At 42.0% G+C, this 144,179-nt stretch overlaps 4 protein-coding genes across 5 annotated transcripts in view; all 4 read right to left on the bottom strand.

The window, feature by feature from the left end:
- Positions 1 to 17,821: 17,821 nt before the first annotated feature.
- LOC149309024 (transmembrane protein 101-like) lies at positions 17,822 to 23,458 on the bottom strand. Its single transcript, XM_089534056.1, has 4 exons — positions 23,302 to 23,458; positions 22,092 to 22,272; positions 20,615 to 20,761; positions 17,822 to 18,842 (listed from the first exon to the last, which is right to left on the bottom strand). The coding sequence occupies exons 1-4, from the start codon at positions 23,451 to 23,453 to the stop codon at positions 18,534 to 18,536; spliced, it is 789 nt and encodes a 262-aa protein (XP_089390182.1). The 5' UTR covers positions 23,454 to 23,458; the 3' UTR covers positions 17,822 to 18,533.
- Positions 23,459 to 29,117: 5,659 nt separating this feature from the next.
- LOC149309023 (bile salt-activated lipase-like) lies at positions 29,118 to 45,236 on the bottom strand. The gene is made up of 11 exons (XM_089534055.1): positions 45,171 to 45,236; positions 42,429 to 42,579; positions 41,020 to 41,142; positions 38,860 to 39,057; positions 38,045 to 38,175; positions 37,023 to 37,130; positions 35,840 to 35,957; positions 34,737 to 34,923; positions 33,071 to 33,274; positions 31,599 to 31,796; positions 29,118 to 29,313 (listed from the first exon to the last, which is right to left on the bottom strand). The coding sequence occupies exons 1-11, from the start codon at positions 45,234 to 45,236 to the stop codon at positions 29,118 to 29,120; spliced, it is 1,680 nt and encodes a 559-aa protein (XP_089390181.1).
- A 5,932-nt stretch (positions 45,237 to 51,168) lies between these two features.
- ETV4 (ETS variant transcription factor 4) lies at positions 51,169 to 86,027 on the bottom strand. Its single transcript, XM_089534054.1, has 13 exons — positions 85,866 to 86,027; positions 82,793 to 82,894; positions 82,561 to 82,657; positions 80,732 to 80,779; positions 66,581 to 66,634; positions 63,396 to 63,522; positions 62,013 to 62,087; positions 60,279 to 60,526; positions 57,240 to 57,314; positions 56,664 to 56,732; positions 55,520 to 55,689; positions 54,440 to 54,541; positions 51,169 to 51,693 (listed from the first exon to the last, which is right to left on the bottom strand). Exons 2-13 carry the CDS (start codon positions 82,850 to 82,852, stop codon positions 51,481 to 51,483), a joined length of 1,338 nt encoding a protein of 445 aa, XP_089390180.1. The 5' UTR covers positions 82,853 to 82,894; positions 85,866 to 86,027; the 3' UTR covers positions 51,169 to 51,480.
- Positions 86,028 to 129,779: 43,752 nt separating this feature from the next.
- The window catches only part of MEOX1 (mesenchyme homeobox 1), a 14,578-nt gene continuing 178 nt past the window's right edge, over positions 129,780 to 144,179 (bottom strand). Inside the window, exons 1-5 of one of the 2 annotated variants that reach the window (XM_089534053.1) lie at positions 143,898 to 144,179; positions 138,946 to 138,958; positions 138,477 to 138,484; positions 135,989 to 136,140; positions 129,780 to 130,217 (exon numbers count right to left, since the gene is read on the bottom strand). The exon at positions 143,898 to 144,179 is cut by the window's right edge and continues 178 nt beyond it. In XM_089534053.1, the coding sequence (XP_089390179.1) occupies positions 130,095 to 130,217; positions 135,989 to 136,140; positions 138,477 to 138,484; positions 138,946 to 138,958; positions 143,898 to 144,179 (578 nt within the window). In that variant the 3' untranslated portion in view covers positions 129,780 to 130,094. Of the gene's footprint in view, positions 130,218 to 135,988; positions 136,201 to 138,476; positions 138,485 to 138,945; positions 138,959 to 143,897 lie in introns of both variants that reach the window. The other variant, XM_089534052.1, reaches the window with a different exon arrangement.

Below are 144,179 nucleotides of genomic sequence, written 5' to 3'. Positions count from 1 at the left end.
TTTTCCCCCTTTCCAATGTAAATGTAATTGAATTTTTTAACTTCAGCAATTAACAAAACACATTCAACCTTTTCAACCAGCTTTCCTGTCTTTGGGGAAGGTGTATGTTGGCATGGGCCAAAAGAGCTGGAGGGCACCAGATTAGAGGAGGCCAACACAATCATGCCCTGCTTGCTTCAAAGAAAATATATTTGTCTTGAACCTCACCTTTCTCTGTGGAACTCAAGGATTTTTCTGTTGTGAGCTTCATTTTTAAATTATTCATGTATAATGATTTTATAACCCTCTTCTTCCAAAGAACTCAATGCACGTGAGGTTCCCCTTGCTGCCAACAAAGGTTTTCCTGGAAACGCAAATTATGAGGGTTAAATTGCACCTGACTTTCAATGCTTCAGAGAGAGAGAACCTTCAAACAGAAGCCTGACTTCCTAAAGTAAGATCCATGACAAATGCATTCTACTTCCCCGTTGTCATCCTTGAGCACCAAAGTTCAAAGAGATCAGCCATCTGTTACATGAACAAATTGTTTGTAACTGATTCCTTTCTCCAATAATGAAGATTGCACTGGTTTTATTACAGTTCTAACTTAGTAAGCGATAATGGTCCATTCGTACTAAACAGCTGTAGTGCTATGATTCCATTTTAACTGCCATGGTTCTGTCCTGTGGAATCCTAGGACTGGAAGTTTAGGAAGGATCATTTAGAAACAATCATTGATCAAAATGGAGGCTACAGTCAAGAAATTAGAAGATTAGGACTAGGAAGGGCAGCTATGAAAAAAAAACTAGACACAGTACAAAGACATAAGACTGAACACTGTAGTTAGGATCATCCAAGCTATAATATTTTTCATCACCATGTATAGATGCAAGAGTTGGACAGCCCTGAACCTAGAGGACCTGAGCAGAGCAGTTGAGGATCAGGTGTCTTTGGAAATGTCTCATTCACAGAGTCACCATGTGTCAGAGTCAACTCAAGGGAAACCAACGTCACACAGATTTAGAATTCTTAGTCAGAGAATTTTTAGTGCTTCACCAAACTACAAAGCACAGGATTCTATAGCAAGTTGCCACGACATTTAAAGTGGAAAATAGTGCTATAACTGTGTAGTGTGAATGGGCCCAGTGTCACTCTTTTGGCAGTGTTGCTGTAGCTGGTTAATTACTTTTAGACTTACAGGAAGCATGGCCTCAGTTCGGGTTCTTTCACAATATACAGTTATAGTGCTGTGATTCTACTTTAATCATCATGTCAACATCCTATGGAATCCTGGGATTTGTAGTTTAGGGAAGGATATTTAAAATTTTCAGTTAAAGAACTCTGGTGCCTCCACAAATTATAAATCTCAGGATTTTGTTTTGGGAAAGGCCCCTAAATGGTGAAGGAGAAATAACACATAAGCACAAAAGGGCATGTAAAACAAAATGGGATGAGACTGTTGAATGGGGTGTTGGATGAAGCCTGATTTTGTATCATAACCCTGTCCTCTTCTCTATGGTGAACACTAGCTGAACCTCTCCTCTTCCTCTCCTGTTGTGGGGTCAGGCAGGATTTCTCTCCTCCTGTTTTATCAAGTCAGGTGGGGTGAGGGAACTACAAGAGAGTGAGTTGTTTGTGCACAGACGGATTTCAGATTGGTCTGCATTTCACTGAATAAACAGAAAAGCCAGAGAGGAACCCATTTAGCTACTGGCACTCCAGTTAATGCACACAGCATGGGTCTTGTCATTTGGAACAACCTCCAAATGTCAAAACATGGTCTAAAACATTGCACTCAGAACAGCTTATGGAAGGGGCTCATCAGGCGTGCTCTTGGTCTGCATCCTGAGATGAGCAAAAAGGCAAGTTTCCATCCCATTTGCTAGGAAAGCAATTGAAAGCAATTTTCCAAAGGTCAGAAGATGGATCTCCTATGGCATGGAAATTCTTCCTGGCTGAAGCCCAAAGACAAAGAAAAGAGAAAAGAGCTGGTTGAGGCATCTATTCTCAAGTTTCTGATGCCACTAGATGGGGTGTTTGTTCCCTTTGCTATATGGTACACACTTCACTGGAGGTCTACATACCCTGAAGATACCAGATCCCATCTGATCTTGGAAGCTAAGAAGGGTCAGCCCTGGTTTTCACCTGGAAGAGACACGGTCAGATAATACCAGGTGCTGTGGACTCTATTTCAGGAGAAGGCAATAGCAAACCCCCTCTGAATATTTCTTGCATAACCCTATGAAATTCATGGTGTCACCATAAACTGACAGATGGCTTGAGGGCACATCTTAAAGACTGATGACACACACAGAACCTTGGGTTATCCTGCCACTGCATATTCACAACCCTTGTGTATATAGCATGGTACCAAAGAAGATATGCACCTATTTTACTTTATTTCATTTTTTAAATCCCATTGTTTTTCTAATATGGCCCTCAAGATAGCTCACAATATTAGTTAAAAGAAAATACAGTTAAAACAATGGAGAATTTTGTTGTTGTGTTCTTCCATGTCATTTTCAATTTATGGCAACCCTAAGTCAAGCCTATTATGGGTTCATTCCCTCCTCCTCCCCCTCCTTCTTCTTCTGGTAAGATTTGTTCAGAGGTGGTTTGCCTTGGCCTTCCTCTGAGGCTGAGAGTATGTGACTTACCCATGGTTATCCAGGGGGTTTCCATGGCTGGGCAGGGATTCAAAACATGGTCTCCAGTCATAGTCCAATGCACACATCACGTCAAAAATTTAAAAAAGACAACTGGACAATCATACTAAAACATTAATTTAAAGGCCATATAAATATTATAATGATGGTAAAAATATAATTTGACACAACATCATTAAAAGAGTCTGGATCACTTGTACACAAGTGTTGGTAGCCAGTCCTGATTTTGAAACAGACCATTTTAAGTCCAGAGGGATGTGGAGACCACCTGTTAAAGCTGAAATCCAAAAATAAATCTCAGTTTAGAAATCTGACTTTGTGCCTTCTATGAAGTATCATTGAAACTCAACAAATCACTAGATTTGCTTTCTATTTGTTGAAATGATAATTGAAAGCAAACTGAATGTGGGAAATGAGTGTGTGCAAAACCAGATTGAATGTAAGGAGCATCATCTTCTGATAGAGAAAACTTTGCTATCCCCCTTGCCCTGAAAAAAAGATTGCATGCCCCCAACACTCAACCCAGGTATCTCTCTGGCACTGTGTGTATTTCATTTAGAAACTCAGATTTAAAAAGCAAAATACTTTAATATTTCAATAATTTTATTATTTTTAATCTTTCAAACATTTTAATTCTGTCATTCCCCCCAGGTTTTGATTTATTTTAATTAGAGCAAAGTTGTATGTGACTCCAAAGGACATTTTGGGGTTGACAAGTATGTCTACTGTCTGGTAGACAACAGCATGGGCTGTTCCATGATCCCAAGGAAAGCCTTTCTTTACTGTCACTTCCCCGACATAGAAAGGTTGGGTTGGGTTGGGTTGAGTTCAAACTGCATTGTTAAGGGATAGTAACAAGCATATTGAACAATATTCAATGTAGTGGCAATTTTGAGGTCCAGTTGTTAATTGTGGTCCTTTCTAATAGCAATGCCTCGGTGCTTTGACCCTGTGAGCCCTGGCATCACTAGAGCACTGAAAATAGCCTGAGGTTTTTCTTGACCTTGAATTCTGAATGCCAAACTAGATGCTGCTAGAAAAGACAGAGCTTCTTTTTTGGACTTCTTTTATAATTCTGAGCTTGAGAAAAAATTACTTTCATGAACCAAAAGTCCCAGCATCCTTTAGCTAGCCTGGCCATTTCCTCAAGCTCTGGCATTTTCCTGCAAATACTAGGGCAGAGGAGAGAGGTAATCCTTCCAGACCATAATTGGTGCCTGAGACATGATACTTAACCCTCACCACACTCTACAGCTCTCCCATAGGTGATTTTAAATGTCATTTCCCAAGCCCTGTGGTGTGTGTGTAGGGGGGGGGGAGCTAGCATGAGTTGCAATCAGGCCTTTGGAGTACAGAACTGGCAGGTGGGAGCAGGTTAAGCCTTTGCCAAATTAACATCTAGTTCTGTGCCATACACAAAAGAACAAACAGAACAAATATGATTAATTTGCCCCAATCATTAGGAACACCTGCTACACCATTGTCGTCTGGAACCATATCTTGCTTCTGTTTGGTGACGGGCCTTAAGTTCTGCTGCATGTAAATAATAAACCATTTATTCTTCTCCTCCCAAACTACAGCACACAGTCTAGAGAATCCCTTTGTATGAAAGGTACTGTTAGCTGTTTTTATGAAAAAATGCATTATCTGGTTCTACACACAATTGCTTAGGGGGAACGAGGTCAGCCTCCCATCGCTACACCTGGCATACCCTTACTTTTCAGATATGATGTCTGCCTTACCCGTGGAAGACCTACAGTCCTATGCTCATGTGCCTGAGAGTAAGCCCCACTGAACCCTTGTGGACTGGGAGGTGACACAGAAATACCATAAATAAATAAATAAATGTATATATGGATGTATTTTAACCTGTTGTATGCCTCTTTGATTGCTTGGCAAAAAGTGGGATAGAAATAACATTTTATTATATTATTATTATAAATAAATATGTCTGAGTAGACATATGTAAGATCACACATTACCACAGGTGTGGGGGCACTCTTGTATCTCCAGATGTTTGGGACATCAACTCCCAGATAACCCAGCCAGCATGGCCAATAATAAGAGATTGTGGGAGTTGCAGTTCAAAATACCTGGAAGTCCAAGAGTTCCCCAGCCCTGCTCTACAAACTTTTGGAGGCATGCACAGAGTGTAAGATTTGCTGGACTACAACTCCCAAGATTCCTAACCATTACATATGCTAGCTGGGGTTGCTGGGAACTATAGGCAAGCAATATCTTGAGGGCTGCACTTTGCTTATGAATCTTCTGCATGCACACCCTGGGACTTAGAATTCAGGACTTATTCTGTGCAATACCTGCCCCCCCCCCCCAAAAAAAAATAATAAAACCCAGGATTTTCTGCACAGGGAATGATATTGCTACACATGTATTTCCCACAGCTCTTTCCTCCAACTGCTGTCTTCCCAGAGCCCTCTGAGACAGCAGCTTCACAATCCCTAGTGAAAGAGACAACAACCCTAGTGCAGCCTTGCATGACCGAACAAAATGGGGAAGTTACATGGACTGGAAACAAACTAGATTGATCCCATCCCTGGTACTTAGAAAAATGAGTGTGAAGCCCAAAAGTTTCTCATGATCAACAACATCCCTTGTAGGAGCCAGAAGTGCTCACCTAGCAGCTAGTCCCTCATAAATCACTTCACATAAGTCAGGCCACATGGCACCAGATACTGAAAAAACAAGCACAGTGCCTAATGGACCTTGTAGAGAAGCAGCTGGTAACAGATAAACCAGTGAACTGAACTAGATTCTCCACAGGAAAATCAAGGAGGTCCAAAGATTAGCAGTCCACTTAAACTTCAGGAAAACCCTTATATTTACAATGATAAGTCTGAGTATGAGATAAGTCAGCGCCAATGCATCACACAAACTGAGAAATTTTGTTACGGTGCACATTCATCCTGCTCAGGGGTGTATTCAAGCTACCACAATTATATTGCTTTGCTACCTCTTTAACAGTTATAAGACTTGGACCAGATCAGGGTTTGATTCCTTGCTCAGCTGTGGAACCCACTCAGTGACCTGGGGCAAGAAACACACATTCAGCCCCAACACCAACCCCATGATAAGTTCACCTTAGGGTCATCATAAGTTGGAATGAACTTGAAGGCAATCAACAACAACAACACTTAGGTTTCTCTGCCAAAAAGTTCTAATGCTGTAGTTCAAGGGAATGTACAACTAAAGCAGTAGTTCTCAAACTCTGATCTTCCAGAAATTTAGGGCTTCAACTCCCAGGATTTCTGTCTTTTGAACTTCTGGGAGCTGGTCCAAAACATCTAGAGGTACAAACAGTGAGAAGAATATCTAACTAGATGAAGACAATCCAGACCTACAGCATCCCTGATTGAGGGCTATTCAATCACTATTCAGCCACTGCTTGAAGACCTCAAGCAAAGTGGTTCATCACTGTAGCATCAGAGCCACCAGCTGCCACTGCCATTAGTCTTGCCCTCCAGGGCACTGAAGGTTATCTTGCCTTCTTCAGTATCAAATTGCCCAACCATCATGACAACCATTCTGTATTTGAAGGGTAGTATTACCATATCACTTCTTTTTCTTAGCTGATCCTTTTGTCATAGTACTTGGGAGATTACGACATGTGGCTTTTCAACTGTGATTAGATCCAGAAAAAAGCAGCTTTGGTGATACTTATTGCAATACGATTCCTCCAATCTATAGCTGCTGTATCCTCAAAGCATAGTTAGAAAATCCCTTTTCATTGGCAGGGGAAACCTGTCAATGAACTCCCAATTGTACTAGTCCTCAGGTGTGAAAAATTGCTGCTGGGGCAGTTGCAAGATTGGCAATCATGTGGTGTAAATGTATCCTCTTCTCCCTCTATTTCCCTTCCTCCTCACTATTCCCAAGAAAGCTTGATTCCCTTTATTATTATTTTTTCTATTTCTTTTCTTCTTCTTTTTAAAATTCAGTTGCAGTATCAGAGCTCAGGAATTGTGTCAAAAAGGTTAAAATAAATAAAAATTAAAATTAAATTTTAAACCCACCAAAAGGCATGCTGGATAAGGCATAGGGCAGGGTGATGTGGATAAGGGGGAGTCAGAAAGAGAGTGCAATGTCAGTCGGTCGTGTGATTATGAAGACATGCAAACTGATATAATTCCATTTTTATTTATTTTCTTTAGTGACTCTCAGAAATTTCTGGAGTTGCAGTCTGCACTCCCTAGCAAAATGGACCTTCTAAGTATTAGAAGTATTAGTCACTTTGCTAGAGAGTGCAGACTGCAACTCTGGAAATTTTGAATTATCACCAATTAGCCCCTGAAGAAGGCTAATTGGTGATAAGACCAAAATGCATTGGGCTTCGTAAGAAAAGGTTTTTTCGACTATCACACAGCATATGGGACTTTGTCTTCTTTCATTCTTCCACTGAGATATCCACATCACCATACCCTGCAGCTGTGACAATATGGCAGGGACCATCCCAATTAATCCTCTGTCATCCCACTTTTCCAGCCATTTTTAAAGTGTCTCAGTTCCTTTCTTCTTGTTCCACTTTGCTCTTTACTCAGCTTCAACTGCTACCATTAAGATTAAAGTACAAAAATACTTTGTGTTCAGTTAATTCAGAAGAGGGAGAAAAGAAGAGAAGAGGAAGGAGAACCTTGCTTTTCTTTTTTTCTTTTTTTAAATAGATTTTATTAATTGTTATAAAAATAAAAATAAGAACCTTGCTTTTCTCAGTAGGCTCAGGCAAACAGCTAAAGCCTTTCCTAGTTTGTGTGTTCTTCCTCATCAACACCTTCTGCCATCTTAACCATGCTCTGATGTTGTTTAGCCACATGTGTCCCTGTTTTCATCTGTGAGATTTTGGAGGGTTGCATCCCTACACCCAGTGCACACATGTACCAACCTGATTGTAGAAACTTCGTGGAATAAAATGGAGCTGGCTCCTGCGGACAGCCAAAATAAAAATCTGATTTCCTGATTAATTATGACCAGTGATGTCTCAAACTCACAGCTGCTGGGGAGAATCCATTTCCCTTCATCCAATGTGTGGCCTGGATCTTTTTCAGCCTTCCAGGCATCTACATTACAAAGGCACACCTGCATGTATCATAATGGAGAACTGATGCAACCCTAAACAAATATGTATTAGTGTTAATGGATCTTTGGTAATGGTGTGACAGGTGGTGTTATACAGAAGAGTGAAGGTGAGAACCTCCAGAGAACATAGACGCCATCCAGACTGTTCCAGGTGGCTGGGCCAACAATGACTAGCGCCCAAATGCTGCAGAGAGAGCTTGAGTTTCCTTCCATGTCCAAGAACCAGATGCTAGGGGAAGAACCTGGCATCATCATATTATAGTGTTCATTGCTCTTTGCTTGAACTGATTGCTTAACAACCATCCTCTGCCAGTAGTTGAGAACAAATTACTAAGCCACTAAATAGCAATGAGGACACCTCATAGGGGAGCAACTGAAACACAAGCTTCCTCTTGCCATCAACAATGGCAGCTGTTAGTTTCTGTGCCAGTGGGGTGATGAATCCACTTGTAGCCTTACCTAGAGAGGAGCTCCCCAAGATGCTAAATCCTATCCCAAAAATAAGTTCAGCACTTGAGATAGTGTTGTCAATATTCAGGCTAATGGTTTTTATCACACCACCTCCATATTCATCATGATTGGGTAATAACACCCAGTGTGCCTTTTGCATGTGTGTGTTTAATGCAATTCTGGAGTTATGCTAACTCCATGGTTTTGAACCCCGCAGTTCCAGAACAAAAAACTGGAAAGCACATATTCACAGTGGATGAATTGCTTACAGAAGAAGAAAAAAGTAGAATGGATTTTGAAACTTAAAACTTTAACACCGGAGGGTTTGAATGAAGATTTGCAGATACCATGTATAAGATATCCTTCAGCCTGTGAGGGAGTGAACAGGCAGGCCCAGCTCCACCAGGGCTAGCCTGAAGATAGAGAGCCCTCCCTCCATGATAACTGTCATCCTTCGGCCTGCGAGAGAGTGAACAGGCAGGCCCAGCTCCACCAGGGCTAGCCTGAAGATAGAGAGCCCTCCCTCCATGATAACTGTCATCCTTCGGCCTGCGAGGGAGTGAACAGGCAGGCCCAGCTCCATCAGGGCTACCCTGAAGAAAGAGAGCCCTCCCTCCATGATAACTGTCATCCTTCGGTCCTTTCATTCTTCCCCTTTGAAAAAATAAAGGCCAGCTGTTCTGGAATAGCGAAGGGAAGGGGGGAACAGAGGAGAGGAAGAGCTATTGACATCATTTGACCACACAATCCTGAAACTGCAATAAGATAATTTATTGCACATGATAACTAGCACAATTGGGAGTTTATTGATGGGTGTTCCCCATCAATGGCAAGGTGTGGGCTAACAACAAATGGAAGACAAGGCAGAAATGAAAGGGTGATAGCATCGTGTGATAGGTATCGCCAAAGGCACTATTATTCAACTTGTATGGTGGTTTAAAAGCCACATGTGATAAAGTCCTAAAATCCAGTATTGATTCCTTGTCCCACTGGGGTGGGACTTGAGCCATCATCCCCCATGGATTCTGTAAACAACTCACAGGTAGGGTGGCCATTAACACCCCCTAAAGAAGAACAAACAGCACATAGCTGCATATAAAGCTCACTCATACTATTTTGTATTCATACAAGGCTAGCTTTAATTCAAGGCAAAATGAGCAATTGGCTTAGATGCTGAAGAGGCAACATTGACCTGTTGGTCCTCTTGAGCTCACTGGCTTTTCATCTCTTTTGGAGGGAAGAGCTGTCTGTGGAACATAGGCAGGTGCCATCTTTGCCTGAGGCAAAAAAAAAAAAGTCTTGGGTCATCTCTTTATGTATAGGTATAACATTTAACAATAATCACTCAAACATAAATACGAATATGATATATGGTGGAGGGAAGATTGTGACCAAGTTACCTGCCTCTTCAGAGTCCTGCTCCATGTAATGTTGACAGGCAACTTCAGGGCTTCTGCATTCTTGCTCGTTCTTTCTTTCTTCTGATGCCTCTAGATCTTCAGACTGGATTTGGGTCAAGCAGGCAGCTCTTGAAAAGCCATTGCCATGGCAGAAGACATCTTCAAAGACAGAAGTAAAGTAATCCACACAACCACCCTGGTCCCAGAGAAGCTGAGGAATTAGTATTTAGCAGAAAAGTATTTCCCATTTTCTACCAGTTCCTTTTCTGGGTTGCCCTTGAGTTCGGAGGGTCCAGATCAAAATTTGTGCTCATGGGTCAAAAGTTTATTTATTTATGTCCTGTTTTCCTCATGACATGGAACCTAAGGCAGTGCAGAATCTCTTCTGTTGGCACATGCTGTCAGTGATGGCACAGAGCACGAAACAGCCAGGTCTAGTTACTCTTGTCATCCCTCATGATGCTGACAGCCATGCTGCCTTTAAACCAAACTTGGGTGTTTCTACACTAGTGGCTTAATCCAGGGTCAGTCTGGAGCATTATGCCCTGGAATGGACCTGGACTGACCACAACTGTGAGCAGACATACTAGGTTGGATCTGGAGTGGTGCCACATTGTTGTGCACATGGAACAGCCAGGCTAACACCACATCAGCCCTGCTGGCCTGTTTCCCTTGATGCCGCTACTGCTTCGTCGCAGGCAAGAGCTCCCTGTGAGAGTCTGCCCTATGCACTGGTGCTTCTGCTGAAATCAGAACGGGGCACCTCACCATGTGACCAACAAAAGGAGGTTGTTCTGCCCCCTCCTTGTTGTTCACTGGGGTGCCCCATTCTGACCTCAGCAGAAGCAGTAGTGTGCCAGGCAGGCATTTGCAGGGAGCTGTGTGACTGGCAAGGAAGTGTCAGCAGTAGCTCTACAAGGGATCCAACCCCTCTCTGCACTGCTCAACACACAGCAAAAGCAATGGTTTGGTTCTTGGCATGTGGATAACTGGATTGGCTGAACTGGACCTGATCTAGCTATCCACATGACCAAATGAACCAGAGGCACTCTAGGGAATCCCGGGGCTTTCCTTGATTTTGCTTACTTTGGAGCAAAGTCAGGTTAAGGGCTGAAAACCGCGGATCCTCCCCAGAAGTAGCCTAACATCATGAAGACTGCCATGCAACGGTCTTGAATATTTCTCCACAAGGTGAGCTAATACCAGACAATGGTCGCTCGTAGAGTGATTATCCCTAAAGGCTGCTTGAGCATTGGAAATAATGTTATTTTGATTTAAGAAAGGGGTTAATCTGGAGGAAAGGTATCTGGCATACAGTTTTCCTATTATGTGTGAGTGCAGCATTTTTCCCCAGTGTGGACAAAGCCCTTGGACAGTACAGCTCTTCAAATAGATGTGTGTCTTCTGTATAATATGGCACACTGTATTTCACACAATCCCCAGTTGCATGTGCATACCTTCCAAGAGCAGTACAACCTCCTCAGACATGATTAGCAGCAAGAGAGTCTGTTTCTTCCATCCTAGCAACTCCCTATTTCACAAACGTCTACACATACACCACCTAGGTTCCTTGCAGACTAAACACTCCAGATCGATCCAGTACTGAAGTACATGCTTATTTCATCAAAAGAGCCAACTGCAACTCTCCTCCTGATTCCTCTCAGCTAATCAAATGCATTTTCAGGATGCAGTGGGTGCCATGAATATGGTATCACATTGTGCTGCAGAAGTGAAATGTAACTAGAGCCCACCCATCCCCTCAATTCCAGGGCTGAGGAATCTCAAGTCCTGAAGTTGAATCTGGATTTTTGACTTTTGGGATTTTCAAAGAGGCAGTATCCTCTTTTCTATGATGCACTTGTTTTATGATTTCCCAACTTTTGTAGTCATTTTCATCTGTTCTAAAAAACTGAAATGCCTTCCCTTAGGTCAAAATACAGGCAGTTCCTGGACAGTTTTTCCTTGCCTTTGGTCCCAGTCATTGGTAGAATTTAGCCCCAATAATTTCTCTGAAGCTGAATTTGGTCTGGATGCTGAAATTTTTGCCCAGGGTCAAAGTAATTATAAATATATTAAAATAGTTTTAATCCATCTCTGTTCCCCTCTCCCTGGTCCAAAAGAAACTGTATCAAGAAGGAATGTAATGAAGACTCACAAATTTTCTTGTCCTCAACACATCAAGATGCACCATTGACTAAAGAAAAATTCTTCTCAATTGCCCCCCCCCCATTATTCCCTACCAATTTATTTGAGCAAGAAACAATGTTTTTACACAAAATATACTGTTTGCACAAAAGTCTCAGATGTCAGAAAATTGGTGAAAAACTCTCCAAATTTCATGGTGAATTTGAAATTATTAGTTCTTGTTTGCAAAAGATGAAATAAGCACAAAAGTACCTTGCTGGTACTGAAACAGGAACAAGTTAAAGTACTATACATTTACTGGGAGCTGGGAGATGGAAAGAGGAATGAATGTCATTTTTGTAGGTCCAAAACACTGTCAGGGGAGCTGTTCAACAGGAGACCTAATCTGAATTAATGATGCATAGATTTCACCTGCATGTGTAGTTAAGTTTAAAAGAGGGGAAAAACCCACAAAGAGCATCCGGTAGATAGTAAAGTCACCTTCCATTTCCAGAGGAGTAGGAGGAAGCTGCCACCGCTTCAGAGAGCTTACAAATAAAATTACAGCCCTTGAAAGATTGATTAGCAGAATCCCAGCTGTCCCATTTTCACTAACGTTGGGATTGATGATGTTCGTAAAAGCGAGAGAAGTAGAACAATAGTGCTATACAGTGGGCCTTTGGTATCCGCTGGAATTTGGTCCCAGGATCCCAGTGGGCTCCAAAATCCATGGATACTCAAGTCCCATTAAATGCAATGGTGTAGCAAAGTGGTGTCCCTTAAATAAAATGGCAAAATCATGATTTGCTTTTTAGAATTGGGGGGGGGGGGGGATACTTTTGAGCCATGTATGGTTGAATCTGTAGAGATGGAGAGCTGTTGGTTATCACCTTTAAAGCCCCACATGGCTTGGGCCTCAGTTACTTGAGGGAACGCCTCTCCCTACACAATCCTCCCCGCACTCTCAGAACATCAGGGAAGAATTTACTTGACTATCCAAAAGCAAGACTAACAACAATTTCCCACAAGGCATTTACGGTCGTGGCCCCCAACTGGAAGAGATCCGTCTTATTACCACCTTGGAAGCTTTCAAGAGAGCACTTAAGACAGATCTCTTCTAGCGGGCCTACCCACCTGACCTATTATGACAACCCTGAAAGACTATAATAAGACGGAAAATAAATGACAAGCTAGTTTTTAGTAATTGTAGGGATATTGCGATATTGTAATTTTATTTAATATGTTGTAACGTGTTTTTTTTATGCTGTGATCCCACCTCGATCCGCAGGGAGAGGTGGGAAAATATAAAATTATTATTATTATTATTATTATTAATTGTGTAGTGCCTATGGGGTGCCAGGTAAACCTCTAGGGTACTGCTCACTATACTGCAGGACTAAAAATTATTTCTTCCCTCTCAGCATACAGACAGCCATTGAAAACCTCTTCCTTCCAAGCCAAAATAGCATCTCGTCTCCCTCACTTCAAGGGGCATAGTGTCCAAGTTATTTGGTACTCAAGACAGAAAATCTGCAGGAGGAGCTGGATGATAAACACACACACACACAAACTGTCACACAAAAACAGTGAAAGGGGCTTGTCAGAAATGAAAGATGGCACAAGGTCGGGCTAGCCAGAATACAGCAGGAGCCATTGTCTACTGCTTACCTCAACAGCCATTTTCAAAAAGGACCGCTTTGTTCTGGACACAGAGGACATGCTGCCTTGGGTTTTGTCCTGGATTACTCATTGTTTCCACACTAGTAACACCATCAATTTGTTCTGCGGCAGTAACAGAAATAAAAGAAGAAAAAGAAGCTTCTCCCATTTTCACTCCCTCCACCCAACTCACATCAAGCACCAAAGTTACTGCACCTTTTGAAAGCTTTGGACATTTACCAGGAGAGCAATTTCATTTAGAGCAATACAAAATGCGAGATACCATGAAAACCTAGACCATAATAAATGCTAGACCTGGAAGCGGTAAGACAATATTATTCCTTAAGGCTGGTTTGATTCCTAAGAGGAGATAGATGAATTTCACAACATTCAGACAGTTTTATGAAGAGAATTCAATCGATGAAATTTAACCTAAGTCAGAGGAATGTGAGCATATTCTTAAATCACACCTGGATATATATATATTTAATGTAATAGAAAATCTTACAGAGGCCCAAAACATGCAGAACATCTGGTAAAATGAAGGGAGTGATCTGTTACTTGGTAGAAATCTTTTCTTTAACTAACCCAAAACATGAATTGGTAGCCAATGTGTCCTTGCTGAGAGAGTCAGTGTGGTGTAGTGATTTGAATGTTGGATAAGGGCACTGGGAGACCAGGGTTCGAATCCCTGCTCGGCCATGGAAACCCACTGGGTGACTTTGAGTGAGTCACATGCTCTCAGCCTCGAGGAAGACATAGGCAAATCCCCTCTGATTAAATCTTGCCAAGAAAACCCTGTGATACAATACCTTAGAGTCACCCTAAGTCAGAAATGACTTCAAGGCACACAGCAAGCAAGTTTCCTTCCTAGCTATGGCAGGGGCAATGGAGAACCTTACCTCCTGTCAAGTCAACATGGAAATGCTGGCCACAGCACCTGGAAATGTTAGGAACATAAAAGAAAATAGTTTGTTCATGTAGTACAATGCAGTGTTCAACAATACTGACTTAAGAGTCACCTGTAATATCAAGAAGGTAAAGTGATGATTACATAAGGGGAACAATAACACTAAGAAGATGCAGGAGTGTACAAAAAGAAAAAAGTGGTTGTTGTTCGAACATTGAATAGAATATGACTTGAAGGTGATATTGATTATATAATGTATCAATCTTAGAATTTACAAAAATGTATAATGAAAAATGATAATAGATACACTCTGATATAACATGTAACACTATAATAGGGAAATGTTCGAACTAACGTAACAAAGTAAGGGATAAGACTAATAGAGAAAGTTCATAGTAATCAGTTGTCTTCAACTTGGAGGAAGGGAAGGGATTTTAAATGTCTATTGTTATTTGTTGGCATTTAGTTTAGAACGTAAAGGAATAGAGATGGGTTATTGTTAAATGATTTTTTTTTTTTTTTTGTATTTTGTTTTATTTTGTTTTGTCTACTGTTTAGTATCTGTTGTTGCTGTTTTGTCTTTTTTAACAAATAAAATCTATTAAAAAAAAGAGAGAGAGAGAGAAGTTGTTTTTGAATTACAGCTCCCAGAAACCCAAGGCAGCAGGGCCGCTCACTTTGCTGGCTAAGGAATTCTGAGACTTGTAGTTCAAAAAGGAGTTTTCCCTAAGTTCTATGCTTCCTCCTTTAGCAGGCAAATAAAAAACTCTTACAAGCTAGCAGCCCTTTTCCCCTGGATCTTCAGAAGTGGCTTTGCAGGTTTTCAGTGAATGCTAGGGGTATCCCTCCTTGTCACACATCAGTCATAGAAGCATAGTGGTGGAGTGGTCCTCATTGGCAATTTCATCTAACCCATCAGATGCAGAAAATCTAGAACTGGTGTCTGTTCAGCTTCTGTCCCCTACGTCTCCAGCCTCTGCTTCAAGACCAATGCATGAAGTTATGAATAATTCAAGTTCTAGTTATGTGACAAACCACCTTCTTCTTTATAGACTCATTGGTTTTTGAGAAAGTCTGAAGAGATCCACCTAGTGGTGCCACACTTACCTGAAGTCTGTTCCACATTGGTTTGAAGCAAGACATTTGATGTGGCACCAGCACCCACTATCTGGAATATGATTCTCTCTTAGGCATGCTCTGATAATGCTTAATCTTTTGGAGCATGTTGAAGACATGCACATATTTGCACTTATACAAAATAAGGGCCGTCCCCTTACACAGCACTTAAGTAGAATTTGGATTCTACTCTTCTCCGGCACCACATCTCAAATGAGTTTATTTTCTTTGTGTCTGCTTCCTTCACTGTCCAGCTCTCACATCCATACATTGCAATTGGGAATACAATAACCTGAATAATCCTGACTTTTGTGCAGATTTGTATGTATTTGCTCTTCTGTATTTTTTCAAGTTCTTTCATAGCTGCCCTTCCCATTCCTAGTCTTCTTCTTATTTCTTAACTGCAGTCTCCATTCTGGTCAGTGTTTGATCCTAGATATGGGAATTCTTTAACTATTTCAATTTCCTCATTGTCTAGACATAAATTGAGTTTGAAAAACAGCTGAAGATGAGAGGAGGGAGCCACCTGGTGTCAGTTCTCGGCCACCGCACTGCACTCCAAGGGCCATGCTTAGCAGCATAAAGCAGACAGGAATGCATTGCTGGCTTTAGATGGCACACCTGAAGTGATGCCACTGGGCCGTTCTTCTATGAATGCGTTAAGCCATGGTGAAAAAGAAAAGACAGTAACAACACATTAACGTATTTTTCCCCAAATGAAAAATACAGAAGGCAGCAGATTGCTGCAAAACAGGTCCCTGTGTTGACCCATTCAGAGCATCATCAACTACATAGTTGGTGGTTTTTTGTGGGGTTTTCAGGCTATGTGGCCATGTTCTAGCAGAGTTTCTTCCTGACCTTTCACCAGCATCTGTGGCTGGCATCTTCAGAGAATGTTTGCCTGGAAAGGACTTGGCTATATGTATTGTGTGACCTAGAAAGGCAAGAGTGATTTGCATGTATACTGTTTGTTGCTAATGGCAGTCCTCAGGGTGTGAGGGTCTGCACAAGAGGATTAATGTCTGCTTGATTAGTGCTCATTGTCTGCTGGGAAACCCCTGACCCAAGATTTGCTTTTTGAATTTTATTTTCAAGCCATGGGTGGTTGAATCCATGGATGCAGAATCTGTGGATATGGAGGGATGACTGAAATTTGAGCTAAGAAATAATAATGCACCAAGCATTGTTTTACCAACTAGAAAGGACTTGGTTTTGCAGAAAAACAAATTGGAAATATGAGTTCTCTGCCTGACAGAGTCCATGAATGGGCTGTAGATGGAAAAATGCCTTGAAGGCTATTTCTCTGTTGTTATCTCAAGCATCTCTAGCTGTAAAGCCCCATCACAAGGCCAAATTATTTGCCATATACAGTGGGCTCTTGGAATGTGCTGAGATTTGGTTCCAGGACACTAGATACCCAAATCAGTGGATGCTCAAGCCTCATTGTATGCAGTAGGGTAGTAAAATTGTGTCCCTGATATAAAATGGCAAAATCAAGATTTGCTTCTTGAATTTGGTAGAGGGAAATATTTTCAAGCTGTGGATGGTTGAATCAGTGGATACAAAGAGCCATGGATCTTGGTCCTTCACATATAAAGTATGCAAAGGGATCTTGTAGCACCTTTGAGTCTAACTGAAAGAAAGAAGCTGGTAGCAAGAGCTTTCATACACTTGAGTCTACTTCCTCAGATGCATGGAGTGGAAGGTCCAGGAACAGATCTATATTAGCAGGCTGTGTGCGAGAACAGGAACAGAACTGCAAAACTTGTGGCTATGGAGATGAGTGTAGCATGCTGCTGGCTGGGAACCAGAAAGGATATGTGATAAACTGGCCAAAAGAGCCCTCATGAGGCTGGGAGTTAACTAGTGTGTGTAATGTGCCCGGAAACCATTTTCTCTGCTCACACTCTGTTGATGGAGCTTGTTGTTATATTCCAATTCTGCTATTTCTCTTTCCAATCTTCCTTTGTAGTTTTTGTTCAAGGATACTGTTCTGAGGTCTGAGATGGAATGCCCAAGAAGATTGTAAAAAAATTCAATACTTCTTTCAGAGTAATAAATAAAATGGTTAAGACAAACTGTTCCCAAAATCATTTCTAAAAACTACTTGGGAAGAAGACTTTTATGTAAGACTATGTACAATAGCATTACAATTCCTGGTTTCTTTTTCTCTCTATCTTTTTTTTATGGAAATAGTGCATTATGTCTGTTTGATACTATCATAAACTAGTGGAAACAAAATAATTTTCTCTATTTTATCAATGTTGATGCTTTTTTCTGATTTGTTTGGGGTTTGGGTGGGCACTGAATTTTTTGGGGGAGGAACTGCTCCTCAAACTTGAAAAAACCAAAGAGTTTCTATACAGTTCAGCTGTTCCTTGCAGTTCAAGAAGTTATAGTTCCATTTGTAGTAAAAAGTATTTTTTTAAAAAAAAAATTCAGTGTTTTATTATACATGAAGCATGACAATGTTATGCCAAAGTCATATATAAAGAATTTTATGTTCCAAGCAGGAAAAATTACTTTCAATCTGCAAAGGGGATGTTAATATTGCAATTTTTACATTTTCCCAAAAATCTCCATTTTTCCCCCGCCAAAAAACACATCTTTTCCCATGGCTTCATAATTGTAAATTTTATATCTCTAGTCAGACCTCTGTGTCTTTGGCTATCTAACCTACATTGGTGGTTTTACCACAGCAGCACACTAGGCAACAGCAGTGCCAGTTACTTTTGTCCAGTGATCTTTTATATAATGAATGGATGGGAAGCATACATTCACTTTTTCCCATCTGCAGGAGGCCAAAGCCCTAAACCTTTATCAATGTAATCTAGTCCTTTAAACAATTTGCTCTCTATGTGGCTGAGAAGCAGGAGGCTGGCAGAACTGCCTGTGATAATTTAAAAACAAAAAAAGAGAGCAAGAGAGAATGAGTATATTGGAGTTACACAGGTTTTTGAAGAAACCCACTAGTTCATTTAGCTGCCAATGGGAAGTGACTAAGAATTTTTAAGTGGTAAAAAAAACCAGGAAAAATAAATAAATAAGCCATTTAAAAATATATATATATCCAAGTTCCTTCCCTGAAATTCTCTTCTTCCAAAACCCTAAATCAATCAAGTCTCACAGTTTCTATTCTCAACCATCTGTGGCCAAAATTATGGAGGCCCCAAAGATCCCAACGTTCTGTCCAATCAGCTTCATTTGGTTCCAGAATTCCACTCGTCGGGAATCATGCCAATAACCCAAGTTGCCGTCGATGAAGAGAATGACAAGAGGGAGAATGACTGACAGGATCTGGGCAGCTGTGGTGATGTAGTAGCCAGAGAGGAAAGAGAGCGCAAGGACACCATAAAGCACAAAGAGAAGCTGCAAGGCAATTTCCCCACCAGGGATGCCGCTGAGATAGGCCTGGCGGTCTTCCTTGCTGTGCTGAAGGGAGTAGGCCTGAAAAGAAAGGAAGACACATGAAAAGGTAGATGCAAAAGAGTGGAGCTTATTCCACTGATTTCCCACATTTCTCCCAGTATGGAACACAAGATGGCTCACATCAAATTTAAAAAACAAACTACAGCTAATACATGTTTGAAACAGAAGGCTTTTAAAAAGGGCATTAAATCAACAATACTATTAAAACCACTAAATTACAATTGTTTAAAACACAGTAAAAAGACAGGACTACACAATGCATTAAAAGTGAAGAGCCAAGTTGTTGTTCTCCCATGCTTTAAAGTCGTTTCTGAATTATGGAGACCATAAGACAGTCCTATCACAGGGTCTAGCAAGCTGACCAGCCAGTACCAAATGAATACAGATACTGGCACCAAGCTTTATTTTTAAAAGCCAAGTCATCCCAGTGAAGGTACCACAACCTGTTCGGATCAAGAAGTGTTAAGTGAAGACCTCTGCTCAACACAGTAGGGGGAGAAAGGGAGAAAATGAATGTTGCTGCTAAACCTGGGATGTTCCTTTGCTCTACAGCTAAGCTCTATATAACTGGACAACTTACTGGTATCGAAGAGAAGCAAATACAATGGCAAAAGAAGCTGTCTGCAATTAGTACAGTCATCTCTCCGAATTTGTGGGGGTTCCATTCTGGGGACCCCCCGCAAATTCGAAATTTCGCGAATATTCAAGTTCCCATTGTCCCCAATGGTGCGCTCCCACTGGGGACAATAGGAACTTTGAGTATTCCCCCTCCCTCCCTCTTTTCCTTATGGAGGCAAGGCCTCTGCCAGCACGGCCTTTTTCATGCCGGCGAGCCCTTGCCTCAGCAGAAGCAAGGCCGTGCTAGCTGGGAGAACGGCTGTGCCAGCAGGAGGAAGGCCGTGCCGACCTAAGGAAGGCTTTGCATTGGCCAAAAAGGTCTTCCTCCGGTTGGCTCAGCTTTTCTCTTACTGGCACAGCTATTCTCCCGGCCACCACGGCATTGATCTTGCCGAGGCAAGGCTGCGCCAGCCTGAAAAAAGCTACTCCGGCTAAGGAAAGCCTTGCACTGGCCAGCGTGGCCTTCTTCTGGCAGGAGCATCTTTCAGCCAGCCGGAGCGGCCTTGCCTTGTCATGAGCAAGGCCGCTCCGGCCAGCACGCACATCCCCTTCTCTTTTCCCTCTGACCAGCTGCTCGCAGGGAAAAGGAGAAAGTGGGTGGAGCAGGCGCGTGCACTGGCCTGGGCAACGTGCATGCCAGCTCCGCCCACTTTCTCCCATGCTTGGGACTCAACTGAGTCCCAAAAAAAGGAAGGAGGTGGGTGGGGCTCACAATGAGATCGCGAATAATCAAAACCGCAAATCTCAAGACCGCGAATATGGAGGGCCAACTGTACATTCATGAGTAATCGCGTAAACTTGAAGACCAGGAAGAGGGCACAGAACCCCAATAGATGAATAAAATAATCTGTTTTAAATTATTCAAAGGGGAGAGAAAACCTTGCCCTTCTTGATGTTTCATACTGCAATTCCCATCATCCAATACTATCCTGGCTAGGACTTCTGGAAGATGAAATTCAAAATATCCAGAGGGCCACAGGCTCCTCTTCCTTGAACCAGTGTATTTTCTTTGCATGTTTCTTTGAGAGTTTCATCCAATTGATTTCTGGTCTTCCAATCAAACCAGCATACCCACAACCAGACTCAGTGCTGTTTTTTTAAAGCTCCAGTAGCAGCCAGCCTTGTTGGTGGAAATACAACAAGGACCATTTGGGAATCTTAACAGAACGTACCACACAAATGAGGTAGATGCCAATGAAAACCTGCCCAGTGGACTGTAGTGATCTGTTTCGGGGTTTCTGGCGGTAGATCTCTCCAGCACCACTTGCCAAGACCAAGAGACCACCAATTATGGCTATTGTTCGTGAATACATCCTAACCTGTATGAGGGCCACAAAACAGAAAGAAAAAAATAATGAGAAGTAAACAAATTGTATTGAATACATTAAACCCAGGAAAGCTGGTATTTTACATTATATGGATGGTTAACATTGGGATCTAAATTCCTAGTTGGTGTGAATGCATTGAACCAATAAGATTTACATGAAATTGATTCAGTGGATCTATTCCAATTCAGATTAGCAAATGCAATTAAAGTCTTGGCTTCTAGCACATCCATGTTCTCCAGTGACCAATTCTTCATTTTTCACACCAACATCGCTGCTATGAAGAAAGAACATTTCTCTATTCTACTTTGTCACTGCTTTTAATACATGAAAGCTAGTGGCACAGTTCAGGCATACAAAACACAACTTATTTGGCACAAGCCTTATGTGCAAACACTCCATTTGTACACTGTTCCTTTTCTCCCCAGCACTTAGATTAGTCTAAGAACTCTTTCATTAATTGCTGTTTTCCATTAACCATCATTTCCCATTACATCTGAATTGTAAAACAATGATCACCAAGTTCAGAATAGGTCAAGATGTTAAACCATGATTTGGACACAATGGGGACAGGAGACTTCTTGAGTTAACCTTAACATGTGGAATAGGAAAGTAGTGCTGTGAGGCTAGAACAGGCAGCACAAGGTTAATGGAGGTCTTAACTTATTGAGGAAACAGATCTGTATGTCTGGACATGATCAACTACCAGAATGGGTCAGGTTAAACCGAGTCAGAACCTAGGATGCAAATGTCACTACTAGTAAAATCAAGGTATCTAGAGAGAGGTCAGGGATGTGCTCCAGGACAAAGAAAGGCTCTATCACCTGGATTAGTAGTATCTGACTGGCAAGAATTTTTGGCTTTCATTTAGCAGCAGCAGCAGTCAGACAACACTCACACCCAACCGATTCCTGGTTTAGATTATATTGCTGAAATGAATAGAGCTTGGGGAAATCAGACATAGATTTACATGTAGAAGGAATGTATTGAATTCAGTTCCAATACTCAAGACAACGTCCTGTGATCAGAATTCTTTTACTGTGCGCTTTAAGACTTTGTGCCATTGGGGCATATAAATGTTTTAGTTACGAAAAGGGTATCCCACAAGCCTGAAATCCTACTCAGACAGGCAGCAGCTGTTCAGTCTCAAGCAGAAGTCTTTCCCATCAACTGCTCCCAGTTCCTTTTTTAAAACAATGGAAATGCTGGGGATGAAACCTGAGGCATTTGGCATGTATGTTCTGCCACGCTGCTACAACTACTTCCTTTTCTAGTACAGGCCTATGACAGGCTTTGAGGACCAGTAAGGCCAGCATGTTCTCACCTTCAGCCAATCTCCGTAGTGAGCGTAGCCTCCAATATATGCCGCATATGTGCTGATGGCCAACTGTAAGGCTGCCCCCAGGGCAAACCACCGTCGTTTCACCCCAAAGGACATGAAACTGGCACACAGAACTGCAGCACCCATGTCAAAGTAGAGAAATGGGACCTGGATATCTGGTTTCCTGGGCAATGAAATAAATGCAGAAAGTTAATCTACAAGGTTACTCAGAAAAATTATCACAGCATAAAAAGAGATGGGCTTGCTTTTTTGGTGTGTGTTTCATTTTTTAATGTGCCTGCTTCTCAAAATCTGTCATCCTGCCTGGATACAGAGTTAGGGCCCATACAGAAAGGCCAAAATAAAGCTGCTTTGGGTCACTTTGGAGGCATGCTGTTTAAATGATGCTTTGGCACGGCTTCTGGCCTCTTAGGACACATGCATCATTTAAACAGCACACTTCCAAAGTGACCCAAAGCAGCTTTATTTTGGCCTGTCTGTATGGGCTCTTAATTGTAGGGGATGAAAAAGTATTGTCTTGAGTTCCGAATTCAACGTTTTAAAAGCACCGGAGACCCAATATCAAGCCACAGAAAGGGAAAACAGTCACAGAGCAGAGGAGGAAAACATTTGGTGCTCCAGACATTTTCCCTTTCAGCTACCATAAAACTCTACCCAACAAGACCAAAGGCCAGGCATGATGGGAGTTGTAGCACAAAACACCTGCAGCCGTCCTGGGATTTGCAGTTTAGAGGCGCATTCAGAATTCTCAGCCAAAGAGCTCTTGGGCCTCACTGAACTACAAACCCCAGAATGCAACAGGAGGAGGCCAGATCAGAAAAAGTGGCATAGAAGAATGCAGGCCCAAAACACACTGCAGAAAATAATCCGTTTTGAGACCGCTTTAACTGCCCCTGGCTCAGTGCCAGTGAATCCAGGGAACTGTAGTTTATTGTGACCTTAGAGCTCTCTGGCAGAGCCAGAGGAGGCTACGTATCTCACAAAACTACAGTTCCCAGAATCCCCTAGCATTGAGCCAGGGCAGTCAAAGCGGTGTCAAACCAGATTCTTTCCGCAGTCCCATAGTCCAACCACTCCCCTACACTGGCTCCTTTCCCCTGAAAAGAACCAGAGTGGGAGTGTTTGGGGAGAAGCTTTCTGCACATGCTCAGAGGCGCCCTCCGCCACCATCGCAGGCTCTGCTCCCTCTCACCTCCGGGCCTCGGCGCGCTCTGCGTTGAGGAGGAGGCTGCTGAGGCAGTGCCAGAAAGGGAAACGGGTGAGCAGCACCGACCCGACCCGCATCAACAGCCGCAGCGCACCGCGCCGCCGCTGCCGCCCGGAACCCGTGCTGCCCGCCTCCATTTTCTTTTAGGGCGGAAGTAAGGGCAAGGGCATGGCCCACTATCCCCCATTAGAGACGCCAGGGGTCCGTCGCCGCGTCACTCCCCCTAGAGGTCCTCCTCCGAAAACATTCCGGGTAGAAACAGACTCCAGCCAATGCAAGGTTCCGCTTTACTTGTTGCACTTGTCCTTAATTCCCAGCTTCTGAGGAGATTCTTATAGTGCTGCTGTCCCACTTTGACTGCTATTTTTGCTGCCTCCTGTTGCATTCTGGGATTTGCAGTTTAAGGGAAGGCATTGATTAGAGTTCTCAGCCAGAAGAATTACAATTGTGGAGAGCAGAGTAATAGGCAGACATTAGGAAATAATACATAATTATTTATAATAATAATAATAATAATAATAATAAATTTATAATTTAATAAATAAATAAGACATTAGAAAATAGATAATTATTTATTATAATAATAATATTATAATAATAATTTATAATTTAATAAATAAACAAGACAGAAAATAATAGATAATTATTTATTATAATAATAATAATAATAATAATAAATTTATAATTTAATAAATAAATAAGACATTAGAAAATAATAGATAATTATTTATTATTATAATAATAATAATATAATAATAATTTATAATTTAATAAATAAACAAGACAGAAAATAATAGATAATTATTTATAATAATAATAATAAATTTATAATTTAATAAATAAATAAGACGTTAGAAAATAATAGATAATTATTTATTATAATAATATTATAATAATATAATTTATAATTTAACAAATAAATAAGACATAAATAAGACATTAGAAAATAATATTATAATAATTTATAATTTAATAAATAAAATAGAAAATAATAGATAATTATTTATAATATAATAATAATAATTTATAATTTAATAAATAAATAAGACATTAGAAAATAATAGATAATTATTTATTATTATAATGATAAAATAATAATAATAATAATAATAATAATTTAATAACTAAATAAGGCATTAGAAAATAATAGATAATTATTTATAATATAATAATAATATAATTTATAATTTAATAAATAAATAAGACAAAAATAATGCATGGGGTTTTTTGGGCAACACTTTCATCATTCAACACTTTAACCGCCCTGGCTCAATGTTATGGAATTCTGGGGGATTTTAGTTTGTTTGTTTGTTTGTTTGTTTTGCACCAGAATTCTCTCTGACAGAGAAGGCTAAATGTCCCACGAAACTACAATTCCCAGAATGGAGCAATGACTGTACAAAACACTTTACTGTGGCTTAAAAAGAGATGTAAAATTTCTGGACATTTTGAAGCCACGGAAGGAAAAAAACATTTTGTAACATTAAAGTGCAACATTAGCGCTTTTTACAGATTGAAAGTCACTCTGTTGCTTTAGGAACACAAAATATGACTATGTACAATTTGATCTGGCATCAAATTATATCACGGTATAGTGAAAAGCAGTGTATTCAAGCAATTATGACGAACAGAATTTACTTGTATTTTATTTTTAAATTGATTTGTAACAAATGGAGTGTAATAATCTCCTGAACTTTGGTGTTGCTAGTTTATGTGGAGCGTAAACTTTAAAAAAACAACACACACACACACACAGAGACAAGAAATCATCAACATTAGTAAGAAATATATTTATATTTCCTTTCCACGGTATCAAATAGACATAAAGCACCCATTCCTATGAAAATAATTGAGTGGGGGGTAGTGAGTGAAAGGGAAGAGGGACTCCCTTCTACACACTTTTTCTGATCCTTCCCATCTCTATGGTCATAGTTGTGTCCTAATGGAATATACTTGTCCCTCCATGTTCACTGGGGTTAGGGGCACAGGACTTCCATAATTGTGGAAAAACCTTGAATAAGAAAAATACTTATGTAAAGTCGAAGGCTTTCATGGCTGGCATCTATAGTTTTTTGTGGGTTTTTCCGGCTATGTGGCCATGTTCTAGCAGAGTTTCTTTCTGACGTTTCGCCATCATCTGTGGCTGGCATCATCAGAGAAACATCACAGATGCTGGCGAAACATCAGGAAGAAACTCTTCTAGAACATGGCCATATAGCCCGAAAAACCCACAAAAAAATTATGGATGCCAGCCATGAAAGCCTTCACACAAGTGTAATTAGTCTAATTACGGTATATTTTATCTTATGTCTTTTTAGATTGTACGCCATAATGCCACGGACAGGTTGCATGTTGATTTTATGGTGTAGATTTGTGATGTTATATAAATAAACAATCAGCAATAATAGACACTAAACCAGGGATGGGAATAGGGTTGCCATTTGTCCTGGAAAACCTGGAAAAATCCTAGATCCTTGCAGGCTCCAGTTGCTACTACACAGGCGTAGCACTGGCACCTTATTCCTATTTGTCTCACCAGCAGGGAAGGGGGTGGGGGGTAAAGAAGAAAGGAGTTGTTAGCTTGTTACTGGTACTGAGGTTGAAACATAATGGTAGAAAAAGTGCAACGATTGATGTATAGAACTTGCATAATCAGGATACTAATTAATAATATGCATAATGATGACCATTTTCTTAATAAGTAAATTAGATGCCTGGATATGAGGGACTGGAATATGGCAAACCTAGATGGGAATGATGTTGTTTGCAGCCTGCGTGCAGCCTCTCTAAGGGTTCCTGCAGAGTATGTCTCTGGGCTGTGAGCCAAAGCTTGGCTCTCTGATTACCAACCTGCGTGTGCTGATGTCAGTTGTCCTATGAGAAGAGAGTGGAAGCTCTATAACCTGGAACCCTCCCTCTGTTCCTTCTGCGCTACCTACGAAGTTAGTTCCTGTGCCTCCATTTTGTGAATGAAATTCCTTTCTGCTTCATTCAGCAACGGTCAGGCTCAATGCCAAAACAGCAAGGAGGGTGGAGGCCTAAGGTTATGCAATACCAGGCCCTGCCTCTGGAAGCCAGACTAAACTCTTGTCTCTCACTTTCCCTCTTTCTCTTTCTCAGCATCTCAAGATCACTGAATGTGGAAGTCCTCTCTTCCCATCCTGGATCTGATGGCAAAGGGTTAAGGGGCAGAAAAGGAAAGGTGTAACTAATAGGAGGGGTATCATCATCATCATCATCATCATCATCATCATCATCATCTACCTTTCTACCAAAATTGTGACTCAAGGCAGCTTACAATTCAAGAAAGAACAATAGTGCCAGCACGGTGCAGTGGTTTCAGCATTCAACTATGCCTCTGTAAATCAGGATTGGATTCCCTCCTAGAGCATAAAAACCCACTGGGTGGCCTTGGGCAAGTCACCCATTCTCAGCTCCTGAGGATGGCAATGGCAAAACCCCTCTGAAGAAACCTGCCAAGAAAACCCTTAAGTCCAAAATGACTTGGAGGCACACAACAACAAACAACTGAAAACATGCAAAAAGTAAACATTAAAAGAGAATTAAAGTATTCACAGTAATTACAGCAATTGTAACCTATACTTAAAAAGATAAAATGCAATGTAAAAGATAAAAATTCAATTTAAAAAAAAGTTCAGTTTTAAACAATACAGAACCTATAGCCTGCTCATTTAAAAACATCTATTTTAAAAGGCTGGTGGAATAAAAAGTACTTTACATGCTGACAAAAGGGCAACTGAGAAAGAGCCATTCTGGCCTCCCTGGGAAGGGAGTTCCCGTGTCTCAGGGCAGCCATAAAGAGGGCCCTTTTCCAAGTCCCCACCAAATGTGTTTCAGACAGTGGTAGGACTGCAAGAAGGGCCCTCCTCATGATCAAAAGAGCCAGGCAAGCTCATATAAGAGAGACGGTCTGCCAGAGACCCTAGACCTGAGCCATATAGGGCTTTATGTGTCACACAGCCAGCAACTGTGCTTGGAAACAAACCCCATAAGTCAATGGAGATGTTTTAACTGTGGAGCAGCATGGTGCCTGTAACTAGCTGCAGCTCTTTGTATTAGTTGAAGTTTCAGAACAGTCTTCAAAAGCAGCCACAAGTAGAGTATGTTGCATCTGTTGTGTGCCTTCAAGTCATTTCTGACTTATGATGACGCAATGGCACATTACAGCAGTGCAAAGAGGATGTCACTAAACCATATATCTCCAGTACCAGATTTGGCATCTTAGGAAACTGGCACAGTTAGCACAAAAGCTTTAAATGTGCAAGAGTATTCCTGGCCACTGCAGCAACCTGGGCTTCCAGGTTTAATGCTGAGTTCAGGACTTAACTGCAAACTTGCATCTTCAGGGGGAGTGTAACTCCATCTAATATAGGCTGAATTCCTGTTCCCTGGTCTACCTTTTAACTGACCAGAAGGACTTCTGTAATGCTTGGATTAAGTTACAATTTGTTTGCCTTCATCCAGCCCATCAGACACAGGTTTAGGACAGAGACAGCTTCCTTGGATTGGGGTGTCCAAGGAAATTGTAATAAGCCACACTACACACTAAAAATCCATTTAGAGCACCAAAAAATATGGCAGCTGGGCCCTTCTTGTATCACTTCCCCAAACTGTGAAAATTGCAACTGGTTCCTGGAAGCAGCAGTGAAGTGACATCAGTCACATCCTCCAACCTTCCTGATTCAACAGGAACAGTCCCAATTAATTTTCTGTCATTCCACTTTTTCAACTGCTTTTAAAATGTCCTAATTTCTCTCTCCTCCTCCCAGCTTTGTCCTCATCTTACTTCACTTTTTGCAAACCAAATTCCAGTGCAAAGGTCACTTGCACTCAGCAAGTGGAAGAGTAGAGAGTGGAATTTTGCATTTCCCAGTAGACTCGAGTAAAAGCAAACTGTGGCAACCTCTCCTAACATGTGTCTCCTTCTTCATTAATAACTTGACCACACTCCAATGTTGCTTTGGCTACACATGTCTCAATTCTATGAAATGTTGAGGGAGTATGCAATAGCCAGGGGTGCTGCATACAGCCTGTTGGCTGCACTGTCTGCATCCATAATACTGTATATAACAATGTGATTATCCTTTTAATTAAAATAACAATGTATTGTTATTGGTTTGTATGGTTGGATAAGCATCCCATATGTAGTACATTTAGTATGGAGGTCATTCATGGGAGATTACTACACACAGCTTTTAAACCAAGATTAGACCAAGAAAAATGCAGCTTTGGCGATACTCATTGCACAACATCACTTCTGACCCATAGCTGCTATGTCCTCAAAGCACAGTTAGGGCATCCCTTTTCACTGATAAGAGAAACCCATCAGTGAGCTCACAATCACACTAGTTCTCAGGTGCAAAATGTTGCTGCTGGGACAGTTGCAATATTTATTTATTTATTGGAAATCATGTGGTGCCAGTGTCTCCTCTTCTCTCCCAGTCTCCCTTCCCCCTCGTCTGGAAGAAAGCACAATGGTGGCAGTTGCACAATTGCAAAGATATGCAGTGATGGCTATAATACTGGTATAACTCCAATTTCATTGATAAGGTGATTGTGATGAGAACAGGGCTCATGTGATAAGAAAGAAGGGAGAGGAGACAGCATGACAGAGGGCACCCTTGCATTGCCATTGTATGGCAAACGAGTGCTCTTGCCAGAAGTTTGAAGTGAAAAGCTAATGCAAGAAAAGCAAAAGAGGACAAACAGACAACCACCAGTATCGGTATACATGCAAGAGTCAACTTCAGTTTATTCAGTGTCAGACTTCTGGACACTTTCTACTTTAGGTCCATGGTAACGACGACATCTGGAAGCTTGAGGTAAGACGTGCTCCAGAACTGAACGAATTGACTGCGCAGACCGTGTTTTACTGAATCATAGTTGATGTCCTTGTTGATCTCCAGGTAGTAGCCCTGCTGAGTATCATAGGCAACCCAGCCAATTGGTACTGATGATTCCCCTTTGTTTGGGTCACTAGGAGAGGAAGAAAAGCATATACACTCAATATCAGTTCATGCTTGTCTATGTCCTCAGACAACACTGAAAATATAAACCAGAAAAGGTTCAGGGGGTGAAGCTCTGCTAATGGAAAGTAAATCTAAAGAAGGAAGGTGAAAAGAATCTGGTGCAATTAGGCCAGAATGGCATACTGGTTTTAATGCTGGACTGTGGCTCTTTTTGCATGTTTTCAGCTGTTTGATTCCCAACTAAGCCATGAAATCCTTGGGCAGTTCACAGGCTCTCAACCTCAGGGGAAAGGAATGACAACCTCCTCTAAACAAATCTTGCCAAGAAAACCCCATGGTTCACCTTAGGGTCACCATAAGTCGGAAACGACTTAAAGGCATATAACAAGAAGCCTGGATAAAAGAGTGATATGAGCACAGGAGGAGACATAATAGTTCTCTTAACAGACCTGTCACATACAAGAGGGGGGAAATATTTATACCTCCAAAGGCAGGACTAGTGACCTTATCACAATACCTTTTAACTTGGCAGCAGCCTAACAGGCTGCAGCCAGGACACAGCATGGAAGCGGGGTATCGCATTGTAAATTGCCGCCAAAATGCCGGGTTCCAGCATCCCGTGTTCCAGTCATGCCCTGCCAGCCCCTTTTTGAAAATGAAAGCTCCCCAAGTTTTAAAACGGGACGGAGAAGCATGGCTGGGACACGGGATACTGGTGCCTGGTGGTTTGGCTGCGATTTACAATGTGATAATCCCTGCCTCCATGCTGCGTCCCGTTAGGCTGTGATAAGGTCGTAGGTCTAAAAATTGAAGTTACAGAAAGTTGGTTATTTGTTTATCTGTTTTATTGGGCTGGACATACTGATAGCAAGAGCAGTTTCACAGTAGAATCCTTTACCTGGGGAAACCTCCTCCTTGGTGGAGGTCTCTCAGAGGAGGCTAGATAGCTTATCATTGGGGGAAATGTTCTCTCACCCTTTGATTTAGGGAGCTGAATTAAATTGCTATTTGCAGCTTCCCTCCCACTTCAGGGATTTTGAGTGCCACATCTGAGGGGCCTCGTTTTTCTTCCAAGATGTTCTTCTCAGTAAGAACAGCCTTCAGAAGGTACAGAGAAGTCTCTGTTTTCTCACCACAGCAATCTCCCCAAACAGACATCAGAGTGGAGGGAAAAGGGCTTCCACTGCAAATGTAGATGTGAGCCCCTGCAGCTCTCAATTAATGTAAGTGCTACTCAAACAGGGCAACAGATCTTTCCCTCATGGCTCATGTCACAGCAGCCTACTGAGAGAACATGGTGGTGATGAAAAGACACACTGGGGTGAGCTGTTTGTTGTTCTGTGCCTTCAAATGAACTCTGATTTACAGTAATCCTATGATAGATTTGCTCAAGGGAGGTTTGCCATTGCCTTCTTCTGGATATAGCTCACAGTATCTGGTCTGGAATTCCCTGGTGGTCTCCAATCCAAGTACTAACTAGGCCTGACCTAGTTTATATTCCAAGATAGATGGGATCTAGTGCCTTCACATACTGAATTTATGCTGTATAAAGTATGTGCCCTCAAATCACGTGTCATTAATGGCAATCCCATGTATTTCATAGGATTCTCCTGGCAAGGAATACTCAGAGATGCTTTTGCCAGTTCCTTCCTCGAAAATACAGCCTACAGCACCCAGTATTCCAAGTAATAATCAGGGCTAACCCTGCTTAAACCAGCCCTTCCAAATGTGAGTGCCAATGACACAAGGGAGAGATTCGCCCTTCAACGTTAATTCTTGACAGAACAAGGAAATACTCACGGCCCATTCACACTGCATAGTGATAACACTATTATTTCACTTTAACTGCCATGACTTTATCCTATGTAATCCTGGGGTTTGTACTTTGATGAGGGACTGCAGCACACTGGCTGAGAATCCTAAATGTCCCTTTCAGCCTCAGAAGATGGCAATGGTAAACCCCCTCTGAAGAAACTTGCCAAGAAAATGCTGTGATAGGGTTGACTTAGAGTCACCATAAGTCGGAAATAACTTGAAGGAACACAACAACAGCAAAAGCTGCAAATACAAGGATTCCATAGGCAAGAACCATGGAATAATGGAATAAAATGGAATAATAGCACTCTAATTCTGTAGTGTGAATGGGTCTCCAGTTTGTTCATAACCTTGAATCTATTTTCCCCTAAGCAGAAAAAGCATTGGAGGGACTGGAACAAGCATCCCAAGTCCAAAACAAAATAGAAGGGTTACTGCCAGCAGATAACTGCCATAAGTATCCTGAAGGCTTCTTACCCTGTCCGGGCAAAGTTTGTCCAGTAAGCAATCATGGCCTTGGAAACAGTTCTGTCCTGGGGCCGGTAGCCCAAGGGTGTGGCAAAAGGTTTCCCAAAGACGTACTGAATGTCATCAGCATGGTCTGCCCCGACCCAGCTGGGGTAGGCCAACAGTCGAGATGGCTGGGAGAACACATAGCTGTAGGTCTTGCCACTCCTGGACCCAGAAGAGACAAAGATTATACGTGAGCAGAACTCCCAAGAACTCCACACAGACACCCTACCCTCAATTCCTCTTCTTCATCCCATTCTGTAAGAAATGCTAGAAAGTTTGGGACTGAAGGAAAATTTCACAGGGGGGAGCATTTGAAATGGGCAATGCCCTCATTTTGCTTCTCTCTCCCCACCCCAGTAGCTACACACTTAATTGTCACCCTGTTCCCCTCATCCCACTGTTGTTTTCATACCTTTCAAGTAGTAAGAATAGATGGAAAAGTCTGGAAGCAGCACTTAGGCCAGGTCTGCACAGGCTACAAGTAGATTGGAGTATTCTGGCCCTGGAGCTATCCTGATGTCCCCTCATTACCTTGGGCACTCCATTGCAACACGTGGCAGATGTTTACATGCATGTCCCACTATGTCAACTAGCTCCACCACCACCAGCGTGAGTCTGAGGTCAGAACAAGACCCCTAGCATCAATTGCACAGCTGCATACCTTGTTCTGATCTAAGAGTGAGCAACTTGCACCAGTGGTAGTGGCTGGCACCAGCAGTGTATGTTGTAAACACCTACCTGGTGTTGAAATGGAGGGCTCTGGAACTTTTGGGAGTATCCTGAGCAAAAGATGATTTTTAAAAAAAGTTTTAAACTTTGGGTTTATTATTAAAGCAGTCAAATGGATAGTTTTTTGTGGACTTTTTGGGGCTAGGCTGTGTTCTAGAAGAGTTTATTCCTGACGTTCCGCAAGCAGCTGTGGCTGGCATCTTCTGAAGATGCCAGCCACAGCTGCTGGTGAAACATCAGGAATAAACTCTTCTAGAACACAGCCTCATAGCCCCAAAAACCGACAAGAAACTATGGATGTCAGCTGTGAAAGCCTTCAAATTCACGTGATCTGGATAGTTCACACCAAAACCATCATTTGGTCCCTGCATCATCCAGGCTGGTCACCATGTGAATGGGAGAAGGATGTTTTATGTGACCCATGCGACAAATCTGAAGATGGGAAATTTCTAGAAGAGGCATAAGAATCATTTGGCCCTTCATCTCCCATAATCACCCAGTAGATTGTGAGAACTAATGGGAGTTGCAGGCCAAAAATATATTGAACACATTTGCCCATTCTTGTCCTAGAACAAAACATTAAAAGGAGCCGTATATGCCTTTAGGGTATATAAGTCTGCAATTGATCTGTCACAATCCTCTCTGGAAGATCAAGTTTATGGAGGACGAACAGCTCTTTGTACCTGATCTCTCTCCTAAAAACTCACTTGGCATGTAGGGAATGTAAAGCAAGGGTCTGCTGGGTGGGAATCAGAAAGACGTAGTCTGTCTCCAGATCGATCACAGTTCTTTTCATGACTTCTTGGTTCACATTGTCTGTCCACATCTGAGTATACAGGGAGAAGGTCTGTTTTGCTCCCTCTTCCCCCTTTACCAGAGTCAGCCCCCGAACAATATTATATACTTCTTCCCTATGAAAGAGAAAGAACAAAAAAATCAGACCAGGTTGTTTTTTTCTAGTGTCAGTTTCTGCCAGTGTTAAATATAAAATCATGGAGCCCATGATGTTTTTTAAATCTCCTATTTGTCCAAGGGGCTTGTAGTTCCGCTCACACTACCTCCTTTATAATCACAATAACCGTACAGGATGAGTTATCTGAGAGATCGTGAGTAAAACCCAGAGTTACCCATTGAACCTTATTTTGCTGTTGTGTGCCTTCAAGTCACTTCTGACTTATGGCAATGCTAAGGCAGCAGTATATTATGGGCAGCAGCAATTGTCCTGTAGACAGGGGTGGGCAAAGTCTGATCTTCTAGCTATTGTTTGGACTGAAGATCCCAGAAACCCTCACAGTTGGCTATGCTGATCTTGAGGGTTGTTGGGAGTTGTAATCCAACACCATCTTGAGGCTGCATGATTCCTACCCTTTTTCTATAAAAATATCTACCCCACACAGCTGGCTCTAACAGAAAAATATGTTTTTCCTCAAGACATAGGCTGAAATCCTTTGTCAGCAAATATGATGCATAACTTTACAATGACTTAGCTAAGTCACTGACATAATACATAATTTGTCTAGTGACCTGAGACAATGAGCATTGGGGGCCTCTGGCAAGATATACCATTGCACAACTGGAGCTACTGTGCAATGGGACCTGTTCTGCAACAAGACAATGGCACAGCAGGACAACTATGCATTGGGACCTTTATGAAATGGCTACACTGCTGGCTCTGCTTGCTGGTCCCAGTGGCATAGCTAAGCCTCCAATCCTCTCCTGAGGATACAAACTTTGAATAGTGCTGCCATTCACCTTAATGCAATCCTAAATCAATTTATGATGACATAAATTCCCAACGTTGCAAACTAGTCTTTTCAAACTGTAAGTGATCTCTTAGTTCCTTCCAGATTCTCTTTAAAGGCCTGGTGTGGACCTCAGAGAATCCTGACCTTGGTCCCTAGACCCTCTCATTTGCCCTCACTGTCACTTTGTTGTTGTGTGTCTTCATGTTTCTGACTTATGACAACCCTAAGGTGAAAGTATCAGAGGGTTTTCTTGGCAAGATTTGTTCAGAGGGGGTGTGCCTTTGCCTTCCTCTGCGGCTGAGGGAGTGTGACTTGCCCAAGGTTACTCAATGAATTTCCATGGTCAAACAGGGATTCGAACCCTAGTCTCCAGGGTTGTAGTCCAATGCACAAACCACTACACCACACTGGCGTAGTCAATACATCCCTGCTATAAACAACCCCATCAACACAAACCTTGTAAACTGATACACTAGCCATTTAATAGAAATGAAAAACAAGCATGTTCAACCCTAGTCTCAGAGGAAGCAGGACTGGAAAGCATAGGTACCATTTTGGGCTGAGACCACTATCTCTTCTCTTCCTTCCTCCCCTCCCACACTTCATGAATCCTGGCACCCCTACTTACGCTGTGATCTTCACAAGCGGTCGGTTAAGAGCAGGCATGTCGAGGGAGGCAAAGAAGTGTGCATCCATATTATTCACCCCAGCAATGTAGTCGATGTCGGCAGCATTGGCAAAGAGATTCTCTGGCACATCTGGGAGGAAATCACCATCCACCACAGGGGAGAAAGCAAGATAATGGACAAGGGGATCTGCAAGGGATGAGAGGAAACCATCAGAGCATTTAGGGCAAGAATAAGAGAGCATCTTATGAGAGGGAAGTGGCAAACTACAACAGTGAATTTCCTAGTCCTCATGATATATAGAGCCCAATGTACAGTGTACATAAAACACTTTTCTAAATAAAATGACCACATTGAAATTGAATGTTTGAGGGACATATCTTCCTCTTACAAGCAGGTCTTCCAAGAGTCATAACCTCAAACACCCTTCAGAAGCACAGAATCAGAATCGTAGAGTTGGAAGAGACCACAAGGGCCATCCAGTTCAACTCCCTTGATCTAGACACTATACTTCTATAGATGTATTGGCCTTTTAGCTGCCACATCACACTGTTGACTCATGTTCAACTTGTGATCTACTAGGACTCCTAGTTCCCTTTCACATGTTGTCCCATTAAGCCAGGTGCCCCCCCCCCCCCAACAATCATATATCTATGCATTTCACTTGTTCTGCCTAAGTATAGTACTTTACACTTCTCCCTGTTGAAATTCATTTTGTTAGTTTTGGTCCAGCTTTCTAATCTAGTAAGGTCATTTTGAATTTTGATCCTCACTTCTGGGATATTAGTTACTCCTCTCTTTTGGATTCGACTCTTGTGCTTTGTTTTTGTTCTTAAATTATAAAGCCAATATGGAATAGGAAAAGATTCTGCTTTCTTTGAAACTGAAACCATTAATAGACTCACCACCTCCTAGGTCCTATGCAAGTTTTGTGTTGCAAACAGCTGCCCCTGATTGGGAATCATGTGCCAACACCATACCCCTTCTCCTGACATTTAGCAGATAAAAACAGGGACACGTGTGGCCATTCTTCCCTGGGGATCTGTGGGCCTCTGTGACCCCCAACCCACACCCATCTACTCTCCCGGTTTAATGCCCTTCTTACAGCGGAGGTTGATGACATCGAGGTGGTAGCCGAGGGTCAGAGCTGCAGGATCAGTGACCTTCAGGCAGTTTGCCATGGTGGTGGTGTTATCCGTGGGGCAGCCCACATTCTGTGCTACCTGTAAGACACCATTTGTGTATTTTATTTATTTATTTATTTATGTACGAAAATATTTCAGTCCCAACCCGCTATCTAAGTATCTCAGGGTGGTACAATAAAAATCAACATGGTCAGGTTAAAACAGTATAAACAATGAAATGATTTTTTAAAAAGCTGCAAACACAGTAAACAGTTGAACAGGTTAAAAAAAGACAGAATAAATACAGTTACAGTCATTTAAAACAATTCAAAATCAGGCATACATGTGGATCCGTATAAAAGCAGCTAGGTCCCAAAGGATTTTGTAAATAGCCATGTTTTAACTCAGTGCCAGAATGACAACAATGCAAGTGCCAATTCTGAGCAAGCACCATCTTTCAAGATAGGTCTTTCGAGACAGGTCCCAATCAGGATCATAAAAACAAATAAATATGAAATCTGTAAATTTTCATAGGAAAGGACTCTGCGGGGAGAATGGAAAGGAAAAACTTGGTTTAAAGATTAATATGTTTACATTCTTTATCCAAAAGGAGAATAAAGACAATAGCAAAGGAGCCTGACATGAATCCTTCCACAGAATTCTGTAAGTCTGAGGTCTCACTGAAAGGGCTGGTTTAGCTTGTTGTGTCACTAGTGTAACTGAACTTGATGGAGGGCTTGTGACTCTAGGGCCAGACTTCATATTGTTTACCTGTCCCCCTTCCTTAGAGTTTTTCCTGAAAATTAGTTCACTCGCTTGCTTGCTTTCTATAAACCTTGTGAGTCTCCAGGTTTATTGAGACCTCTCTCTTGTGTGTGGTACTGGACATAAGCTAAATGTCACAAATAAAGGGGATGATACAGAGACAGGTGAGAGCCTGTGTGGTGCAGTGGTCTGAGTGTTGGACTAGGACTCTGGAAGAGCAGGGGTGGGATCCCTGCTTGGCCATGGAAGTCACACTCTCTCAGCCTCAGAGGAATGGCAAACTTGCTCTGACAAGAAACCCCTATGTCTAGGTGTCCAGGAATTTGAGGCACAAAACATCAACAGTAGAGATGGACATATAATTCTAATGTTGCTGCCAACTGTGAAAACTCTTTTTACCTTGGTAGCCCAGAAGAGAGGATCTTTCTGAACTGCCCATGGGCAGAGACTAACTCCACTCTGACTGATAGCCCGTTTGATCAATCCTTTGTTGTATGGTGATAGTATCTAGAGGGCAAGAAACATGGGAAGACACAAGAGGATAAATGTACTGACTTTTCTTCAGCACAGAGATATCATATGGGTCAAAATGATGTGCACTATTTCAAAACACCACCACTGTTCAGTCATACAAAACTACCAATGATAACATTTTAGGATCGTAGAGTTTGAAGAGATCCCAAGGTCCATGTAGTCCAACCTGCTGACAGTGCAGACAATCTGCAAATAAATCACCCCTGAAATATAGCCATCTACTTCAAATATTCGTACCACTATCTACAAGAGATATAATTCTTCACTAATTTTCTTCTGGAAAGAAGCAACAAGTAATTTTAAGTTTTTCCCCATTGCAAAAATGTCTTTGAAAGCCATGCTATTTTCAGACCTGAGATACAATTTGGAGCGCATTCTCCACCCAATTCATATGTGATTGTTTTGTGTAGAAAGCATAATTTTCTGTGGAGAAAATAATATTTCCACAAAGGAATATTATTTTGTGTGAAGAAAAAGATGTTTCTTGCACAGAAAAATGCTGTTTTCTGTGCAAAATAACCACTTGCAGATATTGTGCAAAGTAAGTCCTGAAATGTGAAGATTTTCATCAATTCAGGATTTTGTCAGGGTTTCTCAACCTTGAAAAACATGGGTCTCTATGTGTGTGTGTTTACCATTCTTTAAATATTTTGTCTATCTCCACTATCAACAGTAGGGAAAATGGAAAAGTTAATTTTAATAACATGAACTTTGGATGTAGAGGAGGGTTGTTTTTTGTTTTTATTTTTTTGGAGGATGTACCAATAATTTTTAAAATGTCTTGTTTGATCCACAACTGGATCAAACACATCGGCTGAAGGGAGGCTATTCCATCATCACTAATGCCCAACTTAAACCTATCAAGGAACCATCAAAATGCCACATACCTGTAAGGAGACACTAACAGCCCCAGCAGACTCTCCAAAGATTGTGATGTTGTCAGGGTCTCCTCCAAAGTTTTTGATGTTTCTCTTGACCCAAGCAATGGCCATGTGCTGGTCTTTAAGGCCATAATTGCCTTGAGAAGGGATGGGGTGGGGAAAGAAAGAGATTGATTTAAAACAAGCAAGTCCCAAGGCTGTCTGTAGATTAACACTGTTAACAGATTAATAGTTAATCTATGTATTAGTAGTTAATGAATAGTGAATTAACAATTTAATAAATTAACTATTTATTAACTACTAATAGATAAACTATCTGTTGATTAAACAGATAAATCTGTTGATTAAACAGACCATTTAATCAATCTGTAGTTGATTAAATCTGTAGTTGATTAAAACATTTGACTTTTGATTTATAAACTGATTAAAATGAATTTATGGATTACCAAAATCATTGTACACTTCTGTGTTTAAGAGGCTTCTTATCTGGAAGGCTTAGTACCAGAAATACAAGGTCCAATATAGTAGTATGTATATAATATCACATGCATAAATTTAAATGTTGGTGCTGGAATTTGATCTAAATCCCCTTCCCCACCCTCCAAAGGAATGAGAGGTGATTTCTACATCAACCTGAACAGCCCTTGGGTTGAAATAGATTGTTATTACATGACCTGGTGGGCAGTTATCTGCTGCATGCACTGTGATTACATATTGTAAATACAACCAGTTCCATGTCTGAGGAGGCTGCAGATACCCTTGTATAGTACATTTTTAATGCTGCTCATAGGAAGGGAGCCCTTCAGTAGGCACCTTTTTACCTGGAAGACTAGCATCTCCCGTACTGAGGAAACCCAGGGGTCCAACACGATAGTTAAAGGTGACCACAATGACCTTCCCACGGGTAGCGATCTCCTCTCCGTCATAGAGGTAGTTCTCAAAGAAGTTGGCACCCTGGCCACCTCCCCAGAGGAAGGCTCCTCCATAAATCCAGATCATCACTGGCAAGTTGGTGGAGACTGGACCAGAATAGAGTTTGGAGCGGAGAAAGTAGATGAAGAAGAAAGCAAACAGATGCAAAAGACCAAGCTCAGAAAAAAAAAATCTTTTCACTGTAGAATGTGGCAAGACTAAAACAGTTTGCACAGCTCATGACAAAAATAACCTCCAATTGATACATCTATATAAATAAAAATGTAAATGTTCGTTTGTTCAAAATTTTAAATCTCTGAAAGTTCTTCACTGATTGCTTTGAAACTTTGACACAATGTTCCATTCAAATACACGCATGTTTTTATATACCTAATATATACCTTTTATATACCTGTGACAGATAAAATATGTTTTTTGAAAAACAGCACCATCTGTTGGATGTAACAGCAACACACCCCAACGGATATGCCATTTCAATTTAAGAGATTGTAATTCCCAATTCAACTGGCATTTGCAATCACCATCAACAAAGCTCAGGGCCAATCTTTAGACTTGTGTGGTTTACATCTAGACACAGATTGCTTCTCACATGGACAATTATATGTTGCATGTTGTAGAATCAGCAAACAGACAATCTCTATATCTACACAGGCAATGGAACAACAAAAAATATTGTATGCCCACAAGCAGTGTGAAATTAAATATTTTAGAAACGTATGTTTTCTCTTTTCTTTCTTCTCCATTTAACCAGACTGAGCCAGAGCAACGCGTGGCCAGGTACAGCTAGTTTTAAATAGAAAGTATGTTGTGAAGCTTCCAAAAAAGCACAGTTTAGCATACAATAGTGTGCAAACTAAATACACAATACTGACTGAGAAAGAATTTTTACACACAGCAGTAAATGTACTAAACGTGAGCCCAGCAGCCTATAGAGCATCCATGCCGGGAAAGGCTTCCTTCTACATGTACAGTGTTGAAGTGTTCCTCTTGGTGTCTTGCAGGATTGCTGTTGTTTTGTACCTTCAAGTAGTTTCCAACTTACAGAGTCACTAAGGTGACCCTAACTTGGGTTGTTTTTTCATTTTATTTTATTTTATTTTATTTTGCAAAATTGGTTCAGAGGGAGAGTGTATGACTTGCCCAGGGTCATATAGTGGGTTTCCATGACCAAGCAAATATTTGAACCCTGGTCTCCACAATCATAGTGTATACCCATATCCTTTTCTTTGTGTTGCTAAACTGTATTTCTAAATGCTTGGTTGCAATGCTATAAATCTGGGTACTAAAGGATAATTTCAATAGAAGGTATATTTCTTATTTGGGGCATGCAATGCCCTCATTTATCCTCTCCCTGTCACTACAGTCCTGTTCTCACTTCAGAACTCATGGACAGTCTTGGTGGTGATTGGGCTTCTCTTTTAAAAGATGATGTCTCTCCACAGGCAAGTGTGACATGCACACACACACGCAGAGAGAGATAGCTCCTATATGTTCACAGGGTGACAGCAACTCCAAGAAAAACACAGCAGATGTGAGTATGAATAGGGAACACCTGAAGCTATCCCAGTGCCCAGGAGAAAGAGTGTGAATCGTAGTATCTCCAGGGTTGTAACTACGGCAGGGAAGCAAAATGAGGACATTGCTCACCCAAATAACAATTCTGCACTCCTGATGAATTTTCCCTTCAGTCCTCAAATGTTAAGCATTACAGTGAGATACTGAAAATCATATGCACCTAAAGCTCTTACATTTGCTGTGTTCACATTCTCTTGGTAACTCTGCCTTTGCCTCTTTTTTTTTTTTTTTTAATGCCTAAAATCTCTTTCTCAGTGTTTTATGTGACATATTAAGTGCTAATAATTGGGAGATAGAAAGAACTTTTTATTCAGGGGCAGAATTTTTGTTTAGGGGGCATGCCCTCATTTTGCACGCACACACCATTACACTCCTCAGCATGTAGCACACACTATATTCACAAACACAAGACAGAAGCACTACTGGTTAAATCTAGGTGAGCCCCATATTGTCCTACATTCATCTTGGCTTACCAGATTTCTTCTCTTGGGGAACCCAAATGTTCAGGTAAAGGCAATCCTCACTACCACGAACATCTGTCTGTCTGAGAGTGGACTGCATGCAACGTTTCTTGTACTCCTTTGCCTGCAGTGTGCCTGAGAGAGAAAACCATGAGGGTAACACAAAGGATCGTCGTACTTTGTTGTGGCACAAGAGCTGTCTGACAAAGAAGGCAAAATATCACACAAAATTACAATACTCAAGATTCCACAGCATTGAACCATAGCAGTTAAAGTGATGTCAAACTACATTATTCCTGCAGCACAGATGCAGCCTTAGAAAAGTGCATATACATATTCATATAAAATATTCACTGACATGCTAGTATAGCATGCATGAAGCGCACATTTACAGGTTAAGGAATAAAAGTTAACACTTTGCCTAGTCAGTAAGTAAAGAATAATTTAAGAACAGAATCACCCAGACATCTGAAAAACATTGTATTTACAAGAAGTTGTTAGTTTGGTTGATTGTTTTTGGATGGAAAGACAGAATGTTCACCTTAATGACGGCTTGATGTGCTAGCGCAGCTGTGAGCACACATGGCCATTGGGGACAATGGGGCTTGCCATCCACGGATGCTCATATCCACGGATGGCAAGCCTGCAGTTATAGAGGTCTGACTGTACTCTGCCCCTGAGCTATAGTCATTATTGTTCAATTTTACCTTCACCCCACAACAGGGTAAACAACAACAATAGGGCAACCTCATAGGGTTATTGTGAGGATTCTTGATGTAACAGACTCTTCAACATTTCACATATGATATTCAAAACACGTAAGGTCAAGCAATTCTAGAGTATGGTCAGGAGGATGGCAAACATTGAAATGAAGAAGAATGCACAAGCTAGGAGAGTCTGCAGCAGTCTGCTTTTGCCCCAGCTACTGGGAAGAATAAGATTCCACTCCCTCCTCTTCTCTCCTCCTCTCCTTTCCAGTTCAGTTATTTAACTGCAGACTACTTTTGCACTTTGGACCCAGTTTGCAGTAACTGAAGTAAGCTGAAGACAGAAGAAGACAATGGGAAGAGAGAGAAAGTGGGATACAGTGGACCCTTGTTATATGCTGGGGTTTGGTTACAAGATCCCCCGTGTATAACAAAATCCATGGATGCTCAAATCCCATTAAATATAAAGACATAGCAAAATGGTGTCCCTTATAAAAAATGGAAAATCAAGGTTTGATATTTGAAATTTATACTTTTTTTGGACATTTTTAAACCATGGATGCTTGAATCCATGTATAAAAAAATCCATGTATAAGAAGGGCCGGCTGTATTTTAAAGGCAGCTGAACAAGTTGGAATGCAGAAGATTAATCAGGACTATCCCAAACAATGCCCTAAACCTTCTGCTTTGCTGAGAAAATAAAAGCTCTTTTACCTGGCCAGCCAGGATGTGGCTGGGGGTCTTCTAGGGTCTTTGTAGGTGCTGCAAAAGGGATTCCTTTGAAGATATCCACATAGTCTCCAAAAAGGCCCAACTTTTTGTTGACACCTTCCACGAAGCCTCCTTCCGTGTTTACAATGCCCAGCTACAGTCATGTCACAAAAAGAAAAAAAAGTGCCTGTTATCCTCTTTGCAAAAAAAAAATCTTACTGTTGCAGCCAGGTTTTAGAGGAGTCAACAAAAGAAGCAAATAAACACTTTGACAAGCCTACTCCACACTACTAAAAAGTATCAGCAGGATTGTATGTCATCCAGCAGGTTTTCCACAGTGCTGTGTAGAGAGAAAGAAGAAGGAAGGGGCATCATTAACCCTCCTGAGAAACCAGGCCCCCTCTATTGTCACAACATGCCTAAGCTTTGCCATATTGGGCCATCCAGAAGCAGTCCACCTCCAACTCTCTGGGCAGCTAGGAAGGCTGCAGCTTAGCAGTGATCTACATGCACTGCATGTTTGGAAGCATCTTTGAAAAGGCTGCGAATAATGATAATGATAATAATAAATTGTTTTCATACCTACCAAGGTTCGAGGTAGGGTATAGCATAGAAGAAAACACATCAAACCATTTTAATGCATTAAGTTAAAACACATAAACATAGGACACATTAAAAGCATTCAACATAAAACTTAAAATATACCCGTTTAAAATTCATAGTGTAAAATCCAATTCAATAACTTTATTACAGTCAAAGACCAGGAAATAAAAAATAAAATGACACATAAAATAAAATAATACATATAACAAGCTACACTGGTTTTAAAAATGGGGAGATAAAGGCTTGCCAACTAGCAGTTTAAAATAACTGCATTTACACTGCAATAAAGATAAATTCAAATAAAAGTGCAAAAGAGCAATCGCATAGTTTAAAATCAACAGGATATAATCAATTAGCCAGAAGAGGTGGGGATTTAATACTTTAAATCCAAATCCCAACAGTATGTTTAGCTGTTGAATCTCTCCCAGCAGGTCATTCCACAGTCTAGGGGAGGCCAATGAAAATGTCAATGAAAATGTCCTCTGGATGAAAATTGCCAATCTAGTTCTGGCCGATTAAATTAAATGTCCCCCAGAGGACCTGAATGTAAAGGGTGGATTATGTAGGAAAGACTTTTCCCTGAAGGTCTCAAAGTGGGCTTCCTGTCAGTCAGTAGAGACTTTGAGTAGCGAACCTCCAACCCCTCCAGATTCCATCAGCACGACCAGCGGCCTTGGATGGAAGCTGTAGTGTAGAAACATCTCTCCAGCCACAGTTTCTCCACTACCTGACAATACTGAGCTTGCTGGATCACTGGTCTATGGATCTGCATGAGGACAATGTAATGCAGGCGCTCATAGAATCATAGAGTTGGAGGAGACCACAAGGGCCATCCAGTCCAACCCCTGCCATGCAGGAAATCACAATCAAAGTGACAGATGACCATCTAGCCTCTGCTTAAAGACCTCCAAAGAAGGAGACTCCACCACACTCTGAGGGAGCGTGTTCCACTGTTGAACAGCTCTTACTGTCAGGAAGTTTCTCCCAGTGTTGAGGTGGAATCGCTTTTCCTATAGCTTACATCCATTGTTCTGTGTTCTAGTCTCTGGAGCAGCAGAAAACAAGCTTGCTCCATCTTCAATGTGAAACCCCTTCAAATACTTAAACAGGGCTATCATATCACCCCTTTACCATCTCTTCTCCAGACTAAACATACCCAGCTCCCTACGTCTTTCCTCATAAGGCACGGTTTCCCGACCCTTCACTGTTTTGGTCACCATGCTCTGGACACGCTCCAATTTGTCAACATCCTTTTTGAATTGTGGTGCCCAGAGTATAGTGTTTCAGGTGGGGTCTGACCAAAGCAGAATAGAGTGGCACTATTACTTCCCTTGAACTAAACACTATACTTCTATTGATGCAGCCTAAAATCACTTTGACTTCCCCTGGCAAGACAAGCCTGGAACCTGAAATTTTAAGGAGACACCAAATATATATACTATATATAGAGAGAGATTTTTTTTCTCAACTTGTCCCTTGAGGAGATAGCTTGGCTGAGGATTCTCAGCCCACTGCACATGAAGAAAATCAGCATTTCAGCATTACCTTTGACATCCAACAAGCTAGTTTGTGCACAGCTAAATCCATCATGAACCTAGGTGAAGTATGAACTTCTCTTTGAACAGCTGCATGCTCCCTTCTACACCCGAGATCCACCAGGAACGGGTTTTAAAACTTCCTTAGATCAATCTGCCATGTAACACAGAGAAAGTGCTAGCACTTTTGGTTTTCTTTAATTTTTTTAAGACAAAACAAAATAAACCAAACTAACTCCCTTGAACTGATGGAATCAGCTGTACCAGTCTTGGGGTGCATCTGCACTGTAAAAATAATGCAGTTTGTCACCACTTTAAGTGCTGTAGCTCCATCCTATGGAATCCTAGGATCTGTAATTTTACAAGGTCTTTAGCCCTCTCTCTGCCAAAAAGATGCCTCACTAAACTACAAATCCTATGATTCTGTAGGATGGCACTATGGCAGTTAAAGTTGTGCCAAACTGCATTATTTCTACAGTGTAGATGTACCATTGATTCCCTGTTCCTTGACCACTTTCAGCCCCCCCCCCCCCCCCGGCACCGATGTGTCTTTTCTAAATCCAGTAGCCTCATTCCTCCTATGCAGGCCAAGGTCTTCCTTAGCTACCTTTGCAGCCCTTGCTGTACCCAGGCAGAAAGCAACAGCCAAGCAAAGGAAGCCCCAGTGATCCATGGTGACCTCCAAATGGGGCCCTCAGTCCAGATGAGCATCTTTATAGTCATGGCCCTGTGCACGTTATCTCTATGGAGGCTGAGAAAAGAGCATTTATCATCACAGTTTCCACTATGCAGTTATCACAAAATGTCCTCTCATTGCTGCCAAGTTGGTTTTTTTGGTGGAAACTTCCAAGGTTAATGGGGAGAGGAACCTGGTGCCCTAGCTGTGAGGTATAAATAGAAGCCTCCTTTAGGAAACATGCAAACACACAATGAGACAGCAGAGAGAATCAGTACCAGTTCTCCTGAGTATCAGGATTTCATTAGTGACATCAGCCCTGCAGAACGTGTTTCAACAGAGACATCTCTACCGTTAGGCAGAACAAGGAAGCAGATTTGGGGTTCCATGAAATGGCAGCAAGTTGCTAGCTATCTCATATGCTGTGTGTATGCACTCCCAGTAGATTCTGAACACAGATATTAAAATATTTCTAATCCATTCCATATCACTAGACCTACAGCCAATAAAGCTATTCAACATAGCACAATAAAACCATAATGTACAAATCCAAGTAACCACATCGGGATTAAGGTATAAGGTGGAAGACCTCACAGCTTGGGTACTTCTAGTGTGGTACAGTGGTTTGAACGTTGGACTATGACTTTGGAGACCAGGGTTCAAATCCCAGCTCAGACATGGAAACCTATTGGATGACGTTGGGCAAGTCACACTCTCGCAGCCTTTTCCCATCCGATTCCACCATGATCCCAATTTGGGGGTCAAACCACACATTATAAATATCCAGTTCTTCATATCCTGATGGTGGACATGATTGAATTGGATAAATTAACATGCTGGTGAAACCATAAAGATGTAGAAAAAGTAGATAAGGATTGGGCTCCAATTTTGGAATTTTGGACAGATATAGAATTTTGTAGGACATAAAGACAAAAAAATATGTTGCGGTCTGTCATTGTGATACTGTTTGAGACATGTTTTTGGGTGAATCCAAAAACAAGAATAGAGAGCATACTGAGTCATGAAATCAGATAGTCGAAGGAAGTTTTGTATGGTTTGTTGTTTGTATATTTGTATATATGTCTATGTTGTGATGTAAACTGCTGTTCTTTTTAACATGAGTTTAAAGTTAATAACATATAATGGGGGGAGGTCTAGTTCTTTCCAAAGACAGTGGAGTAACGTTGTTGTTTTTCAAAATCACCTTAAAGCCTTCAAGCAGAAAAAAATGGTTTCACATCAGGAGAGGAATGTTATTTGTCCCAAAGGATTGGGATTGAGGTTAGGATTTATTATTTTGCCTCTGTAGATTCAGCCTTGGTAGTCCATGATATCTCTCGTGCTCTCCTCAAGCACCACATTTCAAAGGTGTGGATTTTCTTCCTGTCCACTTTCTTTACTGCCCAGCCTTCACAACCATACATAGAAATTGGTTATATTGTGGCAATAATTAATACAGTATCTTAACAATTAATTCCACAAAACTATCAATTAACACTATAATGACAGCATTCAAGAAGATGCCAGGTAGTCTAGCACAGCTGGCAAGAATTCCTGTCATGAATAGGTATAGGGTGCCCCATCAGAAACTGCTTGGGTACTTCAGTTTCCTCCTTTCCACCTTGTCATGAAACCAAGGCCCATGATCACCTCCAGATCTTGGCACAGTAGCTATGCTTGTTAGAAGGAATCTGGGAATTTTGGTCCCAAAAAAGGAACATATCCCATCTCTGATCTCCATTAGACAGGGACATGTCAATCTACACCTACAAAGGCATTGCTACAACATCAACATGATGTGCAAAAGTCAACATGCTAGCTAGAAGAGGGGTGAATATTGTCAACAATCCTATCATTCCTCCATTTTATGTTTCCCTTTCCCAAATTAATTCCCAGAATGGGAATACACAGTGCTGCACTAGTCATGCCCACATGAAAATGTGCATATAATGAGTAACAAGCTAAAAAAACAATGTGTAAATGTTTATTTAACCAACCAAACCCCCAGCAAACTAACCATGTTGATCCAGGAAGAAGTATATGTAAAATATGAAGTCAGACTATATCACAGAATACCACAGAAGTGTGCAAGATTTGGGCTCTCCAGAACTCTTTGTCAGAATTGGTGATATAAAAAAGGAGGTATTGGAGGAAGAGAACAAGAAAAATGTAATAACTATGCTATGCCAGACGTAGTGACCACAAAGCCTAAAGTTGAACTCAGACCCAAAATGAAAATTGCAGACTCAAAGGAATCACTGGTAGGTGTCATGGCTTATATATTAGAGACTTATATAACTGCCATAGTTCCATGGTAAGTGATTCTGGATTTGTACTTTTGTGAGATTTTTAGCCCTGTCAGAGAACTTTGGTGCTACAAGAAACTACAAATTCCAGGAATCCATAGCATGGCGCCGACAGTTGAAGTGTTGTCAACCTGCATTATTTCTGCAGTACAGATGTAGCTAGTAGCTCTCCAGTTGATTTTGCAACAGACCAGTAAAAGGTCATACTGAGGGGGAAGGCCTCATTTGCCCCACATCTCTATTGCTAAAAATTAGAAAGTTTGGATGAAGGACGGCAGTGGGAAAAATCAAAGATGTTAGCATGAGAGACTTTCCTGGTGTTACTGCTATTAACTGACAAGCAGCCAAAATCAATAGGCATAGCCAGCTTTGGTCAATACCAGTTTGGCGACAACGTGGCATGTAATCCAGATATGATCAGCAGTCTAACCCTGGGATAAGAGTGGCATGACCAAAGCAGCTGCACTGATAAATGATATCAAACAGGAATATGAAATTATAAGAAAAGTACGTATTTCCTTTCCCATGCCTTGTTTTGTGCATAGAAACCGTAATGCATACAGAAATGGAAGTTAAAATATCAAAGGACCATCAAATTGTGTAGTATAAGATACATCAGAGTTAGAAAGAACCCCAAAGGCCATTTAGTTTTTTAAAGCACCTCTGAGAGGTGGCCATCCAACCTGTTTAAAAATCACCAGAGAGCATCCACTACTTTTCAAGAGAGCTGATTTCACTGTCAAACAGTTCTTACCTTCTTGATGTTTAGGTGGACTCTCTTTCTTTACTGTTTCATATCCTAATCTGAAGAGCAACAGAAAACAAGCATGCCTCATTTACCTTATTACGTCATTCTGTGTTGCAATTTTTCTCCTCTTCATCTTGCCAACCTGACATTGTGATTTGTTCTATTTCAATCCTGTTTTTCAATGGTACAACTGGCCAGTTAGCTCTTCCAAGATGGGAAAAAGGAATTTGTCACTGTTCATCTTGTTTACTGAGTCAATTTGTTCAGTTTTAGTCCACTCAATAAACAAGACAAACTGTGCCATTTCTTTATTGTTGTGTCCCTTCAAGTTATTTCTAAGGGTTTGTTTGTTTTTGTTTTTTGGGGGCAGAATTGGTTCAGAGGGAGTTTGCCCTTGCCTTACTCTGAGACTAAGATGTGACTTGCCCAAGATTGCCCATGGGTTTCCGTGGCTGAGTGGGGATTTGAAACCTGGTCTCAACACTACACCATGATGGCTCACTTGCCATCACTTATAAAAGAGTAAAGGTATAGTAATTTGACTATTGGACTAGTACTCTGAGAGACCAGGGTTCAAATCCTTACTCAGCCATTGAAACCCACTGGATGACCTTGGGCACGTCACTTACTCAGCCTTAGAAGGCAGTGACAAACTTATTTTGAATAAATCTTGCTATGATAGGATCACCTTAAGCTGGAGTGGATCTGAAGGCATATAACAATATTGAAAGTGAGACTTCTTGAAGGATGGAAATTGGCAGTTCATTCCCCTGCATCCTTTCTAAGCAGTAAGTGTCCCAGTTTAGGGGAGCTGTTATTCCAAGTGTGTATGTATGCATACAGGATTGCAAATTCAATACTATAACCTCTAAAGTTTGTTCCAATAAAGCCCTTTTCCTTTTTCACAGGGCACCTCCGTACACCGCCATTGCTTCAAACATGATTTTCCAGTACAGATGGCCCTCTTTATTGTCGGATTCAACCACCCACATCTTGAAAATATTAAATAAATATATAAAGTCCAAAGAGTAAAGCTTGATTCTGCCATTTCAAATAAGGGACACCATTTTACTATGTCACTGTATATAAATGGACCTGAGCATCCACGGATTTTGGTATCCACGGGGGATTCTGGAACCAAACCCCAACGAATACCAAGGGCCCATTGTATTTATTTGCCAGTACTTTTTAAAAAGATCTTTTTTCCAAAATATATGTTTCGGTAAAATTTGAAGTTCCTTAACATCAAGGCTGGGCCTTGGGCAACAGTCTTGGGCTGAGTGAAAAACCAGAATTTGGGGTTTTGGTTTGTTTTTTTGGACAACAAACTTAAAAATCCCTCAGGCCATGATCATGCTGGCTGAGGGATTCTGAGACAAGCAATCCAAAATCTAAATCCAGTTGCAACTTCTATTTAGAGCAGGTCTATTGACTCTTTCAAGCTCTGCCAAGAATCAGGAACAGCCTAACAAGGTAAGTTATCAGAAGATCAAAGAGCAAGTAAGAACAAATAGTCCAACCAAGAAAGAGGAATACACACACACACACACACACACACACACACACACCAGAATCTGAGAAGGAAAGGAATCTCATGAGCAAGAAGCCAGAGGGACTTTGGAATCAATGAGGAAGTCAAAACCAGCAAACAGACCCAAGAGGCAAGGAGAAAGGCCAAGATCAACCATATGCCAAATATACAGCAATGCAGCAACTAGCACAGGAAGACCTTTTATAATTCCATCTTGGAAAATCCAATAGTCACTTGGGTGGGCAGAAACAGTTAAGAGCCTGAAAAGCTGCTGCCTGCAGTTCAGCGGTTCACCACACTGGGTAATTGACCACCAATGATGGTAGCCACTGGGCAACATGGCTTCTTGCACTCAAACAGGGAGCAGCACAAACCTGGCATCACTGTCCTTCTGCAGGGGGAAAACATTCCTGTTCTTGAATGGTCAGCACAGGGGTAACACACATTGTACCAAATAGGTGGACAACCTGTGACCTTCCTCTGTGCGATACAGTTGGCCCTCTGTATCCATGGGTTCTGTATGCAGACTCCTCTGACTACAGCTTGTAAATATTGCCCTCAAAAGGGATGCCTTTTTATTTTGCTATTATATATATAAAAATGAGACTTCAATATCCATGGATTTTGGTATCCAAGAGGAGTCCTGGGACCAAACTCCAGCAGATGCCGAGGGATTTTAAACTGGTGAACATAAATACTTATCTCTCTAACAGAGTAGGATTTATGCCTTATCTCAGACTACTTTAAAAGAACATGAAGCTCCTTAACAATAGGCCAGTTCCTACCAGCCCTGGCCAAATAGCCAGTGGTGAGGAATGGGAATGACAGTTCAAAAATATCTGAAGGTTAACATTTTCTCAGCCCAGGTTTACAGCACTATTTCTTGCAATACATTCCAATTAATACAGCCTTTGCCTTGGAAATAGGAATACAAGACCATATTTTTTTAAGGACTGGGAGGGATAAAAGCTGAAACACATATGGAAAAATTCAAACTTGAAAGAAAATTCTTTTTGTAAAGACTCCCTACATTCTTTCATTATGCAAACTGTTCAGCTGAGAAGTACTGAATTTGGTCAACTGACCATTTACACATTACTGCCCTTGAATGTCAAAATATTTGTGTTGTTAATGTATATTTTTATAGACAAAATTAAACCACAAAGCTAAATTTTAAAAGTTAAGCTGTTTTAAATGTGAAATCTGCATATTCCAACAGCTCTAATCTGTCCCTACTTAGACAGATCTTGCCTCTCCTTGGTTCCAATCTATTGCAGTCAGTTAATCACCAAGACAGCATTTTCAAGAAACAAAATGTACGAAGCATTTTACAATCTTTATCTCTCTTTTTTTGTCCTCACAACATCCCTGTGAGGTAGGTCATGACTCATTATTCCTTGAGAATGGATGCTGAAAAATAAGCAAGTTGTTCACAGTTCACCCAGAGAGGCCACGGCTAAGGTGGGATTTGAACCCACATCCAAGCATTGCTCTCTAGTTCCTGGAACACAGTGCTGCTTTTCCATAAGGCAGTTCACTGCTTTCAAATTCAGCCCTAGGAGAGCCAAGGCCACACTCTACATTGGGGATTACTGACAAACATCTCCATATATGTACAAAATGCCCATATCTGATCCGTGTCCCTTTTTTTGCCAGTCAGTACGTGTAGCTTTTCCCATAAGGCTGGGCTCCCATGTCTTGCAAGTAGGCAACACTTTCATCTAGATGGGAGAGAGGTACAGTGTCTTCCTCACTGACATGCCACTCGAACTCGGCCTTCACGGACGGGCGCTGATTGTCGGGGAAGGCAAGGGAGAACAAGGCTTCGGGCTCACAGACAAACTTGTACACATAGCGTTCACCAGCCACCTGCAAAAGAGAGGAAACACAAGCAATTACAACAGGTAGAAATTGGGCAAAACTTACTTGGATGCCACCCAGAATTAGGATTATGTGTACTCTAGATCAGTGATTCCCAAACTTTAGTCTTCCAGGTATTTTGAACTTTGGCTCCCAGAAGCCCCAGCCAACTTGGCCAACACTCAGGAATTCTGCAAGCTGAAGTCCAAAACATCTGGAGGACCAAAGATAGAGATTGAGGAGGGTGAAATGTACCCAATGGACAATAAGTGGATTGCCAGATGCTAAACCAGGAATGGGAATCATGGGGTGACCCTTGGGAGAGGATTCCTGCGTGGTACTTACCTCTTGTTGTATCAACCACCACCCCGTGCTTTTCTTTTCCAAACATACCACAATGGCATGCTTTTTTCATCTGAAAATATTCTCTGGGCAGCACAACTTTTGGGCATAAACATTTTGCTATGGGAACCAGATCCTAAAATGGTGCCTCTCCCTGAACAGGGCCAAAACCTCAAGTGAAACAAGTTTCTGCCTTTATCTATCCTATCCCCTCCCTTCATGGTGCTATGCAAGTCATAACACCTACTATATAACATTTAACAATTACAAAGCAGAACTGGAGAGTTTTGCTTAATTCTTGACTCTTCCTCATACCCAAATATGGCAGAGCAAATCCTCCAGTATACAGAATGCTATACAAATACATAGTGCTGACTCCACTTTTCTGTGGCATAGAATATACATCTCTATCAACAGCTGATTGCTTTTTTTCTTGATGTTTTGAATAATTCCAGTCTTGGAGCTTCCAAACTGGGCAGATGGCAAGGAGGTGCCAATGACAGAACCTAGGACCTTCTACATGCAAAGTATGCATTCTGTTACTGGGTTACAATGGCGGGATACAGACGGGCAAAAAGGGGTGTATTCATGACGTCATGAAGGTAGAGCCTTCAGACGGGCCTTACCTGAATGCTGCCATGAACACGCCCCCCGCACGCCCCAAGCGGGAAGAAGCGGCATTAAAAAGGTGCTGCTTTTCTCCGCTTCTTTTCCGTTTGATGCGCAGCTGCGCAGCTCCGTCTGTAAGCTGCTGCACCGGTACGCCAGAATTGCTATGCCGCTAATTTAAGTTGCCCATTTAAAAGCTCCGTATCTGCTGCGTCGCATAATGAGTCAGGGTCCTGGAACATGCGCAGTTTGCAGTCCGGCTTTAATTGCAGCGTCAGCTGCCATGCAGGTGTGGAAGCTGCAGCACAGCTGCAGAGCATTTTAAGACTCGTAACCCTAACCCTAACCCTAACCCTAACCCTAGAGCAACATGTACGCATACGCTGCTTGGAAAGTTTGGACTTTAAAGTGAACCCCTACACACATTCCTGTGCCATTTTCACCTAACAATAAAAAACCCCTAAAACTTTAAATATTTACATATGTACAAGGGAGGTGATGGGGGATGGCAGGGGGACAGCGGTGGCAGCGGCGACAGCTGTGGCTGTGCATTGCAGATTCAGCAAGAGCGTGGGGACCAAAGGAGAGGAGGCATCTATGATGCTGGTGACACTGGCAAAGTGCAAGCGGACAAGGATGCCAACACCAGCTGATCACCAGCTGGCAGGAGACCACCATTGTTCTTGGGCAGAGCGGGGAGAAAAGTTTTAAAGGGGCTTGGGCACTTTAAATGTGCCCATAGGCTTTCTGCCGCCGCTGCTTAGCGCTGCAGCTGCGCAGCTGCGCATCCGCCAGCCGGCAAAGGAAAAAAAAAGCCCCGTTTTTGGCCGCCCGTGAGGAAGCTGCCTCTCTCTTTGCAGTGTCCTCCGAGGCGGCGGTTTGGAAACTCCGGGTCTGAAACGGCCCCAGGTGAGGCATCTTCACTGCCCCCCATGTAGAAGCCCCATCTCCTGAGCCACGCCCCCGGGGCGGGCGGTCTGGAGGCTCCGTATTCAGCAGAATACACCTCCAAGACGTCTTCTCCTGCCCGTCTGTATCCCGCCAAAGTCCTTCTATATGAGATGGAAATAATGGGGTCTTCCCAATCTCATTCAGTCTGCAAATTCCAGCATTTTACACCACTGGCTATTCTGGATAAGGCTGCTAGGATCCAAAGTCTGACGACGTCTGTAGGGTTGCATGATTCCCACCTAGAGGCTCTAGAGAAAAGTAGTTAGGATTGCTACTTTCCAAAACTGGCTGCCAACAATTCAAGGAGGATATTGACACACTGGAATATATCCAGAGGAGAGTGATCAAGATGGTAAAAAATCTGAAAACCAAGCCCTATGAAGAACAATTTAGGGAGCTGGGTATGTTACAGAAACAGGAGAGCTGACAGGATAGCCATCTTTCAATATGTGAACGGATGAAGCAAGCTTTCTTCCCCCCCCCCCCCCCCCATTACTAGGACATGAACCAAGTGATTGCTTACAAAAGAAAAATTTCTAAATTAACATTAAGAAAAGCTTCCTGATAGTAAGAGTTGTTCAACAGTGGAACAGATAGCCTTACAGGGTGGTATACTCTCCTCTGGAGGTCTTTAAACAGAGGCTGGATGGTCATTTTTTGGGAGTGCTTTAGTTGTGCATTCCTGCATGGCAGGACTACAGAGGAAGGGAGAGATGTTATGATCCCCATCTGTGCCCTATAGGCTGAAAAGGAGATGTCTTGGGCTGTGTGGCTGCTCCACAATGTAAGCACCACCTCTCAAATTCAAATCACACTCCAGCTTTAAATCCTAGTTCTGATTGGCAAAAGCCACCTTTTGCATAATCCCTTTTTCATAGTAGTAACGTAGAGAGCGGCTCAGCTTGTCATAGTTCATGGCAGGGCGGTTCTTTTGGATACCCCAAAGTCGTGCCACCTGCAGTACCAAGGTAGAAAAGGGAAGGAGTTGGGGAGGGGAGAGAGAAAGAGAGAGAGAGAGGTTTCAGACCAGCAAAGTCCAAGGCTGTTTCTCAGCCAAATAACCTATATTTGGTTAAAAGTATTTCCCTTTTAACAGATAAACTTGTAACATCACACAAGTTTGTTTCCTTTGAAAAACAGGAGGCAGCCATGTCAAGATCTCAGCACCTCAGCTGTAGTGAAACAGCTGGATGCTCGTCTGCTGCTCCCTCCATCTTCCACCAACCAGGAAATAGCCAGTTTCAGGGGACAGTGGCTGAGAAAAGTAGAGTTTGGGGGGACTGAATGAGAGACTATCACAGCTACCTCTTTCAGTACAATATAATGGCCCTCATTTGGCCAGCATCTAAAAGGGTTGCTTTTTTTCAGGACCTGTAAGATAGGTGGTTGAGCTATCAAAGTTATAGTCTCCAAGAATGGGCAGAATGCCCTTCCCTTTACAGCAGAGGTAGGCACCTAAAGACACCAGGTCCTGTCTGATTTCAACAGGTTCAGCTCTGTTAGTACTTGGGTGGGAGATTGCCAATGAATACCAGATGCTGTAGGCATCTTTCAGAGGAAGGAACTGGCAAAAGACCTCTGAGTATTCCTTGCCTAAGAAAACCCTATGAAATTCATGTGGGCACCATGGGTTGACAGGCAACTTGAAGGCATATACAAATACAAGTAAAGTACAATGCTAAAGATATTGTTGGACTGTACCTCCCACCATCTTTAGCCAGCATAACTAATGTGTTCTACATGTTGCACTTTAGCAACATCTAGAACACTATCCTTTGCCCACCCCCTACTTTACAGCTATGTCCAGTCACACATTTATGGGGTTCTAGAGGTGGCTTTCAAAAGGATGGAGTCAAGAATATTTTCTTTATTGTGAAACAAGGAAGAGTGGCACAAATGTATTTTAAATAAAAGAAGAAAAGGAAGGTCTCACCTCCTCTGGTTCAATGAGTTTGAATTCCATCCCTCGGCCTGTCCAGGCAATAAAGTGGGAATTGCTGGGGTCATCCAATAAGGCCACCAAGAACTGCCAAAGCTGCAGAGACCCCCGCCGTTGGTAAGGAGGACCTTCACGGTACCCGTTACTTTCTTGCTTGATGTCTCCTGGCAAGTACAGCAAATACAAAGAAAGAGAAACCCCCTCCTGTCTCAATTTCTCTTATGGGGCATGTCTACATGGGCCAATTAAATTGATTTTTCCCTGCCTTCACTGCACCCTGTCTACACAATGCAGGACTAAATCCCTGATTTGAATGTGGATTGTCTTCATAGTGTGAGGCCAGTCCCACACTGCATTTGCCCTATCCCTCTCTTAAACCAGTGTAAAAAATACCTCACCATTTGCTCCTGATTTTGCAGGAAAGTCTGCAGTAGTCTATAGCGATGCCAGGCAACTGTCTACACACATGCTCTGCTGTGTTTCGTGGCACCACCATTGCTGACACAAGTTGCTCCCTCTGAGATCACAATGAGGTGCCCAGCTGGGCACATTGTTTCTGCCCTGAGAGGCCAGCTGTGGCAACAATGTGCAACACAGTGGGATATGTGGGTAGGCAGCCACCTGGCATCACTGGAGTGTGGAGGAAATGAGGGAAATCCAAGCCACTCCTGGAAGCAGCCTGGAGTATTACGGCCAGTGCAGATGATCCTTTTTCCATGTCAGGGAGGTGTTGAACCTATTTTACCTTTTAGTCCAAAAAAGTATCAAAGGTGCTAAACATATTTTTGAAGCTGGAATTCAGCAATTTGGAGATTTCTATTAAAAGTTCAGACTACAACCCAGAGTGCACACAGCACTCCTACCAACTGTCATCTCCTTTCCCCAATCTCACTCCTCCCCATACTCCCCAAATTTACTTGCTGTGAAACCAAAGCCGCTATTTTCTGCCCTTTGCTTCCCATTCAGTTGTGAAGGAAAGGCCATCCCCACATCCTCCAAAGACAGTTCCTTTATTATTGCTCCTGCTAACAGTATTTCCACTTTCTAGGTATAGTCATGAAAGCCAGACAGTGAAGAAAGCTGATGGGAAGGGAATCAACTCATTTGAAATGTGATGCTGGAAGAGAGTACTACAGACCTTCAAGCTTCTCAGGGACAACACAAACATCCTCATTGAATGGCCGCATCTGTTTCTCATAACTGTATCCTGCAAAAATGAAAAAATAAAATAAAAAATGAAAATAAATCAGTGATCTGCACTGCAAAACAAACATTTTAAGATCCCTGTTGGTGATCAAGTAAACTGTCCTGGCATTCAGCTTCCAAAATTATCCCTTCCCCAAGCTCTAGGTTGGCTAGGACTGGTTATGTGACAACTGCTTCTTCTAATTTTCTGTCCTGATTAGAACTGGTCACATAACAACGTCTGACCCTTAAAAAAGTTTCTGGAGTCATACATATGCAATCAAGATGGGGATGGCAGTGCTGCCTGATGATTATCCTAAATTAGTTGCCGAACTTTAGACCCCAAATAACTTCAGGACGTTGGATAGTTTGGACCAAAAGTAGAGCCGATTCACTACCCCCTTAACATGGGAGCTGCCAACCACCCCTTATTTTACTGGTATCAAAATAGCCCACGCTGAAAGAGTGAAGTAGATCACCCCAAGAGATGTGTGCAAATAAAAGAAGATTCTCACATGGGCTTCCTCACCTAACGTGCCATCAGGATTGGAATGACCTGGGAATCCCTCCATGTTCATATACATTGAATGGCAGCTTGGGACATCTGCAAAGCAAAGACGAAACAGATGACAAAACAGGATTGCCTTCTCTCTCCAAAGCCATAAAGGCTAAAAGGTGAAGGCAGTACAGTTGTGGAACTTATCACACACAGAAATCTTTCATTTCTTCTTATCACCAATTTTAGATAGATTCCCAAAAGGTACAGTCTCAGAAGGCAACTATAGCTGATCTTGGTTGTGATGGTGGCAGTTTTGCTGTCTCTAGATTTTTAAGCCATAGCATTTCCTGTGATACCTGTTTGATACATGTTATTTGATTATTATTGATAACCTAAGCTTGTCCAGCAGAAGATTAAGAAGTGATATGAGATCCATCTTTAAATATCTGAAGGCAGAAGACAGTGGCAGCTTGTTTTCCATTGCTCCAGAGTGTAGAACAGAAACCAACAGATTCAAAATGCAAGAAAGGAGATTCCACCAAAACATTAGGATGAATTTTCTAATGTTAAGAGCTATCTGACATAAGAATAAACCCTCTTGGAATGTGGTAGAATCTCCTTCGTGGGGGGGGGGGGGGGGTTAAACAGATTGGATACCCATTTCATGGGACTACTTTAGGTGCATCTTCCTGCATGGCAGGGATCCATGGGATCATTTCCAGCTTAATGATTTTTGCATTTAGGCTGAACAGAGGGGTAAGGCTTTGTCATCATTTCTTCTTTTGCAAGTGTTTGGAATGGCTTTAGAATTTTGTCATCTTGGATTCTTCATGCAAGCCGCTTATGACAAAACAAAACAACACACACACACATTCAGAAGTCATGTGGGGTCATGGGCAGCTTGAGGACTGAGCAGACCAGGCATTGTCATCCTGGTCCATAAGCTGCCACTGGCCTATTTGTTTTAAAGCTAATTGAAATAAATAAAAATAATGGTAGCATGCGGGGGGGGGGGGGGATCTCCATTTCCTTCCCATTGGGAACTCCCTTAGATACACAAGTCCATGCCCAAAAAAGCAAAAGCTCTATTCACCAAAAAAGCTTCACCACCCCATCCACATTTTCACTCATAAGCTCCCAGTATGGAAGCAAATGGACAATTATTCCATATTAACAGAATATGGATTTTCAAAAAGTGACTCACTGGGACTACAACTCCCAGAATCCCCTAGCCTTAAAAAGTAACTTTCGCAAGCCCTGCTTGATTTTGGCAGATGCGTCAAGGACAGCCTGACTTTTCCTCAAAGCAGCAGAATATTTATGAGATTCGCTGTAAAGGAATGGGGGAGGCCAGGAACCAAGCTTGGCAAGAGTCACCTTCGAGGACTGCAATTCCCAGCCAACATGGCTTCTTACATCTTTCCCCTGTATCTCAATGTCTTTCCCAAAGGAGACAGGCACTTTTGAGGTTTTTTAGAGTGGATGAGGCAGGCCAGGAAAAATCTTTTAATAATCGTCGATCGGGTGAGTGCTTGGAGTGGATTGGGGTGGCTGCTTGGCAATCCAGAGGAAACCTGGTTCCAATAGCTGGTTATTTTGACACCCCTCCACCTCCAGTTTGGGAGCTCTCACTTTCTCTGCATGTCCTGATTTTGTCTCTGGGCTGCAAGCCAAGGCTTGGCTGTCTGGTTACCAGCCTGCATATGCTGATGTCAGCTGTCCCACAAGGAGAAAGCATGAGCAATGTAATCCGAAACCCGCCCTACCCCACCTCCTTTCAGCCCAGGGGGTTGGTTCCTGTGCCTCCATTTTGTGAATGAAATTCCTTTCTGCTTCATTCAGCAACAGGCAGGCTCAGTGCCAAAACAGCAGGGAGGGCGGAGGTTCAAGGTTATGCAATACCAGGTCCGGCCCTGGGGAGCCAAACAAAACTCCTCTTCTCTTTCTCTCTCTCTTTGCATCTCAAGGTCACTGAATGTGTAAAACTCCCACTATCATCCCCATGGCAGAATGCCTGACTGCAATTCTGAGAGGCTATGGGGCAGAAAAGAAAAAGTGCAACTCATGGAAGGGGTAGATTGGAAGGAAACAGTGCATCCAAAAAGAAATCTCTAACCAATTGCAGGCATGTCAAAGCCATGGAGAAAAGACTGAGCAAATCTTTGGTAGCAGCTGGGGCTTCTGGGAAGCGGAAGGTGTAAACCTGGGTGGGGAAAATGTGTCCTACCCTATGGGCTCCATGCATCTCCTAAAGTCCCTGTAAAAGATCCCCAAAACCCTCATGCTTCCATGACATTTTTTTCTGGCCACTGCAAACAGCCCAAACAAGGAAATGCACAGGGATTCAAACCCAGAGTTCAAAGATGCAAAAATCTTAGGCCTGACAAATCCATCAGTTTCCTCCCCAAAATGCTTGCTATCCCAAATGGTATTGACAGATGTTGGTAGATTTTTTTAAAATGAATTTTATACCCCCTCAAAGGTGGCATCACTAGGGTTGGCATCACCCAGTGGGATATGTCATGGTGTCATCCCCTCCACTGACCTCCCCCCATACCACACCATACAGAATCTTTAGTGATTTTTTTGTACCAAAGTTGCACAAAAATTGTAAATTCTGTACATCGCTGAATGCAATAGCAATAGTTGTGACATAAACAACCAGCAAAATCAAAAGTATACCTTTCAATTACAGTATCATATGCACAGACTAAATGTATTTACATGTACATCATTTCATGTAGAGTGAACATTTGGTAAGATGCAATGTTTTTAAAGAAATGTTTTAAAGAACTGAAAAAAATTGTTTAAAAAAACACTTAAATTTAAATTTTAAATTAAAAAAAACATGGGGCCTTTCCTTTCTCTTCCCACTGAGCCTCGTCTCACTCACACCATCTTTTCAGCATTTTAAAGAGACACAGGCAAGTGACACAGGCCATTTATGCCCAAACGCAGATGTTTGGAGAGCAGTGGTATCATCCCCTCAGGGAGTCACCTGCTGCGGTCCCCTCTCATAATAAATATACCATCCATCACCACCATCCACATGACTCTGTCATGCCCTACCTGTTTCAAAAGCATAGTCCATCTGCTCTTGTTTGATCACCACTCCAGCTGTGTACTGGGAGCTCCCTGTAGCTCCCAGTGTGTTTGCTTGCTCATACATGGGGTCGTGGAATTCCTGCTTGAAGCCCTGAGGAGGGTAAGGCAGGCATGGGGCAGAAAACGGGCGCTGATAAGTAGATGAAGTGTTTGGTGCCGAGGCCTGAGAGGCAGAGAAGGGCTGGCCCGTTTCAGGATGCAGCTGGTATGAACTAGGAAGAGAGTATAAACAGACAGTGATGTTTCAGGGGAGAAATGCACAGAAGCCTGGTCATTCCCCCAAATAAAAAAAGTGAGACATATGGGTTAGAGCTGATATCCTTTTCCCCAGTAGGGCTTTTGGGTCAGGACAGTGTGGTATCGTGGTTAGACTACTGGACTGCCATGGACTAGGATTTGTAATTTTCTGAGGCATCAGAGACAGACCAGTCTGAATACCTCACCAAACCACAATTCCGAGGATTCTGTTGGATGGAGTCATGACAAAATGGTGTCAAACTGCTTTAATTCTGCAGTGTGGATACACCCTGGGTTGCAGGAGATCCAGGTTCAGTTTCCCACTTAGACATGAATTGTCACTGGATAGCCCTGCAGCATTCCCTCTCAAACTTATCTGCCTCACAGGGCTAGGAAGGAGGAGACAGAAGCCATTATGAGCTCACTTAAGGAAAACCATTATAGAAACATAACTAATAAATGAGACAGTCTGTCTTGCAAGTTACACTAAGGAGGGGACAATTTTGCACTGGGGAGAGAGCAGGAGGGGGAAAAGGAAAGGCACACCCAACAAACACAAGGGCCAGAATCCTGTTGGCAACATACCCAGGCATAAGTCACACTGTGCATGCAGTGATTTTTTAAAAACAATATAAAACAAATATATCCAGCTAGTGGTGGTGAGAGTGGAGTGACCCATGCAAAACCTCTGAAGATGCACAATAGTGAGTAGTGAGTAGTGTTTCGGTATGTACTCCACACTTCATACAGCCTAATGCTTTCACTGTTTCTCATACATTGCTGTACAGTGGTATTCCATATACACATTGTATAGTGCCAGCATAGCATGTCTCTGCTGGTAGATATTTAACTATGCTGAAAAGATGTGAAATCTTGGCCAGTATGTGTTGAACTATGCCAAGAAGGTGAGATATTGGCCAATATGGGTTGGACAACAGCTCCCACCACCCCAGTGAGCATCTTGGGTGCCCTAGCCTACTATAAAATATGAGGTTACAGGTTTCTTACATCTTATTTCCATCATAAAGCATACCACAGACTAGTGAAGGGCCCCTTCTAAATCCAAAAATTGGGGAAAGTGTGTTTGGATGCTGTACAGGCTGAAATGAAGTGAGGATGCAGGCAATCCTTTGCAAATCTCTCTTATCTGCTACACTCACTGATCATTATTGACTCTAGAGCTGATCGCAGCAAGTGCACAACATTTGTAATACCTTCTTCTGCAGAGCTTCACCAGAGCCTTGGCTTGAGCATGTGTTACAGAAGAAGCATTCAAGTCTCCAGAGGAGTCCTACCTACATTACAGGCAATGCCTGAGGGGCAAATTGCACAAGGAAAGACACATCCCATTTTTAAGTTAACATATTAACCTGCCTTGGGCTTCCAAGATTACAGTGGGGGAGGAGTGGGCAGAGCAACAGACACATTTCAAAAGTGGACTTCTGCCATGCAGAGGCTCACCTGTGTTCCATAAGGTATGCCCGACTGGATGCAGCCTGGGATGGGACGGAGGGATTTACAAAGTTGGAATCTTGCCTAAAAAAATGTTTAAGCATCAGTTGTAGTAGCGTATACAGCTTCCTTACTCTCATCTACATTTTAAACCAGTAAAACCTTGATGCATAGTGACAGACGACTTCTGCAGTAGCTATTTACCTGTTGTTATTAGCATCCCCATCATCAGATATATATTAATAATGAAACCAATTTTTTGAGCATGTGCCCTTAGGAGCCAAAACAGTATCACCCACACAATATGATGATGATGATGATGATGATGATGATGATGATGATGGTGGTGGTGATGATGGTGATGATGACAGCAGCTTGGTTGTAGATCCCTTATGTGATCTGTAAAACACTGACTGTTTAGTCAGTACTTTACAGATTTCATAAAGGATATGGACAATCCCCTGCCCCTAGGAGCTTACATTCTCAATGCTAACACTGGATGGTGACAAAAAGGAAGGATGTACAAGAGAAAAAGAATAACTGTGTCCCTGTCTTACACCAAACTGCAAATCCTGTTGCCTTACCAGACTACAAATCCCAGCAGTCTGTAGCATGAAGCCATGGCAGTTAAAGTGTTGTCAAACTGCATTATCTCTACAGTGTAGATACACCATAAGACTTAGCCAAGGAAATGGATGGGGAGGAGATAGAGTTGGAAGAGACAAGCTGAAGAAGGTCAAAGATAAGCATGTATAAGGAAGCAAGGACAAAAAGAAAGTGTGGATGAGCAGTGGGTTAATTCTGAATAATTTTTTTAAATGTTGAAAGGATGGAAAGCTATATATTATAGTGGTGAGGACCAGCATTCAAATCCCCATTCAGCTATGATGCTCAGTCAGTGACTCTAGGTTAGATTATAAACAATTTCTCATCTGAGCCTACCTAAAGAGGAGGAGAAAGATGCATGCCAACTTGAACTCACCAAAGGAAAAGCAGAATATATATTCAACAAATAAATACATCAAACCAGTATAGGAATATGAGGGCATTGTATATTCTAAGCAATGTAAAAAAGGAAGGATTTTGTAAGACATTTGGCCAGAAATGGGAACACTGAAGAGTGACAAGACTGGAGAAAAGAAAGCTGCAGCCAACAAGCAAGGCTAAGGAATGGCAAGACCACAAAGGAGTTTCAGTGAGTGGACAGACAGGAAGGGCCAGATTTTTTTGCCGTTGCTATGCAGGGGAAAGCTAAATGGCTGGGTGAAAGATTATTCCATTTATTCATCAGGAGTTGGAAGAATCCAAGATAAAGGCAAGACTGGCTGAAAAGGGAGCCTGGTGAAGTGGATGGACACAAAGAAGATGATGGGAGATAATATGAAAAGGTACCTGGCATAAAGGCATTGCTCCCCATGGCGGTACTGAAAAGGTTGCCTGTGCCTGCAGGATGCAGAGGCTTCCGAACACGGGCTCTTGGGTTCCTTTTTGATCTTCGCTGGGGGGCTATGGAGGGCTACTGGGAAAGGGGGAACAAAAATGAAGTTATCAAGACAGATCTGTTTCATGTACGTACCCCACCATAAGTTTGTATGAGCTAAGTTCGGGGCCAGGCCTACGATTAGGGAAAGGGAGGCATTGATTTTGGGCAGCAGATGCTGGGAGGTGGAAGCAAGGAATTGGAGGAGAATGATCTGGACTTAAGGAGAACCAGGAGGACCAGACCAAAGGCATCTCAATATTCCTACATTGACTAACCAGGCATCTCTGAGCAACATCCAGAGGCCTCCTTCAGTCCTATCTCTGGGCTACTGGAAGTCTCAACATAAGTAAATTCCTGGGCTTTATCCACAATACACAGGTGTGGGACTTTGATCCCAATTTTAACTGTCGTAGCAAAATACAACATCATTGTGGAATTTGTAGTTTGATTAGGTACTCAGAATTCTCTGCTAGAGATCTCTCATCCATTTCCCTGAACTACAGAACCATGGCTCTCTGGCAGACATCTCTGAGAAGTCCATAACCAGGACATGAGGACAATAGTCTTCTCCTCAAGCCCCCATCCACCAACCCTCAGCAACTGATTCTGACAGGCTTACAGAAGCAATAAACCTTTCAGGATCCATAGTTGAAGATCACAAGAGGGAAAGGAGAGTTATGTCCTGTTTGTAGGCTTCAGAGGCTACTGCATGAACAGAATGCTGGACTAGACAGGCCTTTGGTCTCATTGAGCAGGGTAGATCCACACTGCATAACTATGGCACTTTGATGCCATTTCACCTTCTGCAGTTCTGTCCTGTGAAATCTTGGGATTTGCAGGTTGGCAAGTACTTAGAATTTTCTGCCAGAAAACCATGCTTTTGCAGGTCAAGGGAATGGATGAGAGCTCTCTGGTAGAGAATTCTTAGTACCTAATAAAACTACAAATTCCATAGTTATGTTGCATTTTGTTATGGCACTTAAAAGTGGGATCAAACTTCTATACTTGTGCAGTGTGGATAAAGCCCAGGGCTCTTCTTATGTTGAGACTTACAGTAGCCCAGAGGTGGGACTGATGCAGGCTTCTGGATGTTGCTGGACTGCAAGTCACAGCAGCCCTGTCCAGCACAGTCAATGGTGATGGGATCTGTAAAGCAGCAACTTCTTAATCCTGCAGTAGACCCATAACTAATGTAAGTTACAATGAATTTAATGGCTCTGCTGTAAGTGTGACTACCTCCAACTCCATCCCTCCAAATGTACCTGCAAACACAAGAAAGCTTTCCAGCAAAATGAGAGCACACAATCACGGGAGAGTGGCTCCACTACTAGCAAACGCTATTCTTGAATGGAAGAGTTGTTAACAACCTAAAATGGGCAAATTCCAATTGATGGGGTGAGAGATAATCATAGCATTGCTTCCAAAATCTCTATGGTACAAGTAGGAATCAGGCAGCCAAGGATGTAGCTTGTGGGGGGGGGGGGCACAAAATGATGGTGCTGTCCCTCCAAATGAGAATTCTGACCTCCAATAAAATTTTCCTTCAGTTTTCAGCATTGCAGACTGAAACACTGAAAATCATTCACACCCAGAACTCTTAGATTTGCCACTTTCACATTCCCTTTGTAACTTTGCCTGCCCCTTGTCTTTGGATGCCTAGTTCTAACTGTTCAACAGAAGTTTTGACTTACTGAAGTTTTATGTTAAAAGACTGACCCCTAAGTTACTTTCATTTTGTTAAATGTCAGAACTTCAACCATTTAAAAAGGAGTGAGAATTATGTCTCCTTCCAGATGTTGGACTGGAATTCCGAGCATTCCTCACTCATTGGCAAGGAAGGAGGCTTGCAGTCCATCAGCCTACTGGAAGTCTACAAGATTCGCACCCGATTTAAATAGATGGGAAATGTCCCTCATCTTGTAAGTATATCATGAATCCTTCCCTTCTGAAACACCTGAGAGCTTATCACCTTCTGACACAGAGTAGCCACTCAGATAATACAGTGGACCATGTGTATTGGCAAGGTGGTAATCCATGGATTTGACTGCCGATGGATCGCCACTCCCCAAATATTAAATGGTGGGGTGTGCCCATGGATGCGTCTGCATGCACATTGCCATAGGTTGTGATACTCCATGTTTTTGTCATCTGTGAGCTAGGAACAGAACTGAACCCCCATAGATGGGAAGGGTCCACTTATGCTAATTACTATGTTCCAATGTGACAGCAACTATGGTAGAGTGGTCTGAGGACTCTGGGAGATCAGGACTCAAATCCCTTAGTAAGACACACTCTCTTAGCCTAAGAGGGAAGCAATAGTAAACCCCATCGCAATGAATCTTGTCAAGAAACGCCCATGACAGATTCACCATAAATCAGAGTCAACTTGAAGGCACATGTTCCAAAGCAAGATTAGAAATAACTTTTATCCTTAGGCATGATTACAATACATCTCCCTCTGAGTGGAGAAGACTATAACAAGCTGATCTACCTACCTGCTAAGTCTGCTACCCAGGTGGCACACTGTAGACAAGCAACTTCAAAATCACTAACCTCCTTCCTTTTTTAAAAAAACGTGAAATCAGACTTTATTGGTCATGGCCTTTCACAGACATTATTGTCTTCAAAAAGAAGAACTGTCCTCTGGTTGCCCTTCAAACTGGGGGCCTTCTATTCTTGAAAAGGGCACATGGCCACGGTCTTTTATGATCCCAATTATGCTTCCAAAAGAAAGAAAAAATATTAACAAAAATGGGGAGGAGGTGTTTACAAAAGAAAGAATCAGTACCTGTAACAGCAGCAGCTATAATTAATACCAAATTAGAAATATTAACAAGCAAAATAAAGGGAAAATTGTTATTTGAAGAGTATTAAAGTTTAGCATAGGATCAGGCTTTCAAAATATTTCTGTGGTAAGATCTAATACCCTTCATATATAAAATAGATTAAGCCTGCTGATTTCAGCAGAAAGGGATCAAGCTGCTAGAGTTTCAGACATTTGCATCATATTCCAGTAGTTTGTATTTTTCCAGTTTTCTACACCACAGCTATACCTTCCCCTCCTCTGCGCCTCCCCAGTTACAGCAGTACTTACAGTTTTCTGAATGGAAGTCAGGCACAAATTGTTCATCACTGTCCGGAACCTGAGCTGCAAAGTGCAAAAAAGAAGGGCAAGTAACATTTGGCATCCTATTCAATTCTTTATTAAAACCAGGCACTAAAAGAAAGAAAAAGAATGAAAAGAAAAAGGGGGGGAAACTGGCTATATACAGTATGAGACAGGAGCCGATCACTGCCAGGAGACTGAAGCTGTTTTTTCCCTTTGGGATTACAATTACTTCTGCGTAATCTTTTCCCTGGTAGATTTGCCCATTTGCAAAACTGTCTCTTTTCTCTTTTCTTTGAAACATCAAAAAACCTAGAGATTTTTTCTTCCTTCTCCGTGTAGTACCAATTGCTTCAAGCTTCAAATCAAGCCGGAATTAGAAGCTAGGGCATATCTAGTGCAAACCTGAGCTTTCAAGGTAGATTGGCTATGTCACTAGTCCTCACTGTTTAAGGCAAACGATCCAGACCATAACTAAGCACAAACATACAGAAAGGCAAGCAACCCATGCCAGGTTGCCTGCAGCCCTGAACAGCTTGAGAAAATGAGTCAACCCACAACTTTCTTTGTCATTGTACAACGTGTATTATAGGATTTTCCATCATCACTGTTGTTCTCTTCTGAATGATTTTCAGGGTGACAGAATGCCTCCTATCTTACACAAACCTATGGACAGAGCCTTTATTTCCTTAGGAATCCATCTACATTCACTGTTTTTGGGTGGTACTGAAAATTATCTGATCAGAGACCATATTTGGCTCCCCCCTATATATTAACCATGGCTTTTCTTTGGCTTAAGATTGTGGCTGAGATTGAAAGGAAGGAAGATCCATACAGAAGGATCAGTACAGGAGAAGAATAATTTAAAATACCAGGACGAGGTAGGAATCATGTAACCCTCAGGTTGTGGCATTCCAACTTTCAGTAGTCTTAGCCAGCACTGCCATTGACAAAGAATGCTGGGACTGATTGTTCAGCAACTTCTGGAGGGCTGCATGATGCCTGTTCCTGGACCTGGAGGACCTGAGATGCCTGGCAACACTATTCCAGGCATGTCAGGTCCCATACAGACAGGCCAAAATAAAGCTGCTTTGGATCACTTTGGAGGTATGCTGTTTAAAGGATGCATGAGGCCTAAGAGTCCAGAAGCCATGCAAAAGCCATCCTAAGGACTGGAGCGCAGCATTGGCACAGCTTCTGACCTCTTAAAATGCATGTATCATTTAAACAGCATACCTCCAAAGTGACCCGAAGCAACTTTATTTCGGCCTGTCTGTATGGGGCCTAACTCAGAAGTAAGACTCAGTGAGTCTTACTTTTGGTTAATTGAATATCAGTAGAGGAACAAAACTAAGGGCTAGCAAAGACATCACAAAAGGACACATTTATCAAAGATCAAAGATATCACATAAGCTAGATCCAGAGGCTGGAGGTTCCTCTCCCTTGTGCTCTTGTTGTTGTTATCCACCCTCAAGTCAATCTCAAGCCATGGTGATCCTGTAGATGAGACATCTCCAAGATTTCTTGTCCTCCACTGCTCTGCTTAGTTCCTGCAAATTCATACCTGTGACCTCTTTTATAGAGTCCATCCATGTGCTAAAGGAGGTGAATTTCTCACCCAACTGATGTTAAAACTAAGCTGCCTTCTTGAAATGGGATCTCCTCTCTGATCTCTTATTTGCCTCTGTTGAGCTTTCCCCAATCTATGTTTTTGGGAAGTTAACAAAAGAACCCTATAAATGTCTCATTCAAAACTGAGTCCTCCTTGACTTCAGTGAGTCTTATTCTCAGGCAGGTGGATAAACAAATGCCACAGAGTTTGGAAAAAGTTAATTTTAGACTATAATTCCCAGGATCCCCAGGTAGCATGGCCACGCTGGGGATGACTCTAGAGGTTGCAGTATAAAAAGTAACCTGAGTTCTGAATCACAAGCTTTTGATTGTACCTACTCCAACAAAATGTTAGCAATCGCTTGCATCTGAAATCTTAGATTGTTTGAAAAGAAATCATTCACATCTGAAATCCTAATTTAAAAACTTTCCTTCTGTCTCCTCCTCTCCCCTGCAGCTCCAGCCCTGGACCATTCAAAATATGTTTTTGTTTCCTGCATGTGTAGTATAAATAGAACTTGCAATTGGTGCTTTATAATGCTTTCCATGTGGTGTTGAATTAAATGGGTATACTGCCCTACTTTGACCAGCCTTTGGATAATTCAGTGTGTGTGTGAGTGTGTGTGGACACTGTATTTTAAAGGGGACCAATTGACCAACCAGGTCTGTTTCCAGCAATTTAAAATGATAACAGACTGGAAGGCCAAGTTTGATGTTTGAGAACCCAGATTTCCTGATATCTATTCATTTGGTTAAAAGCAGTCATGAGGATGGGATGTGGGTGATTAAAATCAAGTATTCTTTTGGGAAGGCAAATTTTTTTGAAAAATCTTTCTCTGTAATCATTCCTACCATTTTAACCCATTCAATTCAAACCAAAAAGGGCAGGAAAAGATGTTTATTTGGACTACAACTTCCTTGGTCATAGATTATGGTGTCACCCAGGGCGGAGGCAGCTGACAAGGGGGGGGGGGGGTCAAAAGCTAAAAGGACATGCTTGGCCCTCTCTTTTACCACAACAGTGGAGGGCTCCTCATGAGGAGGCCTCTGCTGTCGCATCAAAGCTGAGGAGAGCATAGCAGGAGGAGGGTCCAACCAAGTGTCAGCCATCTTCTAGGATGTCACCCATTGCAGATTGCAGCCCCCTAATGAAGCCACTGCCTGGAATTAAGTTTGACCGTGAGACTGAAAGAGGTTCCACAACTTTCAGGCAAACTTCTGATGCCTCCGATGCCACGGGAAAGCTGACAAGGGCATAACAGGAGGAGGGTCTGACCAGGTGTCACTCCTCTTCTGGAGTGTCACCCAGTGCAGACTGCATCCCATGCACACACCCCTGATGACGCCACTGTCTGTAATTAAGTTTAGCCTTCGCACCGAAAGAGGTCCCTCAACTTTGAGGCAGATCTTCTGTTTAGGATTGCTAGGTCAGAATCACTGCAGGCCCCAATTTTTCTAGGAGCTGAAGGCAGCCCACAAAACTGGATAAATTGCATCCATGACTCTAACCTGGAAATGACCCACAAAAATTGGCAACTCTACTTATGTGGCGTACACATGTCTGTACAAAAATCCTGCAATTTGGGCTATATGGAGACATAGAACCTTTCCCAAAGTGACCGCTGTGGCTTTTTTTCTAGACAGCGTCTTGCTATTTATGATGTCCTGCATATTTGCATGAGTAAATGGTGCAATCCATACAAAGATCTTGTGATCTGTTTTAGACTGACTTGTGCTCAATTCATTTCATCACCAAAAAGCCTGACCTTCCTGGAACTGGTCTGAGCAGAAGGTTCACACTGCCCAGCCTTCACCTTCTCACATCTTCCTCCATTACCAGACCTTGGGTGATTTCCTTATTTGTTTTTTTAAAAAGTGCTGAATTTGGGCAGCTGCACCTGTTTGCCACATTTCCCCACCATGCCCCCCATTCACTGAAGGCCTGTGAAAGGAAACTGATGACTTCAAAATCACCATTTAATGGAAGCATGAAGTCATGCAAATTCAGCATTATTTAAATAAAAATAGCTAAAACAGATGCTGCAATTTCAGGGGGTGGGGGCAGGGAAGCTGCAAGGGCATAGAAAGCAGAGAAAGCTTAGTACTAGGAAAGCTGGGGGGGGGGGCTTCCTGAAAAAAAGAGTTCCTTTTTGGACTACAATTCCCAGGATTCCTTAGCTGGCATCAGCACTGGGATTGTAAGACGTGAAATGAAACCCAAGCAAATGACAGTTTGTAATGTATTATAATGTGTCAATGGGCTTCTTTTTTTAAAGCCCCCCCCCCCCCGATGGTGAAAGTATTTTTAAAAAATAGCCAAGTTGGTGTTTTCCCATGTGTCCCAATCCAGATGCATTTATTCTAGTGTTTCTAAAAAGAGAGAGCTCTTCAACTGCATTCTGTGACCTGAATTTTGTTAGTCCCAAAGAGAGGGCACCAATTGAATCAATGGGGTTTATCTACCTACACATTCAACAAATTATGTGTGGATCTACTCTAGCCAGACTAACTAACAAAATCCAGAGAGATATGGGAGGGGGAATGAGGGTATTTCCCCTTCAGATGATATGAAATTATCCTGCAAAATATAATATACAATATAATATAATAATACAGTATAACATATAAATTCCAAAAAGCAAACCTTGATTTTGCTGTTTTATATACGGGACATCATTTTACTACTCTATTGTACCTAACGGGACATGAGCATCCACAGATTTTGATATCCACAGGGGTCCTAGAACAAACTCCAGCTGATACCACAGATGCACTGCATTCCTCTAGTGTAGATGCCTTTCATTTCTATCAGAGATCTTTTTAGTAAACCAAATGAGTGTTGTCATTTCAAGTTCAAACCACCACAAAATACCTTCCATCGACACAGGAATAGTTCACAGCAATACACAAATCCACTTTTTCCCCTTCAGCTCCTCTGGGGATTGCAGCTCAACTAAGAGGGAACAAGGAAGCCTAAGAGGAGGGAAGGTGACTGCTAATGGAGAAGTCCTAGGGGCTTTGATCCAGGCTCCACTACACCACCAGAATTATGTTTACACTGCAGAGACCCAAGCCCAAACTCCAGTCTGATCCTTATTTGCTGAATGGGGACAGGTCATCCTCTTGGAGACTAACCTATCTCACAGGTGATTTACAAGGATAAAATGGGGAGGATAGCTTCTATACTCCTTTCCTGAGCATCATGAAACAAAGGAAGAACCAGAATGGGAGAAAACGATTAAACCTGTTTGAGGAAAAGTGAAATAAAATTAATTTAAAACTTGGGGAGCAGGATAGAAATCTGATACCCTCACCCCTCCGCATTTGATACTACAAATGCCTCTTTTATATTGCTTCTGTATGTTACAAATATAATCCAAGCAGAAACAATGTTCAAACAAAGAAAGCTCTCCTTTGCAAGTCTGCTCAGATATAATCCCCGGTTGAGCTCATGGGATTTTTCCCCAGGTCAGAGCATGCATACAGGATTGCAGCCAACATTTTTGCTCTGACCAACACGTGCTCAGGTACATGCAGTTCATAAAATGCGGAGCCTCTAAAACCCTGAGCATTGTACCTCCAACATCTCAAGCGAAAGGTTGTTATTATTACCAATCGTTCTGACAATGGCCAAATGTCATGGTGTAATAATCCATAAGAAAGATATTGGTTTCAGAAGCCATAGAACTATAGCAGACAACTGAAATATCATAAAATAAAGTGTGGGCTTCTGGATTCTCCAGAACTCTTCATCAGGCAAACTGGCCAACACAACTGGCTAAGGAAGAAAAGCAGGCAGGAAAGGCTGACTTATGTGGAAGTTTGGGCGTGCATCTACACTGCAGAAATAATGCAGTTTAGCATCACTTTTAATGATAATGATGCTGTAGCTCTATCCTATGGAATCCTGGGATTTATAGTCTTACAAGACTGGTGGCTCACAAAACTACAAATCCAAGGAATCAGCAAGATGGAGCATGACAGTTAAAGTCATGACAAACTGCATTATGTCTACAGTGTAGATGCACCCTCCTGTTTGCTTGAGCCATAAAAGGGAATGAAAAATAGTAGATCAGCTTCCCCCACCCAGCTGCCCTCCAGATGTTTGGGATTACAACTTCCATCCACTCCACTCAAAGGGCAGTAGTTGTGGGTGATGGGAGTTGTCGTCCGGTTTATCAAGTTGAAGTAGACATCCAAATATACTGTATTTCCTGTGATGGTTTCAGGATGCACCTAACCTTAGGACTGTTGGGAGCCTACCTCCTCTTTTTTGTTTGAAACTACAAAAACCAGCCCTTAACCAGTTATGCCTCCAACCACAAACAAGATGGAAGAACACCTTGAATCGCAAGAATAAATCTAACTCTTTTTTTAAAAAAATTAACTCTTCTAAAAAAATATCAGTGAGGATTCAAAGATAATAGCTATGATAGAATCAGTACATAGGGAGATCTTGTTGTAGCACCTTTGAGACTAACTGAAAGAAAGAAATGCATCTACTTCCTCAGATGCATTATATTAGGGAGGAAAAGCTTAAAAATAAATTATGTTTTCTGGTTCCAAAAGGGTACCAGAATTGTGGCTATGAGAGAATGGGGAGGAATTAAAGCATTACCTCCCCATAAATATACTGTTCTCCAAATGAAACTTTACTTCCGTCTCCAAATGTTTAGCTTTGCAGAGGGAGAGTCATTGGAAATCATTCATGCCTAGAACTCTTGTTTGTTGTGCTTGCAAAGCTTCCTCAGTAACTTTGCCCTTTTTCTTTGGACACCTAGACTGTATTTCTCAATGTTCATCTTAGGTTTTAAGTTACTGCAATGCTAGAAATTTGGGAAGGAAAATTTCATTGATGGTACAGAATTCTTATTTGGGGGGAGGCAATGTCCTACATCCCTGCTAAAAGGCCTCCCAGAGAGTCTTTTTTTCACCATGGGATCTGTGGATTTGGAAAGAGTCCTAAACAGAAATAAGTAATGGAGACAATCCATCCTCAGTGTCTATCTCAGTTTCTCAGCCACAATCTTGAAAGAAAAGACTGCAAAGCTCTCAGTATACTATTTATGCTACCATTTCTAAGATAAACTTGCATGGACTTGCAGCTTTGGCATTTTTCACGGATGTTTTTTCTATGAAGATTACTATTACTGTACCATTATTATTAAAATAGTATGCAATCAAAATGTTCTCTCCTGTAAGGAAGTGGTTATTCCAAACATCTGAAATTTCATGGATGGAAGAGTTGACAAAGGCTGTATAGTCCAACAGAGGCGTAAAATGAGAACCGATTTTTCAGAACAAGGGACCCTTTTATTATATTCTGCAATCACCATTTTAATTTGTAAAACCTTTTTTAAAAATGTATTTAGAGACTGCTAAAGATCTGAAAAATAAAAAGAAACGGGGACTATCTTGGTGTATCTACTAATATGATGTACATTTCATGATAAGAGACCTTTGAAATGCAAACACACAACGGAAACAGCTGGCCCCAGTCTTATCTTCCTCCCTGATCTCCCTTAAGAAAATCATAAAGTCAAGAGTTTTTCCTGTACAAGCCTATGCATGCTTACTGAGAAATAAGTCTCATCGAGTTCAAGCAGGTTTACTTTCAAGTAAGTGGGCAAAGAATCACAGCCTTAAAGAGTCCAACTGCTAAAATCAAAACTTGAGTCCGTATTTTGTTTTGCTTTAGAGAGCAAAAAAGATAACTAGCTTATTTTATTAAAGAGACTCACCATCTCTGGACATCCTTAAGCCAAGATTGGAGAGCTATATACATCTCACGTTTTAATCCAGTTTGGATCGGATGTTTGAATGAGCTTGTTGGTTCCTCCCAGAGACAGTGAGCATCTTCCATGAAAATATATTTCACATACGCCAGGGTTGGTTGGCCACCAGCCAAGTCGTTCAGAATTTTCCCCTCTCAATCCAAGCTGGATGGATATTGGATCAATAGACAGAATTGAGGGGTTCGTGGCACAGTGGTGGCAGCATAGAAAACTGTTAGGCTTCCAAATAATCATTGCAACCTGTCCATCAGACCCAGTGGTAGGCACTTTCAGTGGGTCCAAGAGTTAATTTCACCTATGCAAGGATTACTTTTAACCCTCCTGGAACCAGGCGAAGACCACATACACATGCACACACTGCCACCAACATTGGGCACTGTGGTAGCAGAGGTAAAATAAATACAGTTCACATTTATATATATCTTTATTCGACAAGCATAGTTACAAAGAACATTAACATTTAACTCTTCAACATAGCACATAAAAAATGCATTTCACATTCATAACAAGGCATGAGAGAAGTGTGTAAATTGCATAATGGGTATATCCACACTGCAAAAATAACTGCCATGACTCTTACTGTTATTATTGTTGTTGTTGTTAACAATGATGTTATTAATAATATAATTCTGGGATTTGTAATTTGGTGAAGCACCAGAGAGCTCTGACAGACCAGGATGAATACCTCACCAAATCACAAATCCCAGAATTCCACAGGATGGAACTATGATCATTAGATGAACTTCATTTCTGCAAAGTGGTAGATTCTTGTGTGTGTAGGAATAGACTTTTTCTGAACAACGCAATTGCAACGGCTTGATATCATGTTAACTGGCATGATTCCATCCTACAAAATCCTGAGTTTTCCCATTTGGGGAGGTACTTCAGATTTCTCTGCTAGAGTTCTACTGAACTATAGCACTAGAACTCTCTAACAAAGAATGCTAAGCACTTTCCCTAAACTACAAATCCTAAGATTCCAGAGAATGAAGCAACAGCAATTGAAATGGGTTCTGGGATGCTGATTCTCCTTTAAAGCAAGGTCATGCTTCCTGCACACATTGAGACAAAATCTGAGATTTTTAGTAGTGTCCAGAGTTCTGGAAGATGCAAGAAAAAGGAAGTAGACTACAATCTGTATGTTGCACACTCCAGATCTTGCCAGTGCTGCCTACTCTTGAAGTGTACACATACATAGTGTTATCTCTTGCTGCCTTTTCTGTTGTTTTTATTACCATGCTTTTATTGTATTTCAATTATTATGTTGCTTTTATCTGGAAGTCTGTTAAATGGTATACAGTGGGCCCTTGGTATCTGCTGGGATTTGGTTCCAGGACCATCCTGGTGGATACCAAAATTTGTGGAGATTGAAGTCCCATTAAATACAGTCGATAGTAAAACAGTGTCCCTTAAATAAAATAGCAAACTGAAGCTTTGCTATTTGGAATATATGGATAAGGACTCCGTGGATAAGGACAGCCAATTGTACCATAAAGCGTTAAATTGTTCAGTTCCAGGTGATCTGCCAGACTGTATATCCCTGTATGAGCCTGTCCAGGCCCCGAGATCCTCAGAAGAGGCCCTTTTCTCAGTCCCACCACCATCACAGGCATAGGTTGGGCCATGAGAGAGGGCCTTCTTCGTGGCTGCCCCTACTCTGGTAGTCCAGAAACTTCCTCTCCTTACTGCCCTGGCAAAATACCATAATTTTTATTCCAACAGGCTTTTAAAACAAAATAGACTTTTTAGTTTTTAAAGAAATAGGCTAAGGTTTCTGTATTTCTGTATTTGTTTATATCATCTTGATTGCTTTGTTATCTTTTTAATTGCATTTTATCTTTTTCAAGTGAGGTTTAAGTTGTTTTAATTAAAGGCATACCTCGGTTCACAATGCCTCTGACAAAAAAACTTCCCACTCACCACTGCACCCTTTCCTTTCTCATTCTCTGACTAGCTGGAATTTTTAGCAGCATCAGCATCAGGAGGATGGTGAAGAAGGGCACCAAAGAGACTTTTGTGGTAGAATCAAAAGATCCATGTTATTCTGGACCAGGACGCAAAGGGATCTTGCAATACCTTAGGCTTATTCCTAGGTATGGCACGTCATGCATCTGATGAGTTAGACTTAAATCTACAAAAGCTTATGCTACCAACTTCTTTCAGTTGAAGCTTGTTTTTCTATGTAAAGAAATAAGAATGGGGAAAAGTGGGGATTTTTAGGTCCTTGCCTTATAATAAAAGACAACATACCAGATTCCAAAGGCAGATTGTGGAGAACCTGCTCTCTCCTAACAGTCCCTGCATGTAAATATTCAGAGGCATGTGATTTACCCACTGTTTGCAGAAGATACTTGGCTAAATAAGTCTTTGATCCAAAACAAGGTGGTTACTGTATTCTTCAGCACCTGTTTTCCCTTGTTCCTTGCTACAGGCAATAAACCACAGGCTGCCACACAAAGAAATCTCAAAAGAGTCTTAGGCACACCCACATCACTCACATCAAGAATCAGACATCAGCTCTGTGATGTCTTTGGTTATTATGAGCAATTACAATCTCAGGGTTTTTCTTTTTTTGAGGGGGGCAAATCTCTCTCACATTCTGCCGCCCATCCTGGAGGTAAATTCTCAGCAACTTGCTGAGCTCAGCTTGAGAGGCAAACAGGGGAGTTGCATTTCAAAGATAAGCTCAAAAACTGTCACCCATTGACTCCTTGCATTCCCTGAACTAACCAGGCATAATTCTTTCTCTCTTCCGGGACTTTGAACGGCAGCAAGGGAAAGAAAGTCTAAGTGAGGAGAAGAGGAGATGTACCTTACAAGGCTGTCCCTGTTCTGTCCTATTACATAGAAATATGAGAACAGATGTATAGGACACAGATGTGAGATAGAAATTTTTCCATTTTCTCTGAAGATGCCAGCCACAGATGCTGGTGAAACATCAGGAATAAACTCTTCTAGAACATGGCCACATAGCCCTACAAACCCACAAAAAACTATGGATGCCGGCCATGAAAGCCTTCAACTTTACAATTTTTCCAACGCTACATTTTCCTGTGGAAAATTTTTCACACACCACAGACATACATTTATCCACAGCTGTCAGGATGTTGTATGACAATCAATCACATTTTGTTGTTGCTGTGTGCCTTCAAGTCATTTCCGATATATGGTCATCCCAAGGCGAAGCTATCACAGGGTTTTCTTGGCAAATTTATTCAGAGGCAACTTGCCATTGCCATCCTCTGAAGCTGAGAGAGTATGACTTAACCAAGGTCACCAGTGGGATTCAAACCCTGCTCTCCAGAGTCCTTGTCCAATGCGCAAACCACTACAGCATGCTGGCTCTCTAAACAACCACATTAGATGGACTAAATATAGGATATGAACTTCCAGTGATTCTTCTAAGAGGATAAGCATTGGCAAACTTGTGCCCAGAGGAATAGACTAACAAATGAATGCATTGCTAAGCTTCTTTCTAATTCACAAAATCTCTTGCTTCTCAATCGGCCACAACTATAAGTAGTTGACATAAATTGTGATATGTTGTTCATGCCCACAGACTCACATCTATCCTTGTATTTAGTAATGTATTTTACTAAATAATCTAGCTGTATTTAATCTGTGCTGAATCAGATTTTTCTCAACTTGAAATGGAACTGATAAGTACTACAGGGAGGGAAGGAGTAAAATTGTGTAATGTAGTGGTATGAGCACTACAACCCTGGAAACCAAAGTATGATTACTCACTAAGTCATGGAAACCTGCTGGGTGGCCTTGGTGGTAGCATATGCCTTAGGATACCCCTATTTACTTTCAACACAGGATGCCAATCAAGTTAGAATACAAGTCTATGAAATTATGTTCTTTCCTTAAACACCTCTCTTTGTTTACCCAGCAACAACATGGCAGGTTTTCTACTTCATCTTGCTTTCACTTGCCTGTGCTGTGCAATTCTACACGAGCAAGCATGGAACGGATTGCAGTCTTGGTACAATATCTTAGAAGCAATGGAAGATAGCCAGTGAATACCAGGTGCAGTACACTAGCTTTCAGAGGAATGAACTGACAAAGCCACCTCTGAGTATTCCTTACCCCAGATAACACTATGAAATTCATGGGGTCACCATAAGTCAACAGGCAACTTGAAGGCACATAAACACACACTCACACACACACCAGCATCTTTCATTGGGTAGACTAGACACTGATTTATTAGAAGGATCTCTTTCTAGTGTGTATCCTTTGGGGATGTCACAATTCACTTTGAGGCTCCTTGAACTACTTTGGTAGTATTTGGTGGTTTCAGGGGGAAGAAAAGGCCATGCTTAGGTTTTTCTGTGTTTGGGATCTTGAAATACAGTGGGACCTTGGTAACCGCTGAGGTTCCAGGATCCCCTGTGGATACCAAAATCCATGGATGCTCCAGTCCCATTGTTGTTGCTGTTTGTATTTAAGATTTTCTCACTTATGGCGACCCTAAGGCAAACCAATCTTGGCAAGATTTTTTCAGAGGAGGTTTGCCATTTGCCTGACCCAGAGACATAGTCCAACACGCAAACCACTACACCACGGTGGCTCTCCCCATTTGAATACAATTGCATTGTAATGTTTCAAGCTGTGCATGGTTGAATCCATGGGTGCAAAATCCATGGATGCAGAGGGCTGACTATATCCAACCAAGTACTCACGATTTTAAGCTCAGGTACTTTCATGCAAAAGAATATTCATTCTTTTAAGACATCTCCAAATTTTCAAAGTTGAGTTGGAAGCCATCTTGGGTGCGGTTGAAGTTATTAGAAATTTAATAACTTCAATTCTGGCTTCAGAATAAAATTTATAATATTAAATGCCTATTTGTTGCATAATAACTTTCATAGGAATTTTGAAATTTTTTCTCATTCAGAAATTTTAATCCAATAAATCTATTTTATATTATATCAATCTAAATAGCCAGATGAGCCTCATGGTCATCATAAAATGCCTTGCACTACCATTTTACTACAGTAAATATTGCTCTTATTATTAATTAATATATCTTTGTTGTTTATGAAGGAGTCAGAATTGGGGTATGACTAGAAAAAGAGAGGAATCAGAGTTGAAGATATGGCACAGCAACTCCACAGACCTGCAAAACGTGTTTCCATCTTTCTTTGTAAGATACGTTTTAGCTAAAAGACCCACAAGTTGCTACGAATTTTAACTTGTATAGTTTCTCCTAAACTAAAACTCTCTGCTTTCACTGAATACAAAGCAAGGGTGCAAAAATTATTCTTCAACCTTTTCCTCAGTCTTAGAGCACAGAATTGTTCCCATTTGCTAATTGAATTCCTGACAAACTGAGCATTCTCTTTTTAAAATACAGAATTCCTAGCCAAGCATCTGCTGGTCATTAATATATTTCTGACAAAACACAGGCTGTACTCTCAGTGCCAAACTACGAGTCAGACAGGTATGTTCTTTGGACCATATTGAGCCTGTAAAGGGAAAGTATATCGCCAGAATATAAATTAAATATGCTTGCATGTCTCAGTTCCACTTTACATAAGGGGTTCTGTTTCTAAGATGCAGATCCAGGTTTAGAACCTTTTGAAAACCGTCTCCATAATAATCCCAAGGGAAACACAAACTGGAAAATAGAGAGATTTCTCTTAAACCACAAGATCCAACGGCTAGCTTTCAAAATGAAACAAAAAAGGAGCCATGTATCAAGATACTCATTTTCCTCAACACCCAGTACATACTTCTTCTTGCAATTATTAATTTTTTGGACTATGACTCACAGAATTCCCCAGCCAGGAATTGTAGGAGTTGTAACTGAAAAAGTAACTTTCCCAGCTCTAGTTATCAGATGCCCAAACTGTATGGCAGGTGGAAACCAATCATTTTAAAAGAGACAAACACTAGAATGTAATGCAACTACATGTTTCTAGCTAATATGAAAGGCCTGCTGGGATGTGCATGGATCTCTGAGTCATGCAAGTGGAATTCCCCTTTTCAGTTTATAAACTGTTTTCTGTTTTTAAAATTTGCCATTCATGTTGATTAGATGCTTTACTTTACTTTAGCTCCCCAATGGCTCCAGAACGCTCTTCCACTTTCCAAGCAGGCGCAAGTAACTCGACAAGTTAAAGTAAACAAGTCCCATAGCCTTTTTAACCTTTTCAAAATGCCACATCCCTAGATCCAGGTCTACAAGAACAAAACCACAAGACCAACTCCCAAACTGCAATTAACTGCCGTTTACATTAATTAAACTCTCAGGGAATCAACAGGTTTTCCTTCCCGAGCTGATGGCGGCTGCTTGGTCAGAAACCAAACGGTCAAGACACTAGAACCAAGCAAACCATCAAGGAAAGGAACTCAAACTCTTCTTGGGGGGGGGGGGGAGGTTAAAAATCATGCTTCTTTCAAAAACTTCAGAGTAGGTAGTGGATCAACACATTTGCAAAAGGGGCTGTCTCCCTCTAGTCTCAACAGTCATCAGCAGCCCACCAGGCTGCAAAGGGAAATTTTGGGGGCCCCATGCCAAGTTCCTTTCATAAGCAAATACTGACACAATGATGCGATTCATATTCCTGAGTTTACCCAAGCCCAGAGTCTGAGCTATGTATGCAAAAGATCCAGAAGCAACAGGAGAAGGCGGGGAGGAAGAGGAGGAGGAGGAAGAGGAGGCAGGGTGAGAAGCAACCTAGAAGGAAACAGCTAACAGACAAGATGCAAACGCAAGCCTTACCTTCAGCCAGCCATGTTTCCTGTAAGAAGTTCAGGTCATGGAAGAGATCTGCAAGGCAAGGAGTTAGGATACAATGATCCACCATGCAGCAGGAGCAACAGGGAGAGCAGGAATGACAGGGGACAGGTTAAAGGGCAATAACAGAACCCAAAGTAAACCCAAAGTAAGATTTTTTAAACCTGTTTCCTATACATTTCTCCCTGCGCCCTATAAAATGCGCGCGCACACATGGCAAGAGTGGGAAATCCATACCACCCGCAGATCATTGGTCTGCAGCTCCCATCATCTCTCACCCCAAGCTTGGGGCTGATCAGAACCAGAGTCAAACTACATCCAGAGGAGTGCTCTTTCTCTAGCCCTGAAATATGGTGCCATGTTGATTTCAAACCCCTAGCTTACATCATTGCAATTCTCTCCATCTTTGCCCCATCTGCAAACAGCTGTCTGCTGTGATCTTTGGGCCACCAAGTGAAGAGCACAAACATTCTATGGGAGAGGAAGAAAGTGTGTGGGTAGCGCATATGTCTGATAAAACTACCCAGATTATGAAAAAAGGACATTCCCAAGAACACAGAAGACAGTTGTTAGGCTCTTATTCCTATGTAGAGAGACAGGGTGGTATAATGGCTAGTGCTTTACTAAGGCAAGGGTGGTCCAGGTTCAAGTCCTCTTTCAGCAGTGATGATGACCACTAATGACTAAACAGCTAAAATTGGGGGTGAAGTGGGAAGAACCTTTGAGTTTGCTGGCTACCCTGGCAACAATGCGCTCAGGAGTAGGGAAAAAATGGCTAAGCAAAATGCCACACCCTTGGTTCCTGCCCCTAGGGACACCGCACACTGAAGCTAGAAACTGGGTTTTCACAGCCGTTTCAAAATGACTTTCCCTCTTTGTTTTGGGAAGGGTCATCTTCACTGACCACAGATGGGAATAGTTTGCCTATTCAGACTGGAGGTTTCAGAAAGAGCATTTCCTATGGATGCACATCAAACTGTATAAGAAGAGACAGAAGTTGCTGTATTTGAAGCCCAGGGGTCAGGATCCAACCTAGATTCATGTCTAGTCCAGAAACCAAAACTAACATCCATCTTTGGAGGGAGCCACTTAAAGAAAATAACCTAGCTATTAAAAGGATTGGACAGTCGATTTATTCAGAAGAACTGGGAGTTCATTACGATCTATGGACTGTGCAAGGCAAGTAATATCTATTTGGGGGCAAGAAGCCTTCACACCCAACCTGGTGCCCTTGAGATGTTAGGCCCAGCTAATAGTCAGTGGTGAGAGGTCATGGGAAATACAGTCCAACATCATCTTGGAAGGCTCCAGGCTGGGGAAAGACTACAATAAAGTCTACTACAGCCTTCTGCTCACCCCAAATGTTGGATTGCAATTTCCTGGGAATTACAGGAATTTCGTCCAAAATGTCTTAAGAGCACCAGGTTGGGAACATTAGTCTAGTGGAATACTGGACACTGAACTCAAGCTAATGCACTGGCAAGGAACTGGCAAACCTAGGAGACCAAAAGGAAAAAGAGTTCAGTCTCTCTTCCTCATTCTGCAAAATGGGAACAAAGGCTAAACTCAGGAGCCATTATACTCACATTTCAGGCTACAGTCATTCAGCTACAATCCAATCCACCCACAGTCTCTTCAAATGATTTCTCATAGACCTGTCTTCCCCAACTTGACAGCCTCCAGATATCTCAGGCTACAACTCCCAACACCAAGCTGCCAGAAGTGCTAGGTATTGTAGTCCAAAGCACCTGAAGGATGCTGGATTGGATAAGTATCCCACCCATCTCTCTCCAAAGCCTGTCCTCTCAACACACCTTCCGAGTCTGGGACGTGGGGCACACCTGGATCCATGGATTTCCTCCGTGCAGGCATCACAACTCGGCTCTCCAGCATCCCATGTCCTGAGGGTTTCTGAAAGAAAATAGTCACACCAAAAAAAAAAAAAGCCAGTTGTCAAGATCACTTTTGGCTAGTAAAACTAAAAGGTAAACCTGACTTCTGTCAGGAGGAAAGGGGCCAAAGACTGGCTCTCTTTAGTCCACTCACCTGTGCAGAAGTATAAGGCACCTGCTGATCCAAATATCCTTTCATCCTCCCATCCGTCATGAGCACAGATTCTTCACAGACACAGAGAGCAGGCAGCCAAACCTACAAGTAGAATCATGAAACGGGGGTGAATAAGTGAGGAAGGTTTTCTGGCAGCAGTGACTGAACAAAACACAGAATGAGACCTAAGAATCTTGGACTGATGTCTGGTGGAGAGAGATAGGGAAGACACAATGGGAGAGAACTAAGGCACTAGGCCATTTTACTGGCCCTCCCTTTCATCCTCCAAACAACTTGTTGTTGTTGTTGTTGTGTGCATTCAAGTTGTTTCCAGTTTATGGTGACTCTAAGACGACGCTGTCAGAGGGTTTTCTTGGCAAGTTTTTACAGAGAAGGTTTGCCATTGCCATTACCATCCTCTCAGGCTGAGAGAATGCAACTTGCCCAAGGTCACTCACTGGGTTTCATCACCAAGCAGGGATTTCTCTTCTCCAGAATCACAGTCCAATGTTCAAACCTCTATACCAAACCAAGAGAGTACTTTTTCTTTCTCTCTCTCTCAGGTCCAAAACACACTGCAGAAATCATCCATCTTGAGACCACTTTAAATGGCTCAATGCTAGGGAATACTGAGAACTGTCGTTTTGTGAGACATTTAGCTTTCTATGTCAGAAAGTGCTCTGGTGCCACATTAAACTACTGTTCCTAGCATTCTCCAGCACCCAGCCAGGGCAATAAAAGCAGTCTCAAACTGGATTTTTTCTGCAGTGTGTTTTGGACCTCAGTCTCTCTGACCCAGCCCAAAACAAAGCCACCTTAAGAGCAAAGGGATGCTTAACAGAGAAGAGTGAGGAGTGGAACCTATCATTAGTAACTCCTCCTCACACACCCATCCTCAAGCTTGCCCACCTTCAAACCACATCTCCTTTAAGGTGAAGCCAACAAAAGGTCTCTGCTACCTTTCAATTGCTTTGGCAACCACACCCTACCTTCCCCATCTGCTTAACCGACTTCTTTGGGGCCTTCACCTAAACCTCTCCTTTTCTTGTCCTTTACCATTTCCTCTTCACATTCTGTTTCTTTTGCAAACCTAGCCTTCCTTGGCTTCATGCCCTGAAACTCACATTCTCTTGCCCCCTGCAATACTTCACTTGCACCCCTCCTTTCTATACTTGGTCTCTCCCTTCCTTGGCATCCTCTCCTGGTTCTTGTATACCCCTTACCAAGTTTACCCTTCCACCTCTATTTCCCTGCAAGCTTCTCCTTCCTTCTAGATTTGGCTTCACCCTCTCCTGGGTCTCACCTTTGCAATTTCCACCTTTCCTTGGCCTTTGTGCCCTCTACTAGTGTTTACACTCTGCTAAACCCAGTTGTCTCATGTTTTTCACCAGCCTCTGCCTGACTTGCCCCTTATCCCAAATCTGCCTTTCCTTATCTCTCCACTTCAATTTGTACTTTGCCCCAGCTATGGCAGCAATCCTATACATATTTGCCTTAGAGTTAAGTCCAGTCCGGTTCAAGAAGACTTACTTTGGATCTGTGGGTTTGTTTGTGTGTGAGTTTGCATGTGGGTCTCCAAATAAAAATGCTCCCCTCCAAAGCTTCCTCCAGTCTCCAAATCTGGGACACTGCAGCCCCTTAAACTTTCAGCTGAGCATACAGAAAGAGAATTTAGGCATCCCAAGTACTCCTTGCCTAAGAAAATCCTATGAAATTCAAGGGAGAACCATAAATTGACAAGCCACACACACTTCCCAAGAAATGGGGCATGCACCGGGTGCACCTACACTGTAGAAGTAATGCACTTTGATCCCACTTTAACTGCCATGGCTCAATGCTGTGGAATTCTGGGGTTTGTAGTTTAGTGAGCCACCTGCACTCTCTTGGCAGAGAAGGCTCAAGACCTTGCAAAACTATAAATCCCAGGGTTCCATGGGTGGAGTGACAGCACTTAAAAGTGGTGTCAAACTGCATTATTTCTGCAGTGTAGATGCACACCCAGACTTCCACATAAGCCAGCCTTTCCTGCCTGCTTTTCTTTCTTAGCCAGTTCTATCGGCCAGTTTGCCTGATGAAGAGCTCTGGAGAATCCAGAAGCCTACACTTTATTTTACAATATTTCAGTCGCCTACTATAGCTCTGTAGCTTTTGAAACCAAAACCTTTCTTATCGATTAGGACACCATAGAGAGGGTAGATGCACCCAAAGACCCAGGGAATGCAAACCCAGCACAAAAATATCAGAGATCTAGCCATGAAGAATATTCAGTGTTCTCACTCTCTTCAAGGCTAGAAATTTGGGAAGGAAAATTTCATCAAGATGGGGGGAAAGAACTATATATTGTGGGCAGCAGCCTGCAACCCTGGTTCCAGTAGACTTGAGCCCAAAACACATTGCAGAAAACAATCCAATTTAAGACTGCTTTAACTGCCCTGGCTCAGTGCTAGGGAATCCTGGGAATTGTAGTTGATTGTGGCACCAGAGCTCTCTCTGACAAAGAAGGCTAAATGTCTCACAAAACTACAGTTCCCCAGAATTCTCTAGCATTGAGTCAGGGCAGTTAAAGCGGTCTCAAACTGGATTATTTCTACAGTGTAGTTCTGGACCTTGAATCCTTAAACAGGACTGGGTTATAGAGATCTCCCCCTCCTTCCCACCCAATCTGCTATAATGCACCTTTATAGGAATGCATTATGTGCATTCCTATAATGCACAGAATCATAGAAAACATTGAGCCTTCTCTGTCAGAAAGAGCTCTGGTGCCACAACAAACTACAACTCCCAAGCTTCCCTTGCACTGAGTCAGGGCAGTTAAAGCGGTCTGAAAGTAGATCATTTTTGGACCTTAATCTCCCCCATCCCAAGAGGAGGGGGGGAAACCCATCTAACCTCATCCTTGACCCTTCTGCCCTCTCTTTCTTGCCCTTGGCACCCTCTCAACTCAGCATCAGCTCCCCCCAGATGCCAGATCTAGGCCCCATAGCCATGCCTAAGGTCCTTCCCTCCCCTTTGCATGACTTTTGCAACCCTTCTTAGAACCCTCTTTCCAATACAAGAACTTCTCTTTCCTCACCTGGGAAGGCTGGAGATATGGGGAAGGGGTTGGATTTAATCCAGATCTTCCAGGCTGGCCTCTGAAAACCCTGATGCCACTTTAACCGACTGCGTTGGCTGCTTCTCTGGGGCAGGATTGCTCCCGCCTCCAGCCCAGACTCGTTTCCTCTTTCCCCTCCAAACAGCCGCTATTCTGTTTCTTCTTTGTTTCATTGACTTTTTTTGTGAATGGAGGCAAAGAGGAGCGCGCGGGGAGGGAGGGGGGAATTCCCTCGGCGGGCTGGGACACGCCCAGCCAATCAAGGCTCGGCGTGGCGTTCGCTCTGGCCCGAGGAGGCGTGGCCGGGGAGACCAGGGCCAATCAGTGCGGGGCGTTCGGAGATTCATTCATGGCTGGGAGTTCCATTCACAAAAAACACACACACACAAGCAGAGAGAAGGGTTCATTCATAAAAGGCTTCTGAGGGAGGGTTGTGGAATACAAGGGGCTTGGGCTCAGGCCTCACTCCAACTGGTTTATGTTGCTACGTTTACAAAGGCCATGATGATGATGATGATGATGATGATGATGATGATGATGATGATGATTGTTATAATGTTTTAATGATTTAAATTGTATTTTATTACGTTAGGTTGAAATTATTATGTTGTTTATTTAAGGAAGGAGGGGATGGAGAGATTTATTTTTATATTGTACAGTATGAATTTTATTACTGCTGTAAGCCGCCTCGATCTTACTGGAGAGGAGGGATAAAAATAAATTATTATTATTATTATTGTAATAATAATAATAATAATAATAATAATAATTTATTTTTGTATCCCGCCATTGCAGAAGGATCAAGGCAGGTTACAATAGGATATATAAATAAATAATACATAACACACACATAACTAAAACTACATATTCCCTTATCTCTTATTTTAAAACTACATTTTTAACATTTAAAATTTAGAAATTTAAATTTTTAAAATTAATTTAAAAGACCTCCAACTGGTTATGCTGCTACATTTACAAACTCAATGATGATGGTGATGATGATTGTAATAATAATAATAATAATAATAATAATAGATTTTATTTATATCCCACCTTTCCAGAATGATCAAGGCGGGTTACAATGGGAGACATAAATAAATACATACCACATACATAACTAAAATTACACAGGCCCTCATCCCTTCGTTTAAAACCATTAATATTTTTAAAATTTAGAAATTTAAGTTTAACAAACCTCCATCTGGTTATGTTGCTACATTAACAAAGGTGTATTATTATTATTATTATTATTATTATTATTATTATCTCCTCTTCCATTATTTTATTTTATTTTAAGGGATTTTATATCCCGCCTTTCTCCCAAAAATGGGATTCAAGGTGGTTGGTGGGGGTGGTGGGGATATTTTGGCTTGTTTTCTGTTTTGGTTTTCAGTGTCTACAAATCAGTGTCTACCACTGTTAATTGTGTAATAATTAATTATCAATTATTAATGGTTGTTTTTAATAATTGATTATTTAATTGTATTTTTTTATTATTGGTGAGAAGGTTAGGGAGGGGTATGGTTATAATGTTATTATATTATTATATTTTATTGGTTTCTTTTAATGTAAGCCGCTTTGATAATTTGGAGGAGCGGGATATAAATGTATTATTATTATTATTATTATTATTATTATTATACTTGTCCCTCCATATTCGCTAGGGTTAAGGGCACAAGACCCCTGTGAATATGGAAAAAACGCAAATAACAAAAACGCCATGTTTTTACCTGAGAGGACACCTCTCTAGGGATCTCTAGGTCCTCCAGTGCAACTCCGTGGTCGGCATCAGACACTGACCTTAGAACTGCACTGGAGGAGCTACAAATGCCTAGTAAGAGTATTCTCTCTTGGAATAGGTCTTTCAGTGCAACTTTTAGTTAAAGTTGCCCACAGAGTTGCACTGGAGGACCTAGATCAGTGATGGCGAACCTATGGCACGCATGCCAGAGGTGACACTCAGAGCCCTCTCTGTGGGCACATGTGCTGTCGCCCCAGCACAGAGTTTGCCAGAGTTTGTTAGTAGAAAGCCAGAGGGACATGGCACTTTGCAATAAATAAGTGGGTTTTGGGTTGCAGTTTGGGCACTGGGTCTCTAAAAGGTTCACCATCACTGACCTAGATATTCCTACAGAGAACATATTAATCAAATCTGTGAATAATCAAATCCGCAAATATCAAAGCCACAAATATGGAGGGATGAGTGTACAATTGTTTTCAGTATCTACAAACCTGTCTACAAATGTCTACAAGAGAATGGTTTTATTTAGAGGCCCTGAGCACAAAGGTTTGAATGGTACAGGCCATTGCATTCCCTATTACCATGTATGGATGTGAGAGCTAGACAGTTAAGAAGGAAGATAGACAAATCGACTCATTCGAAATGTGGTGCTGGAGAAGAGTGCTAAGGATTCCATGGACAGCCAATCTGATTCAAATCTGCCCTGGTTCCCACTGGGCTGAATCAATTTATATCCAAATAAATCGATTCAGCCCAGAAAACAGTGGCCTCAATCCCACTATGGTTTCAACGGGATTGTGATTCAAAAAGATCTTGTTTAAACCACCATGGGGGCTATGGTTTTTACCCATTTAACTCATGTCAAAAAGATGCTGGTACAGTGGGCCCTTGCCTTACACGGGGGATTCGTTCCGGACCACCCCCCGTAAGGCTAATTCCACGTATGCTGGAGCCCTATTCATTTGAATGGGGCTCGTGTGCGGAAGCGCGCGGGGCGCCCATTCATTTGAATGGGACGCACTGCCCTGTGCGCTCCCCGCAGCTTGAGCGCATACACTCAAGTCCGCGTAAAGTGCGCCCGCGTATAACATGGCGCACTGTAAAAGTGCTTTTTGGGCTGTTTCAATTTATTTGGAAATAATTCAAATCCCCCTGGTTCCCACTGGCAGCAGCTTCCCCAGCCTCCCGGCCATAGCTTCATGCCTGCTCTGTCCTCAGTCCTCTGTTCTCTGTCTCTCCTTCTGCCCCAGTGTGCCTTAGTCCTCCCGCTGCCTCTCTTCTTCTGCCCTGGCCTCTCCATCGCCCCCGGACTACTGGTATGGCCAGGGGGGCGGGAAGAGGCAAGGCAGGGAAGCTGCGGCTATCACTTCCTGCCCCAGTTCTTGAAACCAGCACAAACATAGTGGGAACTACTGTGTTTGCTGAACTGGTTTCAGGAATCAGTTCAGGAATCGAATCAAGAGGTAAGTGGGAATTAGGCCTACCAGCATCTTTTTGACATGGATTAAATGGGTAAAAACCATGCCCCCCTTTCCTAATCTCTTCAGCAATTCAAATTAAATGGGAACCATGGTGGTTTAAACTGGATCTTGGACCGCAGTGAATCTACCCTGGTGTTTAGTCCAAAAGTTAAAGGCCAAGGTGATGCCCTTGAAAGCTGAGACCAAACCCTGGAGTAGATTTGCTGCTCCAGTGACATGAGAGCCACCAACCACCACTGCTGGCATCAGCTCTCCCAGAGTTTCAGGTGAAGTCTTTACTGGCCTTACTTGCGGTGTTGGCAAGGATTGAATCTGGAACCTTCTGAATGCAACGCCCATATGCTTCCACTGGATTCAAGCATCCCTCCTCTATTTAGGGATGTACATCTTCACTAAGAAGTTTATCACACGAGGGTGATTGGGAGTTTATCCCGTTAATATCCCATAAAAAGTGCATAATTACGTGCAACAATTTCACATGATGTTGCATGAAACCTGTCTTTAACGTGGTCACAAAGAAGCATTAACGTGCATCTTTTTACTTTCGGGATTTCAGCAATAATGCATTTCCAGTATCACTTTATTTGCACATTTGTGTGTGATAATTATTTGGGAAATTACTCGTCACTTTTGCTTTATTTGCAGGATGCTTTAAATGCACGTTAATCTCTCTTAAATGTCAAAATTAGTCCCAATGTGATAAAATTCTAAGTTTCTTCTCAAAGGAACAAGTAACTTTAGTACAGTGGCGCCTCTGCATACGCGGTCTTTTTATAGGCGGCTTTGAGCATAGGCACTCAAAGCCGCCGGCATGCGTGGGGCGGAAGGGGCGGCGCGTCCCATTCAATTGAATGGGCGCGCGGACCCGTTGCGCCTCGCGCGCTGCCACACCGCCGCACACGAGCCCCATTGGAAACATTGGGGCTCGAGCATAGGCGGATTTTTTTTATACGCGGAGGGATCCGGAATGGATCCCCCGCATATAATAAGGTTCCACTGTAATTATCTTTTTGGTGCAAGGAATTTTTCAGAAACCATGCAGCTTTCAAACCCTATTTGCAAATCAAGTCTTGTTCTGCACAAAGTTCACATGTGATTGTTTTGCACAGAGAACAGCATTTTCTGCAAATGCAGTTTCCTTCTCGACAAATCAAACATGTGCGAATTTTGCGCAGATTAAATCACAGTTATAATTACAGCAGTCTCTCTGCAGCAAGCAGCATTTTCTGCACAGGAAATTATATTTCTGCACAGGAGTATTATTTTCTGCATTATAATATTCTTTTCTGTTCAGAAAATGCTGTTTTCTTTGCAAAACAGCAATGAGCAAATTTTCTGCAGATTACATCCTGAAGTGCAAAGATTCTCATCAGTCCAGGATTCTTCATAGGGTTTCTCAATGGTCAAAAAACATGATTTTGACCATTTTAAAAACATTTTTGAAAATTCTTTCAATTCTATTTACCTCTGTCCTCAGTCAAGGCAACGAACAACTCTTCACACAAAAGTTGGCACTCCTAAGGGTGGCAAGCTTTTTGCTCACAACTTCAGTTTGCCCATGTTGCTTCCTAATCCTGTGGCCTCCTGCCCAACCCAACCTAAACCTTTCCATGGAGGGCATCGTCATCACCTCTTGGTATTCCTTACCAGCCCTTTTCTTATAATTTTCCTGAGTGGAAAAGAAGGGTGTCGTGTGGGGCACTTTCCATGCAGGAAGGAAGCCATTAAATGTCTTAGCACTTTGAGAGATTAAATGCCATAACTTATGGCTGCTGGAGTTTCTGCAAAATGTTATAATGTAAGAAAACAATTAAAAAGAGTTATCTAAGGGTGGGCAATGGTTTTATTGTGATGGAGTGCGCAGTTAATTGATTGCCATCTTGTAAGATTGAACTGGGGATGGTGGCAGTGGAGCAGTAAATGACAATAGCTCAGGAAGTGTGAAAAAGCTTGGCTGACTGGCTGGTGGGGGGGCAGAGGGAGGGAGGGAGGAGGGTGGGAGAATGTCTGCATCTACACTGCCAAAATAATCCAGTTTGGCACCCCTTTAATTGCCCTGGCTCAATGCTATGGAATTCTTGGAATTGTAGTTTGTGATGGCCCCAGAGTGGAGTTATTTCAACTCTGTTCTTTGCAACCTGCAAATTCTGATCCAACAGCATATGCTTCAACTCTCCTGATATGGATGGGACAGTCCCAATTAATCCTCTGTTGACCCTTTTTTTCAGCTGCTTTTAAAATGTCCTACTTTCCCTCTCTTTATCTCGCTTTGATCCTCGGTCCTCCGCTTACATCTGTCACTATAAGCTGAGTTCAAAATGCAAAAGCAGTTTGCTCTAAGTTGACTCCATGTGAGGAAAGGAAAGGAGGAGGTGGGATCTTGCCCTTCCCAGATGGCTCAGGCAAAGCTAGGAGAGGGTGCAACTGAAAAAGTGGGATGACAGACAATTTAAAAGCAACTGAAAAAGTGGAATGACAGAGAATTAATTGGGATCAGCCCTGCCAAACTGGAACAATCGGAAGGTATGGACAGGAGTACCTTTCCTTTCTAGGTCAACATAACTTTGTTCAGATTTAATTAGATTATTGTTTAAGCATTCAATGCAATTCTGTGTAGGTCTACTCCCATGGAAGTTACACAATGTCCAGACCTGGATTAAAAATCCCTGGGGGTTACTGCAAACTGAAGTCCAGAAAGGAATCTTTCTTTATTTTGTTGCTGTTCAAAGAAATTTAACATCCAAGTAGCATCCTAATGTGGTGCAGCAGTCTGAGCGTTGGACTACAACCCTGAAGACCAGGTTTTGAACCCCACCTTGGTTATGTAAACCCATGGGGTGACCTTGGCCAAGTCACAAGCTCTCAGCCTCAGAGGAAGGCAAGGGCAAACCTCCTCTGAACCAGTCTTGCCAAGAAAGCCCCATGATAGGGTCACCTTAGGGTCACCATAAGCTGGACACAACTTGAAGCCACACAACAATAAGAACAACATATCCCCTTGCTATAGAACAGTTTTAAAGAGAACTCTGCCTAGGACAGAGGGATTTGGTGGGTGGAGGAAATGTTCCAGCTAGTAACAAAACACAATTTCAGGACTGTGATATGATCTCTTGTGTTGAAATTAAGGATCCTCTGAGCAGAGGCCCAGCTGAAATAAGCACTGCCCAGATCCTCACTGCCTAATTGAACAAGAGGAAATTGAACCAATAATGGCAACTTTAGAAAAATAACCTCTCGGATCATTGCCCATCTGGTGGAGATGGGGCACAGGGCAGGATGGCAAAAAAGATCCATTCTTTTCAACTTGTAAGCCTTTATCCACACACTTAATATTCCAATCTTGCAGGTTTGCAAATTACTCTTGAAACGTGAGGATGGGAAGTGGAGGAAGGAAGATTTGTATCATAAAAATAACATGATGTGATGATTTGTGGCAGATTGTCAAGCCCCGTTTTTTAATTTGTAGAATTCAGTGAAATCCTAACAGATCCAAAGGAGCATAAGCAACATGTTTAGAATTCCACTCGGGGGATGAAGAGTTTCATCAGGACTGAGTGAGACTTTTGTTTCTTTTCATGGGTGATGAACATTTTCAAAAATGTGTAAAATGACAATTTTCTAAAATTCACATTTTTTCATACAATAGGAAAAACTAGAAATTAAAACATATTTCAATGTCGAAGACAGGGATCTATCTATCCACCCAGATTTGTCCACCCAGACCTGAGGTCTTGAATCTTTCATTCTTAAAAGTCTGGGTTTGAAGCACTATGCTGGGACTGAATTAGGGTTGCCATCTCTCTATTTCATTCTGTGGCTTTAATTTCACTCTATTAGTACACCTGAAGAAGTGGATTAATGCTCACACTACAACAGAGAAGTTAATCTCAAAGAGGCTGCTAGATTTTTCTCCCACCCACACACTTCCCCCCTCCTTTTATTGTTATTATTTTTTCTGAGGAGCTTGTCATCTTTATCACCTCTATGGCAGGCAGGTACAACAACAGTTCCATACTGGAAATAGCATAGCCATACCTATTGCATTTGGACAGGTCAAATCGACAAGAATTTTGTCTCTGTTTTGGAAGAATTTAGCAAAGTTCTCAAATGTCTTGAAATTCAGGATGGGAAACATTTAAAAATATTGAATGCAGAGTAACAATTTCCCCCCATCCCTAAGGCAAGACACTCTTTGTACCCAAAGTGGACAATTATAGTAGTTTCATGCCAGTTTAAATGATTTTGCTCCATCCTGTGGAATCCTGGGATTTGTAGGCTGATTAGTGTCCGGAATTCTCTGCTAGTGGGCTCTAATTATTTAGTTCAAGGGACTCTAGCTAGTGCTAGAACTTACTAGCAGAGGAACCTAAGGATTCCAGCAAACTAGAAATCCCAGGATTCCACAGAAACTATGGCAATGAATTTAATACTAATTGCTATAACACTGTAGTGTCAACACACTTACAGAGATGTGATTTACTACTTCCCCTCTACCTATTACTCTTTTTTAGGTGAAGGGACCGTACTGATTCTCAATGGAGCATATTTCTATATGTACCGTATTTTCCGGTGTATAAGACGACTGGGCGTATAAGATGACCCCCAACTTTTCCAGTTAAAATATAGAGTTTGGGATATACTCGCCGTATAAGACTACCCCTCTTCCAACACACACCAAATAAAAATTTAAAATTGACTTCAATATGGGAATTTTAATTAAAATGCTTATGGCATGCAGGTACTTAGCAGGAAAACTTGTTGTATGCAAGGCCAGCTTGGATTGGTCAGCTCTCCCTGCCTGCCCAGTGCTCCCTGTCTCCAAGATTTTATTCTACCGTACTTGTGCAGCACCTCCTTTCCTGCTTTCATATGGTCGCCACATACAGAGGGGATGCGGCCACAGCCATTTTGAGCTCCCCCCACCATATGCGGCAACTGCAGATTCTCCAGTCCGGCTTGGAAGTTTCAGTCCTATAAGACGACACCCGGCGTATAAGACAACCCCCGACTTTTGAGAAGATTTCCCTGGGTTAAAAAGTAGTCTTATACTCCAGAAAATACAGTATATTTATAAAGGTGAAGAAACTTGCCAAGAAAATCCCATGATAGGGTCGCCATGAGTCGGAAATGACTTGAAGGCACACGACAACAACAACTGTAGAAATGAAATAAATGACAAAACCTACAGTATTTCACAGAGGAAACCTGGGACACGTTTGGCCACGCGACATCACAGCATTGTCAAGATGGCAAAAGCTATTAGTGAGGAAGAAAGCACAAGCTAGGAGAAGCTGCAGCAGTTTGCTTCTGCCTAAGCTTCCTGGAAGGGCAAGATTCCATCCCCTCCTCTCTCCTCTGCTGAGTTAATTGAGTACAAGCTACTTTAATACTTTTAACTCAGTTTGTAGCAATTGATGTAAATTGAGGACAAAGAGGAAACATGGGAGGAGGAGAGAGAAAGTGGGACATTTTAAAAGCAGCTGGAAAAGATGGATGACAGAGGTAAAGTTGTATGATATCAGATCAACAATGCAGGAGATTCGAGAATTGACTACTGCAGAAGAGGAAAAAAGTGACACTTTCTCCTCTTCATCACTGAGCTCTTAGCTAGTAAGGAGCGTGGGGCAATTGCATCTATAAAACCACTAATATTTTGGATCTCAGTGTCCCCATATTCTGCTTCATGGTCCACTCCTTCTTAGGCCATTACATACCTCCCAACTATCCTGATTTGCCAGAAAGAGTCTCAATTAATCCTCTATCATCCAACATTTCCAACTGCTTTTAAAATGCCCCAGTTCTTCTTTTCTCCTTTCTTTGTCCTCAGCGTATTTCAATTGCTGCAAACGGAGTTTGAGTGCAAAAGTGGTTTCTGCTTTTCTAACTCAACAAGGAGGAGAGGAGAGGAGCGGATTGAATCTTGCCCTTCTCAGTAGGCTTAGGCAAAAGCAAACTGCTGCAGCCCCTCCTAGCTTGTGCATTCTTCCTCATTAATAACGTGTGCCATCTTGACCAAACTCTGGGGTTGCTGGGCCTACACTCATCCCTATTCTTAGTCTGTGAAATGTTGAAGGGTATGTCTTTGTTTTTAAGCCAAATCTGGACTGGGGAGTCCTTTAGAACAGGATATGCATTCAAAAGCAGAGGTTTTCTGGCATTGGCGGCCCTTCTACTAGAGGACTGCCCCCCTCTAAGGAAGGATAACTGGGCAGCCTAGTAGGGAGAAAAAAATATCTTGGCAGGCTCCATGAGTAGCCGGTTGCTAGTGAAGTTCCCCCCTCCCAGCCTGCTTTGGAGGAGCCACCAATAAAACCTGATCATTGGGCCGCCTTTTAAGTTGCAATGGATCAGTGACCCAGCTAATAGCTCCCCTGCAGAAAAAGGAAGTGATAGTCAATAAAAGGGAGGAATCAATGGGAAAAATCTATTAACGAGAGTGAACAGTGGGGGGACCTTTGGTTTAACAGCAACCTCCTTTTGGAAAGGAGCCACTGAATTTGAGTGCAGCAGGCTTTTAACTCTCTTGGTACCAAAGGTCTGCCACAAAGATGGATGGCACAAGAGATGCTGGTGTCCCAGAACTCTGAGAAATTACTCTTTTGGACTGCAAGTTCCAGAACCCCCAGCAACATGAGGAGATTATGAGAGTTATAGTCCAAAATAATTTACAGATTCCCAACTCTCCTTTTATTCTGTCCCCTTTTAGAGCACCAACTTTACCTCATCTTTCATTCCTAGCTAAGGGCGCATCTACACTGCAGAAATGATGCCGTTTGACACCACTTTAAGTGCTGTAGCTCCACTCTATGTAATCCTACGATTTGTAGTTTTACAAGGTCTTGACCCTTCTCTGCCAACGAATGTTGGTGCCTGACAAACCTACAAATCCCAGGATTCTGTGGGATGGAGCCATGGCAGTTAAAGTGGTGTCAACGTGCATTATACCAATTATATTTACACCTCATTTACGTATGAATATATATTATGTTATATAAATAGCATATGTATTATATATAAGTATAATATATGTACAATTTATGTATATAATATAATATATATTTGTATATTATGTTATATATGTTATACATTCAGTATAAATATTAAATATTTTGTATGTGTTATAATTTGTTGTGGGCCTTCAAGTTCTTTCTGACTTATGGAAACCCTAAGGCAAACCTATCATGGAGTTTTCTAGGGCTGAGAGTGTATGCCTTGCCCAAGGTCTCCCTGTGGGTTTCCATAGCTAAGTGGGGAATCGAACCTTGGTCTCCAGGGTCATAGTCCAACTCTCAAATCACTAAACCACACTGGCCCTCATTATAATAAAATACATTCATATATGAATAATATTAGATTTCATATTATATCTTATATATCATATACAGTGGGCCTTTGGTATCTGCTGGGGTTTGGTTCCTGGACCCCTGTAGATACCAAAATCTGTGGCTGCTCAAGACCCATTACATACAGTGGTACAATAAAATGTTGTCCTTTATATAAAATGTCAAAATCAAGGTTTGCTTTTTTGGAATGTATATATTTTTTAAAATATTATCCATCCATGGATACTTGAATTCAATGGCGTTCCTCCAGCAGGTATCACCCGGTGTAAGAGGTGGGGCTTGTGGGAGGCAAAGCCAAAGGGCACATCCCTTCCCTCCCTTCCATGCCATTTTACTCATGAATAAACCAGCGTAAGGCAGGGAGGGAGGAGTGCCCAGAGCCCAGATCACCCTCCCTCTCTGCCATGCACCAGTTTACTCTGAAGTAAACTGGTGCAGAGGATGAGCTCGGCTGCGTGTCACCCCTCCTCTGGGGTGTCATTCGGTGTGGTCCACACTCCCCGCACCTCCCAATGACACTATTGCTTGAATCAGTAGATACAAAGGGCTGATTGTATATATAGGTGATTAAATAGCAATGTCATATATGACTATATATTCATATATAAATATATGCATAAATACTGACTGGACTGGTGGGGTTGGCACAGCTGCTGGGCAAGTGAGAAAGGGCATCATGTCCAGCCCCTTCTTCTTCTCTGAAGGAATAAATAGGACCCTAGGAATGGGAGGGACCCCAAAGGGCCATCCAGTCCAGCCCCTTCTAACCCTAACCGTTCCCCCCTCCTTTTTGTTAAAGAGCCAGGCACAAAATGCCCCAAAGCATGCTCATTTTGTCAAACACACCTCTTATGATCTGCCCTTGGCCCCATTTTCAACCCCAAAATGCAAGTTAATGCATCCTGTATCCCCCTCTCCTTGCCACCCCAGAATGCCTCTTGCACATGTAATAATAATAATAATAATAATAATAATAAATTCATCACCTCGTAAATGCCAGAAAAGGATGCGATTGTCGTGCATTCTTTTATGACTTTAAAACACTTCAGAGCTATCCCTGCGTTCCTTGCAAAAGCAGGTATCGTTTTGCCAATTGCCTAATTGACAACAGCAACAAATGTAACATTCGCATGTTACATTCACATTTTAGCATGGATTCTCCAAGGAAAAAAGTGCCCTTTTATTGTTCCCTTTCCCTTTAATTAGCTGACTTCCAGCAAAGGGATACTGTTGCAAAGGATATATATATATATATATATATATATATATATATATATATTTTCCTCAGGAAAAAACACAACAAAACATGCACTCATTTTGCCAAAAATAGTTTATTTAAAAAGGGAGGAAAGTGCCTGATGGGAGCTCTGTTCATGCCCTGCCTTTGACCTGACCTGAACTGCCCCCTTTCCTCCTGCTTACACTTTGCCATTGCCTTCCACTGAGGCTGAGACAGAGTGACCTGTCAGTTCCAACTGACCCATGGAATCAGTTGAGAATAAAAAGGAAATGCAGCGCAGGCATTCTGACAGTAGCACCCGCATATAACACAAATAATAATAATAATAATAATAATAATAATAATAATAATGGCGCTTAAGTTCCAGGAGCAAGAAGAAAGCAAGCACCCCAAAAATCATGTGCATAAATTGTCAAAAGAGGCTGCTCCTTCTGCATCCATTTCCCCACATCCCCAGCTTCTCTCCACAGCCCTATTTCCCTGGGCAATCCTCCTCTTCCTTCCTTCCGACCCTCACCTCCCTCTGAGCTGCCCTGGCTCCCTTCTTCCCATGGCTCCTTCCTCCTCCTCATCCTCCTCCATCACTTTCTCCACTCCCCCCCCCCCCACCAAAAGCCATCCTGATTTCCTCTTTTGCCTTCTGTCACCCTTTGCATCCAGGTTCCCCTTTTTCCCTTCGGCTCTTTCCTTCTCCCCCTCCCCTCCGCTAAATAGGACCCTAAAGATGGTGGGGGACCCCCTCACTCCCCCGGAAGCACAAAGGTCACAATGCCACCAAAGCCTCCAAAGGGCATGCGCAAGGATTTTGATGCGAAATGCTCGACAGAAACAGAAGGCGCTGGTGTAGTGGACAGTTCCGCTATGAATGGTTTCGCATCAAGCAAATTGCAACTTTCACGCAATTGTAGCACTAACATAATGTTACAGGGGAATGACGGAAAAGCAAGCAATGTGGTAAGACATCGAGCAAAACAGTCATTTCGCAATTGCAGGGTCCTAAACTTGAGTCTGATAAACTCCCATGTGTAGTGTGTTAGACTATGACTCTGGAGACCAAGGTTTGATTGCCAGCTCAACCATGAAACCCACTGAGTGACCTTGGGCAAGTCACACTCTCTCAGCCTCAGGGGAAGGCAATGCCAAACCTCCTCTGAAGAAACCTTGCCAAGAGACCCCCATGATAGGGTTGCCATAAGTTAAAATTAACTTGTACCAGGCACACCACCACAACAACAAAAATTACTTAACATGCCAAGGTCCTCTCAATCACTTGGTACCATGATTATTATACTTTGAAAGAAGTAACCCAATCCTTCCTGACATTCAAAACTCATTAAAATAGTTACTTCAATTACATTTTTTAAAAATGCTACAAGTCACTGATCAGTAGTACAAAGCACATCTAAGTGGGTTCCACCCACCATGTAATTATAAAAGTACAGTCATCCCTCCATTTGTATAGACTTTGTTTTTTTTAAATAATATAAATTTTATTATTAAAATATCAAACAATACATACAATACAAAACCACAACAAAATCAAATTATACATCAAATATTACAAATACAAAAACAAAATTAACATCAACAAATAAACAAAAAAACCCGGCTACCTTATCTAAGTACATTCATACAGACAAAAAAAAAATTAAATAAAATAAATTATTTAAAAACATCTTCCCATCCTTTAAACTGAATATTTAAATTACATCATTTATTATGACTTTCCTTTAATTCCTCTTAAATTTCATATTATCTTCTTTCTTTCATATACATTACTAGGGCTTGCTATATCTATTTTCTTATATAATTGCATGAGTATTATTGTTGTTATTAATCATATCTTCACTTAAGTGTCCTATTATCTAACTTTTACTGTAAACATTAATATTTCTTTATGCAAACAATTGCCAATATTGTCTTAACACCTTTAATTCCTTAGCAATTTATAATTCTCTTATTTATCCTGTATCACTCTTATATCTTAATCAGATTTCATTTGTCCCATTTCCGTTAGGTATTTCATGATCGGTTCCCATTGTTTTTCGACTTCATTAGATGACTCATTCTTAAGCAAATATGTCAATTTATCTGAAATCATGATATCATATATCTTATCATACCATTCTTTGAGTGTTGGGTTTTCTTTACTTTTCCATTTTTTTGCATAGACCATTCTTGCCGCTGATATCATATAGAATATCAATTTACCATATCTTCTCTCGACATTATCATCTTTTATTATCCCTAATAGAGATAATAATATATCTTTCTTTATTTTGATACTTAGTATTTTCTCCATTTCTTCATACACTTGTTTCCAAAACATTTCTGCTTTCTTGCATTCCCACCACATATGTTTGAAGGTTCCTACATTTTTTTTACAGTTCCAACATTCTAGTTTCTGATTTTTGTTTATCTTACAGATTTTTTTCTGGTGTTAGATACCATTTGTATTGCATTTTATAATAATTTTCCCTAATATCAGCACAGAGTGTATATTTAATCCTTTTGTTCCAATTTTTCTCCCATTCGTCTAACATAATTGGTCTTCCTATATCTTGTGCCCAGGTTATCATGAAATGTTTTATTGTTTCACTTTCCATTTCTAAATCTAATAATACTTTATATAATTTAGATATTTTATGTTCTTCATCATTTATTATTATTTTTGCTGATTGTGTTTCTTCCTTTTCGATTTCAAATACTTTGGAGTCTGATTTATACCTAGCCACCATTTGCATATACAGAAACCAATTACATTTCATCCCCTCTTCAATTAATTCTTCCATTGTTTTTAATTTATATTGCCCTTGTTCCTTTTTCAGTATGTCTTCATATGTCATCCAGTCTGATTCTTTCATTTTTTCCCTTCTGAAAAACGCTTCATTGATTGATGTCCATCTGGGTATTTTTTGCGTAATGTGTGGTTTATATTTTGTCCATATTCTGAAAAGTGATTTTCTTATTAAATGATTATTGAAATTTTGGTTTACTTTAATCTTATCATATATTAGATATCCATGCCACCCATAAATATTGTCAAACCCTTCCAGCTCTAATAATTTATGTTTTTTAACTTGTATCCAATCTTTTATCCAATTTAAGCAACATGTGTTAAAATATATCTTGAAATTTGGTAGGCCTAATCCTCCTTTCTCTTTCCTATCTTGTAAAATTTTCAATTTAACTCTTGGTTTCCTGTTATTCCAAATAAAACTGGCCAGATCTGTTTCCCATGTTTTGAAATGTTTATCATTTATAATTATTGGAATGTTTTGAAATAAAAATAACAATTTGGGGGTTACATTCATTTGTATCGTAGATATTCTTCCTAACCATGATATTTTTAAATTGTTCCAGTGTTTCAAATCTTCCTTTATTTCTTTCCATAATCTTTCATAATTGTTCTTAAACAGTTCTGAATTTTTCCTTGTAATTTGGATTCCTAAATATTTGACCTTTTCTTTTGTTTCACATCCTGATATTTTTCGGATTTCCTCTTTGTCTTTTTTATTTATGTTTAAAGTGAGAATACTTGTCTTGTTCTTGTTGATTTTCAAACCTGCCAAATCTCCAAATTCTTTGATAATTCTAAATGCTGAGGGTATTGTTTCTAGAGGGTTTGACAATGTTAATACTATATCATCTGCATATGATTTTAATTTAAATTCTGAATTCCTAATTTTTATACCAGTAATTTCTTTATTATCCCTAATTTTGTTACTTAATATTTCTATTGCTGTGATAAAAAGTAGTGGGGAGAGTGGGCAACCTTGTCTTGTTCCTTTTTCAATTTTGATAATTTGAGTTTTTTGTCCGTTAATCAGTATTCTAGCCTTTTGTTCCTTATAAATTGCTCGTATCCACTTTACAAATTTTTCCCCCATTTTCATTTCATTTAATACACTAATCATATACTCCCAATTTAAGTTGTCAAAGGCCTTTTCCGCGTCAAGGAATATCAAGGCTGCTTGTCTGTCCCTCCTTTTTTCAAAGTATTCAATTATATCTATAATATTCCGAATGTTATCTTTTATTTGTCTTTTTGGTAGAAAGCCCGATTGATCCTGATTAATCTAATTACATAAGATTTTTTTTAGTCTTTCTGCTAATATCCCTGTGAAAATTTTGTAATCTAAATTTAGTAAGGAGATTGGCCTATAATTTTTTACGTCTTCTAAATCTTTATCTTGTTTTGGGATTAGGGTTATGTATGATTTGTATAGACTTTGAATCTGCATCTCTTGATTATACACAAGGCGCAAACGGAGGGACATAAAATGGGAAGTGTGCCCATGGTGCGTGCCTGCAGGTGCTCATAGAGGCACACTGCCATTCAAGCCAATAGGACTTGAATATTGTTGGATTTCTGTTTTTGCAGGAGTGTCCGGAACAGATCCCCCACAAAAACGGAGGGGTGACTGTACAGTGGATCCCTGGTAATCACTGGGGTTTGGTTCCAACTTCCAGGACCCCCCGTGGTTACCAAAATCCATGGATAGTCAAGTCCCATTATATACAATGGTATAGTAAAATGTTGTCCCTTATATAAAATGACAAAACTAAGGTTTGCTTTTGGGGATTTAAGTATTTTTTAAAATATTTTCAAGCCGTGTATAGTTGAATCTGTAGATAAAGAATCTGTGGAGACAGAGGACCAACTGTAACACTATGAAAGGAGTGATGTTCTCCTTTGTTGTGTTTTGGACTTTGATTCCCAGAACCACTCTGGCTTTCTGACCACTTTTCCTAGTCCAGGTGAGAGTAAGAAAATATGATCAAATGCATGCGCTGCATGGCTGAATCTACAGGGTACAGTAATCCTAGATCTTCCCCACAAGAGGGCACTGTCCCAATGGTTATGGCTTCCCATTGCTCTCTTTCCTCTTGTCTGTTTCTCAATTACCTTCTTTTTCAGAGGAAAGGAGGGAATAGAATTCAGGCTGGAATGGAATCATTGGGAAGGCAGAAGCAGGGCAAGTTCAGGCTGTGTTCTGAAAGCATTACAATATCCACAAGCCCTGTTGGCTTTTTTCCCCAATGCCAGGAAGTGGAACAGGTGCCAAACCCTCCCATCAATTCATAAATTAAAACTGGGATATGGCCAAGCAAGAGTGTGGTCAAGATGGCAGAAGTCATTAATGAGAAGGAAAACACATGTTTGGAAAAGCTGCAGCACTTTCCTTTTCCTTGAGCCTACTGGGCAGGGCAAGACTCTAATCTCCCATCTTCACTCCACCTGCTGAGTTAATTTTCTGCAAACTACGGGCCGAACAGACAGGACAAAATAAAGTTGCTTTGGGTCACTTGGGAGGTATGCTGTTTACCTGATGCATGCATCTGAAGATGCCAGAAGCTGTGCCAAAGCTGCAACCATGGCTTTGGCATGGCTTACGGCCTCTTCAGATGCATGTGTCATTTAACATAGCAAAGGAGAACATCACTCCTTTCATAGTGTTACAGTGGACCCTCTGTATCCACAGATTCCGGCATCATTTAAATAGCATACCTCCAAAGTGACCGGAAGCAACTTTATTTTGGACTGTCTGTTCGGGCCCTACATTTGCACTTTGTACTCAGTTTGCAGCAATTGAAATAAGTCAGAAACAAAGGAGGGGGGGAGCAGGAGGAGGATAACTGTCCCAAATTGGGACAGTTGAGGGGTATGAAGGCACCTATGAGATTTATTGCCTGAGATGCCAAAATAAATCTACCAAAGTAGGCTACTATGCACCTTCACTCTATGATGCAGCAAACTTTCATGCTACAGGATGACCTGTACCATGTGAACACCATAGCTGCCACAGTGGTTCCCATCCCCATTTTAAAAGAGGCTTCATGGGAAAGCATTTGATCAGTCAATGACTTAAGGATGGTGCCATGACACACAAGGCAAGCATGCCAGTTGGCCTGCCAGTCAAGAGCAGCAACCACAAGCCACAGGGAACTGGGTAGCAGACTTTTCTGGTTCTCAGAACTTGCAAATATTACTTTTTTTGAACTGCAATGTCAAGAACTACACACACACACACACACACCATTGTGCCACTGGGAGCTTTTCAAAAATGTAATTTTTCCAATCTCTTTCCCTCTTCTCTTTCTCTGGAAGAAACGCGTCAGCCAAAATCCAAAGTTAAGAGACTCCTAGTGATATCTTTGGTCCTCTGGGCAATCCAGTCATTTAAACTACGTGGGAAAGATTCAGTGCCCACAAGTGGAGCTGTCCCAAGATATTTTTCTGCCTGAGACAAAGCAACAAATATCAGCTGTTCCTCCCAAATTCATGGTCTGTAGTATTCAAGTCGCTCAAGTAACTTTGGTACCTGTGGCAACAAAACCCCAAACCCACCTCTCTCCTCCCTAGCAGTAAAAATACTTCAACAACAAATAATAACAGATTGCTACCTTGTCATGGGAGAGCCAGCATGGCGTAATGGACTGAGTATTGGACTATAACTCTGGAGACCAGGATTCAAATCCCCACTGTGGAAAGCCACAGAGTGACCTTGGGCAAATCACACTCCTGCAGCCTCAGAGAAGGCATGGGAAACCTTTTCTGAATAAATCTTACCAAGAAAACCCCATGATAGATTCACCTTAAGGACACCATAATTGCGAACTGAATTGAAGGCACATAACAACAGCAACAACAACAGCTTCTCATAACCCCCAGACTCTGCTACCTGAGGTGGCTGCCTGACTCTGCTTCATGACAGAGCTGACTCTAGTCCAAAGTTTCAGGAGATTGATACCTGCTTTGGGGTTGGTTATGGATAGAGTGCAAAGGACTAGAGAATAGTCCTATGTCCCAGCCAAGACAACATGTCCATAAGCCACACTTGCACACATGCCACCAACAGGTTGCGATTCATAGATAAAAAAACCTCTAGTCTCTGTTCAAGCCATAAGAGATAGTATTGAATTCTTGATAAATTCTTATGGGTGTTTGATTGCAATCAGTAGGATCAGAGAGGGATTTGGAAAATATAAAGCACAAACAATTATTGTTACTACTACCATGGCCACTGGCAAACTGCTCATGTGTGCATGTGATAATCATTTGTGCAATTACTCATCATTTCTGCTTCATTTGTGGGATGCTTTAAAGGTGCTTTAAACTCTCTTTTATGTTGAAATCAGGCCCAGTGTGATAAACTCCTTAGACAGGGGGTCACATTATATGTTATGGTACAGACAATGTGTTCCTTTCCCAGTAGGTGGCAGCATTTGAAACAGGAGCAGGCATCAGATCGTCTGTAAAAATATTTATGGGTAAGGGACCTAAATGTACCTAATGGTACATACGTATCAATAAGGATCTGATGCTTCCTTTCTAGCCCTATAAAACCCTATACAGCTTGGGTCCAAGCTACTTGAAGGACTGTATCTCCCTATATGAGATCACTCAAGTTCTAAAGCCTTCAAGGGAAGCCTTCCTCTCAATCTTACCAATCCCAGGCATATTTGGTGGGGACAAGGAGAGGGCCTCCTTGGTGGCTGCTCTCAGACTTTGTAACTTCCTCCCTGGGGAGGTTAGGATAGTTCTCTCCTATCCTAAGCCCTTGTCAGGCTTTGACATTGACTAACATGGGCTTTTAATGATGTGATGTCTCGTTAAATTTTATCCTCTGTCCTTTAATTAATGTTAAGTCTATAGTTTGTTTAATTGCACTTAAAAATAATTGTGCATACAAAATACAGTATATGGCAATTAGTTACAGTTACAGCACCAAGGCCCCAAATGTTAATTACAGCTCCAAGGCCCCAAATGTTAATTACTTTACAGTTGCAATTTTTAGAAGGAGTTTTTCCCCCTTATTCAAGAATAACTAAAGTAGTTAAGTTTAGTCACTTAAAAAATCAGAATGCTACAGACCAACGGGCTGTGGTACAAAACAAGCCACACACTCCTTGATGCTTTATAAATAACATAAAAATCACACCACAATAATTACATCACACAATTACACCACGAAAAGCTATTCCTCGTGACATTCTAGCCCAGGGGTAGGCAATCTTTTTGAGCCGGGGGCCGGGTTGCTGTCCCTCAGACAACTGGGGGGGCCGAAGCCAAAAAATAAATAATTAAATATTTTTTTTAAAAAAAATAAATATATAAATAAACCAGGACAAATGTAGGACAAAATCTTCAAATGGAAGACACTTTTTTTAAAAAAATGGAGGACATGCGATAAAATTTGCTGATTTTTTTAAAAATGTTAATATAAATGCATGTTTCTGAGGCTTCTATAGACAATTGCCCCCCAATGGCCCCGGCGGCAATCGGCGGCAGGACCGGTCTGGGGCCGGTCCCAAGGCCTCGCCGGGCCGCATCCGGCCCACGGGCCGCAGGTTGCCTACCCCTGTTCTAGCCATAATGTCACTTATGTTATGCTTTTGATGCTGTGGAAAGGGATTAATTGCAAGTAACTCATTTCTTGTAAGGCTTTACGCCTTAGTTTTGAGTGCCACTCTGAGGTACCTGTGAAATCTTAAAGGCACCAGATCCCATCCGATCTTGGAAGCTAAGCTGGGTCAATCCTGATTACCAACGAATACCAGGTGCTGTGGGCTGGAAGGAACTGGCAAAACCCCCTCTGAGTATTCCTGTGAAATTCATGGGGTCACCACTCAACAGGCAACTTGAAGGCACACACACCCCTGTGAATATACATGGATAGCTGAGGGGTGGTTTTCCCTAGAGTTTTTCCTGTTCTCTTGAGAGCAAATCCTAACATGATGAATGACCCCGGGGGCATGGCCACTCTGGGCCAGCAGCTGAACAAACAGGCTCCCTGCCTGCTGAGCTGAGCTGGGCCATGGGGTGAATTGGAAGGAGTTATAAAAACAGACCAGATGGACTGATCAGCAGATGACTTGCTGGGAATGAGAGAGGAGTCCATCTCCCACTGTGGTTGCAGCTTGGGATTTATTATAGGGAACAGAAATTCTACAGGCATGCCTTCATTTTAAATTTTTAGAGAGCCCAGCTACTTAGAAGTTGTTTGTTAGCAACCTGTTAATAAGGAGGCAACTATTCATTCCTCAGTGGAAAAACAGCAGTCTGGAAACCCTGCCAGGAGAAATAATAAACAGAGAGAATCTTGGATTATTTCATTCCAGTATTCAGATATCCCGAAGTGTTGCAAAGGAATTACCCTGCACAGAATTTCAGAGAAAGGAACTGGCAAAACCGCCTATGAAATTGACGAGGTTGCCATGAGTCAATGGGTAACATGAAGGTACATACGCACACAATTATGAAGACTCTTGCAAGCACAGTGTATAACATACAAGTGTCCTCCTTGTGTTCCTCATCATATATAAGTCCTCATCATATATAAGTCAAGGGCAGGTTTTGGAGTCAAAGGTGCAGGACAGACCGCCCCAAAAGGGCATCCTGCCGGCGGCCTAATTCCCTCCGGAGGAAAGCCACAGCCGCCAAACTGTGTGACTTTCCTCCTGAGGAAAAAGAACCCGGAAAAACCAGGTTCTTTTTGTGCCACAGTGTGGATGTCAGGAGTGCACCAATGGCACAATCGTGACGTAAGCACCATGTGGTGCCTTGCGGATGTCACACAATGCTTTCGTCACAGTGACGGTGCCTGTGTACATGAGACGCCACCATGCCATGCTAAAATTGGCACCAGCACGGCACATTGGGGCAGTCTGTACCACACCAAAATTATGGATTTTGATATGATCCATGGATAAGTCAAGGGTAAAACTTAGGGGCCTGTAGCAAAGGATGAAAACAATGAAGTAAAGGGAAATGATACCAAAGAACTTGCAAAATTCTGGCAGCCATAACTGTTTGTGTTCACTCTAAAGGCTGGATGGAAGAGATAGTAGCAGGAGGTCATTGCTTCTTTTAGGTGCTCTCAAGACAGACTAAGCTCTTGCCTTTTGCCACTCAGAGAATGGGATGGTTCCTTAAAGAGAGAGAGAGAGAAAGTTAAAGTACAGTATGTACATACATTTATACTTGTATACACTGACCCGTGTATAAGTCGACCCAGGTTTTGGGGATCAATTTTTGATTAAAATTTCTAGACTAATGCATGAGTATGTACAGTAAGTGCAGAAAGGCTAGATAGCAGGCAGCCTTTATAATTCCAGGCAGGGTTCAACAAGAATAACTGTTTTAATATTGTGCAGTGCCTGATAGTTCAGGATACTTCAGGTAAATCGTACCTGAGGACATTCAACAACATAGGAGTCTTAGTGGTTTTGCTAAGTAATTTCAGGTGGACTCAGCCTCTCCAAAAAGTATTCTTGGGTAGGGTTCAAGCCCCCTAACCATCCCTTTCTGGGATCCATGGGTTCCAACAAGTCTTTCAAAATCAGAGGAAATCAGGTAGGCTCAGTGCAGTAAATGCAACCTTCTTTGTTATCAAAGGAACTCGGCAGCCAGAGGTGCAAGTCTCAATCTTTGAGTTGCAGATGTCAGTCAGTCAGTTCTCAAGCAATGATGCAGAGGAAAAAGGGCTACTGCTTCTACTACTATTGCTGCTGCCAGGAGTCTCCAGCCAGGAAAATGTCATCCATCTGGAATCCAACAGGAAAGGTGGGCTGTAGAGATTTTGCATGTGGTGATGGAAGGGGAGGGAGGGTGGAAGCTGCTGGGACTGAAGCCAGGGGGAGGCCTCTGTTTGTGCTTCTCAAGCTGGCTCACTTTTGAAGAGCACCAAAAGGCTTTTCCTCATCATTAAATCTTTTATTGGAGTCCCACTGCTTAGCTATGTGTGATCCCTGATCATCCCAGACCAGGGCCTGGAAAAATTACTGTTGGAAGACAATAGTTTCCAAGATGTACTGTGGGAGCTGAAGTCTTTAAAAGGCAGTTTTTCCAAGCTCTCTCTGCTTTAAGCAGCAATCAGCATATTCAGTATCTGGACCTTTTAATGCTCAGCCCCACAGATAGATAGATAGATAGATAGATAGATAGATAGATAGAGATACCATTTATACTCAACTATAAGTCGACATCATGTATAAATCGAGGGCAGGTTTGGGGATCAAAATTAAGGATTTTGATATGACCCATGGATAAATCGAGGGTAAAGCCTAGAAGCATGTAACAAGTGAGCCAAAGGATGCGTCAGTCGTAACTGTTTATGCTGACCCTAAAGGCTGGATGGTTGAGAGAACAGAGAGGGGTTAGTGCTTCCAGTACAAATTACACTCTTGCCTTTCAGCAAGGGATGGTTCCTTTTTAAAATAAGAATTAAAGTACGGTACTTATATTGACCCGTGGATAAATCGACTCAGATTTTTTTTGGTCAATTTTTTAACCTAAATTTCTAGACTTATACATGAGTATGTACATTAGATATCTCTTGTTGTCGTGTCTTCAAAACATTTTCGGCTTATGGAGTTTCCAAGGTGAACCTATCATGGGGTTTTCAGAGGCTAAGAGTATGTGACTCACCACAGATCACCAAGTGGGTTTCCATGGCTGAGTGGAGAATCAAATCCTGGTCTCTAAAGTCGTAGTCCAACACTCAAACCACTACGCAATGCTGGCTCCTAACTATCTCCATCTCCATCTCTTTCACAAAGGCCAAAATTCCTTTGGGGATTTACGTCTATGTGAGCGGACTTACATCTGCAGGAAACAGAACTGAGCAGATTTACATTGTCTGTATTCAGCAAGGGGCTGCTGTTACATTACCATGCAGGGGAGCCAACAAAGTAACTGTTGTGCATTGGGACTGATGCACAACATGACCAAAGCAGAATGGGACCCTGTGTGTATCAGAACACTAGCTACGGAGTGCCATTCCTTAATACCTCTGCTACACCGCTAAGTATGTGTAAAGTTACAGAATATAAACTAGGGCTGCATCAAAACTGCAGAAATAATCCCAGTTGACACCACTTTGACTGTCATGGCTCAATGCAATGGATTTCTGGGAATTGTAGTTTTGTGGCACCAGAGCTCTCAACAGAGAAGGATAAATGTTTCACAAAACTATAGTTCCTAGAATTCCATAGCACTGACCCATGGCAGGTAAAGTGGTGTTAACCTGGATTATTCCAGCCGATATGTGGGCTCACACATAGGTTTTACATAGACACACACACTATACACAAACACATACAATGTCCCAAGCTTAATTCTACACACACACTACACACACACTCACACACACATGCATGCATGCTTATCTGGCAGCATTCAGCTTCACTCCTTTGATTGAATCATATGGGGATACTGTTACACACAGTTTCCACACAAAAAAGAATAAAAGGAGAAAAGAAAAAGATGGGGGAGGGAGAAGAAAATTACTTCCAGTTCAAAGCAATGCAGACCACATATTGCTCTTTTTTTCCTATGGAAAAATATAGCTCACCCCAACTTTTCCGGTGCCAGATTTATGATGACTGTGAGCCAGCCCCCACCAAAAAGAGATATGGATATACATATATATAATAAAGTTAGTACAATACTTGATAACTTTGAGATGGCATTAGTGGGAACAACAATAAGGCATCTGGCCAGTCCAGGGGGCTGGAATGTGAATCATGCCAATTTGCCAGGGAGGGGAAAAAATGAATTGTGTTCCCTTTGGCAGCACCGGTCAATGGCAACAGCTGAGATTTGGCCCAGGTGCTGGTTTTGGATTTCAGGTAATAGAAATGACCTTGCAAAAGGACTCTTCGCTAATTTGCAAATGAGCTAATGCCCTGAGCTGAGAGCTCGATTTCTCCTAGGTTTGTTTTGGAATGGAATTGAGTGGCTTTCAGGCATGCCATGCTTGTAAGCTCAGTTCTTGGAAAGTCAGTCCTTGCTTTTGTTCCAAAACAATACTGTATAGAATAAGAACTATGAAGGGGATGAGGCCAAACCAAAGACAAAGGCAGGAAGTCAGATTTCAAACAAGGGAGGGAAGACTTAATCAGTCTCTGATGAGGGAGAAAGACTACCACAGTAGTTATTGCCATATAGAGTTATAGAGCTGGAAGAGAACCCTAGGGCTATCTAATCCAGCCCCCTGCCATGCAAAAATATACTACTATAGCAATCCTCAAAGATACCCATCCAGCTAAAGACCTCCAAAGATAGAGAGTCCACTACCCTCAGAGGTAGTTTATTCCACTGAACAGATCCTAGGATCAAGAAACTTTTCTGAATATTTAGGTGGAATGTCTTCTAATGTAATCTGAATCCATTTGTTTGTGTTCTCTGAAGTAGTACAAAACAAGCTGGCTCAATCTTCTACAAAATATTCCTTGAGATAGTTAAATATAGGTATCATGTCATGCCTCAGTCTTCTCCAAGCTAAACATACCTAGTTCCCTAAGTCATTCCTCATAAGACATGGCTTCCTGATGCATGATCATGTATAGCATCACCAGAGGACATCCATTGCCTCAGATTTGTACACTCTAGCTCATAGGTATAGATGCAAATTAAGAAAGAACTTCAATTTATTTCAATAGAAATCTAGTACATCTTTGTCAATATACAGCAATGTCTGTTCATCTGCTATGCCATTCTAACAGTTCTGGATTTGATTTGAAAAGCATCCCTGAACTGAGTGTCACCCAGTAGGTGTGGGGGCTTCCGGGGGCAGGAAAGGGTGGGAGTGCGCAGGGGAGAACAGGAACAGTATGGTGGGGTGAGAGCACATGCGGGATGACACAAGGATGGCACAGGGTAGGAGCGTGCACAAGGACAGGGCAGAAGGAGGTGTCACCCCCCCAGTGATGTCACTAGAGTTGGAAGAGACCTCAAGAACCATCCAATTCAACCCCCTGACATGCAGGAATACACAACCAAAGTACTCCCAACAGATGGCCATCCAGCCTTTGTTTAAAAACCTGCAAAGAAGGAGACTCCATCACACTTCAAGGCAGCTTATCCCACTGTCAAACAGCTCTTACTATAACAAAGTTCTTTGTAATGTTTAGGTGGAATCTCTTTCCCTATGGTTTGAATCCATTGCTCCAGGTCCTGGAGCAGTAGAAAACAAGCTTGCTTCATCTTCAGTATGACATCTTTGCAAATGTTTAAGCATCACTATCCTGTCACCTTTTCACCTTCTCGTCCCCAGGTTAAACACACCCAGCTCCCTAAGGCCTGAGACAGACGGGTGAGAATGGGTGTGCCGGTGCCGATTCCAGGGTTCTGGAGTGTGCAGGGCGCGCGTCCATGATGCAAGTGCGGCACTGCATCCACACATCTTGGTGCCACACTTGGGTCATGGATGCACCACAGTGTGCCAATGGCACACTTGTGACATCTGCCGTGTGGACTGAAAAGAACCCGGTTTTTCCAGGTTCGTTTTGGTCCAGAGGGATGCAGTGTGGTTTGGCTGCTGCGGTGTCCCTCCAGAGGAAAAACGGATGGCTTCAGCCCACCTTTTTGGGGCGGTCTGTTGAGCCCCTGTGTCTCTCCTCATAGGGCATAGTGTCCAGCCTTTCACCATTTTGGTTGTGCTCTTCTGAGTACAGCTTGTCAACATTCTTTTTTAATTGTGGTGCCTAGAACTGGACACAGTATTCCTGGTGAGGCCTAAGCAAAGCAGAATAGAGTGGTAATATTCCTTCCCTCAGTCTAGACACTATACTTCTATTGATGTATCCTGGCATTGGCTTTTTTTTTTTTTACTGCTACATCACACTGTTGTTTCATGTTCAGCCTGTGGTCTACTAGGACTCCTAGATGCCTTTCACCTGTACTGTTGTCAAGCCAGATGTTTCTCATCCTATAAGAGCCCTGGTAACGCAGTGGTTCAATGCCAGTACTGCAGCCACAACATTGTGAGTTCAGTCTTGAAGGGCTCCTTTAATGTTGTAAGAATTTATATAAAATAACATGGCTCAGTGCTATGGAATTCTGGGGACTGTAGTTTGTCATGGCACCAGAGCTTCCTGACAGAGAAGGTTAAATGTCTCACAAAACTACAATTCCAAGAATTCCACAGCATTGAGCCATGGCAGTTAAAGCAGTGTCAAACTGGATTATTTCTGCCATGCAGATGCAGCCCTAGTTTTATTTCTTCAAAAGAGAGCAGGCTACATTTTTGCTCCCTGCTAGAATTGTGCCCCTTGAGGTGTCTGGGATAGGAAAGTGATTCTTTTGCCAAGTTCTTCCTGGGTTCATTCCATCTCCAAATCCAGTGCTATAAACCTGATGCTGTTTTCCAAGTGCTACATTACATCTTTTCTTTCTTTTCTCTCTCTTTTTTTCCTGGCATGTGTAAGAGATGGCAAAGCAACAAACAGCACCCGTGAACATCTGGAGAAGGAGCTGCTCCAGAATCCGGCATCCATGTCCAAGAGCTGTGGTTTTCCAGAGCATCTGCTATTTCCATGTGTGTGACTAGCAGAGATTAGAACTTCCTTAATGTACAAGAAGACACACAGCCTTCATTTCATCCCTTTTTAACACACGCATATTTGAAAGTCTTAATTTTTTTAACAGTGTGCTTCTCAGATAAAGAAAAATTTCCATTTCAGTTTGAATTCTGGCAAGACTGCAAACTCATTTTTTTCTAAATACTTTGAAACCTTTTATATCCAAATAAAAATTTTCACTAAAAAAATCAAACTCTTCACTAAGGAAATAACATCTAGTTACAGAATTCAAGTTTTTAGTTGTTGTTTTTTTAAAGGACTTTTTTCCCCTAAAGGTCCTAAATGCAAACATATCCTTTACCAAAAAGAAGAGGCTATACATTTCAGTTTAAATCCAAGAGTATCCACAATTGGTATCAGAGGACATAATCTAGGAAGCAAATTTGAGACAGGAGAGCAGCCTTGAGAATTTTCCTCAAAATCATTTTGGGCCTGCTGTGAACCTTTTTGGGGACCTATCCCTCCCAACTAAGTAAACCCAGCTGTTCCCTTAACATCAACATTTAGGGTGCAGATTTATTTATGTATGTCACTCTATCTAAGGCAGAATATTGTTGCTATTGTTATTATTATTATTATTATTATTAGATTATGGTGATGATGATGAAGATAAATCAAGCTGGTCAGGTACGAACACAGAACCTAGCTAGAGTTACACACTTTTTGCATAGACCTTAGTTTAGAAACGATCATGAAAGTCCCCTAGTCCCCACTTGCCAGGAAGCAACCTCTGCAATCAACAGGAGTTTATTCCTCTTTTTGAGAAGCAACTGGCTGATGGCCTCAACCCCATGAATCACAACAGTAAATGGAAATTGGCAGGATCAGAACTGGATTAACTGCATTGCAGCATAAGCCAGTGTTGTCACTAGAGTTGGTGTAACCTCAGTGTGGTAACTCAGGCTCACAGCCACTAGGCCAATGGTCCCTCAGGAGTAGATCGGGCTGCTATGGAAGAGAAAAGCTCCAGTTTACTCACTACCAGTGCCTGGTGAACTGGGACACCCCGACTATCTGTCTCTCAGGTTATTCCACCCTACCTGCCTTGTTTGCAAGTCCCAATAAGGTTCAAAAGCAAAGTTGGAGAAACAGACAAGGAACAGGGAAAACATTGAGTTTATTTGGTCATCTGAGACACAATTCATGGCTATAGCAATTGTTGTTGTTGTTAATTTCCATAATGTTGATATCGATTTATAGTGACCCTGTGAATGGGAGACCTCCCAAGCACCCTGTTATTAACAGCCCTACCACCTATAATTTGTTCATCCTACTGCACTCCACTTTGCCAGGAGGTTTAATCTTTTCTGAGACATGTAGTCTAGCCTCACTTTAGTCATTTTGGCTTCTCAGGAGAGTTCATGCTTGTTTTGCTTTTGGATCCATTTATTTGTTTTTTGGGCAGCTCACAGGATCCACAGAATTCTCCTCCAGCGCTACATTTCAAACCAGTTCATTTTCTTCCTATCAGCTTTCCTCACTGTCTAGCTTTCACAACCACCCAAAGAAAGCGGAAATACTACAGAAGCAACAGACCATGGCTAACAAAATGTGAGCGAACGTGATGCATGAACATAATGGCTTGAGATATATATATATATATATATATATATATATATATATATATATCCCAGATTGAGATAAGATTTTTAAATTGTGAATTGTAAATGATGATTTTTAATGTGGATTGTTTTAATATTTGTTATACATCTTATTTGTCCTTTTAAATTGATGTGTGTTTTAACAGATGTCTTTTTCATTGATGATGTTTGTCTATTAATTGTTGCTGTTCCCCACCTTGATCCATGGGGAGAAGTGGATAAGAAATAAATATTATTATATTTTTATTATTATATATTGATTGATATTGGCTGATATAGATGTACAAATTTGGAAATTGTTGTTGTTGTTGTTGTTGTGTGCCTGAAAGTCATTTCCGAGTTATGGTGACCCTAAGTTTTCTTGGAGTTTTCTTGGCAAGATTTGTTCAGGGTAGGTTTGCCATTGCCTTCCTGAGGCTGAGAGTATGTGACTTGCCTAAGGTCACCCAGTGGGTTTCATGGCCAAGCTGGGAATTGAACCCTGACCTCCAGAGTTCTAGTCCAATACTCAAACTACTATACCATACTGGTTCACTTGGAAATAATTGCCACAGTTTTAAAAAGGACAATCCATCTACCTCACCATAATGAGGAAGACTGTGACCAGGAAACATTTCTATCTGCTCTATCTTCCACTTCAAGGTATTGAGCTACTTCCCTTTCTGAAATTGTTTATTTCAAACCCCAAATTTGGAGAGTTCCTTCCAAAAGAGCAAAAGCGGGCAACATGTGGGCCTCCAAATATAGCTGGACTGCAATTCACAGCTTCCTTCACCTTGGCTAAGTTGGTTAGGGGCCATAACTGCAGTCCAAATACATCTGAAATTGTCCACTCCTGAAATCAAGGACAGCTTCAAATACAGGACTATCCTTCAGCATCCTTCAGGGAGAGGAGCATCGTCTGTAACACAGGTCACACTAAGAGGGAAAGTTGAGGGGAAGGAAAGGAGAAGTTATGACTGCATCTTTTTACTTTACTTTACTTTACATTTCTTTTCTTTTTTAAAAGACAGAAATTAAAACAATGTGCCCCTGTGTGAGGAAAGGAAACCATACAGCTTAACTTGCACCTGCCTTTGCTCAGCTATTGCAATGGATACTGCGAAGAGCTTCATCTTGTTTCAGACATCTCACCCACAAGGCAGCTGTCCGGAGGCAGGCAAGCAGGAGAGGGGATCCTTTTCCAAAGCCCCCGAGCAAGCTTGAGTCAGACAGAAGCCCCTCAGCTGGTGGAGCTGCAAAAAAGAAGGACGAGAAAGGAATTTCCTGTCTCTTCCATGGGGGCTATAGGCTAGATCTCAGCCAGTGCTGCCTGGCTCATGGAGGAAAATGGCTAATATTTCTCAAGGGGGATCTCACCTTCCCCCCTCCCACCCGACCTCCTTACACACGGCGAGAAATTATTCCCAGTATGATTTAATAGTTGAGATAATATCGTATTAAAGAAGGGCCAGACAGAGGAGCAATGAAATGAAAGCTCTGGGGTGGGCAAGGTGCTCTCCTTTTGCAATGTTAATATTTTTAGGAGTTGTTGTGCAAAGTTCCACAGACACCCCCAAAGGTATCTGATTCAAAAGAGGGGGCATTGCTAGGTCTCAGATGAGCTCATACTGCTGAAAGCAGGCCTCGCATAGGCAGCGCGTGATGGTGGCACCTGATGCCTAGGCGAGAGGGTATTCTGTTTCCTAAGGAAATGGGGCGGCCTACTCACACATGGCAGATGTGGGCAGGCTGATGGTCTTGCACACAGGTGCCCTGGTTCTACACAGCACCCACTTCCCTGCCATGGGGGTGACAGGGAGAGGAGACAGGTGGACACATAACCATAATGAAGTCCATGCCTGGCACAGAGGAATGTCCAAGGTTTAGTATCTCTGGCTGGAGCATGACCTCTGGGGACTTTCACTGGTGTGTACTCCCAGTCTGCTCTGGATGTGGCCCATTGTTCCATAAAACTGGAGCTAGAGATTACCTACAGTATCTGAGTGATGGGGGTGTCATTGGTATGCTAAGAGGATCACAATGGTTAATGGTGTCAGATTATGCCAGAGTTTGAAAAAGCTAATTTTTGGGGAGCCAACATGGCTTAGTGTTGGACTATGACTCTGGAGACCAGGGTTCATTTCCCAGTTTGGCCATGAAACCCGCTGGGTAAACTTGGGCAAATGGCATACTTTCAGCTTCAAGAGAGCGCAACAACAAACCTCCTCTGAACAAATCTTGCCAGGAAAACTCTATGACAGGTTCACTTTACTGTTGCCATAAATTGGAAATTACTTGAAGGCACACAACACACACACACACACACACACACACACACACAAAATCATGACATCCTTGGGTGTGCAGTATGGTGGGGTACCTAGGACCTTTTCACATTTGATAGAAAAGCAGAATTTTAACAGGACAAAAGTGTCTTTGGCCAACACTTTACTTATCACAGGGCATCATGTCCATCCTTCTGCTGCCTTGCATTCCATTTGTTACTGTAGTGCACCTTTTCATTGATGGGCAAAACCAGTCAATAGGCCCTCAATCTTGCTGCTATTCCGTTACTGCCTTTATGCGATAGGTCCCTTCTGCTGCAGTTCCACTTCTCAGGCAGTCACATAGTGTGAGTGAGCATGAGTCTGCTCCTCACCCTCCTCCCCTTCATAACAATTGTGGGTGCCAATGCCTTCTCAAAGCTGTCTGCTGTATGCACATTCACACAACAGACAGCTTCAGGAGGCAGTTGGCAGCCAGGATCATTTGTACTCCCATTATGCTGAAGGTGGCATTTTGCAGTGCAGAAAACAGATCACACAACCATGGATCACCCAAATGTTATTCTGTTAGGAAAAGTGTGATAAGAAAAGATGCCAAACCGGTATGCTTCCATTATTAAACTAGCACGATAGCAGCAGGGCAAGCTGTGTGATAAAGTCCAAAATATCTTAGGTTAGTTCTGTGCCCTGCTTAAGTTTGTAACATGGGCATGGATCAAAAAGAATACTGAAAAGCTTCTTTTTCATTTTTAAAAGAAAAAACCCTCCTTAGGAGGCAAAGGAGCCAGCGTGGTATAGTGGCTTGAGTGGTTTGAGGACACTGGGAGACCAGGGTTCAAATCACCACTTGGCCATGGAAGCCAACTGAGTGACAAGTAACAAGTCACACTCTCTCAGCCTCAGAGGACAGCAAGGGCAACAAATTCTGCTTTAAAGATCCCATGATAGGTTCACTTTAGGGTCACCGTAAGTCAGAAATAACTTGAAAGAGCACAATAACAACAACAAAAGAGGGAAAGAAAACCAGTGTCATGATAGATGAAACAGATGATGGATGTGGCTCGTGAGGTCTTGGAGCTGGTCACCCCTTCTCAGTTGTAGCAAGGGGCTTCCGCTTTTTCAAGTGAAGAACTAATATTTGCCCTGGACTTTGAGCCTTGCATGCTTGGAGCCGATCAGTTCTCTCTAGAAATATGCAGGCACCTGTTGCACATTAACCTTTGCCCTCCTTAACTAAACATTAGCCTTTGACAGTCATAGGATAAGACAGATTCATATCTAAGGGGAAGGGAGGGGAGAGGGGAGAGTTTAGTCTTTCCAGTGACATCAGCAAGAGAGACTCTGGCTGCTCAAATGAACTCTTGCTGCAGGTTGAAGTTGTCAGATTTGGTTCAAAAGGCACAATCCATCCCTGTGCTCAGCAACTTTCTGTAAACCCAGGGAGAGACTGTATGCTCCAGCTAGTTATGGAGAAGCATTTTGTTTGATTTGTATTTCGATGCAAGCTTATCTAATTTGCACTTCTTGTTGTTGTTCTTGTGCTTCTCTAAGTCGTTTCTGACTTACGGCAACCCTAAAGTGACCTTATCATGGTGTTTCCTTGGCAAGTTTCTTCCGTGGGTGTTTGCCATTACCATCCCCTGCGGCTGAGAGAGTGTGACTTGCCCAGTGTCACCCAGTTTTTATGCTCCAGAGGGGATTTGATCCCTAGTCTTCCAGAGTCATAGTCCATTGCTCAAACCACTACACCACTCTTTCAGATAGGGATGGATCAATATGTAAATTTATTTTCTTTTCACATTTGAGGGTTTCAGTTTCATGTTGAGGAGTAAAAGGTCCAATTCTGCCTTCCCCCATGACTACTGTGATCTCTGGACCATGATCAGCCATCTTCCATGGTTTATACCAGGGGTAGGCAACCTTTTTGAGCTGGGGGCCGGGTTGCTGTCCCTCAGACAACTGGGGGGCCGAAGCCAAAAAATAAATAATTTAAAAATTAAAAAATTTAAATAAATAAATAAACCAGGACAAATGTAGGACAAAATTTTCAAATGGTGGACACTTTTTTTAAAAAAGTGGAGGACACGTGAACAAATTTGCTGATTTTTTAAAAAATGTTAATATAAATGCATGTTTCTGAGGCTTCTATAGACAATTGCCCCTGTGCGCGAGAGGCCAAAGGCCCCGGCGGCAATCGGTGGCAGGACCGGGCTGGGGCCAGTCCCAAGGCCTCGCAGGGCCGCATCCGGCCCACGGGCCACAGGTTGCCTACCCCTGGTTTATACTATATTTCTTTCTAAAAACAACAACTTGCACATCAAACTACACACCCCAGGATTCCACAGAATATGGCCATGGCAGTTAAAATGGAATATAGTGCTGTTATGTAGCGTGAAAGAGTGCCAAAGAGTACGTTTATGGCTGGAATCCCGGGCCCTTTCACACTTTACCTTTATAGCACTCTATAGGACAGCCAGCATAATGTAGTAGTTTGAGCATTGGACTACAACTCTGGAAACCAGGGTTTGATTCCCATTCGGCCACGAAACCCACTGGGTGACCTTGTGCAAGTTACATGCTCTCAGCCTCAGCAATGGCAAACCTCCTCTGACCAAATCTTGCCAAGAAAACTACATGATAGGTTTGCTTTAGCATTGCCATAGGTCAGAAATGACTTGAAGGTACATAACACATACATTCCACTTTCGCTACCATGGGAACATTCTTTGGGATCCTAGGGTTTGTAGTTTGTCAAGACACTAGAGTTCAGTGGCTCAGAAGTCTAAATACATCTCCCTAAACTGCAGGTCCCAGGATTTTATAGGACATAACCATGGCAATTCAAATGGAATCAAAATACAGTGGACCCTTGTTATACGCTGGGGTTTGGTTCCAAGATCCCCCATGTATAACAAAATCCATGGATGCTCAAGTCCCATTAAATATAATGACATAGCAAAATGGTGTCCCTTATAAAAAAAATGGAAAATCAAGATTTGATACTTGAAATTTATACTTTTTTGGAACATTTTCAAACCGTGGATGCTTGAATCCGTGTATAAAAAATCCATGTATAAGAAGGGCCAACTGTAATGTAATTGTGTAGTGTGAAAGGGCCCCTGTCTGTAAGATATGGTTAGAAAAAGACAGAGGAAAAATTACAACTACATTCCTCTGCTTTTCTCATGCATGAAATGCAGGTGGACAAGAGGCAGTCCCCATTTCTCATTTGCTTCCCATCCACCATGTTCCCTTTCAGAGCCATTTAATGGCTTTAGCACGAGCACCATGAGGTTTGGCTGTTTTAGGGGTGGGGGTCATGGAGCTATGCCCACCTATGATCTCAGCTGATATAGGTATGAAGGTTGTTGTCGTTGCTGTGTGCCTTCATGTTGGTTCCAGCTTATGGCGACCCTGAGCCTATTATGGGTTTCTCTTGGCAAGAGTTGTTTAAAGGAGGTTTGCCATTGCCTTCCCCTGAGGCTTCCCCCAAGGTCCCCCAGTGGGTTTCATTGCCAAGCAGGGAATCAAACCCTCATCTCAACCCAACCAATATTAAATTTATCCCTAGCTGGGAGAGAGGTGTGATGGTTGGCACAAAAATAACAAACACCCGTGTTCCTATTTTTGTTTGCACCAAAACTGTGCAGGGTAATGAGATCTGTTTTGCTGACCAGGACTGCATAGATCAAGTGCTTTCAAAAGCAACTCACTGAAACACTCCTCTAATGGACAATCCAGAAGACAGTAGAGAAAAGTGAGCAAGTAAGGAAAACCACTGGATCATACTTCCCCTGTGGACTTGTGTCTTGTGATAGATACAGGGCTGAAATCATTCTTTTCTTAAAACGAGAGGTGGCATTTCATCTCCCCTTCTTTGAATTGCTTGCCAGGTGGGTCATGCAATGTCTCTCAACCTCAGGATGTTGAACCACCATTTAACTTTTCTCTCTCTTTTTTGAGACAGAGTGGGTTTGAGGTTGCATTGCAAAAACATTGCCTAATTTCCTTTCCCCCTCCCCTTTCCCCCATTCCCTCCTCTTCTGGAACAGCTTTGAGTACCAGACCCAATCCACCCTTGCTCAAAAGAAGTATTGTCTGCCTGGACGTACTCTGGCATCCATTACCGTTCAGGGAAAGGAAACCAAGAGGAAGGAGTAATTTAATGTTGTGTCATATGATTGTAGTTCATCCAGACATATTACACTTTGTGTGCAGGGACTCATTTCCCTCAATCCCAGAGGGGCCACAAATTTAGCTGGATAGAGAGCAGCCATCTTGGCCGACGGGATCTGAAGGATGTGCGGCTTCTGGAACATTCTGTCATGCTTACTTCATTTATGTTTTGGGATTTATTTATTTTTAGGGGGGGCACTGTGCTTTCCTTCCCCCTCATAATAGGCCCAGTGAGTGAGGGGGAACATCAGAAGCTTTGAATAAAAGGAACCTTTTACTTTTGTGTTACTCTCATTGGGGGTTTTGCCTCTTGCTCTGTCAAGGGAAACAGGGATGGGTTTGTGCGAGGTGCAGAAATCAGCAGGTGGTTTAAACAAACTTTGCCACGGATGTGTCATAGGTTTTGAAAGGCACGAGAAAGGAAATACAAGCCATTGCCTTCCATTTCTGACTGGCCCAGCTCCCTGATGAAATGCAGTCAGATCCACTTAAGTAATGCCTCCTGGAAAAGGAAGCACCGTGTTTTTATTGGACACCTTTATTAGGCAGAATTGGCGAGAAATACGCCCGCCGGCAGGTATCCATTCCGGAGGCCTTTCACCAAGCTGTAATCCTAACAGCACACAGGCTGGGCTTTAAATTAGACCCAGAGACGTATCAGCAGCAGGAGTTGATGGAGTGAGGAGATGAAACCGTACTGTTTCTTTAGGTCTGCTGAGCTGCAGCTGCTTCAGATTTGTGGTTGCATATCATTGATGAAGGATGTATTTTATGTCTATTCTACTTTTCCCCCAGAACTAAGACCCAAGCCAATTCACAAAATGAGAAAATACAGGTACAAATAGGAGACAATGACAGAGATTCTGCCTTGGGAGATGCTTGTGTATTCATGGAGCTACCTCTCCCAATGCTACTTCCACCCAAAAGTCACCTTGTAAGCAGTACAGCCCTCCCAAGGAAGCCATTTCTATGTTGACGGAATCCTCTCCTCTCCCCCAAGATGAGTTGAGTGCAAATACCTTTATACTTGGAGCTCAGTTTGCAGCAACTGAAGTAATCTGAGGACAAAGGGGGAAAGAAATTAAAAAGAGAGAGAGAGAGATTGGGACTTTTTAAAAGCAGCTGAAAAAGTGGGGTAACAGAGGATTTATCAGGACTGCATCTGCAAAAGCAGGACGTTTGGAGGGTATGCAGTGGGATGGAACAAATATAGCCAGAACCATTCTCTCTTTTCTGATTAATCTCTGAAATGTTCTCGGCATAGAATTACTGTCAGCTTGGATGCTTGTCTGCTTATGGCAGCCAAAATAGGGTTTGCTGAGATGTTGAAAGATCACCAGATCCTAAGCCACCTCATTCCCTCAACATGCCCTCTGGAGGAGGCCCAAAACAGCAGATCTTGGGAAAGATCACTGTTTTGGAGTACAACACCCCATATTCCCTCAGCCAGCGTGACATTGGCCACGTGGGGGGCATTGGCCATAGCTGAGAAAAGTTACTGTTTTGGCCTGCAGTTTTCAGAGTCTCCCAGCCAGGATGGCCAATGGCCACGGTGGCTTGGAGACGTTGAAAGTTCCAAGCCAAAACAGTAACTTTTCTCAGCTTTGCTGAACTATGAAGCTGGTGCAGTTCATTCAATCCCATCAACCCGGGTGGCAGAGGGGATATTTAAAGTGCTTCCCATTCATATAAAGTAACATTTAGCTTTGGAAATAGCACTAATGCATTGATGCCAAAATAGAATTCTCTGTTTCCACTTTTTAATATATTAAATTATATCCTAATGAGACCTGAGAACGAGAGAAAGAAAAGGAGAAGGTCAAAAGTTATTGTTGAAACTTATCTGGCAAGATGAATTAAATTGAACATTATTTAGTAGGATAAATTAGAAGCCACCTTTCATTTCCCATTACAATATATTAAAATATTAAAAATATTAAAATATATTACAATTCCAGTTATAGTAACTTGATAATGGAATGGATGAAAACTCCACAATTATTTGTATGTGAAATGAAATGGGGCTTATGAATATTGTTCCACTTAGCAATATCGTGGGTATAGTTTGCATCATAAGGACCCTTTCACACTACTCACTTATAGTACTATGATTCTACTTTAACTGTTGATCCCACCCTATGGAATCCTGAAGTTTGTAGTTTGTTGAGGCACTAAAGTTCTTCTGGGTAAGGCTTGTAAATGTCCTTCCCTAAATGGCAAGTCTCAGGATTCCATAAGCAATTAAAGTGGAATGATAGTGCTATAATTTGTGCAGTATGAAAGGGGTGTTAAGTGAAGTACAAGAAAAACAGTATTACTTTTATTTGCATAATGGTCCTGCATTTGTGGTATGAATGCAGATTCTCATAAGAAAGAAATAGCATATCACTATCATAACTGGAGTGTGTGTGCACGTGCATGTGTTCATTCTGCACATCAATCAACCTTCTATCAGTGTTAAGGCATCTAGACATGGGTGAATCTGTAACTCCAGCTCTCTAGTCCTAATGTAGTAGGAAATCTGACTATTCATGTGCATGCATCAGCTAGTGTGATGGTGGATTCTGGGAACTGCAGTCCAGTTTTACACATAATTCTCCAGTATTGGGTTCTTGTGCCAAAGATATGTTTGTCATATAAACAAAAAGAATTTAGAAAAGTTTCCTTTTTGGACTACAGTTCCCAGAATTCCCCTGGCCATTTTGGCCATCAGGAGTTGTGTTCTGCGACCTGTAATCCAAAAGAGGTGTGCTTCTAGGGCAGTATTTCCCAAACTTTGGTGCTCCACATGTTTTGGGCTTCAACTCCCAGAAACACTTGCCAGTTGCACCAACAATCAGAAATTCTGGGAGCTGAGGTCCAAACATCTGGAGGACCAAAGTTTGGGAAACACTGTTCTGGGGGTGCACGGGTGTGGACTGCAACAGGGGGTTGTCACCTGGTGTGCTTGTGGGAAGTAATGATGACCCTCGCCTTGAGTAGACAGGGTGGACCTAATCTACCCACCCATAGGCAGCAAGGAAGACAGCTGGACACTGTTCCACACACCACAGTGAAAACCTGGAGGCCACTCTTTTCACCAAATAATGCTTGGACCCATTCAGGAGTTTTGAAGAAAATGTGTAGTTTGGAACAGCCTGGGACATGGACGGTCCCCTCAGGTGCCCTGGTCCATCAAACATCACAGCAAGTAGACCAGAACCTTTCCTTTCGCAAGTGGTCCACCCTGGACCATTGACCTGGCTGGTGGTGTTGGGGGAGCCAGGCAGCCTGCAGATGGGCTAACACCAGCCCTAGTGACACCACTGTTCCAAAAGTATTGTTTCCCCCACAATCTCTACAGAGATGTATAGATGTAGATCAAAAAGGTTGCCTGGATTTTGTACTCTTTGGAGCATGATTATAAGGAGTAGGGTTGCCAGATCTCAAGGCTCTCCCATTGCCATGTGTCCTCTCCAGGCAGGATATGAAGATGCAAATTCTCTAGTTATGATGAGTAATTCTCTAGTTATGATGAGGAAACGGTTGTCTGAAAAATTCCAGCTCATCTTGGAGAGCAGCAGCTTGCTACAGCTTCCAATGGCTGATTGACTGGTTTGTTGGTGCAACTTGCAAAGATGCCCCAGGGGTTTTATGTGCAGTGGGACCTCCACAGCCGCTGGGATAAGGGACACATGTACCCCCACGAAAGTGGAAAAACTGCAAATTAAAAAACACTGGTCTTTTTACCTGAGAGAACACCTCTTGGTGCTCCAGTGCAAATCTGTGGTCAACGTCTATCAAAGGTTTACCAAAGAACTGCACTAGAGCACTTACAAATGCCTAGAGAAATGTTCTCTCTAGGAATCTCTAGGTTTGCCAGTATGACTTCTGGCATGTGTTGACCACAGAGTCATGCTGGGGGACCTAGAGATTCCTAGAGAGAACATACTAATAAAATCCGTGGATAATCAAATCCGTAAAAGTCAAAGCTGCAAATGTGGAGGGCCGACTGCAGTTAGTTAGCTTCCTCCATCCCTCCCAGTCATTGTGCTTTGCATCTACCTTCTGGCTAGAAACAAGCCAACTATATTAAATGTTCCTTTTACGGTCCCTTTAGCTAAAATTTATGTCTTAATTTCCAAACAGGTGTGCATCTCTGTGTTTGAATGACAAGCTGTGAGCAACCGTAGTTAGTCCTTAATGCTTAATAACATCAATAGGGCTTGTTCCTAGATCTCAGGTTTTGGCCTGAAAATCTCACTGCCTGGAATGATCCTGAATGGGCAACATACGCAGAAATATTTTTTTTTCATTCCTCTCAAGCTGTCTGAGTGGATTACAAATTACAAAGAAATACACACCCTCTTCAAGAAACAAAAAGGACCTGATTGGACAATCTGTGTAAAGATTAAAAGAAAGCCATAAGCATGCAGCGGGGAGGGCTGTTATAATTTATTAGTACAATGTAATTCCAGCAGCTGTATGTAGATATCACTTCTACATTAGTAAAAGAAAAACGTTTTGGACAACCAAGCAGAAAAAAGAATCAAAATGTTAAGGCTCAGAAGTCTGCAAAATTGTTTCACGGCATGGCAAGTTCTTCCATCCTTACTAAGGAAACTTTTGAGATCTAGAAGTGCTGTACAAGAAACATCAAGTCAGACTACAACCAGGGACGTAGCCAGGATTTTAGGAAGGGGGGGGGGGTTCCAGACTAAGTGCCACCATTATAATGGGGTTTGGGTGCGGCGGCGCAGCAGCACACACCATTCATTTTTCTAATGGAAGGGGGGGGTCTGGACCCCAAGACCCCCCCCCCCTTGGCTACGTCCCTGCTACAACACACTCTTCAAAGCAACAAATCACCCATTAATGATATGCTGAAGACCGGTGAATCCTGACAGATTAAAGAGTGCAGAGTTCGTTATATTCTCTCTTGCTGAGGAGTGATAATTCTATTATTTATTGGTCAATGTGCAAGGCTTTTGCATAGTTTAAATAAGTATTAGCTTGATACACCAAAGCTTTGAAGGAATAATACACAGACGCTACAGCTGAACACATTGTGTCCATCCCAAGTGAAACCATGGCTGCTTGGACCCGAACCTTGTCTATATCCATGGTCATTTCTACAGGCCTATGAGGGAGAAATCTACTTACTCTAGTGAAGAGTAGTTGCCCCAAAGCAGTTGGGGAAAGCATCCTTTACCTCTCTCCTACTGACTCTTCTTCACTAGCTTCAAAATGTACTGATTCATATAGTATGTGCTAGTTTGGAAAGCCTGCCTCTTAGAGTGTATCCACACTGCAGAATTAAAGTAGTCTGACCCCACTTTAACTGCCACGACTCTCTATCCTGCAGAATCCTGGGATTTGTAGTTTGATAAGGTATTCAGCCTGGTCTGCTAGAGAGCTCTGGTGCCTCACCAAATTACAAATCCCAAGATACTGTAGGATAGATAATAGCAGTTAGAGTGGTGTCAGGCTGCTTTAATTCTGCAGTGTAGATACACCTCTGATGACTGAGGATGGCATTACAATGTCCAACACATAAATTATTTAAAATTAGTAAATCAGTTTTAAAACTAGGTGTACTGGTTTGAGTGTTGGACTAGGACCCTTGGAAACCAGGGTTCGAAACCTAGCTCAACCATGGAAACCCACTGAGTGCCCTTTGGCTAGCCACACTCTCTCAGCCTCTGAGGATGGCAATGGCAAACCCCTTCTGAAGAAACTTGCCAAGAAAACCCCATTACGGTCACTGTAAGTCAGAAACGACTTGAAAGCACCCAACAACAGCAATTATCCAGATGCACATTCTGAGATCCCCATAGTATGCATGCCAAGTTTCAAATGTCTAGGCTGCATGGGCCTGGAAAAAAATCTTGGCAGACACAGATACACTTTCTGTTTTACTGTTACTGACTACTTCTGGTGACCTGCCTCTTTAAAGTGATTTCCCTCAGGCTAAAAATCTATACATCTTTATCTGGAAGTAAATTCTATTAAATACTACAGGACTTACTTTGGGGAAAACTCAAATGGGATTCTGCTACAAATTAAATTACCCATAGTTAGGAAAAGTTGTGTCTATTGGCTAGTACCCATAGATGCCTATTAGCAATTATATTTCCTCCCTCCAATTTTAATCTAAGTAGAAGGATAAATGAATATACTTTTAATCCTAACATGAGCAATGTGTAGCCCTGGTCCCTCTAGGGTAGTTTTGTGACCCTCAACACCTCTAGACTCCTTGGACCACCCTCATGATGCTGCCCACCTTGATCTAGATGTATGCATACTGCTATAGTGCAGGGGTGTCATTAGGGTGGTGCAAGGAGTGTGGACTGCATCAGATGACAGCCTAAGAGGGGGTGACACTACTGCTCCCCAAACATCTGCCTTTTGGCAGAAGTAAACTGCGCTGTTCACCTGCATCCCTTTAAAATGCTGATGAAATGACATGAGTGGGGCAAGAGAAACGAAAGGCTCTGGGTTTAATCCCCCCCTAATTTTTTAAAATATATATATTTTTAATTTTTAATGCTTTTCAAATTTTCTTTAAAAACATCTCATCTCACCAAATTGTAACTTTAACCACATGAAACAATGTACATGCAAATACATTTAGGCTGTGCATATGATGTTGTAATTTAAAGGTATAACTTTAATTTTGCTGGTTGTTTATGTCACAACTATTACCATTACATTTGGTATGATATAGGGGAATTATGATTTATGAGTAACATTTTTAATACAAAAAAGATTCCTAAGGATTCTGTATGGTGTGGTAGGGGAAGAGGTCAATGTGTGTGTGTGTGTGTGTGTGTGTGTGTGTGTGACACCAACCCTAATGATTCCACTGCTATAGAGTAATAATTTAAAAGAGAGAATAATCACTTGAAGAATTAGGATCAAGACTGACAACTGACCAAGCTTTCATTTTGCCAGCAGATACACATAACGGTGTAATCTCTACATATTTTTAAACATATTTTGCTTCATTCAGCCTGCATTCACACTGCAGAAATAATTCAGGTTGACAGCACTTTCACTCTTTTTTGCTTAGTGCTATGGAATTCTGGGAACTGTAGTTTTGGAAGACATTTAGCCTTATCTGTCAGAGAGCTCTGTGCCACATCAAACTACAGCTCCCAGAATTCCATAGCATTGAGCCATAGCAGCTGAAGTGATGTCAACCTGGATTATTTCTCTAGTGCAGATGCAGCTTCAGTAAAGTTTACATACGTCCAACAACATAGGCACTGAATTTGATGATAAGCCAAGCTAAAACCTGTGATAATAAAGAACCCACTGTGATCATGTTGCAGTTAGCTTCCTGCTGAAACAAGAAAGGCAGACCTTTCCAAGTTGTAGACACTGGCAGAGTCAGGGCATGCTGACCAAGACCTGCCCTCATAAAAGCTGTATGGATTTTCCTTGGCACCCTCAATGGTGTAGCCTAAAAGCAACTTTTTGTATGTGCATGTGCTTTCAAGTCACCTGTCTACCTATGATGACACCATGAATTTTCCATAGGGTTTTCTTACGTGAAGAATGCTCAGAGGTGGTTTTGGCAGTTCCTAATTCTGAAATATAGCCTACAGCACTTGGTATTCATTGATGGTCACCCACCAAGTATAACTAGGGCTGACCTTGCTGAATTTCCAAGAACAGATGGGATCAGGTGCCTTTAGAATATTTAGTCCAGCAGTGCAAGCTTACCACCTCTGATTTATTACTCAAGCTGATTCTTTCAAACTTAATACTTTCAAGCTGATTCTGAAAAAAATTCTTGAAACCAAGAACCAGGAATCGAAATATTGTTACGTGGTCTTCACGTGGCCAAAAAGGAGTACCCTCTGCCTGCACTGAAATTTTTTAATATCATAATAACTGACAACAGAGTAACATTGGAGACAGAGAATGTTGGTCAGTCACTCTAGTATCTTCACCCTTTTTGTCCCATATGCTTTTAAACATCTTTGCCTGATGAAGAAGCAACTGAAGATTCAAAAGTGTGCATGATGCATTTTCTGCATTTTGGTTGGCCAATAAATGTATCACTCTTTTGTGCATTTTGGATTTTGTTGTATTTTACTGTATGGTCAACATGGATATTCCTGAATATGTTTCCGGGTAGATTCTAGTAAGTTAAGGAAAAGACAAACATAATGCAAAACCAGAGTTTACACAGAATCCTTGATTTACTTGCTATGAAAAGTTGGCTTCACTCCTAAAATTTAGACTATAGCTCTGAATTTCATAGCTGGCTGGGGCATTCAGGGAGCTATAGCCACAAAAGTAAATTTTCTGGCCTGATTTTCCCCACTACCATTCCACAAATGGGCGACTGTCCTCCTTTTAGTTGGACTTGTAAAGCAAGATTGGGGAACCTCTGTGATTTAGGATAAAAAGAGTTGAAAACCAACAGTTGGTGTGTTTGGTACTCCATTCTTGATTTTAAGCTGCTGCATTGTTCATTTCATTCACCCCCCTACTTTTTATTGTTGTTATTGTAAAAGAAGATTTTATTTTAAGTGCAAAACTGCTGCAAACATTGGCTTTATAAGGCCATTGTGGTGACATGACAGAAGGCCAACAAATCAATATCATGCACAGCCAGTTTTTTGCCACAGACTTTCAGTATTGTTTTTGTTTCTTTACATGAATCTGAGGAGGAAGGGAATATGAAATGAACACAATGTCTAAGTGGATTTCTCTACTGTAAAAAAAAAAGTATGTCTTTATCATAGACATGTTAGGAATCCACTTCTACACAGTTGAGATCTGTTCCCCTTTTGGGTTGCTTGCAAAAGGAATTCAATCTCAGAATGTGAGACTGACCAGAGCTACTTGGGAAAGCAAAACCAGGTGCTCTGAAGTTGTTCCTTCGACTATCCTTGGTCAAAGTCACGTGACAGTCTTAGGAGGAAATCTGTATAATCTGGAGTGACAATGATACACCAAGTGGTTGATCCAGACCTATGGAGTCACTTAAGAAAGCATTATTCTGAGCTAGGGGAAGCAGCAGAGTCCATGTCCTCCATGTTGTGGTCCTGTGGTGACACTGGCTGTCCGCCTTTCACTCGTTTCCATTTCATCCTGCGGTTCTGAAACCATACTTTGACCTACAGGAGAAGAGGGAAGAACATAGATTGTAACTATATGCAATTCCTAACATATAGCTATAATGCTGTGGCTGGCTAGCTGAACTTGTGTTTGATCAAATTAAATGAAGGCCTAGTGGATAGCATGGGGCAGTGGTTTGAGTGTTAGACTACAACTCTGGAAACCAGAATCCAATTCCCATCTTGGCCATGAAACCCACTGGGTGACCTTGGGCAGGCCACATGCTCTCAGCCTCAGGGGAAGACAATGTCAAACGTCCTCTGAATAAATCTTGTCAAGAAAACCCTGTGATAGGTTCACCTTTAGATCACTGTAAGTCAATAACAACTTGAATGCACTCAACATGGTTGATAGATTGCTATGATGATTTTCTGTACTGGGCCAGCAGCTTATGAGAAAAGATATTGGGTCTTTTGGCTTTGTCTATTGTTGGAGATAGAGATGGTTGGAGGAGACTCAATAGGGGCAAAGAAAATTTTGCTGTCTGATGCGAAACAGCAAATAACTCACTTTCACCCCAATCACAAGTGTTCCCAGATCTTAGGGCCTGGCCCCAAGTCTCCAGTATTCATGTGTCATCTGCAAGTGGGACACAAGGGTGCAAATTCTCCGGTTTTGGTCAATGTGTCTTTGGGCAAGAGGAATGGAGTTCGTGCAAATCTGCAGCTTACCTGCTTCAGCTACAGCTGAGCTTACAACAAATTTCCAAAGCTTAATTAGTTTCGTGCTGCAAATTACCAAGTCTTTCCAGGGTCTATGTGTTTACTAAGGCTACTGCCACACTGCAGAACTAATGTAGTTTGACACCACTGTCATGGCTCCATCTAATGGAATCCTGAGGTTTATAGTTTATTGTGGCACTAGAGCTCTCTGATAGAGAAGGTTAAATATCTCACAAAAGTACAAATCCCAGAATTTCATAGCAGAGCCATGGCAATTTAAGTGGTGTCAAACTGCATATATTCTGCAGTGTAGATGCAACCTTTGCGAGCTTCCTCCTTCCCTCTCAGTCATTTTAGTGCCAGGGTTCATTCTCCACTTTGCTCTACACCCACCTTTTCACTAGAAACAAGTAGGTTACATTAGATGTTCCTTATCACATCTCCCTAAATGAGAAGGAGTAATGCCCTAATTTCATCTTGATCTAGGAGCAATCCCTATTGCTAAGATTTATATCTTACTTTCCAAACAGAAAAAATATATTTTGTTTGTGTGTTTGAAGGACCAGCTGTGAGCAACTGTCACTTATCTACCTATGATGACACCATTAATTTTCCATAGGGTTTTCTTAGGCAAAGAATGCTCAGAGGTGGTTTTGTCAGTTCCTAATTCTGAACTAGCCTACAGCACTTGGTATTCATTGATGGTCACTAAACGCATAAAGCTTAATGACATTGCTAGGGGCCATTCCTAGGTCTCTGGCTTTGGCCTGGAAACCTCAGGGACTGGCAATCCTACCAACCACTTAAGACAGTACTTAAAGCTAGGAAAGTTATTTTTGGCACCTCTAACACCTCTTTGGTCCCAGACAGTAAAAATAAAATATAAAGAAATTAAATAACTAACAATTTGGCAAAACACCCAAGATCTGCCTGAGTAGCTGCTTATTTTGTCTAATGATTCAGCCAGCTCTGAGAACCAGTGAAAAGCAAAATCCTTTAACTCTGACAAGGAACAGGACTGGATTTGATGGATGGGTGAAAGGGCCAGCTCTGGATTTGAGGAGGAACAGTCATGGCCTCCTAAAAAGAAGGGAAAGCCTGTGGCTACCACTTCTGACACCTCCTTTTTTCTGACCTGGCCAACAGCCCTGAACAGACCCAGAAAGGACTGTCAGGTGGCAGCGGCACACTACCAGTGGCACCAGTGGGTGAATGGTAGAGGTGCACTGGTTGGCAGAGGCAGGTGGTGTGTGTGCCAAGCAGCTTGGCCAGGATGAGATGGGCAGTTAGGAGGGGAAGGATGGATGGTGAACACTCTTCTCTCCCTGCTACCCCTTTTCCTTTTACCATTCCTTCCTCTCCTGCTGTCTGCCTACCTGACACTGCCTGCGGTGTCAGGTCAGGTGGTACTGCTGCAACGGAGGTGGCAGTGGCATTCTTCTTCTCTTCTGTGCAGCTCCAAGGCTGAGGGGGTGCCAATCTGAAGCCCCTCCTGCCCCTGCCTTTGCTCCATAGGCCAAAGGAGCAAGACCAGATATTGGGTGGCTGCCTGGCTGGTGTGACAACATGACTCACCACACTGAGGTTATGCTGGTTTTGGGGCCAAAACCAAAGACTGAGGAGTCATTCAGACATCATTTTTTAAGTGGAATGATGCGAATAACCTTACTCATGCATTCCAGATTTGTTATTCACACTGTGGAACCATATCTATGCACATCTCTGCAAGTTCGGTCGCTCATACGTGCTAGCACGTGGATAAAGATGGAACTGACAATGCAAATGTATTTGAAATGTGTTCAAGGCATGCAAAGTTTTAATCCCGAATTATCCCAGGTCTATTCGCATCAGTTAGTCACACTGCCAACAATGCAAATCTTTTTTTAAAAGAGGAAACCCCAGTATCAATTATCTCGGGTTAAGTGGGGGATTTGGCAGGCCCCTCCCCCAAAAAACTGAATTGGGTGCATTTGGGTTGCATGTGAACAATCGAGATTCAGATTTATCCTGGATATTTTCACCATCTGAATAACCCCTTAGAAACAGCCACTGGTGATGTCATTAAACATTTTGCATTAAGTACCAACCACATTTGTTCATAGCTTGTCTCTCTCTCACAACACACACACCATACTTTCCTGTTTGGAAATTAAGTGAGCAATCTTGGGCCTGTTACAGACTGCCAAAATAAAGCTGCTTCGGGTCTCTTTGGAAGTATGCTATTTAAATGATACATGGGTCCTAAGAGTCCGGCGGTTGTGCCAAAGCCACACTCCATTCCTAAGCACTGGAGTGCAGCTTTGGTGCAGCTTCCGGATTCTTAGGATGCATGCATCATTTAAATAGCATACCTCCAAAGAGACCCGAAGCAGCTTTATTTTGGCAGTCTGTAACAGGCCTTAGTGAAAGGGGCTTTTTGCAGATCAAGATGAAATGGGGGGACTGGTCCTTCTCACTTAATTAAGGAAAGAAGATATAAAGGACATTGAATCCACCTTGCTTGTAGCCAGAAGGCAGGAGCAGAGCAGAGAAGAGGGTTAACTCAAGAACCTTGATGGATAGGAGGGTAGGAAAAGCTAATTAAATAAATCCATAACCACTAACTCCTCAAGAGCCTTTACAAGTTGTAGCAAGGAAATTATGAGTTCTTGGAAACTGTAGTAAAGTGCTGCTCTCCTATCTGAACTAGTGATTTGCACCCAGCTCTTTCTTTTTGCCTGGAGGTGAGCAAGAAGAATTTGTACTCTTGTCTCCTGGCTGAAGATGATCCATGAAAACTGGAACTGGCAACCCAACATATCAGGGAATGAGGATTGAGTATGTCCCTTTAAAGAGCCAGTGTGACAAAGGAGTTTATCAGACAAGGGAAATTGGAAGTATAATCCAATGGCAATCTGAACGCAATCATGGGATTTAACGTTATTGCGTGATAACCCACTACACGCAAATTAGGGCAATGGGAAGTCAGTTCGAGCGCAATCATGAGGTTTCATGTTATTGCATGAGACTGCCACACGCAAATTCGGGCAATGGCATGCTATTTTCGGGCAATGAGAAGCCAGTTTGAACGCAATGCACATTCACGTAATTGCGCTAAACTAGGAACTTTAAGTGAATGCGTTCTGGCCCCACTTTCTTTTCATTTGAATTTAAGAAAAATTCCTCCCATTTGATAAACACCATAGTGGTTTGTGTGTTGATCTAGGACTCTGGAAACCATGGTTCAAATCTCAGTTTAGCCAAGGAAAACCACTGAGCAAGTTACACCCTCAGAAGACAGCCATGGCAAATTCCCTTTGAGCAAATCTTGGCCAAAAAAAACCCCATGATAGGTTCGCCTTAGGGTCACCATAAGTTGGAAACAACTTGAAGGTACACAAGAAGAACTAATGTCCTGTTAGCACACCAAACTCATCTCAGGCAATGTCTAGGAAAGGGTTAATAAATACCACTTCATCCAGCATTGCTTAAGGGACATCCAATCATGGATATCCAGCTTCAAGTCTGGCTTGTGTCCCGTGTGAGGGAAAAGGTGCAGACTTTGAAAACGTCCAGCTGTTTCTGTACAGAAGGTATAGGCCTGCTTATGCCAGAACCATTTACAGTATATGCTGTTTCTTTTCAGCAGCCCATGACAATAGCAGTCAAAGAAACAGGAGCAAAGGCAACACTGGGATTTTTCTAGCAGTAATTTAACAGTGAACAGTCACTGACATTTCAGGGCTGCAGTGTAGCATTCAAAAAATGACATGTACACATTCACTTAATCCCAGGATTAAGGCAGAGCAGAAGTTTTGAAACATGTCAGAAGCTGGGAAGGGTGAGAAAATTTGCTCAGTTTGCATTTCCATACCGATTTACTAAATTTTGAACTTCCCAAAACTTTAACAGTAAAGCAAAACACCATTTATATTTCAAAACTAGTACTTTGCTGATGTTTGCAATACATATCTGAAAAGAAAAAGGAAGCGTAAACAAATATGCGCATTTGAAAAACTGGGAAGGGAAATGAGTACATTTCAAGCAACACATGCACAAACAAAATGCATACCATAATCTTAAAATGATGCATAGGTGCAAGTGGGTATATTTTTAAAATGAACACAAAAACTCTTTCGGTGAGAAAATTCCCATGTCTATGCTAAAAATGTGTGCATTTAAAAAACTGCACACAAAAGCATGTTCCTTCAAAGCACTGAAACTATAGAGTTTTAAAACATGTACGGTACACAAAAATTAAATTGTCACAGAGTGAGAAAAATTTAATGCAGTCTGATGCGGAATGAGATAGAATAAGTTTAATAACAGTGGCCAGCCCTAGTTGGAATGGCATAAGTACACATTCACTATGTCTCTTAAAGCTTTTGTTGCCAGGGCAGGAATATGTGCTCCAAATATCACCTTCACCGCACTTAAGAGTCTATCTAAGCTACATAGTCTTGGCAGTTTAATACCACTTTGGATGCATTTACATTGTAGAAATAATGTTGTTAGATGCCACTTCATCATCATTACAGTAAACCTAAGTAGTGGTTCTATTCCAGGGAGTACTCATCTCATTTCCTACCGGCCCACAAAGACCCCAACAAGCCTGGAAAGGACTGGAGGGTCACTTTTTATTCCCTTTAAAGGGAGGGGCAATGTGGTGCAGTAGTTTGAGCATTGGATTAGGACACTGAGAGACCAGGGTTCGAATCCTGGCTCAGCCAAGGAAACCCACTGGGTGACCTTGTGCTAATCACACTCTCTCAGCCTCAGAAGATGGCAATGGCAACTTACCAGACTAAACAAGACAAGAAAACCATATGATAGGTCCACCTTAGGATCACCATAAGTCAGAAATGACTTGAAGGCACACAACAACAACAACAACAACAACAACAACAACAACAACAACTGACTAAGCCAAGTCAGTGTTTTCACTCCAGGATAGCATTTGCCTCATTTCCTATCCATCCCCCGACTCTTAGACTGACAAATCTGGAAAGGACTGGAGGGCCACTTTTAATTTCTGTTATAAGGAGAGCCAGCATGGTGTAGTGGTTTGAGTGTTGAACTGGGACACTGGGAGAGCAGGGGTAGGAACCAATAACTGGGATGACCTTCACCTGTCTTTCTGTCAAGTCAAGATTCACTGCGATCTCATATCTCCGGAGCCTTGTCAGGTAGTTGTGGTGTGCAAATTCTGCCTCCAACTCCCGCAACTGGTCCTTTGTGAAGGCAGTGCGCTCCTTCCGTGCTTTGGAGCTGTTGGCTTCTGCTTTTGTGGTAGTGGAGGTGGAAGTCTGGTTATTGCCCCCTCCACCTGTGTCTTGATTCTCTGAAAGACAAAGAGAACAGAAACACTTTATCACACCTGAGAAATTTCTCTTAATTTCGAATTAAAAGAAAGTGGGGCCAGAATGCATTTACGTGAATTCGCTAGTTCAGCGAATTTACGTGAATGTGAATTGTATTCGAACTGACTTCCCATTGTCCGAAAATAGCATGCCATAACATAAAACCCCATAATTGCATTCGGATTGCCATTGGATTATACTTCCAATTTCCCTTGTCTGATAAACTCTATGGCCGCACCACTGCCCTTTGTGGAATCCCAGCAAAAGCCCCTAAAGCATATCAGGAAGCATAATAACCAACAGAAGCTAAATGAAAGACTGCGAGAAACTGGGAACAATTGAATAAAAATTAGTGCCAGTTGAAGCAGCAGATCTATAATTTCATGAATTTTTAAAAGAATAATACAAGACTGGGTTCCAACATTCATCGGCTGAGTTTATCTGGGCTTAAAACATTTGTAAAGGTCGAGTTGGCTTTTTAAAAACCAAATTGGGATGCTTAAAAAAACTTATCACTGCCTTGGCTCACGTTTTTTGAGGGTGAGGTCCAGATCCTCTCCAAAAGAGAATTCCTTGGGACAATCCCAAAACTGCTTAGATGATTTCATAAGCCCTTTTCAGTCCAAATGGATTACACATGTGAAGGTAAAAATCTAATTTCAGTCCATTTTTAACAGCAATTTACCAAAATAGAAAATTTCTTCATACTCAGGCTCCTTTCACACTGCACAATTATAGCACTATGGCCCCATACAGACTGCCAAAATAAAGCTACTTCGGGTCACTTTGGAGGTATGCTGTTTAAATGCTGCATGGGTCCTAAGAGTCCGGAAGCCGCGTCAAAGCCATGATCCAGTCCTAAGGACTGGAGCGCAGCTTTGGCACAGCTTCCGGACTCTTAGGATGCATACATTATTTAAACAGCATACCTTCAAAGTGACCCGAAGCAGCTTTATTTTGGCAGTCTGAATGGGGCCTATGATTCTATTTTAACTTCTATGGTTTCATCCTGTAGAATCCCAGGATTTGCTCTTTAGGAAGCGATATTTAGAATTCCACAGAAGTCCAGTGCCTCGCCAAATTATAAACCTCAGGATCCCATGCAGCCATGGTATTTAAAGTAGAATCATGGTGCTATAATTATGTAGCATGCAAATTATTTTCCACCACACCTGCATCAGCAACCTAGGTTAACTGTCCCCTGACTGTTCATAACCTTCTGTCTTTCCATAGAGGTGAGCATCCTAACAGTATACAAGGAACTGCTGTCCATCAACATCTAATACCAGTGATAGTTGTCTCACTCTGACTTATGATGGTGCTGGCCCTAGTTCTGCCCCATCCCCAGAACCTAAAAACAAGTCTTAGCCAATTTAACCTATTGCTTTTGCCAATGCTCAGTCCTAGATCCTTTTCAGGATCAATAAGGAAGGACAGAAGGAGTTGGAAATTAAACCTGAACCAGAGTGCTATAACCGTGTTGTTTTAAAGGCAGTGACATATTCAAGTCTTGTACTCCAAGTCTCAAATTAAGTCTCAGGGCTCTGCCTTCCAATATCAAGTGAAGTCTGAAGTCCTTGCAAAAATTCAAGTCAAATCTCAAGGCAAGTTTGGGAGCCAACTTTAATAGAAAAAAAGGAGACGGAGCACATTTCTTGGAGTGGAACAAAAAACGTATAAAGCAATGGGCTTGAAGTGGGTGTTGAGGTCTGCTTGGCACTCTTCCCCATGGCACATTGGAGGAGCCTTCTAAAGCTTTTGAAAAGCTATAGAAAGATCCTTCCACTTTAAGCCTGTTGCCTAATGCATTTGCTGTTCCCCTCCAAGAAATGTGCCCCATGTTCTGGGGGCAGGTGCTCAAAGTGAATAATGTCAGAAGTTGGATGCTAGAAAGAGGCAAGTCACGAGTCGAGTCAAGTTGAATCGAGTTGAGTTTGACTCATTGAAGTGAGTTATTCTAATGTCAATTGATTTGAGCCTACATCACTGGATAAAGGACCCCAGGACAAAGAGAATGTGAGATTAAAAAATGAATGTCGGAGAAACGTATACTCAGTGGCATCACCGAGGTTGGTGTCACCCAGTGCAGGTGCCATAAAGAGCTGGAGGGAGAGGATGCCCCACCTTCCCTCCAACCCATTGCTTCACTCACCTGCCCCCCTAGCTTGCCACCGGCCACCTAGTCAAACTGCTTCAGCCTCTGAATGCCCCATTCAGGGTCTGATGTAGCTGCTTGGCAAGCAAGAAAGGGAAGCACCACCCCTTCTTTCTAGCCCAGTAGCCAGGCCAGTCCTTCTGGGTGTCATGCCCAGCCTGGAGGATGACTTGGAGGACTCAGAGGATGAGCCAGAGCCTCTGGGACCTGAGCCTGCAATTAGGGAGCCTGAGTCTGGCCCTAGCTCTGCTGTAGCAGAGTCTGTGGCCTCTCCAAAGGTTCATCAGCCAAGTCTGCCTGGGGCTGAGGCTGTAGACATAGAGGAGGATCAGGGGACTGTGCCTACCTTTAGGGAGCGTTGAGCCTAAAGGGAGGCCCTTTGAAGGTCACGGAGGCTTTATCAGAAACGAGTTGGTAATCACACACGCCTGAATGCCTGCTGCCTGCCTATTTAGGCAGCTGGAGCATTTATGTCTGGTTGCTGGTGATTATCTGACCTTCTTGGAGGAAAACCTCTGTCTCTGGCTCCCATGGCTTTTTGGATCAAACCTTTGCTTTTTTGACTGCTGACCTATCTTGATTATCTGGAACCCTTGACCTTGGACTGCCTTACTGACCTGCCTATCCGATACCTCAAATCTTGGACCATTTGAGAACTCTTTTGGTAATCCTTCTTCTGATACTGCCTTTAAACTCAAAGCTTGTGTTGCTTGCACTGACTCTGCTAGCCGGGGGTTTGTTTATTTGTTTGGAAAGTAGGCTGGCCTTATCAACCATTTGGCTGCTTTCCCGGACACTGGGTTTACCCACCACCACCAGATATACCCCCCTACCAGGTGTACATACACACACCCTGCACCCACTAATGACACCTCTGATAAATTTGTGCATCCAGAGCCAGAACCTGGAGTGCTTAATCCTTTAAAGTTTGCTGTGTTGAGCCCTGTATATTCAGCTATGCTAGTGATAAATTACGACTAAAGCTTCTTTTGCCTGACAGGTTCCTCATTTTGAAGAAAAATGCAGCAGGGGGGAACCAGCATGATTGAGTTTGTGTTGAAAATAGTAGTATCTGTTGAATTTAGCCATTGTCAATAGGTGAAAATGTCATATTCATTTCCCTAGATTAAGTTTAATTCTTTAAAAACTACCTTGGGATTCCTATACAGGCAAATATATTAGTGTTGCAGTTACGGTTGCCATCTCCTTGTTTCTGAGCAGTTCCTCAGCTTTAACGCCTACATGGCAAAATACAATCCCCTCCATGCTGGGAATCACTGAACCTACTGAATTTAACCAATTGGGATGGGTGACCATTTTAGTCTGGTGTCAGACTGGATTATTTCTGTAATTTGGATGCAGTCAAGGAGATTCATGATCCCATTGATATCAGAACCACCACCTGCCAAGGAAGTCTATTCTCAGAGGCTCTCTGTTCATCATGAGAATCTCACATTTTTGAGTTATGACACCCTGGCATCATCTGGCGTTTTGGCACTGACTCCAGCTAAAGCTCTGGCTGGGAAAGTTGTTCCTCCCTCTCCAGATTGTGACTCCAGGATAAAGTAGGGTCTGAAAGTGAGCTGGAATTTCTGCCTAAAAGAAATTTTTCATCTCAGCCACAATGTATTTTAGGCTTTGCATTAGGGGAGTTTTGCACTATACCTTCCTAGCCAAGGATGCAAATCTGAATTAAATGATCCAATTGCTTCTTCAAATGTCTCTAAAAGAAGACAACTTGCATGCCTTTCAATCCAAGAGCAGGTAGCAAAGATTAGGGTTAGAAATTAAAATTGGCTGACAGCTTTTACATACCCTCCTAAAAACAGGATACACGTGTCTGAGTCATATCAGAATGTGGTCAAATCACAGTGTGGCCAGGCAACAAGATGACAAAAGTTATCAGTGAAGAAGAACACACAAAAGTATGGTTTAAACCAGATAAATCCTGGTATTTACTGTATGTACTGAGTTTAGGAAGTAGAAAACTCTGCCCCCTCCTCTCTCCTGTCTCCTGCTGTATTAATTTAGACCAAACTACTTTTGCACTTTGAACTCAGTTTACAGCAACTGAAGTAAGGTGAAGACAAATGGGGAAAGCGGGAGGAAGAGATAGAAACTGGGACATATTTAAAGTGGCTGAAAAAGTGGGACAGCAAAGAATTAACCAGAGACTGTCCTTGCTAAACTGGGACAGTTGGAGAGTATTCTTATATAGTGCCTCAACCAAGTCATGCTTGCTGGGGGATTCTAGGACTATTTGTCCAAAAAATAACCTATACCCAGCTCTGGAAGTGATAAAGTACCGGTAATCTCTTTTATACCAAATGTACCGACCAAGCAATAAGCCCTAGCAATCCAGCATGTTTTCTTTGGTACAAGCAAGCTTAGAGGTGGCAGTGAGCAGGCTCTACCATAAGGTAGAAGAGGGCTACTGTCTCAGGCAGCAGTTTCTCCTGAGGCTCCTGGCTTTTCCATGCTCTTGGAGGGCAGAGCCATATTCACCATATGGAATAGCCTGCAACCCTTTAACCAACCTGTTCCCTTCGGGTGTAGTATGGAACCTTATCCCATTGAATATCATTGTAGGAAGATTCGTACCAGCTCAGTCTGCTCCTGCTAGATATGGGAAGAATATTCAAAAACATTTTTTAAAAATCTGAAAAGTGTGTTTGTCATGTTTGACTTGCTCTGCACAAAATTTGCAAGTGGTTGTTTTACGCAGAAAGCATCATTGTTGTTTTTCTGCAGAGAATTCTTTTCCTGCACAGAAAATGCTTTTTCCTGCACAAAAATACCGCATGAACTTTTTCAAAGAATAAGAGTGCATTTACACTGTAGCAATAATGCAGTCTGACACTACTTTATATACTATAGCTCCATCCTGTGGAATACTGGAATTTGTAGGACTCTCTTTCTTCTTTTTTCAGTTGATATTCAATCTTTGTATCTCATGTATTTCATGAAGTGTAAGTTTACTCCATGGGAGGAAAAACCTGCAACTGCCCAGATGCTATTTAGGCTACAGTTTGGATTGCTGTTCCCTTCAGCCCCAACCAGCATACCTAGTGGACAGCAGTTATGGATGTTGTAATCCACCATTCCAAAGGTTCAGAACTCAGCTTAATTTGCTTAATAATAAGCTTATTAGTTTTTAAAATGCCACAATACTCTTGTGATTGCTTTAATAACTGTACCCATTTGAAGAAGGTCAAATACTCTCAGATTTTGTTTTAATTTAAAATACTTATATGATCAGCTGTAAAGGTAATGCAGTGATAAAATAGCCCCAGAGCAAATGCAAATTCATCATAGTCATATAGTGATGTTTGATAATAAATCTTAACTCTGGCTTAGAACATGTGGGACCATAAAGACAAGAATGCTCCTCAACATATGGAGTGGAAAAAACCACAGCCAGTTCCGCACATTTGGAATAAAGGCAGAATGATTAAGCCAGTGTGGTGCAGAGGTTTGAGCACTGGACTATGGCTCGATATCAGGGTTTGATTTCCCACTCGGGCATGGAAACCCACTGGGTGACCTAAGTCACATACTCTCAGCCTCGAAAACCCCTGTGATAGGGTCACCTTAGGCCATAAATCAGAAATGACTTGAAGGCACAGAACAATGTCCAAGTCAAGTCTGAAATCTGGAACCTCACAACAGCCTCTTGAGGTCAGCACACTGGGATTAGAGCTGTCATGTAGAACTAGAATGCTCAACCTTTTGTTCAGAAGTTAGTGGGCTATGAATCAGGATGCAACTGTGGTTTTCCTGCCTTGATTCCATAGATTGCCTTGCTCATCTTCCTGAGTTTCCAGGCCTGCAAAAGATCCCAGTTTCTCTCTCTCCTCCCACTGTCCCTATTTTCAATTGTTTCAAACTATGTTTGCAGTGGAAAACTGTTTGCATTCAGTTAATTCATTTAGAAGACAGGACAGGGCCAGAATCTTGCCCTTCACAGGAGGCTCAGGCAAAAGCAAACTGCTGCAGCCTCTCCTAAATTGTGTGTTCTTCTTCCTCATTCATCACTTTTGCCATCTTGATCATACTCTGATGTGGCTTGGCCACATGTGTTCCAGTTTTCATCAGTAAAATGTTGGAAGATATGCAATGATGGTTGTGTTGCCTCTTGAAGAGAAACTATGCAGCATCTGTTGGATGTAATGTGGCAGCCTACTCTGCCATGTACTGAAGATGGTCTCAGACTTAGATGGAATTGAAATTCTTCTCATTTTGGAAAATCTTTTGCTCATAAAGTATGGGGGGAATTTGCATGTATGCAGTTAAGCTTGGTGTACAGTTTGCAAATCTGAAGTTACAGGTGCTTCCATGATGTGAAATGTTGCAGATACTGGGCATGTTAAAGTAGATGCATTATAAGGAGAACTTATCATTACTCTTATATTTATATATTTATATACTTCTTTCCAGTTGAAGCTCTAAGAAGGACACTGCTGCAGTTCCCAGAATGACATTTCCCAAAATTCATTAGGGCAAATCATGTGATTTTAAAAACAATTCCAAAGCAAATTCCATTTTAGGAGCAGGTGTGTCTAGCCCCTTCAGCACAATTTTGGTTCCAGGCAACAGTCGGGCAGAGTCTTCCACAAGAACCCATTCATTCTATGCATCCTAAAATCAAAAGCCTTGGTCTGTTTCTTATCATTATCAAAGCTTCAATTGATTGATGCAGAGCAGGGCCTTCTGAGTAGTGGCCCTGAAAACATGGAAAATCTTTCTACCAAAAGTTACAAATTGTTCTACTGTGTTTAGCAGTAGTTCCCAAATGCTGGTCCTCCAGATGTTTTGGACTTTAGCTTCCAGTATTCTGGACTGTTGGCCAATCTGTTTGGAGTTTCTAGGAGTTGAAGTCCAAAACACCTGTAAAACCAAAGTTTGGGAAACACTGGCTTAGTAGATTTTATTCTTGCTCTTCATTGATGATGATGAGGAAGATAATGATAATACCAATACTATATTGTAGTATAGAGATATCTTGTAGCATCTTTGAGACTAACTGAAAGAAGTTGGCAGCATGAGCTTTAATAGATTTAAGTCTACTTCCTCAGATGCATTTGGATGAGAATCAGATGCATGAGGAAGTAAAGTCGACGGAGTTTTTCACATGAAGGAGATTGGCAGTTTATCCTGTGAATATCCCAGAAAAATCATGTAATTACACGAAATGATTTCACACGACATCTCACAAAATCCACCATTAAAGTGGTCATTTAAATGCACTTTAATCTCTCTTTAATGCCAAAATTAGCCCCAGTGTGATAAACTCCTATGAAAGCTGATGCTGCAAACCTCTTTCTTTCAGTTAGGCTCAAAGGTGTTGCAAGATCTCTCTACATGCTGATTCAACAGACTAACATGGCTACATCTTTGAATTCTACCACTACAGTATATTGTAAATTACTCTTGTTTATGCCACTTTGATGCTCTCTGGACCAAAAACAAAACTAAATAAACAGAAAAAGGGGTTGGAGAGCAGTCACACACAATTCCACCTACCTGCATTTCCCTTTTTCCTCCTGGATGGTTTCTTCTCCATTTCACTCACTGCATTCCCTGCCAGGATGAAATCTTCACCTGTGCCTATTGTCGTATCAACCACATTTGGGCTGCCACTCTCTGGCTCTCCCATCCCTAGAGCCAACTCAGCCGGAAGCCGTCTTCGCCCCTCTAGGGCTGTGAAGTGCCAAGCAGGGTTCTGGAAGGAAGGATGATGCTCATCCACAAAAGCCCGTTCATCCCGGGGATGGCTTTGAGGGGCCGCAGCCAGGCAAGAAGTTG

Source organism: Sceloporus occidentalis, unplaced genomic scaffold (genome assembly GCF_023333645.1).
Source record: "Sceloporus occidentalis isolate IW3139 unplaced genomic scaffold, rSceOcc1.0.p SCAF_7, whole genome shotgun sequence".
In the NCBI taxonomy this organism is placed as follows: domain Eukaryota; kingdom Metazoa; phylum Chordata; class Lepidosauria; order Squamata; family Phrynosomatidae; genus Sceloporus; species Sceloporus occidentalis.
The sequence above is the reverse complement of the archived record's forward strand: the minus strand, read 5'-3'. Positions and strand labels throughout refer to the sequence as shown.

Excerpts from the sequence above, each read along its gene's own strand:
- ETV4 (XM_089534054.1), bottom strand. The coding sequence starts at position 82,852 with ATGACGGATGGGAGGATGAAAGGATATTTGGATCAGCAGGTGCCTTAT. Across the intron at positions 60,527-62,012 it reads GCATACCTTATGGAACACAG|TTCATACCAGCTGCATCCTG; the intron begins GTGAGCCTCTGC and ends CTCTCTTCCTAG. Across the intron at positions 57,315-60,278 it reads GGACTATGCTTTTGAAACAG|ATGTCCCAAGCTGCCATTCA; the intron begins GTAGGGCATGAC and ends TTTGCTTTGCAG.
- LOC149309024 (XM_089534056.1), bottom strand. The coding sequence starts at position 23,453 with ATGGAGGCGGGCAGCACGGGTTCCGGGCGGCAGCGGCGGCGCGGTGCG. Across the intron at positions 20,762-22,091 it reads ACTACGGAGATTGGCTGAAG|GTTAGGATGTATTCACGAAC; the intron begins GTGAGAACATGC and ends GCCCTCATACAG. Across the intron at positions 18,843-20,614 it reads GCATCTACCTCATTTGTGTG|GCCTACTCCCTTCAGCACAG; the intron begins GTACGTTCTGTT and ends CTTTCTTTTCAG.
- LOC149309023 (XM_089534055.1), bottom strand. The coding sequence starts at position 45,236 with ATGGATCACTGGGGCTTCCTTTGCTTGGCTGTTGCTTTCTGCCTGGGT. Across the intron at positions 42,580-45,170 it reads GTACAGCAAGGGCTGCAAAG|CTGGGCATTGTAAACACGGA; the intron begins GTAGCTAAGGAA and ends ACATGACTGTAG. Across the intron at positions 41,143-42,428 it reads GCCACATCCTGGCTGGCCAG|GCACACTGCAGGCAAAGGAG; the intron begins GTAAAAGAGCTT and ends TTTCTCTCTCAG.